At 32.5% G+C, this 144,179-nt stretch overlaps 6 protein-coding genes and 2 long non-coding RNA genes across 11 annotated transcripts; 5 read left to right on the top strand and 3 right to left on the bottom strand.

Annotated features, from left to right (window-relative positions):
- Nucleotides 1-2,976: 2,976 nt before the first annotated feature.
- On the top strand, nucleotides 2,977-64,302 carry LOC149483375 (BMP and activin membrane-bound inhibitor homolog). Its single transcript, XM_089702423.1, has 5 exons — nucleotides 2,977-3,309; nucleotides 54,845-55,013; nucleotides 60,956-61,113; nucleotides 63,272-63,443; nucleotides 64,140-64,302. The coding sequence occupies exons 1-5, from the start codon at nucleotides 3,204-3,206 to the stop codon at nucleotides 64,300-64,302; spliced, it is 768 nt and encodes a 255-aa protein (XP_089558549.1). The 5' UTR covers nucleotides 2,977-3,203.
- On the top strand, nucleotides 21,129-24,203 carry LOC149483376 (uncharacterized). The gene is made up of 2 exons (XR_016316485.1): nucleotides 21,129-23,715; nucleotides 24,019-24,203. It is a non-coding gene; the product is annotated as an uncharacterized LOC149483376 (long non-coding RNA).
- On the bottom strand, nucleotides 44,327-45,969 carry LOC149483377 (uncharacterized). The gene is made up of 2 exons (XR_016316490.1): nucleotides 45,437-45,969; nucleotides 44,327-44,923 (listed from the first exon to the last, which is right to left on the bottom strand). It is a non-coding gene; the product is annotated as an uncharacterized LOC149483377 (long non-coding RNA).
- A 3,523-nt stretch (nucleotides 64,303-67,825) lies between the features above and the next one.
- Nucleotides 67,826-72,456, top strand: LOC149483378 (4-hydroxyphenylpyruvate dioxygenase-like). The gene is made up of 10 exons (XM_089702359.1): nucleotides 67,826-67,852; nucleotides 68,863-68,956; nucleotides 69,096-69,197; nucleotides 69,281-69,493; nucleotides 69,587-69,690; nucleotides 70,053-70,157; nucleotides 70,229-70,316; nucleotides 70,614-70,736; nucleotides 71,067-71,306; nucleotides 72,218-72,456. The coding sequence occupies exons 2-10, from the start codon at nucleotides 68,870-68,872 to the stop codon at nucleotides 72,305-72,307; spliced, it is 1,152 nt and encodes a 383-aa protein (XP_089558485.1). The 5' UTR covers nucleotides 67,826-67,852; nucleotides 68,863-68,869; the 3' UTR covers nucleotides 72,308-72,456.
- A 3,351-nt stretch (nucleotides 72,457-75,807) lies between these two features.
- LOC149483379 (4-hydroxyphenylpyruvate dioxygenase a-like) lies at nucleotides 75,808-83,349 on the top strand. Its single transcript, XM_089702411.1, has 9 exons — nucleotides 75,808-75,923; nucleotides 76,325-76,414; nucleotides 77,480-77,584; nucleotides 77,977-78,192; nucleotides 78,449-78,549; nucleotides 78,796-78,900; nucleotides 79,330-79,537; nucleotides 82,032-82,271; nucleotides 82,481-83,349. The coding sequence occupies exons 1-9, from the start codon at nucleotides 75,921-75,923 to the stop codon at nucleotides 82,553-82,555; spliced, it is 1,143 nt and encodes a 380-aa protein (XP_089558537.1). The 5' UTR covers nucleotides 75,808-75,920; the 3' UTR covers nucleotides 82,556-83,349.
- On the bottom strand, nucleotides 83,337-104,152 carry Trp1 (translocation protein 1). Of its 3 annotated transcripts, XR_016316488.1 has the most exons (9): nucleotides 103,998-104,152; nucleotides 98,700-98,826; nucleotides 89,230-89,363; nucleotides 88,846-88,959; nucleotides 88,338-88,537; nucleotides 87,719-87,905; nucleotides 87,091-87,257; nucleotides 84,943-85,268; nucleotides 83,337-84,876 (listed from the first exon to the last, which is right to left on the bottom strand). XR_016316488.1 is itself a non-coding variant. In XM_089702413.1 (8 exons), exons 1-8 carry the CDS (start codon nucleotides 104,031-104,033, stop codon nucleotides 85,118-85,120), a joined length of 1,116 nt encoding a protein of 371 aa, XP_089558539.1. In that variant the 5' UTR covers nucleotides 104,034-104,152; the 3' UTR covers nucleotides 83,337-85,117. The 3 variants fall into 3 exon arrangements, 2 of the variants coding, with proteins under 2 accessions (XP_089558539.1, XP_089558540.1); XM_089702413.1 differs by having other exon boundaries at nucleotides 83,337-85,268; XM_089702414.1 differs by lacking the exon at nucleotides 103,998-104,152 and adding an exon at nucleotides 100,562-100,680 and having other exon boundaries at nucleotides 83,337-85,268.
- Nucleotides 104,153-113,525: 9,373 nt separating this feature from the next.
- kraken (serine hydrolase like 2 kraken) lies at nucleotides 113,526-119,293 on the top strand. Of its 2 annotated transcripts, none has more exons than XM_089702360.1 (3): nucleotides 113,526-114,080; nucleotides 116,788-118,398; nucleotides 118,697-119,293. In XM_089702360.1, the coding sequence occupies exons 1-2, from the start codon at nucleotides 114,059-114,061 to the stop codon at nucleotides 117,693-117,695; spliced, it is 930 nt and encodes a 309-aa protein (XP_089558486.1). In that variant the 5' UTR covers nucleotides 113,526-114,058; the 3' UTR covers nucleotides 117,696-118,398; nucleotides 118,697-119,293. The 2 variants fall into 2 exon arrangements, with proteins under 2 accessions (XP_089558486.1, XP_089558487.1); XM_089702361.1 differs by having other exon boundaries at nucleotides 118,702-119,293.
- Nucleotides 119,294-121,804: 2,511 nt separating this feature from the next.
- Nucleotides 121,805-131,967, bottom strand: LOC149483382 (NFX1-type zinc finger-containing protein 1-like). Its single transcript, XM_089702378.1, has 14 exons — nucleotides 131,205-131,967; nucleotides 130,801-131,023; nucleotides 130,303-130,348; nucleotides 129,955-130,189; nucleotides 129,550-129,711; nucleotides 128,491-129,360; nucleotides 124,592-124,750; nucleotides 124,253-124,400; nucleotides 123,857-123,940; nucleotides 123,343-123,617; nucleotides 123,038-123,184; nucleotides 122,713-122,887; nucleotides 122,411-122,550; nucleotides 121,805-121,986 (listed from the first exon to the last, which is right to left on the bottom strand). Exons 1-14 carry the CDS (start codon nucleotides 131,877-131,879, stop codon nucleotides 121,927-121,929), a joined length of 3,399 nt encoding a protein of 1,132 aa, XP_089558504.1. The 5' UTR covers nucleotides 131,880-131,967; the 3' UTR covers nucleotides 121,805-121,926.
- Between the last annotated feature and the right edge of the window lie 12,212 nt (nucleotides 131,968-144,179).

The following is a 144,179-nucleotide window of genomic DNA, read 5'->3' on the forward strand; positions in this document are numbered from 1 at the left end:
TTAATTAATAATTATAATATCGATACCACAGATAAAAATAACTTTGATACCTACATAACTTTAACACATTCAAGTTATTTGGTTGGTTTGAAATAATAAAAGCATATTAAATCTTACTACCTTTAATAGGTTCCTAAATATTTAATCTTATAATTTTTAAATATTTATTGCAAAAGAAGTTTGAACTTTCTTTTCTTCATTTTGAGTCCAACTATAACTATAATAAAGGATCATAATATAATGACAATTTATCAATTTGCTTCCAAAATTAAAAACATTTAATAATTAAGTAAAACAACGTAAAAACCAACCGCCATTAATTAAGTAGGTAAATTCTCAAAGGTTGTACCAATAAATACACGTTATACGTATTACGATCATGTTTAAGTCATTAAACCTTATTAAGGGGGCGCATAAAGCAAAATAACCAATCTTCTATTAGATGATACGTGTAATATGCAAGACCAAATCTAAAAAATAAAATATATATCAAACTAGATGATATGTTCAACGATTCTGTTTAATCAAAAACATAAAATATTAAAATTTACTCGATAAAAAAAAATCACCAAGTTAGCTCTAATTTTCACACTTTTACGTTTTCTACTTGACATGGTAATACTTATTATGATTTTTTTTTCATAAACAATTATATTAAAACATTTGCAAGATATTTGTCAGAGCATTTTGTGTAATTACTTTTAGTTTTGGTTTTATCTGCGATAAACCACTTTTATCGTGACAAAATCAAACGTTTATCTCGAGAAAAAAAGAGCGCCAAAAGTGGTTTATCGCAGATAAAACCAAAACTAAAAGCAATTACACAAAATGCTCTGACAAATATCTTGCAAATGTTTTAATATAATTGTTTATGAAAAAAAAATCATAATAAGTATTACCATGTCAAGTAGAAAACGTAAAAGTGTGAAAATTAGAGCTAACTTGGTGATTTTTTTTTATCGAGTAAATTTTAATATTTTATGTTTTTGATTAAACAGAATCGTTGAACATATCATCTAGTTTGATATATATTTTATTTTTTAGATTTGGTCTTGCATATTACACGTATCATCTAATAGAAGATTGGTTATTTTGCTTTATGCGCCCCCTTAATATACAAGGGTTCTGGCATTCTGGCCGAAACAAAGACTGGCTGTATGCGATGGATTCTTTGCTCCTTTTATTTTTATTTTTTTTTCTCATTAAGTTTCGAAACGCGTGCGCTGTTCCATTCGGCCGCTGTTTCAATCGAATTCGTTCTTGTTTTATTGCCGTTTTTAAGGCATATAATTGCGATTGATTTCTTTTTAGGGTTTATGTTAATATAATATTTTTTTTAATGATAAGTATAGGTACGAAGAAAATTTAAATTGATTTAGACAATAAATAGTCATAATTCAGTAATTAAAAATAATCATGAATAATTAATTAATTACTGATGATTTATAATAACGATATCCATCATAGCTCACATAAAATATTATTATAATTTATAATACCTACATAGTTACGATTGTTTGTGTGTCAGTAATAAGTATTTTTCTAGGTACATTACATTTACCCCGTTATTCGACATAATTACCCTAATGCACCATATTAAAAAAATATCTAGGTACATACTCAGGTAGCATGAAGCATCTTAATTCCTATGTTTCAACAATTTACTTTCATTGCAAAAGGCGCCACTTCATGCTTTCAAACAAATAATATAGATAATAATAGGCAATAGCTTTTAACTTCCTAAAAGAAAGAAAAGCCACCTACAATCAACAAAAACAAGAATGCAATCAACATAACTGCGGGAGCTTCACTAATTTTCGACTCTAAAATAAATTAATACTGAACTAATTCAAACTGTATGACAAAGGGATAAGGTTGCAATTCTAATGCATTATAGCGTAAATATTCTATGAGCTCTCTTGCATCGGTAGTAGTGTTGTTGTGGTTGTATCTATGGACGATGTATTCATAACATTAATTAAAACCAAGAATATAGTACTGCTGCTAATAATGAGAAAGAATTAAACAAAATGAGTGATAATTAAAACACTACATAATATTATGTATATACAAATAAAAACAAATCTACTTAAGCAGGTAAATATTTTATGAAGTAGGTCATCTAATAAAATCAAAATACCTCAGTGTTTTCTTTAAACAGCATTTGATATTTGAACATTGTAATTCACTTAAATATAAGTATACTTAAATACATATAATCATTCAAAATTCTTATCAATAATAAGTATTGTGTATTTATTTTGTCTATTGAGTATCGATATTCCAACACCCCTAGCAACCGGTGTGCACATAGAAATCTAAATAACAAGACACATAGAAGGGCTATAATGTCATAATTCGTATGAAAACCGCTGTCGCCAAAATCAACACATTCAAACCGAAAGCTAAACAGTACACACAAGTAAACTATGCCTTTTATTGGACAGCTTGATTTTAGTGAAAACTAACTTATCTATTAAATTAAGCTTTTGAATATGTATCCTAACGCACGAATTTACGGTTTATTTTAGAATAACATCCCTAAGTATATGAGACTTTTTGCTCCAATACGAACAAACGTGATAATAAGAATGGTCGACTGTGTCATTCAATGTTATTTCGATTACTATGGTGACACTCGTAATACTTGTAAATATTCTATAATTTTAAGGAAAAACGGCATTATTTCTAAAAAAAAATATTTTCCGATGAAATATTATTCCATTATAAGTATAATTACAACTTGTGGAAGAATTTCCGCAATGGGAATTGCTGAAACACACCATGTATACACTCATACGTCTCCAGAGCAACTGAACAGTGACGAATGCACTGGTGATGTGCAAATCACCTGAGTGGCGACAAGGTCACGCACGCTTACGACTTCTAGTGTCTTGTTATTTAGATTTCTATGGGTGTGCAATTCGCTGGCTCGCTCATGCTCGTTCCCTTTCATTCCCACATAAACGTCAGTGCCTTTTTAGCAGTTGCCGGCGAAGCTTGTGTCGCTGTGTTCGAAAATAATATGAGCGCGTGTTAGTTATTTATCTAAAGCTTTTTGTGACACACGGAGAAATTGTTAATTAGTGTACTGAAAACCCATATGGATTTGAACAGCGTGTTGACGATGGACTAATTGTAAAAATAATGTTATGGTGATTTTAAAGAGTGTTTGTTAGTAATAGATTGTAATTGAGGTAGCTATGGCAATGGCTAATTTTAGCCTGTGTTTGGTTCTAATTCTATATCAACTCTCAGCAGTTTATAGCAACGAAGCGTCTTCGGAATTGTTGGATCTTGGATTGGCAGGTAAGAACTAAGGGCTTCTTTAATATATTATATTTATGTACTTATATCTTCATATTATTCCTTCTACTTAGTAGTAGATCGTACTAACTATTTTAAATTCTAATCTCTGTATTGTGTAGTTCAAAAATTCACAAATTAAAGCATACCTAGTTAGTGAAGAATAAATGCTTTAAAATATCTATGAATATTGTAGTTATCTACTATGGCCACCACTGAGGTTCTTTCCACGCTTGAAAACTAATGCTGGCCATACACCATACTTCCTATCGTCCATTCGGCATGACGCTACCGATTGGATCAGTTAGAACTGACCATGTGTGCCATACCATAATGCCAATCCACTCCCACACATGGTCAGTTCTAACTGATCCAATCGGTAGCGTCATGCCGAATGGACGATAGGAAGTATGGTGTATGGCCAGCATAATCCTAGTTCACGGTACCTATCTATTAGCTATTCCTTACACACTATGATTCAATAATAATTATTAATGTAATTATTAATACGCACATTTTGTAGCAATTCTTCAGAAATAATCTTGATTCTGCTAAGCTAGGAATTTTTAGTATATTTTGTAACCATCGAAATTGTCACTGAACTGGGAACTCCCTTATTTATCTTTCCACTACCTTCCATAATATAGGTACGTATTACATCAATACAGCTAGCCATAGTTACATAATAAATAATAATTAATAATATGTACAACATTTCGTTGAGGTAGGTATCTACTATCTACTTACATTATAAGTCTGTATAGGTATTAAACTTTCATCTAAGTACCTATTAATTATGATATTAATATTAACATCGATACTATCGCGGCAGTTCTCTTCTATTCTTTCTGTAGACAGGTAATCTATTTGAACAATGCAGGCCCTTTCGTTTTAAGTACCTACATATTATTATCTTTGAAGCACTTGCTCTCTGCTTTGTTTTCTCTATAGATTATGTAGGAACTAGTTTTTTTAACGACTCAAGATAATATAGTGAGAATTGCCTAATACAAATTCTATACTTCCAAGTTATGTATTTAGATGCATATTAAAATACCTAATTGTTTAACTTAGAAATTATTTTAATTAGGGAATAAGTTTCAAATACCTAACTTGTGACTAATTTGATTTATCATTCAAGATCAGGACAATATAACTAAATCCGGTATAAAACATACCGACAATTTAATACCTACCAGATGTTAATAGTATTTCTGTTTCACAAAAATCACACACATAATCGCCAATTCAGAGTCATAAGTCCCAAAAATAACAAGATAAGCTCAGAATACCTACTTATGATAACCGTATTGTCAAATATTCAGAATAAAGTCGAATACTGACCGGTCATAGTTTATCAACAGAGGGCGATTAAATCATGTGTTAAAAGCATACCTAATATGATTCGGCGGTAATTAGGTATAAAACAAAAGAACCATAAAGAGTGCCATTTGTCGTCGAATTATTTCAAAAACAAATACATCCATCTTCAATTCGTCTTATTATCTTTGTTCTTATTTTAAAAGCATGCGAACCCCTTTTATTTACATGTTTGGTTTAGTATTATAAATCCCTGTCAACCACAAGCTACTGTTATATTCAAACCGCTACTAATTATTAACAACCCGTGAAAAGCATCGACTTACAAATATCCAGATTCGTAGGATATCGATTGATTGTGTGACGTCATAAAATAGATATAGTATCAATGAGATCAGATAAACCGCAGACTTGGCGCCGCGACAACGTCACACCTATTTTAATGCAAGGATTAAGTGTAATTACTATAACGATACTTATTAGTGAGATGTTATGACATATTTTTGGATGCATTAATTTTGTTGCAGCGCAACAACTTTTATCATACGAATATAAAGAAGGATCTTTATTAAAGGTTTATTGACATTTATTGGTCTATCGGACAAGCGGCATTTGAGCAAGTAGGTACAAGATTTTTTCAATAATTATTGTAATTAGCGCTACCGGAACGTGATATTTTACATGCAGTTACTAGCGCCCGCTTGACATTGCTGCCTCATATTACGCAGTGTCATATTCAATACGTGTTTTATAAATGTTTAAATGTGTACCTAACACTACTTACCTAAGCTACTTACCGATATAGTGTGTAAAAAATAGTGAAACTTGTCTATAAATTACTTTAACATGTATTTGCGGTATAAAATAGTATTATAAACTTATAGAGACACAAATTGAAAGGGGATTTGATAATCCGATGCAACATGTGTGCGACACGCGCCGGGAGTCGGCGCCAGTGACGTCACAGGATTCATGGGATTCCGTAAATGAATCTCGACCTCCTTGGCTCGTTATCCATATTAACTATCTATGACTTGCTTATAATTTATAGTTTGAAATTTGAATTAAGAATAAATAATATTTAATCTGATGGTTAATTGATTTGAATTTGAATGTTACTATTTAAAAACTTTTTTATGAAAAACTCTTACTATTAATAAAATTTAAAATTTACTTTCACATATTTTATCAAATGAATTATCTGTTTCAAAAGTAGTTAGTACTACTTATGTAAATTGCGCTTCAACTCGTTTTATGCTGACATTACATTTTCATACTTTGAATTTGCTGTCTGTACCTTAATTAACGTGTCATGTACGAAAATTAGCAGTTCAACGTAAGCCATAAATCATAGTACCAATTATATTGCAAAGTTTACTCGTATAAATGAGTGTATGATTTATTATACCAAAGTACCTTCATACAACTTTGTTAAGAAATTTACCATCGTTAAATATGTGATGAAACAAGCGCTAGAAGCGATAAAATTACTATATTATACCTACGATAAACTTTTAATTAATCTGCACCATGTTTAAAGCATTCGAAGAAGGCAAACACAGCCAAGGAAGAGTTTTGTTCTAAAATGATTTTTTTTGAGATCTACATTTTCTCCAGCAAAGAAAACTGCCTAACTCCAAAAAGGTTTTTGTTATCAGTTCAAACGTACAATTCTAATTGATTACACATAACCATTCCCTGCTACTTAATCAATTTGTTAATACACCTTTTATACTAAATACACGACTAAAACTTCAAACTAAATCCATAAAGATAGCATCAAAAAGCGCGTCAATTAGCGAGTTTCTAATTAATTCCTTCCTGAACGCAAGATGCAATTATCATTACATTAAATCTAATTACCTGCACATTGTTGCATGTCTCGTTCTAAGCCATTACTCAACTTTCACTTGTGCGCAGTTGCAGACCTTTTAACCGACTTTCAATGAGGAATTTCGCTTTTTTGCTATCATTAAGATTGCCTATTTATCTGCCTTATATGTGTAGAATAAGTATATCATGACTAATACGATACTTGTAATAATAATACTTTATTATTGACCGGTAAATGTAAATGCATTCCAGTCGAAATGATAGGGTAAAAATAATAATTGATTTTTCGAAATTTTTATGAAGCTTGATTCTTGTCCATCAAATTATTTAAAATGCTTCTTTAAAAGTATAGAAATTCTCACTTTTGAATAAAATAAACAGTTACGTTTAATGAAATTTTAGAAGGTATGCAAAACACATCCATTGAAATGCAAGAATTCGATATTATTAATCATTAAAAATTCGATTCGCAAATCAATTATTCGAAAAAGAAACTGATGGTATTTTACAGACAGATTGAGTAAATTAATATTTAAAATTCCTTTCTATTATTCTGATTTCTGAGTATAATTTATTCCCCGCTAATAATATTATTTGATATTTCATACAATTATTGTAACGGAAGCTCAATATGATAGCACTCAATATAAAACTTCTTGATATATTTTTCTACAGAAGTAAAAAATGGGTGTGCATTTAGCGTTCCATATGAAACAGTTGTTAAATTTTTTAAAAGTCTCGTTAAACATTTGTCTGGCGCCTAAATACATTACGTGGCGCCACTTTTCCCAACCACGGGATACATTTACACCCTTATTTCGCCTTTATTATGTATACAAAAGGCCTATAATGGCGTGCAGCAATATTTCTGGGGGACACCGCGGCGGCGTCAATGTGTCGCGAATCGTTTAGGGGTGAGCGATTGTACACCTGCCCGTATTTACAATTTTACATCATAGTTTTTAGTCACAATTTGCTAGATAATTACGCTAATTTACGTATAAATGATAATACTATTAAGGATGTAGGTATCATTTTTGCAACATTGCTGAACATAACTTGATGCTACTTACAGCTTGAGCTTTAAATTTTACTGTAGCATTTTTTATGGTAACTAGAGAAAACTCGAACTATTTATTATGTATTCTTTAACGTTATTCTAATATGTAATATGTATTAAAAAGGACTAGGGTCGTGATTCGGCCCACGAAGTCTTAGGTGACAGATGTTTATAAAGGTTTTTAATTTGTATCGATAGACAGGACAGTTGTGGCAGACATATAGCTTGAATTTGGCTTGAATAGATAATATGCCTTTTACCGTAAAAATAATGAATTTAAAATAGAAGTAGGCAAGTAAAATAAAATATGTATAACAACAAATTATCTCATCTTTACTCAAGAATAAAATGTAAACAGTAAAAGTTGTTTGTATTTAATATTTATGGTCTACCAGGCTTTCCTCATAATGTTTTCAGAAATGTATTTTTTGAACTACCTACCTACATATCAATATGTATTAATAATACTAAGCATGTTTTTCAGTACCTACTTGCTTACGCAAACTGTTCTTTGAAATAATAATACAACAAAATATGCTTCTCCGGCTTGTGTTTTATATATTTAACCAAACAGGAATAAACATATAATAAGAATTATTTTGAGTTGAAGGTTATAACAATTACATTTCTACTTTAGATATTTTAAAATACAACCAGACTGTACATGTACTTAGTATGTGTGAAATATAAATATGTTAAACACACAATAAAAGTTCATATTACAAAATATATCTTGCAAAAGTCACTGACTTAAGAACTTGAATGTATTGAATAAGTTTTATCAAGTTAGTTTTAACTTTTAGCACCATGAATATAAGCTATACTGCTACAATATTATGTAGGTATGTACAAGCAAAATACAGAAATATTGATTCATCTACAAAATGAATTATAGCAGAAAACATCAAATACGCAGCATAATCAAACATTAAGTAAATGTAAATATAATGTTAATTGCACGTGTACGAACAATTAATTACCAAAATAAAACAATACGCGTACCAGTAATTGATATTTTATGAAAATTAAAATAACCGGTAGAAGTTGCAGACTGTTGCACCTAGTTTCCTGTATTGCCGGAAATGTGGCGCCTGCGCAAGCGCCATTTGTGATCCAATCATTGGACGGGACGGACGTCACGCGTCGCTAAATATTAATATGAGCTTTTATTATAATAATAAACGGGGGAACAAAATTGATGTATGTATTTTAAAAATTCAATTTCCTTATGACATAAAAAAAATCATCTATCTTTAATCATATCCAGTATCGAAATAAACTGTACCTAATGAGAATATTGAAATTTTAAAACGATTAAAGAGATATATCGTGTTTTACAGTCATTGATTGCATCGGAAAACTCCACAGAACTCAAGCTTGAATATGCGTTGCAAATAGATCAATACAAGTGGTTATGTCGCAATGCACTTAATAAACAGTCGTTATGTATGCGAGATGCGACGCCGTCAGAAGGCGACTGAGTACTTGCCAAGGCATCGGTTTACTTATAGCTTTATACTTCGGATAAACTATGTTAAACGTGACTGTAATAGCTACTGCGTGAATTATCCTTGTCTAAAAAACGATGATCATTATTTCAAACGGCTGGTTCACACTGAGCTTCTGTGTTGTGTTGTGATGCAAGCCGATCGAAAAGACAGAGCATTCCACTGCAAAATCACAGCAATCTACTGAAATATACAACGTTTCTCTTAGGCTATGTGTGTGATTCTGTCAAAGTAGGTATCATTAGGTACAAAGTTTCATGAATTTATATAATGCTGAATAATGTCTGGTATTGCTTAGATTGAGTCTGATGCATGTTGTCACAAACTCACAACACTACAGGCAATTCAAACCATACTTTAACTAGTAAGTCTTTCGTGTAAAAAAATAAACTAAAACAGTATAATATCAAATATGCTTTACCAAAGTTTCATGATTCATCTAATATCGCATTAGTTCGTTACAATCAGCATAGGTACAATATATTATAGACAAGGTAGAGGATGGAATTGTTGATTTATTTAAGTCACGAAGTAGCTGTCGTAGATTTTTGAATATCGATTAAGGAATAATCAATATTGTATACCAAATGAACATGAATCGAATACATAATGTTACCGCATAGGTTAGTAAACTTTTCATTGTCTTCTATTCATAGTTATAGAGACAGAATTTGTAAGCAAATTTCATTTGAATAGCTTTAGCATTGTTTTTTACAGACTGTATAATAAAATATATCTTCTGCCTTATAAATACAATAATAACAAACAAATGTGTGTCACATGGAAACCTTACAAAGTATACTTACTAGAAGCATATTATATAGAAAGAAATATAATTATTTTCATCTCATTTACACACATTAAAATATACATATTTATTATTTACCTATTTCGTACTTATACATATTTTGCCGTAACTATAAAATATATAAATTTAACATGAACAACATATACAACACAATAATCTCCAATTTTTATGATAACTCAAAAGTTGAGTAATACATATATTCTATTAATATTAATAGCATATTACGAACTTAAAGACCATGATAATTATGGAAACTTACTAATGAACTAGTGCCACGCCGCGGCGCTCACTTCATAACCTGGGTGGTCTGTTATGAACTTATTTCATTTTATTGCTTTTCATTTGTGGAACTTCGATTTATAGCCCTTCAAAGTTCAAAGTATTGACGTACTGTCGTATCAATACAGGAAATCGCAAATGAGTTTTGTAATAGGTGTCCATAAATGGTCCACTGTAATAGATAAAAAGTTAAAAATAAATACTTGTGAAAGGTGGCTTGTGACTTTCTTACGGTTGATATTTTAAATAATTTAACTTGGTACAACTATTAAGTTACAATGATTTTAAAACGCGAAATTATATTCACACATTTTGTTAATTATCCGTGTCGAATGCTTATTTAACGAATATTTGATTTCGTCCACACTCGCTGAAACTCAATTACTAAAAAACGTGTCTTAAATATTTTGCCTAGTTGTCAAGGTTTCTAGTGTTTTATATTCAATGGAAAGATACCTAGAGACTCAGAAAATACGCATGGTCTACAAAATTTATTAAAACATAGATAGCAATGTCTTAAATAAATAAGTTATACTAGGTATGTGAGTTAAACTGTTAGACCAAAATGTGCAATGCATGCAAAATATTGCAAAGAATGGATGTCCCTTATCAAAACATAAGGAAGTATCATATTACCCTGTCCTCAGCAGTGTAACTTTTAAGTCTGTGAGGTCTTTAATCACTTTAACGTTAGTTTTATTCAAATTAATTTAACTGTATTATTATTGAATTAACCACCGGAAAACAAACAAGAATTCACTGTGAAATGTTTTCAATGCATAATAAGATAGATGATAAGATAATTAAACAATTTCCCTTGGAACTTACACAGAATTATTTCTACACCGTTAGTCGTACGCATAATTTTATGATTCTCATAATAATATGAACATTAAAACTAACATGGTGGTCGATTTTATTTCGTCATTAACTTGATATTGCTCAAAAGCCATTGTTTAAATTGTTAATTTAAACAATAACACAATATTAATACTAATAAAACATAATATCTACACTTTACTTATTTTGTATGAGAGTTTTGGCTCGTCTGCTGTTATCGCGCTACTCTGAGAGTCTTTATTTTATCTTGTCTCTTTTTATCTATGAATTACTTATGTTTTATTCTAAAAGCTCTCACCTTCCCAATCTTGTCCTCCGGCCAGCAACACCAAGCCATTCCATAAACATCGAACGTCATTAATTGCGACTTGATTAAAATCTATTTGTGTACCAACATAAAACTAACGAGAGTTATTTATTGAATACAATAAAAGCATAATTGAAAAGACATCTAACATTGTAAATATCATATAGCGCTATTCGTTTAATTTATTCAAGCAATAAATTGTAAAGCTTTACGTTTCTCGCGTCATTTCTATTTTCTCGACGAAATTTTCACACGTTTATCTAAATAGAATAATGTCGTGCAGAGCCGGGTCTATTAAGTTTATTAATGTGCCATACTCGACTCGTTTTTTGGGCTTTTAGTTTGTGTTAGTATTTATTGATGAATACTTAATTTACAGTTACGTGTCTTTTTTAGATAAATCAGCGTAGTTTCAGCAGCTCTGTTGTTTTGTTTGGGTAATAGGCAAAAATACAATTAAGCATGAATAGCTTAGAACATTTTATTATAAAACGAATTAAGATACCGATAATTTGTAACCATCTATATCAGCAAACATTCAAAGCGCTCCAGATATTAGTAGTTCAGTAACAGGTTTATAATTAAGTTAATTACAATTTAAAAATTAACGTCGAGTATGGCCACTGGCATTTTTCTAATTCGTCAATGGCCATGCGTAGGCGTACATATAATTCCGTTGTTTCTAGTTTGTCTACATTTCACTGTGTCAATTTCACACCTACAGTTCGTGAAGTCGTAATCCTTGTTTTATTGTCGTGAGAATTTTTATCAAATGCCGTATTTGGGCATAATTTGAATAAACGACCAATTAAAACAATAGATTGTTTGTTTGGGTATCGTATGGTTTTATATAGCTATTGTGTTTTGCAAACTTGCTTTGTTTAATTTATAAACATGCATGTTTATTGTTTATGCGTAAATGCGTGCATTGAAGATCAGTCAAGATCAAGATCAAGATCAAGATTCCTCTGTCAGTGCGAAGAGACGTTGCGTCTCTCTGTATACTGTACAGAATCTACTATGGGGAGTGCTCTGAGGAATTGTTCCATCTACTACCAGCCGCACAGTTCCACCACCGGACCACACGCCGTAAAAATCTGTTCCATCCGCACCATCTGGATGGTTGGCGCTCCACCACTGTCCGCTTCACCCGCAACTTCCTTCCGCGTACGGTGAAACTGTGGAACAATTTGCCACCTGCGGTGTTTCCGAACAACTACGACATTGGGGCCTTCAAGAAAAGAGCTTATTTGTCCATAAAAGGCCGGCAAAGCACCTGCAACACTTCTAGTGTTGCAAGTGTTTATGGGCGGTGGTGACCACTTACCATCAGGTGGCCCACCTGCTCCTTTGCTTGCTCTGACATAAAAAAAAAAAAAAAAAAAAAAAAAAAAAAAATTGAAGATGGACTTCTAACTTATCTGCGGGTAATCTGTTTATTGTGTATTAAAATAGGAAATGTTAGATTCATACTTAGGTAATCATAGATTCCCATTAACTGTCTTTCGTAAATAGAAATTGTTTGTTTATATTTTGTTAAATACATGTACCTAACTTGGAAAATATACACAAATAGAACCATTATTTTAGTTCTTTATGCGGTTATCAAAAATCCGGCAACTTTTAATTTATCATTTATATTTTTTGTCCGGTTTGATGCTATCAATTTTCATGCAATGTTTGTTAAAAAAAATACCGCGAATGAAAATATAATTTAACTCAAGTTTCCAAACACAACGAAATAGAACTGCTATTTCTGTCCGCGATTAACTAAAAATAAATCGATATTTCACTCAATATGACATCTTATGAAACAGTCGATAGCGGCTCATTATATTTGATTTGTGTCAGTCACAACTTTCGCCATCTTTAATAAAGATAATATTATATAAATAGTTTTCTGCAATACCCTATTAAGAAACGAGCTTACCGTCTTATGAAATTGGATTTATCTCGGTATAGATTTGATATAAAGATATGAAAGTTAGATAGCTCGCATTGTGGCGATTTTAACTGAACCTAGTAAAGGTACGGCTCGTATTGCGAAATTATGTACTATACCTACTCGGTAATTTACTAATGCACTAAAGAGAAACATAGATTCCGTTTAATATTTTGGCAATAACATGCATGACTTCATTCGTTTGTCCGATGTATCGAACAAAGATTTAACATACTCGTAATTAGAATTTAATTAAACACAAACAATAATTTCATCACAATTACAGGTGTACTAACATTTCAACTGAATCTTTTCCTTCATAATATTTATGAGAGGGCATGGCGCTTACTTTCCGCCCACGCTTGTTTGTTTATCTGTAACAGCGATGGCTTCCAGAAAACGAGCGCTTTGTTTTCAAATACTCTCGTTTTCAAATACCTCCAGCTCAGCTGGACAACGAGCAGTCGAGATGTTGCATGCAGAAGCTGTGCTCAGCCACTTATCATTCCTCAACATAGTACTTCCACTTTTAGAGGCAGCTTCCGCTATGCAGCATCGAAAATATGGAATGACTTGCCGCCACCGATTAGGTTATTGTTAAACATTAATACATTCAAAAAACATCTTAAGAACTACTTAATCGATGAACAGCGTAGGTTAGATTAATGTCCAATGCTTATTTTTTCGTTTTTGTTTTTTTTTTTTTATCTATTGGTATGGGTCAATCCTATCTTAAGTCTATTTATTTTATAGAACTTTTTATTTGGATATTTGTGTGGGTACGTTTTTTCACGGTATGATATATATGTATGTAATATTATGTTTATCACATTATTTTTAATTAATTATTATTATTGCGTCGCTTCACATCCGTGAGTCGAAACTAGGTTCTAGTTGAAAACCAGCGCTAGGCTCATGCCTGGCTCAAGCTGAACTAGGTCCTTTTTGGCGGTACTGCGGGCACAATTTGTTTTAATATTTTTTATTTTTTTTTTTCGTGTTGAATTTTTTGTGTTATTTGTATGTATTCTTTTCTTTATTGTCTACTTTTTGATGTGTCACGCTGTGTTGTCAAATAAATGTTTTTCTTTCTTTCTTTCTTCTTTCAAATATATTTCAGAATCTTGAATAAACATGTTACACTTATCTTTGTTTTTACTTGGAAAAACACTCTTCATTGTTTGTAGCATCATTTATAGACCACTTTAATAAGTAGCACTTAATTGGTTTAAAAAAAATATAAATTAATAAACACACATTTGAATGTACGCATTAAATAGAATCGAATACGAAATACAAATGTATAAAAAGTATAATTATATTGTGACCTATTCCAGTCCATGAGTCCAACGATAATTCTAGTCCAACTAAAGTTCTCATTTATCAACCAAATTACCTAAATATAAGACGCAACAGTAAAGAACTTATAATAATTGTTAGGTAAACAGCTAAACACACATGATTTATGTGAAATGCAATTAATAATGCTTTATTACTCATCTTACACTCGTGCCGTATTAATAACGTAAGAACGAGGCGCCACGATAATTATCGAAGTCTGCAATCTGCATTAATTATAATTATACCAAAAAAAACGGCCAAGTGTAAACACAAATTAATTTTAAATGACTTGATGTAACTACTGGGTTTTCAACGGATACTCATTTGATTTTATAATCATTTTATTGCGTTGTCTTTGGCATGTATTTCATTAATTCTACATTGAAACGAGAACTGTGAAACAGGAAAGTTTTTCTGTTTACTAAATACTCCATAATAATATAGTTTTTGTCGATGCATATGTTTTCAACAACCCATAAGTCTAGTGAGCTATATTATTCCTTGATTATTCCAAATTCAATCGTTCTAACCTTTTACATTCATTGTTCATTAATAATTCAAAAATACATTCTGAATCTGTAAATCTCCTATGAAATCTTCACAGTATAAACTGATACTGAAGATCTAACTCATTCAAATATATATGCGACATAATACATCTCTAAATGGAAACAAACGTTGCGGTTGTTCGTTGTTGGATAAACAGATTGAATACTGATCTACAGTATTATATTAATAGGAATAACACGGCTCCATGTTTAATTATAATTTCAGATGACTGCATCGCATTCATATACTAATGTAAAGTAATGTATATGAATGTCGCTGCAGTGAACGGAATATCAACTCTCTATTTAAATTTCTGTTTACTTTCGTCATACTTCATTCTGCTTCAGAAATATTATATTAAAATATATAAGTACATTAAATCTATATTGATATCAGCTATAACTAGGTGCCTTTTAAAATTTTTGTCGACTTGTACAAAACTATTTTAAACATGGTTCTAGATAAAATCTTCACGTGTAAACAATCTTGCACTTATCACATTATTAATTCAACTAATAAATAATACAGTAGCAGATGGAAGTTTTTAACCGTCATTCTTTAAAATAATTATACATAAGCCGCACTGTAGATATCTCGTTTTAATTGGTTAAGCTCTTGATGGATTACTTTTGTCAAGTTACTTTAGTACTAATTTATCATGTTTTATTCATGCAACAAGAGTCATAATTGCATACGTCATTTACATTCTGTAGTCGCCCACGAAGCTGCGCCGGCGCCGCGTTTGTCAATAACACCGGGTATGCAAATATTACCGGTTTATTAATTAAAATTACGCACTGACACTTTCTCTACCCCCTAAGCTAAGCTTAAGTACGATAAAACCATAGATACGGAGATAGTATAGAAAAAGATATAGTAGAGAGATAAATGAAGGCTAATGCGTTTTCTCTTTACTAGGTCTGTAGTTCGATTTATTAATTAACAAAGAGTACATATCTATATTTTGATCCTAGAATCTACCTTATTCTCTTTCTCCTATATCATATTATCATATGTAGATATGTAAAAGGGTACCTATAGCCTTTTACGCATTTATTGCACGCCTCATAAGCGAAGCGTTGAGGTGGGTACTACTGTCACTTCGCGCAAAACATCTGATTTTTCAAACTTAAGATGTCTTTATGTATCATACATTGCACTTGTAAGATAATACATACACACACATATTAAGAAAAAACACTATTTTTAACGTTCATGATATTTTTGATGTTATTTTTGTTATTTAAATTAGTTAAAAAACAGTTTAAAAAAGTTCTGTCTTGGACGTCCGTGTGTCTGTATGTGCGGATCCTTTTTCTTGTTAACACGATAGCGACCGAAATACTTTACTAATCGAGTCTTTTTTTTCTCTTACGCTTGAGTATGCTCAGGAATAGAACCCTTTCATTTTTCAGGGTCTGATTCGATGTGGTTTAATTGTTATTAAATAAACAAAAATAATAATTAATAAATATTTATTAAAAAAAAATTATGAGGCGTGCACTTTTGGATTTTCCAAATTATTTTTCTCTCTGGGCATAATATTATGTTAATCGCATTTCTTTCCCTTCCCAGTGATATAGGATACATCCTCTACAATGAAATCCGATATAAAGTGGTAAATACCACAATAAAGCCAATTTTTAAGGATGTGGGAAAGTGGGCACAATGATATACAAATTTACGAATCATTACATAATACATTACTTACCTTGTTATTTTATGGACCAATGTTTAACACTAGCCGACCCACGCAAAATTGTTTGCTCTCAAAAGTCAAGAAAATATTTCTATGTAGGTATATTTTCTTCCTTTTTACAGATATATTTTTCATCGATTATTATCTGCTGCTTTTGTTCGTAGCGATGTCGATATTATGTACATTGTACAGCCTTTGATAAATTAAATACACAACAGATTTTATTAGAAGGACGGATGGTAAAACTTTTCTGCCCTATTAATAAAATAAATAAATATTTTCATTCTTAGAATTTTCATATTCTAAGTCTTCTTTGTTGTAAATTCACGCAATAGCCGAAGTATCAAAGCGGTCAGTAGTAATTATAGCTTACAATAATTGCGCAGTACATGCAGAAATATCAACGGTATTATGATAAAATATAATTACAAACGGTATTATAATAAAATTTGATACGACAGCTGGCTCGATCGGTTGCGTGCGAATGACCATTAAAACTGTTATCAGAACCGCGGGCTATAAGAGCTAAATAGTAGTTGTTTATTATGGGCTTACTCTTTGTTTTTCTAATCTATTATACATATAACCTTAACCAAAGAAATAGATCAATTTTATCGTAACTTTGATGGATTATATACATTGTACAATTAATGAAGCGTAACGATCTACAAAATATGATACAACAGAGTTGTTGAGGCACAAAAAATGCATCGATAAGAGAAATCAAGTTACGATAGTCTTACATAAGGCATTACGCGGCTACAATCAGGTAATCAAACTGTGCAATTTATTTGATTGTCAAGCCACGTTAAATTGAAATTTATGACTTGCCTATTTCAAGTAAAAAATAAATTATAGCGTACGTAATAAAATAATTTAAAACGAAGAAAGACTGGTGTTCTTTGGCGGGAAGTAAGTATAGGTACACGCAAAAATAAGGTTTTAATCTGGGGGCACGGCAGTGCCCCCGCCAAGTCGAGCAAAAAAAAAAGCGGCACGGCCGTACCATCCTTTTCTCGAAGCAATTCGGGCCTTTTTCGACCCCCTATAATTCGGTTGTGGATAAAGCAAGAAACCTGAATCTTCAGTAACTAATCCGGCATTGTATAAACACGGAATATTTAAAATTTCAGTCAATTTGAACCAGTAGTTTAAGAATGACAACTTGTTAAAGTTTCTAAATTTTGTCACTCACTGACTCACCGATCATCAAAAGTCCAAGGCACTTCTAGCAGACTTAGAAGCTTCATATTTGGAATACATATAGAGTTTAGTGTCTTAATTATGGGAAAACTTAAATATTTTGTAATTTCGGTCCAGTTTTCCAAATACACCAACTGCATCAATAACTTTGTAATCCCATATAAATATATGGGATTACAAAGTTATTTATGCAGTTGGTGGTTGGTGGTGGTATCAAAAAGAAAGGCTCTACAAAAAGAAGTGAGATCCCATCAAAAACATCCTGTAAAAAACCCAAGTCTCGCAGCTCAGTCTTTCTACCGTCAAAAGTTGTGAGATCCATGTAATACCAAGTCGGTTAATCTATTTAGTGTCTACTTGAAGGACCTTCTGTCTTAAGTTATTACATAAGTTATTATCATGCCAATATTAAAAATATTTAACGTTTTAAACAAATAGATCGACTTGGACATCGCATGAAAACAAAATGAATATTACAATATTATATTAGATTCTTTAGTCTCTCGCGCCTCACGCGATTGAAACTCTCGTTCCTGTTGGTCGCTGGCCCGTCGTGCTGTGTAGTGTGATACATACTAATAATCAAATCAAGCGATGTCCAAGTCGATCTATTTGTTTAAAACGTTAAATATTTTTAATATTGGCATGATAATAACTTATGTAATAACTTAAGACAGAAGGTCCTTCAAGTAGACACTAAATAGATTAACCGACTTGGTATTACATGGATCTCACAACTTTTGACGGTAGAAAGACTGAGCTGCGAGACTTGGGTTTTTTACAGGATGTTTTTGATGGGATTATTATTTACTACTATTCATTTATTCATTTGAAACCCTTGATTATATTAATGACCACATATTCAATAAAAAGCCATGCAAATAGTTAAGAGGTAATAAATTTCACGTAAGGTCAAATGCCAGCCACCTGACGGCCCATCTGATTGCAGCTTGCTACAATGCGGCCATACTTTATTGCCAGCTTTAATTATCGCATTACCGGTTATGTTACTATCTTACAGCTTACGGCTTTTAAATTGTGTAATAAATTCTGCTGAAGTTTTGGAAAAGCGTAAAGTTTATTGCGTCGTTGGAAAACCGAAGTGACTCACTATTAATATAACTACAGTTTTTATTACGTGAAAAGTTATGACATTTACTGGCAGTACGTGTAGAACGATTTTATTATATACCTAAAAACTGGAGCGGAAATTGAAAAACGTTAATAAAATTAGCTGAGACATGTTTATATGATTGACCCGCGTCGAGAAGTGGATAATATCCTTGATAATAGAAACTAGATAAAAGCTTTTCAGAGAGTGCTTAGAGACGAATTCGTAATTTTTACGCTATTTCTAGAGCATTAAAACAATAAACAATTGTGTAACTCGAGGGAGCCTGTAATCTCTCTAAAATAATCAGAGTAAAAACGCACGTTACATTTGAATCAGCGCCAAAACCGTGAAATCATTTCAGTTTCAGAATATAACCATCCGTGACTACACCCGGTGGTATTCGAAATTTGGTATCAAAAAGAGAAACGGAAATATCAAAGGAACATCACAATGTCCCAACATAAAGGATGTGATTCAGCTAAAACACTTCACTTTCGTGATTCACAATCGGCACCCACTTTTATCTTGCACACGTTCCTGCAAAGTAATTTTAATATGAACATATTTTATTTTATTGAAAATGCAGCGGATGTTGCTGAAGATAGCGGTATCAATATAACAGCTCTCTGCACCTAATTCCCACTTTCTCGTTCACAAAGTGTGAAACAATCCACACGCTGTTTTTGTATTTGATTTTACTCTGAATTTATTACCGCTACGTTAACCACAACAACTCAGTGTGCGATTAGTCATCCGCACTGCGTATTATTTTAATTCTACTTACAAGAAAGCGTTTCATTGGTCAGGACAAAGCCAACGCACTGTTTACGAGATTAACGCATCGCAGTTAATTGTCGATGATAAAAACGGGGTCGACGTCGCATCTCAAATGCATTTTGGCGATAAACAATCGCCAAACAGAGAAACTCAATTAAGAAGAGGTTCCGTTATCGGCACAACGAAGGTAAAGGACAAAAAGGACATAGAGACAATCTCGCCTTATGCTCTTATCGCGTCCACTCATTTGTCGGCGACATTCCGGGAATGGCGTCGGCGGATGGCCTAATTGACTTAGTCGCCCACACTATCATACTACCATTAGCGGCCGACGGCTCTAGGAGCCCCTTTTGTTCTCGACTAGTTCCAACAGGTACCACTCGTCACTACCTGTACTCAACAAGGGCAGTTTTTTTGTAAAACAATTTGCAACAAAAAATTTACCTGGATCCTTTGAATGCCATTTTGAGTCACTCGACACACTTTGCTTATCTACATAAATTATTGTTTCATATTCTTAACCAATTATTCCTGTCTGTGCAATCATATTAAAAAATCTAATAGTGTATAATGTATTCAAAATCTTGTGGACAAGATTGATTTTGACACAAAAATCAGTATTTATGTTAAGTTTATTTAAAAGCCTAAACAGCACAATTTTAGAAACAAATTTTGATGAAGTTCCGACTTATGAAGGGTCAAAGAAATATTTCTCAATTGGTTTTATTTAAAATGCCTTGTTTGTGTTCATCAATAAAAAGATGACAATATTGCACGCCTCATAAGCGAAGCGTTGAGGTGGGTACTACTGTCACTTCGCGCAAAACATCTGATTTTTCAAACTTAAAATGTCTTTATGTATCATACATTGCACTTGTAAGATAATACATACACACACATATTAAGAAAAAACACTATTTTTAACGTTCATGATATTTTTGATGTCATTTTTGTTATTTAAACTAGTTAAAAAACAGTTTAAAAAAGTTCTGTCTTGGACGTCCGTGTGTCTGTATGTGCGGATCCTTTTTCTTGTTAACACGATAGCGACCGAAATACTTTACTAATCGAGTCTTTTTTTTTCTCTTACGCTTGAGTATGCTCAGGAATAGAACCCTTTCATTTTTCAGGGTCTGATTCGATGTGGTTTAATTGTTATTAAATAAACAAAAATAATAATTAATAAATATTTATTAAAAAAAAATTATGAGGCGTGCACTTTTGGATTTTCCAAATTATTTTCTTCTATTGTTGATTGCATCGAACAATATTTACTTGTGACTCACGACCTACTTGTCAACGACATTTTTAATGCCACTCCATCAGCCTGTCATTACATTACTTGACATTCCGGAGACACTCATTATTTTAAATGGATTTCGAGAGTTTACTATTCTGAGTGAGTGCTTCTGAACTCAACAATAAGATTAAATATTTCTCCCGAGCCATTAAGGACATGCTTTTAGATATATCAAAATATACCTTCGCTGCTTCAACTTTTAAGATAAAGATGCTTTATATTTCAATTTCTCTGCTTTAATAATCTAAAATTACCTCCCCGAAGCACTTACAGGTTTCCGTTACCTAAAGTAGACATCCGGCGACCTGTAAATTGATCCATGCAGTTATAAATCTCACGGGACTTCGATATGGCTAAAAGCTTCACCGAAGAGGTAAAAATAGGGCTCGCCTAAGTTGAAGTTCGTGTCGCTCGATAAGATTGTAGTTTTTGTAGCGAAGAAGGGACAACTTCCAAAGATAGCGGCGAGCGGTGCCCGAGAGATAATAAAACACTGCGAGAGGTTTGGGTACCTTTGGGATTAGGGGCGTGGAGTCTGTTTAGATAACTACAGCCGCTTATTTGTTTTGGCTGCAGCTTTTGTGATTGTTCCCGCCATCTCGTATTTGGTGTCTAGAGACAAACATAGCACTGATTACACACATTACATAATGTGTTAGTACAACGTCGTGCTCCAAATAACGCTGGATTTCATATTATACAAGTAAGGCTGGCCAGCATCTGTTATCGAATTGAGATTTATGTTTTTCATCTTTCAAACGCACCTGCTGAATTGTAAACAATAAACATATACTTTAGAAGATTTCAAATCTTCACACAAAATTGATAGTACGTATCTATGTTAATGTTCAATGCGAGGCTTTTGTTTCCCACAATAGTACATGCCTCGAAATTATGCATCAACAAATGCTGAAGTGTTTTGGAACAATACTTGTACCACAGCTTGAAGAGGCTTGTTCATTGATATTCAATCTTAGAAGTCTGTTGTTTTTGAGACAAGATTTGATGGATGTGAAAAAAATATTATTAATAAGAGAACTTCTGGTTTAATAGTGAAGTGCAAAATTAATGAAATTTATATTTCACTCCTACAAATTGTACACCAGAAATGCATTTTGTGCGAAATACATTGGAGAATTTGCAGTTAATGGGTCCATACATTTTGAGAGGCTTTATCCCTTACCTTTAGAGGATTATAGAAAGAGAAGATAGTGACGAAACGCAAATTAAACTCTATTCCCATCGTCTAGAGTTCACAATTACTTGTTCCTCACTTTCAAGTATCATAATGACGCTACGGTCGCATGAGCGCGTTGGGACGTTGCAAAACGTTGTATTTGTATAATCAGGTTATAAAAATGAATCTTAAAAGCACGCATTAAGATTCATACTTGTGCGTGAGGATTGATTGTCTAGCGTGAAGTGCACGCGTAGTCCTGGCTGCCGCTGGCGCCGGCGCCGCACTTAAGCGCTATTTTTTCCCGCGGCGTACCACGTTGCTCATAATTTATTCATTAAATCGGTAATTTATTCGTCTTTTATACAGACAGCGCTATTTTCTAGTTTGCGACTATAATCGTTTTTATTATTTTCGAGTCACGATTGGCAGCCGGCGTGGCGTGGGCCGCGCCCTATCACTTTATTGGGCTGTTGCGTGCCCACAAGTATGGGAATCTTTGTGTAATTCCCTTAATAGTCTTAGTCACGCGGGCGTGACCTATTGGACATTGAGAATGACATTTAAATAATCATTACTTTATTAGTTCTATTTCGTATTCACGTTGCCAATTTTACGAACACAACTGTTATAGGAAAAACAAAATACAATCCAACTACATAGGTTTACATTTTTATCAGTTCATATTTGCGTTAAATCACAACAGCCTTGATGTTTCTCTCATTTTAATTTAAACCTTCAATTATTTTGCCGTATTATGTAGATACCATAAATAGCAGGGAAATACTTATTCAAAATACAAATACAAGAGAACCCTAAATAGTTACCAAGAGTTATCTATTGTGGTCGGGCTGTGGTTACACGGAATATAAATAGACTTACGGTTTAGTGCTTTTCGATATGCGTTAAAACCATTACGAGTACTGCGTCCTCGACATGCTCTTCATATATTTTCTTTAGCCGCATGACCTAAATTGTCTTTTTGTACTTATAAACGCTTGTAGATGTCGATTCGATTAGGTTTTGTTTGTTTTGGAGTTCCAGACTAATATGATGCAGAATAAACAACTTGATGATAAGTTCTTATCCATGTGATTATAAATTGCTTCTGTTTTGTGCACAGAACAGTAAAGTAGATAGAAGTGTGATGTGGGCGTGGCCCACGTGTCACTTGTAAGGTAAGATCACCTAACTTGCTCTCAGTTGTGCGCAGAAAAATATTCGAGTCGGTTGTCAGCTGTCAAACCTTTTTTCCGTATTTATTCATTAATTAGGACGTGTTGTTCGGTATAAGAGTGCAAAAATGATAGCAGACGAAATAATATCAGCAATGGAGGCATTTCATACCATCGGTAAGTCTTATTTTTATTTATTTTACATATAATATTTTATGTTATATCTTCGCTTGTAATTTGTCAAAATTGTATACAAATATCTAGTCAAAATGAACCTTAATCCGTAAGAAATTAGTACTATTATAGATTGAACAGCAAACAAGAATTTCTGGAATATTATTGCAATAAACAAACGAATGTCGCTTGAGTGATGCTTGTGGCGCATATCGACAGTATCGATACTTTAGAAAAGACAAACATTATAAATATTAAATTTTATTTTATTTTTCCTTAGCTTTCATTAGTCCAATTTATTTACAGATTTCCCAAAGAGGCTAATTTAAAAGAGAAATGGATAAATGCAACGTGACGAGTTAACTGAATGCCGAACAGCACTAAGCAGTCTAACAAAGGCCATCGATACAGCAAACCTACGGCAGTTCCAAGATTTAAAATAATGCATATTTTCTGTTTGTATTTTGTAAATATAGATTAATACTATTCTATTCAGTTTTTTATTTAATAATAATAATATAAAAAGACGTACTTAGTAGTAATAAACATACTCCAAAATGTGACACATTATACTATACTCGTATAATAGAAAGAAAAAAAAATACACAAAAAATATTTATTTGTGAATTATCGATATCTCGATATCGATAACAAGGCTGACATCCCTCAGGGCATAGCATCAGATAAATATCAAGTTAATGTCATTAATGTTGAGTGACACAAATTTCAACCTTATCTCTATGTGTTGAGGTTCAAAGTTATATCTATCGAAAACTAACGCCCTCTGTTGTGGAGTAGCTGAATGTTTTTCGAATTTGGAATTTCTGTGCAATGAGAAACAAAACAGCTAATATACCTAGAGATGTTATACTAAAATAAACCGTAACATGGTGCGTTAGGGTACATATTGAAATGCTGAATTTATAACCTAAGTCAGTTTTTACTCAAATTAAGCTGTCCAATCAAAGGCATAGTTTACTTGTAGTGTACTGTATAACTATCGGTTTAAATGTGTTGGTTTGGCGACACTGGTTTTCATACTAATTATGACATTATCGCACTTCTATTTGTTTTTATTGTTCTGTGGTTTTGTGATTATGATTTTGGAAAATGTAAAAAGGATAACGTAAATCTTTTATTAAAGAAGACGTCTGTAATTAATTGGTATTCTTCCTACTTTTCGTAAGATACCTCTCCCGGTCTATATTCTTATTATGTTTGTATAATATCAATTATTATACGCTCAGTAGCACATAGTCTGCAAAAATGGATACAAATATGAATTTGTCTTTTTCAGACAAACTGATTAGGTAATACAAGAACTTTTTTTTATTAATCTGTCTACAACCATGTGGTAATAACCTTGTTCAAAAATATAATCCATTTATAAACTGACTGGGATGCCGTCAATAATAGAACATGCTAGAAAGGCGCTGTGAGGGGTAACTCGATAATACTTACCAGCTTATGAAGACCCCTCCTTGGAACTATTTTACTTCTAACTTATGGTACTTTCTATGCATTGGGAAGGAATTGGAAGGTCTATTAGATTGGTTTTGGATATGGTGAGCGGGTTGCGGCGACAGATGTGAATGTAAACCGAAAACGTTAGGTACCGTCAGCAGAAATATTACAGTTTTCGAAAGCAACGTGTTTGTAATAATTTATGTTTTATTTGTACTAATACTATTTAGTTATTAGGTTAAAAAACAGGAATTATTAATATTAATGATTAAAGCACTTGAACTGAAACCTATTTCAACCATAAAATATTTGGAATCAACTGCTAATTAAATTTACGATTCCATTACATACTTTATAATCCAATAAAGCCGTTTAATATTTTATGTAACTCGTCAAACTATTCTGCAGACCGTACCCGCCATCTGCTTATTTATACCGGCGAGTGGATTGTAAATCAGAAGGTTGTTTATACGTTATAATAAACTAAAACAATAATAGCACTCGCTTCTGCCGTGCGTTAGCGGGATGGTTTTTATAGTGGAGGAGCTGGATGCCACTTTTATTCCATAATGTTATATGAGCGATTTTTTCCTAAAAGATCGTATACTATTTGAGAAGAGTCTTGTATTACTGGTTGAAAATACATATAAAAACAGTTATGAGAAAATGTTTAAAATTGTCCAAATCAAACTACCCTCTACAGAGACAGAAATTGAAATCATGTCTTGTTACAGAATGGCTTCTAATGCTACCTACGTAATGCGAAAAGTAAACATTGTATCAAATTAAATAATCAATTATGTTATCTACATGTCAAAATGGCTAATAGCGCCAGGATTTAATTAAAATAATATGTTTTTCGAACATTATCAAGTTAATCTAAATAAATCCCACTGCAATCAACGCCATGGCTGTAATTTCAATTATTTGTAACAATGCAAATTAATACATTTGCATTAACCAATAACTGCTTTATAAATTTATTCTTAGCTAACTCAGAATATCGTGTGTCGTATCAAGTATCAACTATAAGCATGATAGATTTTAAAACCAATTCTGCAATATTTGTATTTATATCTATTTACTACATGAGGTTAACCGCATTATTTAATTTTCAAGGGACAGATTGGTATAATTTAAGCAAGATATTGGATTACACATTATCAAAAATACATTTCTCTATTTAAAAAACTATCATAAGCATGTATTATTAGTATAGGTAAACTAATATCATTTCAATAAAATTATTAATCACAATCTTGAAGCATTTTTCACGTTAGCTCCTGTTCTACAGTCTTAAATATACCATTAGTTATAGAAAATCAGAGCGTGTAAGGATTTCTAAACATCCTGTTTCATTTAAGGATGTTTTAAAAATTTCATCTCACAGTACAGCACCTTTATGTCTATTTATATTTTGAATGGTGTCTGGGATTTCATAATGCATAATATTTTACCTACATTTTTTGTTATTTTCTTTGTAAAAATTATTGACCAATGCGAAGAAATATTAAATCAATTAAACGTTTATTTGTATAAATATTTCACATTTTATATTAACACCATTATTTGGCTATTTACTGATAAAACAATCACTTACTAATACTTTAAAAATGCATAACGATAACCACAAGTCATTGTTTACAGGTAAGCGTCTCGGAGTTGGCAAGAAAACGCATTTTATTGGCAGGCATGTGCAAGACAAATTAGTGTAAATTGCCTAGAAAAATCCGTGAGTAAAGCTTAAAATTTAGCTTCACTAATTACATATTCACATTAGGAAGTGTCTTTTAGTATGCATGTGCTAATTACAATTAATTACATGGTAATTTCTAGTACCAACGTTTAAGAGATCTAAAACCGCTTACACATATCTTTACAGCGTGGTTTGTTTATATGTTAAAACTTAAAACATTTTATTTTTCTGTGCTAAAGTGGGGAACACATGCTGTTAAATCTATACTGTATTATATAACCTCTTACATACAATGTTTGTTGCAAATAAATCGTTGTTGATATTAAATTCTTAATCATTATTTACGCGTTTTCATAGAACATAATTTCAATATCTGTCCTTGAATATATTATGTACATTATAGCTATCTTATGTGTATTGGTACCAGTGGCGGTACGTTCATACAAGCCGAAAAGCCCGGCTTGCCTTAGAAATTCGCTACGAGACAGAAAAATAACTATATTCACGTTTGAATATTCGCGCGCAATGAGCAATTCATAATCTGCTCCGAATTCAATGAAAACTCACCTACAATATAATATAATATAATATGTATAATACGCCTAGCATAAAATAATGACGAATTCGAGTAAACTTTTTAATTTCATCCTTCTTCCTATCGGAATAAGGTCGTACCTTTTATTTGGACGTTACAACCTAAATTGGATGGATAATAAACAGTGCGGTGTCTCGCTTGCACGCGTGGGCTTTTACCGGGCTTTGCGCTCATCTCTTCTAACGTATGAAATTTCGTCGGAGTAGATACATACCTAGCTATAGAACTCTATAGCAATTTCTAAGGGAAAAAATGCCCGGCTTTAACAGTGTGAAGATAGTTACGATTGCGCGAACGAACGTCGTGAATATTATTGTTAAATTATAGTTTGTTTGAGCGGGTGAATATACCGGTGTAATTTAGGTTATGTTTTTCGAATTTTGTTGTAAAATAAGTGTCGCGACAGCAGATTGTGTTGTAAATTGTGGTGGTTTGCTTTGTGCTCAGCGGGGGAAAGGTAAAATCATTAAACTTTACTGAAAAACAATTAATTTCTTCATCAAAACCAACTCCCGATTTGTGCATTACCGAAACTAGTACAAGTCACATAAACGAAATTTTAATTGTAATGTTTACGAACGATTTCATGAATGAGAATTGCTTAGAAGAAACCTTTCCCCAGCTGTTGAAACTTGCACATATTTTGGTAGTTACGATTCCTGCTAGTAAATAGGTACTTAGTAGTTCTTCCACGGATGACGGAGCGTGCTTTCTCATCGTTAAATCGTATTCATAGGTATGTACGTATTAATTATTAAGAAATACGTATAAGTGTTTATTTGGCCAAGAACGCCTTTCTGTATTAGGTAGGTATCAATAATTGCCATAGAAAAGTAGCTGTTAGGTAATTGAATTCTAAAACAAACACCTACTTTCTATAATTCCGATGTTATAAAATCTTTCCTTCAGAAAGATTGGCGTTTTGAATTAGAATATAAAATATGATCTGTACAATTTTATTAATAATATAATGTCATACAGTTTTATATCATTTATCGATTTTAATAATAAACGTCTGACTCAACTGTTTGCGGGCGCGCGTGAAAATTTAAAAGATTTGATTCAGTAGGTATGTAGGTAATATGTTCACGTTTTTTTTATAAATTTTATAACGAACATAATTACACAGTATACCTAGGTAGGTATCTTATTAATGAAAAGGGTACCCATCAAACATTTTGAAAAATTTGGGCTTGCCCAGTCCTTACACCCTAGGCACGCCACTGATTGGTACATCGCAACCGACACATACTTGTCCAGAAGTTTCGATTGAGAAAAAAGACTAAGTATTTTTTTAAATACATATTCTCTGTTCAGAAAATTTGCGTTTCTATAGAAAACAAAGAATCCATACCCCACCGGACATAACCAAAACAGCACATTCTATTAATATTCAAATGCAGGTTTTAACGCAAACAATACGCGAATTTGATAAAAATCTCTTATTAACATAACAATTAACAGGCGTTTTTTCCAAAGCGTTTGCAAAGGACACGCATTGTTTGCAATCGGCGCCGCTCTTGGCGCCGAGCATCCGCTAGTGACGTGCACGGTCGATACAGACATAATAGTCGATGGAAACGTAAACATTGTCGATATTTAGGACATCACCGCTGATATCTGACTATGTTTACAGAACTAAGTGTTTGCGTTATTGCCGAATGTAAATCACGGGTGGGTTGAATTTTAAAATGAACGTATTTATCAATTTGAAGAATAAGTATATGCACAAATTTACATTTTCTGTTATAAACTGTAATAAAATGCAATGTTTAAATCAATTTCGAAGCTGTAAATTCAAGAAATAATAAGTGAAAACATAGACACAAGATATCACCATGCTAACTAGATACGAAGCCATAGTAATGACGCATAAATTAGATGTAAACTAGGAAAATTGCGACAACATAATTGGTTAGGCGCCTAAGTTTAAATGTAACTTACTGGGGATTATTCACTTATCGACATAACGAAGTTTTCGCTTGGCTTGTCGCCTGACGACCCCATTCCTGCCGTGGGCGCCGATTAGCAACTACACTCATCACTGTCTTTCAAGCTAGCGTTAATTGTTTTCGCCAGTGAATGACCTTTTTTGTGCCTAGACAATACGCCATAAATTCTAGACTACACTCTACTAAATAGGCTGCAAATGTTCGCTAGGAATAATGCAAATGAACTCATTGTTGCCATTTCATAATTAGCCATTAAGTTTTAAAATGGCCTGAGAATGGGTACACTTTATTTCATCCGTCATAAACGTGGCGTCGTATTAATCACTAGTTTTATTTCACGGCTCGCATTACATACAACTATATCTGTAATTGTCCGCAACGTTGGCGCCACCGGGCTTTGGCCGTCTGCCACTGCAATAACGTATTGTCCCAACGATTAATTTCGAAATCTTTATTGACACTGCGCCTGCGTAAAGTTAATACGATAATCGTAGAACGTCCGAGGCAACTATAAAACTAGTGCAAATAGCTTAATTACGAATGTGCTTTTACGTATTTATGTTCGAATAAAGTGCTGAGTAAATTGTGTCGTATGTAAATGTTATTTATATGTATTTGAAATACGGATATTGCAACACTTCGATAAAATCTGTATGTAGACAGTGCGGGGTCGTGCATGCACTTGGCTTGACGCCATCGGTGACCTCATTGCGTGCCGTTTTTGGCGCCACCGTCGCGATCCCTATCGCATCGATGACATGCCAAATCGTAAACGAAATTTATCGATTCGCGAACAACACTATTTCTCGTAGATAAACTTATATTAATAAATGCGAATTAATGCATTGGATTCATAGGTCGTGCTTGTGTGAGTCATTTTATGCGCATTATTTGATACGTAGTTAAATACAAATGTAGGGGCAAAGGGCAGTTGTCTTGCTTATAAATCTGTCTGTCCGTCTGTCACTTGGGCTAATGCTAGTTACGTGTTATCTTGGAACATTCGTAAGCAGAGGTTTTGTTATAATGCAGTGTTTACAGGCAATAAAATTATTCACTTTTGTGTTACCAATTAAAAATTTGACCTTTAAAATAGTATGCAATATAAATTCATATGTGTTGTTTAAAGCATAGTGATAGCAAATGTAGGTAATAATCATGTCTTCAGGAAGTCTCCATTTTTCGATTAAATATCACAGGTTTTCCAAGTTATCGAGCAACTAGTGCTATAACTTTAAGTGATTCATTTTATAGAATATTTTAAGTATAAAAACTAGACAGTTAGAAACGACGGCTTGTCTAACGAACTGGTTAACAGTTATAAATTATAATATATATAACCTGTGTACCTCAAGCTTTTTAAATTATTTAGACAGGCCCTGTCTACTGACCATGGAGTAGTTTTTGTGAAGGCTTATTATTTCTATGTGAACGATTTTATTTGACTAGCAAATCACTCCGATTTTTGAAAAAAAAAGCAATACATTATCACTGTGAGTTACCGTGATTTACCTTATTAATGTTAGGAAATTAAACATTGCCTAAGCCGATTATAGTTAATTCAATTATTTTAATTCATAGGTATCGTGTTGTAGGATAATTATAGGCACATATAGGTCAATTTCTTTCTCAATTGATAAATATCATCAATTATTCTTCGATCTACTTTCTATGATTATAGTTAACAATTTACACTATCCTATAAGTTTAAAGTCTTACGTATACACACCACAAAATTAAGCAACGAGAGCGGTCGATACATCAACACTGTCCGAAATTGGCACAACAAAGGTCCAATGGCGATCAATTTCACAAATAAATTACCTCCATTAGCCCTCAATAGCTGAGCGTGTTTGTGTCACAGCGTTGAGATGAAATCGTTTATCAAACGTGCCAACAATACATTTGCGTATGAGTTAAGGAGAAGTTTGTATGAGATAAATCGTGAATTATTATTAACTTTTAGAACCTTTTATTTTTAATGTTGTGAGACGATTTATTTATTATTATTAAGAGATAAATCATAAATGTTTTGAATGTGCACTGTTTTGTTTATTGTATATGAGATTTGGATAGTTCTTTGTGTTTAATTTTGATGGTATTTATTAGGATTTATAAACGCAGTAAAAATTGGAAATATCACAGATTATGTATAAATAATTAACATATATTTGATTGCATAATATCTTTTGTTATGCCGTGTTTGTTAACGATACTTTTGCAGTATAACGACCAATAGTTATTTAAACACATTACTTATTTATATACATGATACATCATTGACAAATAGGTTATAGCTTTCTACAAAATATATCAACGTACGTCTAATGAATATGTAAAACCTCACGTGAAACACTATCTTTATAGCACTTGTCCAATAAACTGAGACATTATATTTTCGACAGAATGACTGTACCTTAACTCAAGGTACGTCTATAACACGCATTGAGATCAAATTCAAAATACATAATTAAGTAATCCCGGTGTATACGAAAACAATTTTTCATTGCCCACCCACTAATAAATCATGGTTTGATTTATTATCCCGGTACAGAAATAAATTGTCATCACGATTAGATTTAGTGCGATAATAAATAATATTGTAACGCCCTTCTTAAATCATATTTCGCGTACTGTTCTTTTATTATACCAATATATTTGTATAAAAAATGATATAGTAAAATTCCAGTGTGCTGGACTGTAGGATGAGTAATGATTTCTTTATTTAAATAGGTAGATATCATGGTCAATATAACCGTTACAATAATTTTATGATTTATAACAACTGCCATCATGTCTTTTTTCATTAAAGTTAATAGTAATACCAGTACAAAGATACATCAAACTAACTAGTTACAAGAAGTAGAAGACAAAATAATAGTAATATTTTATAAATAGAGAAATCTGCCAAATGCCTACCCTTGCTAACTCAATGATTTTTTGACAGTTTAAATGGTCCGAAAAATACACAAAATTTCACTAAAATAATTCCACCACAAACTCTTCAATATATAGGTACTTTACGTATCTGCAAAAAGAACTCTACCTATAGAAATGAAGAAAGCATTTATCCATGTTAATACATGGATAATGGATAAATGCTTTCTTGTACTATTATCCAATCGATATTGAATTCGATTCAAAATGAGAACGCCAAATTAAAACATGGCGCCCCAGGATTTACGATGACACGCCGCACACGAACCATGGAGTCACGTTTGTGTTAGGCTTTGAATGCACATTGCGTTTCGATAAAAGCTAAGTATATAAAGGTATATTTATAGGCTTTGAATGCACAAAGCGTTTGATGTTGAAAGTGGAGAATAGTTTCGATTAGAAGTACTTTGGATTGAGAGTTAAGAAAACGTAGAAAGAAAACGGTAGTGGTCAGCCGTCAATTCTTTTAATTTACCATCATTGCGCATTTTTGCTTTAATTCAGGCATAGATATGCTGTAATGAAATAATACACTTTTTCAATACATATACGTATTTATTTAGATTACAAATTAAACATAAAATTCAATAATGCTCAAGTAATAAAACTCTCTGTACAAATATTGCACATATGGACACAATGTATTAAAATCGTTCCCACTTGCCCTTAATCCTGGTTTCCACATATTCCCTTAATTAATCCAAGATAGCAGCAAATAAAGCCACGAATGAGAAACACAGCATTTATTCTCAATTAGAGCTTCCAACAAAATCACCTGTACTCTATATTTATATTTTACACATGAACTTGAAGCTTAACTGTAATAATTTAAGAACTTAAATCCAGTGCAGCTTACAGACCTAGATTTCATATCAGATTTGAGCAATGGAATTAAGAACTGTTGCAGTGGACGGCAGATAAGCTTTTAGAGCCTGTTTTAATTATTGGCTTCGAGAAAATAAATAATTAAATCTTTAGTCAATTTCCTTTAAGGTATAATTATGGTACCTACTATGCGACAGAATGAGTTACAATGAGCCTTAACGACTTTTATGTAATGTTTGGATATTCTTTAATAAAAGTATGGGATAAAAAAATTTCATTAAAAAATGCGGAACAGGTAAATTGATTGTGAATTTAATTGATTATCAATTATGTTATTCAAGCAAATTAATACATACGTTAGACGGGATTTATATATTGTCTCAAACCTGCTGTATCAATTAAGTTTTAATTTTGTATGCAAACTGTCGACAGACTGGAATTACTAAAATAAAACTTTTTAGATATATTATAGGTAGTGAATTCTATAAAAATACATTAGTATCATAAATTATGGTATGTGAGTGACCTCCTTTGATAAAGGTCGTGCGAAATAGTAAATGCGAATGTATTTACTATAGAATGCCGGTACATATTATTATTTTGAAGGTACTCGATAAAATATAGACCAGGGAGCTAGAATAAATTACCGTATAGGCAATGTTACGGCAACTTAATACTTTGTTTTGCTTACAATGATTCGAATTGTCATGAATTGAGACAACGATAAAATATATGTAATAAGATTCTAAATCTGCTGCTGAATTTGATATACTTTGAATTTGATAAGTTAACGAACTTCAATTGTAAGTTACACTATAGCTTAGATTTATGCTGAGCCGTCTAGACTGTAGGCTAGTCGTTAGCTACATATAAGTACGTAACAATAAATGGGCGCAATTGAGTCCTTGCCTCGTTAAGGACCACATGTCGGTGCGTTTTGACATCTGTGCTGTATGTCTGTCAACGGTTAAATGGTTTGAAACGTTTTTAGACCTGACAGTTGTTTATAGGGGAATATTTTAAAAGTAGCTCTATGCACCGATGTTTATTATTATTGGCCTGTAGCCTTTGTAGCTATATAATATATATTATACCTCTAATAGCAGTATAGTATACATTATAAGTATCAATGAATATGTACGACGTGTATCGTATTCGTGATTGTCAACCAGCTATATGTAATTTGCTCTAGAAATTAATAACGTATCATACAATAGCGTAGCATTTGTTTGAAATGAATAAAATGGTTCGGCGCACAAAAATGTTTACCACAATACAGCGTGGTCCAAAGTGGGCGGTAACCCTATAATCAGTACCCCGCGGTCGAATCGTCATTATAGGCTCTTCGTTAGTCCGTCAAATCATAGACCGGTGTTAGCTCATAAAACGATCTCATGTCATTTACCAAATTGCATCGCGTTTCAGGCTTAATTGTGTGTGAACCGAAATGTGTATTTTAAACACGAAATTCCACATTAAAGTATAGGTTAGAACTGCCATTTGGATCATTTGGACAATTTTATACGAGGCGCACATTGATATTAAATAATAATGGAATTGTAGACGTTGAGCTTCGGTAATCTCACGAAATCTTCTAATTCACCTTATTATATGGTTAGTATTATTTGCTAGAAACAAAGGTAAGCCGCAACATAATAAAAGATTTTTTCATGTCTATTTAGATTTTAGATCCTTCATATATGTTAATTATATTTGATGTCCTAGCTGCACAGCAAGTTGAGTATATATTACCTAGATAATCAGTGGCGTGCCTAGGGTATAAGGACTGGGCAAGCCCAAATTTTTCAAAGTGTTTGATGGGTACCCTTTTCATGAATAAGATACCTACCTAGGTATACTGTGTAATTATGTTCGTTATAAAACTTATAAAAAAACGTGAACATATTAGTTACATACCGAATCAAATCTTTTAAATTTTCACGCGCGCCCTCAAACAGTTGAGTCAAACGTTTATCATTAAAATCGATAAATTATATAAAACTGTATGACATTATATTATTAATAAAATTGTACAGATCATTTATATTCTAATTCAAAACGCCAATCTTTCCTAAGGAAAGATTTCATAACATCGGAATTATAGAAAGTAGGTGTTTGTTTTAGAATTCAATTAAGTACCTAACAGCTACTTTTCTATGGAAATTATTGATACCATACAGAAAGGCGTTCTTGGCCAAATAAATACTTATACGTATTTCTTAATAATTAATACGTAGGTACCTACCTATGAATACGATTTAACGATGAGAAAGCACGCTCCGTGGAAGAACCTATTTACTAACAGGAATCGTAACTAACAAAATATGTGCAAGTTTCAACAGCTGGGGAAAGGCTTCTTCTAAGTAATTCTTATTCATGAAATCGTTCGTAAACATTACAATTAAAATTTCGTTTATGTGACTTACTAGTTTCGGTAATGCACAAATCGGGAGTTGGTTTTGATGAAGAAATTAATTGTTTTTCAGTAAAGTTTAATGATTTTACCTTTCCCCCGCTGAGCACAAAGCAAACCACCACAATTTACAACACAATCTGCTGTCGCGACACTTATTTTACCACAAAATTCGAAAAACTTAACCTAAATTACACTGGTATAATCACCCGCTCAAACAAACTATAATTTAACAATAATATTCACGACGTTCGTTCGCGCAATCGTAACTATCTTCACACTGTTAAAGCCGGGCCTTTTTTCCCTTAGAAATTGCTATAGAGTTCTATAGCTAGGTATGTATCTACTCCGACGAAATTTCATACGTTAGAAGAGATGAGCGCAAAGCCCGGTAAAAGCCCACGCGTGCAAGCGAGACACCGCACTGTTTATAATCCATCGAATTTAGGTTGTAACGTCCAAATAAAAGGTACGACCTTATTCCGTTAGCAAGAAGGATGAAATTAAAAAGTTTACTCAAATTCGTCATTGTTTTATGCTAGGCGTAATATATTATAATATTGTAGGTGAGTTTTCATTGAATTCGGAGCAGATTATGAATTGCTCATTGCGCGCGAATATTCAAACGTGAATATAGGTATTTTCCTGTCTCGTAGCGAATTTCTAAGGCAAGCCGGGCTTTTCGGCTTGTATGAACGTACCGCCACTGTAGATAATATAGCTCAACAATTCTGCCACAAAAAGAAAATAAGACATCTACAAAAGTATCAACTTACATAAGGTTACCTATAGCAAATGTTGATTGAAAAATATAATATAATAAGGTACTTAAGTATCATAACTTTTGGTGAAAGCTATAATCTACTTACGACAAAAAATATTTATTAATCTACGTATGTATCTAAATCACTAGCTATACGTATAATCGCGTGCAATTATGTGTACTAAAAGTTAAAACCTCATTTGTAACGTACTCAGTACTCACTAAAAAGAAAATCTTAGACAGGTGTCAAGCGTTCACCTGCGCCTGCGCAACTCAAGTGTTTTTACAGAAGAAATTATACATTTCTAGTTTTTCCTAGTTAATTTTGCACCTGCCAGCCTTATCATTCATGTTTGCATCGACTTGATACATACATACTTCTAATGAATCTATCTGCTTTTTATATGAATACTAGCGGTCCGCCCCGGCTTCGCCCGTGGTACATATTTACGTTTTCTCTACATAAAAACCATCCTCGTACTTCAAGGAATATAATAAAAAAAGAATTATCGAAATCGGTTCAGCCGTTCTCGAGTTATGCGCTTACCAACACATTTTGCGATTCATTTTTATATATAAGATTTAATAAATAAAACAGATATACCTGCATAAATATTCGTGCAAAAATTCACTTACATATTTTATGATGAAATAATTTAATAAGTTACTTTTGACTACGTGATTTATTCGAAAAAGATAAAACATTTTTTGTAGAAGAAATTTATGATGTGCCTACCTCGCGATCGGGCTGAATATAATTACACTTTATTTTTCATTTATGTTAATATCAAGAAAAAATATGTTATATAACGTTGTTGAAACTTTTCATTAATTATTAAGTAAATGACTTCTACTTTCCAGTTCGCTTTATGGTCGGTGCACATAATATTTATAATATGTTCACGTATTTTATTGTGAACGTGATCTCGTTCTAGAATAATAAAATTAATTAAAAAACGTAGCTCCAGGAGGGCTCAGTACATTACGCGTTAATATGAAGTATAATAATTCTGAAGCAATAAAAATGATCGTAAAAGTCTAGCTGCCTTATCCCTATTTCTTTGCAAAAACTGGTAACATGTGGTTCGGGATGAACTAGGGGGATATCGCGGTATGTGCGTTCGTATCCGCACTGCTGCAGTTTATGGTAACGGTAATTGATAAATGTTAGTTGAAAACATATCTCGGTATAAGAACATGATGTATGTGCCCATCAAATTGTAACGATCCCGCTTGTATTCGGAAAAAAGCCGAGCCGACCACTTATTGTATACAATATACTTTAACTAATTGTATAAATAACAAGTGAGACGCGTTTCATTCATTTGCACTGTGTTGATGTGTGTAATCACATTTTAAATTATAATTGTTAAGTCCAATAGTTTCAAAGCATATTAAAACAACATCACTCGAATTAACGATCTTGAAAAATCCCAATTGAAAACGAGAGTCCACTTTAACAAAAAGTTTGACTCGGTTTCGCATTCCCAAATTAAATTCAATGACCGGCAATTACCCCGTACAATTGCATTCAAACTATTTTAACGGAAGACCTCACAATCGTTTACTTCGAATTAAATAAACAAGGGTGCCGCGGGCAGAGCCGATTGTCGGCGATCTGACGGCAAATAATTGCCGATTTGGCCGACACACGCGAACGCCGTAATTGCAGAAGATTGCGGCCAATTTGCAATAACAAACATTGCTCCGGCCACTGAGGTAATGTAATTTTATGCTCGTTTATCAGATATTAATTTCGGATATTATGCCGTCGGTTTCTATTGTTTTGTACGGTTATAAATCTTTTGTGACGTCACATTGTAATGCTACTTTTATTCGAGCTTTTTTTATAAGATGCAATTTCTTTTTAAGATATTTATGACATGTGAAGTTTTTCTTCAAATATACATCGAATGTATGTAACTTTGAGTCTTTATAGCTAGAGTTAAGTATACTATAATAGATCAACCTTTTAATAATCACATTTGCGTTTTGTTTCTACAGTCTACACTATAATAGTTCTAGCTCCATCGCGCACTAGTCATGGACCAAAAAGCCATTTTACCAACACAATCCTTACCTAATAAACGAATTTATTCAACAACTCAAACATCAAGTCATCTCGTCATCATAACTCTAATGAGTATATCTAAAACAACATCTCGAAGGAACCCGGGCGCCCCGCAGTGTTCTGACCACACGTACTTTACATACAGATTCTTAAATAATTTTGTATGCTTACGGTATAATACATGAGCATTAGCAATTTTTACGGTTTCCTTTGTTAAGCAACCATTCTTTGAAACGCCACCTTTGAGTTGTAATTTAAGGAAAATCTAATTGGTTTGAGGTTCATTTATTCAAATTATTATTGATGCGTTTGTGCTGCATAGCGATTAGCGTACATATGTTCAAATAAATCAAAGGTCCTTTAATTACCTTGTAGATACACGATATTCGTGAATCATCTGATGCCCTCATTAATACACAACTCACTAAAACAACTAACACTATTCGTATAAAAAATACCCAAGCAAAATGCGTATTGTTCTACACTCTTGTATTCCAAGAAGAATCAATTGACAACTTAGCATTCCTTACTTCCAGCCCTTTTAAAAAAAGCAGTTCTCGCATCAGATAATAATAGTCATGCAAAAACAAAAATAGCTGCAATGTAATCAATGGGGTTAAATGCCGATCGTGCCATTAAACGGATAATTAAACTTGAATCCAATACAGACGTCGAATCAGGCTGAATTGCGTCTATTTAAAGCACACACATCAGCAACGGACGCAGTTCGAGACATTAGTCTTGTGAGTCACTCAATTACCCCATCCATAAATAGCCTATCAAACTTATGTCATATTGTACTTAAGGTTCCCTTATAATAAATACTAGTAACAAGTAACAACTACCACCATTGTGAAAAAACATTGTTGATGCGGTTTAAATTAAGATTGATATAAAGCTTTAAGATTGTGATGCTTTAACAAATTAAATAGAGAAACAACCTGATCTTATTTTTTTTAAATTAGTTGATCTATCTCGCTTTTCTCAAGCATTATTTGAATAATTTATCGCTCAATTATTGAAATATACGAGTATTAGGATGAATTAATAAAAATCTTGTATACCTTCAGAAGGACGAACACTTTACATATTTTTAGAGTAAATAATAATATTATGTGACTCGTTTGCTATTCATATTTAAAATTAAAATCGTATACGTATTTAAATTTTAAACCTTTATATTTGATCAAACTTTCATATTAGTCGTTCCTACTTATATTAGTAGTTTCTCAAAAAAATATTTTTAACACACTTTTAAATGACTCTGACCTGTATGTTTATATGACTCTTTTCGACTCGATTTTCACCCTTTAAACGGTCAGAATTAGATCAAACATTTTGCATCAAGGATCGGTTAGAATACAATAATTTAATCTTATTAAAACGTGTTTTTAACAATATTTATTATAACATAACTATAATTACTTTGCTTTCCACCAATAATGTGCGAGGATGTGTAGCTAGGAGTGTGTTTTAAATAACCAATCATATCGCTTCATTTAGTTAAAAGTTTGAAGTGTTTAGCGTTTGAAGCGATACTATTGGTTATTTACATTTTACAAACACATTCCTCGCTAGTCGCTACAAATCCTCGTACATTATTGGCACTTATTGTTGGAAAAGCACCCTTATATCGCTACCGCTCATTACCTGTATCAAACATAAAACAAATATTTGTTGTAATGAACGAGAGAGTGGTTTGTTTTAACGTGAGCGGTGGAAGCTGTTTACAATACTACTTAAACATCTTAAATATTTAGTTTGTACCTTCCTTCTATTCTATTTGCTGATAACCTTCAAAATTTTGTGAACTTATTAATCAATTATTAAACTTCTTTAAGTGGCCCATGTCTTGCCATCCACAAAAATTAAAACTAGTTTAGTGTATTATTTGGGAGTAGGTACATTCATTTATCATAGGAACAGAAATTGTGTCAGCTATCTATCTAATTCTTTATGATCATTTTAAATTAGTTCCACTTAATTTAGTTTAAAGAAAAAGCTCAAAGTCTGTAAACATATTAGTTTTATCAGTAACGGAATAAGAGAATTGTGTTAATTACAAAGTTATCACTACTAAATATTTATATGTTAAAATAAGCGTTGGTTATCTCGACTAAGCTTATTAAATCTTCACCCATAAGTGTTATCAAGCATACTAGATTCACTGTTGTTAATTAATCGAAATTTTAACCCAAATTTTTGCATAAATTTCATAGAGAATGTCCAGCGTGTTTAAATACTTACGACCTTTGCTCTCAAGTGCTAAGAAGTGTACATATTTCACCGATAAAAAACGCTACTGCGGTACAAATCGGGCACATTAATTAAGTTTTTAATCGGCTACCGTTCACGTAAATGTTAATGTTGTATGTTAATCACTATTAATCATTACACATTCCTAGAAAGTAATGATTTTCAATGAGCTTGAAGCAATGGAGCGATAAATTTGCCCGATGTGAATCTCTTTTTATGTTCGTGTGTGATTAAGAAAGTTAAGTGTTTATTACGCGTTGAAGATGCGATTAGATTTGTTGGATTGCACAATTTTCTACCAAGACATTCTTGGAGTTAACGTAAATTAACTTTAAATGGAATTACCTATGTAGCTATAAAGTTTGTTGAATTAGTACGTACTAACTTTTACATTTGAACAAAACGGAGAAATAATTAAATCTTTTTACTCAAAGGAGAATTTACTGTAAAAACATAGTTAGGTGAGGATAAAATCATGGAACTATATATACTACGTATGGAACTAGGGCATGCACCCGGGTTTACCCGGTTCCGAAAAACCCGGGTAAACCCGGGTTTTTTGATGATCTTGAGAACCGGGTCTGAATAGTTTGAAACCCGGTTCTCCCGGTTCCGACCAAAATATTAAAATATAAAGTATTATTTATATTTTGCTGCATTATTTTAACAAATTTATTTTATCTGGCAACGTCAGACTCACGTGCATCGCGAATTTTCGTGCCACGCCTCAAGCGTGACTCTGATTGGTTGTCTAACCTTAGATGCTATTAGTTTCCTACGGTTGTATTACCAAAAAAATAAATTAGGCTTCGAAAATGACAAAAATTAGGCTACAGAAATATTTTTATTAGATTTCTCGTGAATTTGAAAAGCTGTTAATTTTACTGTTTCATATAATGATCCAGTCATGTTTTTGTTTTTGGTATCAAGCTGAAATTTATATCGATACTCAAGTCTTCGGTCCCTTTTATGTGAAAAAGTCAAACTCACAAGCCAACGCATCAAAAGATACAGCCGAAATGCTGCTGAAAAGACATGCTGAAAATTTTCGCAAATTTCGATATTCGCATGGATCGCAGGACTCAAAACCTATTGCTGGGTACTTTTCATGTTTTTATGTGATATTATGATAACAAGAGCGCCGAGACAACCGTCAAAACGCTAAGGAATAGAATACGCTATCGATACAAATTGACATAAGCGTATGATGTTTTGCCTAAGGATTCGGTCACCCTACCAACGACGACGACGACCACGAACAAAATTTTCATCCAGTCGAAATTAAATAAAATTGTGCAAAACACAAAAATTTTTTTTCGAGATCAATGGATAAAAAATAGGTTTTCGTAGAAACGGTAGCTCCTAGGAAAAAATGTATGTAACCTTTTTTTATAGATAATTTTATGATCTACAATTTTGGTTCCAGGTGATTGTATGATAAACTTATACCTATATTAAGAAGAGCTGGAACGTCAACACATTTACACATTGCACATGTTAGGCCGGGAGATACTGACACAAAATTTCGGGTCATTTGTAACAGGATGGCGGTCTAGAGGGGTCTTAGTACGCAATGACAAAAAGAAAAATGATGGTCAGTGGGCGTTATTTTATTTTTTATTTATTTTATTGTTTTTTTAAATCAACGCATCGCGTCGGTATGGGGGGCTGTAAGTTACACCGGAAAAGTATGGCATGACACTACCGCCTACATCTTTTTTATGGGCTATCGGTAAATTCTAAAATTTTTGTGTTACAAATCGTTTGACTTTCGCTATTTATCCGACGAGTTCGACTAACGCCCATGCGACTAGTCCGCCGGTACCAGCGTTCTGACCATCATTTTTCTTTTTGTCATTGCGTAATAAGACCCCTGTAGAACCGCCATTCTGTTACAAATGACCCGAAATTTTGTGTCAGTATCTCCCGGCCTATGTGTAGCTTTTATTTTGCAATTGTTTATAAATACAGGGTGATGTGTGTAGTACGAATATCTAAAAATCTATGAAGAATTTTGTGATACAGTAAATGAAAGAATTTGATTTTGAATAAGAAAACGTCCGTTCATCATTATCAAAATAACCATCCGTGTGTTGGGAGTGAGCGTACACGTGTTATTTGTATTGTTTTTATGACCTGAAATTTAATTATTATTTGATAATTGAATTATTATTAATTCTTTTATCCAATTGATTATTATTAGAATAAATAATTAAGTTCATCAATTGATTTACTTTTAAATTATAATTTTACAGGTAAATTATGAGAGCTTTCATAATTATATTTGCATATATTTATCTACAACGCACCATTTTACAATTCAAGTCTAAAATGAAACTAGAGTCGCATTTATTTTTGAACATACTGTAAGTGAAATTGCATAAGTGTGAGTACTGTGAACATGCCAGCTTTCCTTAATTGACCGATACCGTCTCGGCGAAAATCGCAAAAAAAACTATTTTTTTTTATTGACCTAGAATTAATTTTTTATCCGAGTACCGTAATGACGGGAGATTTAAATATTTTATTTTGAATAAATTTCGGCAAGATTGGAATTTTGGTCGTGGTCGTCATCGTCGTTGGTAGTGTGGCCGAACCATTACCAAAATGTCATGAGCTTATGTCAATAATAATTAGCGTTAGCAATTTCTATTCCTGGGCGATACTGACGTTTGACTAAGGGCCAAGGTACTTTTATAAGACTGATAAATAAAGAGAAGTATTGAAATTATGTTTCTTTATTAATTTAATAAAATAAGACACAAGCCGCGTAAAATAAAAGGCCCATCAGGTACTTTTACAGTTACTTTTGTTTAATTTCGTATTTTTTTCCGAAGTATTATAAAAGAACCGGGTAACCCGGTTCTACCCGGTTCTGAGCTCGATTTGGAACCGGGTTTCAGAAACTTGGAACCGGATCCGGTTCTGCATGCCCTATATGGAACCCACACTCCCTAAGAAAAAGTAAAGTCAAAAAATTTGACCTTGAATCTTATCGTTTCCCCTCCGTCTCTTTCTAGTTACGGTGAGTCATAATATATATAGTATGTCTATATTTCCGTGGGGTGAGTATAAATGTAAAAAATTCAGGATATTAAGGAAAAAAATAACGGATACATCAATTTTATTCGTATTAAAATTTTACTATAATACTAGATTTTGCCCGCGACTTAGTCCTCGTTGAAGTCATAAAACATAAAATCCCATTTATCCCGTGGGGATTTCGGAATAGCCTTTCTAAGTGCACCTTTAGGATACTCTAGATATACAGAGTGTGCCAAATTTCATGTCTTTAGGTCCAGTGATTTTAGGCTGTGCGTTGTCTGTCAGTCACTAAGTAACGGGAGAGTTTTATATTTATTGATTGATTGATGGTTGATGATTTACGGCGGAAATAAATTACGTAATTGCATTTATTATTCTAATATAGTTACTGTAGAATTTTTGCAAATAGATAAAAAATAGATGTTCAAGTATTTAACATTGGAAAATTGTAATGTTCCTTTCAGCGTTTTTTCATGTTTGCGTCTTCCGTCTTGCATCTTCAGAACACAGGACCGCTATAAATTATGACAACATTTTGCTGTATAATTTGGCGTTACGTCCAGTCATTTGAGGAATTAATGAAGTAAAATATCAATGTGTTTTTATAATATTTATTTATCATTACAATGCCAACTGCCTTTACAAATTTGCAAATTATAAGATAATAACAATAAAAAGTAACGAAATCGGTTCACTGAAAATATTTTTATCATTCCATCCCTTAAGTATTTAAATAGTTTTAAGAGTACTTGAAATATGAGATCGTGGTCTAGCGCTTCCCTATCATACAATAAAAAACAAAATATAATATATTCAGGGTGTAATCGTTAAGTGTGCACAGGTGATTATTCCGTAACTATTGCAGGTATCAAAAAACTTTAAACTGATATCGATATGATACTGATATGATACTTTACCTAATGAGTAAAATAACAATAATTACTTTTTTTAAATATAACAAGAAATATCTAAAAATGTAACTTTAAACCCTCCCATACATTTTATTTCCCGTAACGTATATATTACGTTCCCACTGCTGGGACATGGCCTCCTATGAGGTTACAGCCACATCCACCACACTGGCCAAGTGCGGGTTTAAAATGAATGTTGCATATCTTCACTTTTTCAAAACAGGATATTTTTAATTCTACTATATTTAGCCATGTATTACGTTCCGCTAGATTGGACGGAAACCTGTAAAGAGAAAAGAAGATTATTTGCAAAATATAAAAAAAAAAATGTCATTTAGATACAGATAACACAAAATTTGTGCTGTTGTCTTGTGCTTCTATTTCAGTAGGTACCATATATGTATGTACTTTGAGTACATACATATATGGTACCTACAACCCTGATTTTACAATATATCATTATATAAAAGTAGTAAACAACGTTTTTATACCATTAACTTTCACGCCAATTGAACTAACTCAAGTGGAGAAAGACTTCTCCTCATATAAAATACCATACCGAAATATATGTACACAATTTTATAAAGTATGGACACCCTAGTCTAATATTTATTACAATCATGAAACATTTAATAATAAGCAAATAACGATGTTAAATGGAAAAAACCTAATCAAAATTAACATTATAATCACAACTTCGATCTATTATTCCAGATTTAACAACAATTAAAGTAGAAATATTACTAAACTACAATTTTACATGAAGCGTAGTTTATGCATGGTTTTTTGTACTTACGAATGAAATATAATATCACATCCTGGATGCCATTCACTTTTGCAACCGCGCACAATATATTTACAACCATTTCTATTAATTTTGGCTCAGAATAATTCCAAAATACAAGAACAAACTCACGAAATGAACATAAACATCCGCCATTTTGCAGTAAACATTATTTGACACCTAGAATTGGGGCTGCCGCGCAACGATTTTCATAACATAATTCAAAATATGGGAAAAAAATTATGAGCGTGTTCGATAAGCAGTCCATTTTAAAAGTTGTAAACCTTTGTTATTTCAATGGAAAAGCAAACCTGCATGAATCTCGTTTAAATTTCATTTTTTTAGCGGATTTTATTAATGATTTATGTCATATAGACTATTATTACTGACAGTCGATTTTTTAATGCACGTCAATAGGGGAAAAATTTACAATCACGCTGGCTACCCTATGGGGTAAACAGGGGTTACTTGCGGTCATTCTATCAGTTTTTTATTTATTCTTAGGAGTTTGGGTTCCAGTATGACTATAGTTCCATGGGATAAAATATATTATAGTGCCACAAACTTATCTGACCCGGTGACAGTGTCACTGATGTCGCTTTCTTTTATATAAACAAAATATTCCGTTATGAAAAGTCTGTGAAAATGTGACATTTCAAAATGGCGGCACGTAGTTCCAGTTTTTGCCACCGGGTCAGATAAGTTTGTGGCACTGTATGTTGGTTTTCAGTATTTTCTTGATGTTTCGTGCATGCGTGTCACGCGAGTCATAATGATAAATGTGTGAGAGAAACTTGATAATTATTTCTTAACTATTTTAACGATTTCTTCGAAGTGATATTATGATGACCGCTCTGGATTCTAGCAAAGTTAACGGCTTTGAATAGTTTACGTTTAATTAGTATACAATATACATAAATCCATACTATAATATTATAAATGCGAAAGTAACTCTGTCTGTCTGTTACTCAATCACGCCTTAACTACTGAACCAATTTGCATGAAATTTGGTATAGAGATATTTTGATACCCGAGAAAGGACATAGGATAGGTTTTATACTTTTATCCCGGAAATCCTACGGGAACGGGTTTTTCTTCGAAAACGCGGGCGAAGCCGCGGGCGGAAAGCTAGTGAAAAATAATTATAACATTTATTTTAAAATTTAATTAAGTAGTCATGAATCGCCTCAATGTCCCATAATTTACGTTAGTTTTAAGTTTACTATATACTTAAAACATTTTCAAATTAAGAAGGTATCAACTATCAATGTAATTAATAGAATGGATAGGTGTTTAAAATAACTCGTTCGCTGATACTTACTATTTAAAGTAGTTTTCGAGAAAAACATAGGATACGGATAAGGATAAAAAAACCGAAACACGAATACTATCGTGTGTAATTAATTAATTAGATACATTTATGTTTCGTATTCTATTAATACTAGATTACAATATTTGTGGAATTCGTAATTTATTAGCGGATTAGAAACCACACTTAATTGCGGTTTTTTTTATACAGTTATTCGAATATGGCACTTATGTTGTGTTTTGTAAGGATGTGTTTATTTTAAAGTATATTTTTTTTAAGTTGAACGGGTCATTGGCCGCCGGTGATAGTATGAAATATATATAAGTTGTTATTCAAATTATTTTTTATTTATTCGTAAATAAATTGATGACGAAAACAGGTGTAAGAGGCATCTGCTCTAGCTCGAACCTCGATAGAAATATGAATATCTCATTTCTTACTAAATTATAAACCAGCCATCTTTATTTTATAACATACATACCTATGATACCTTATATATAAGATCGACACTATTTGCAGGAAGCTACAATGCTTTCCAATCTGGCTTCTTCACACAAAAAAATCTCATACAAAAAACAAAAATATCGAATTTTATTCAACGCTTAGTCACTCGTTACAGCCAATAAATAACGCATTATCTACTATTTATAAAAATACACATGTAAATAATGCTTGTGAAAACTACATGTTTTTGTATAGGCAACGCAATAAATTGCCGGCACTCAGAATCCATTAATTAATGATGGTTTGTAAAGCCGGCTGCTCACGTACCTCACAGGGGCAATATTGAAACAATCTCGGTTGCACGGCCGCGGCGGTCGGAGAAATTTGCCTATAATATAACTTGCCTATACACATTACAATTAAGGAGCCAATTAAGGGTGCAATTCCAATATTGCCCCTGCTGCAGGTCCGTGAGTAGCTGGCTTAAGGAATTCTACTCGACGTAATATTAAGACATATTATCGATAGATACTTTTGACCTCGTGCCAGTATATATGTGCCTAATGCCTATTAGTATTTATGCTTTTATCGAGTGAAAATCTTGAAATTATAAGCTATAGTATTTATGTCTGCTCGTTATAAGCTTTTATAGGCATAGGTACTCTAGTATTTATGTAATTTTGCCAGATAATAATCTATAGACAGACCGAGGCAGATCTAGGGCAAAGGAGATTAGTGAAAACTAGAAATTAGAAGAATTTTGGTTGTTTTTCTTTACAAATAGAAAAGTATATAAGAGGTATCTCACTCATTAGTCATTAGTCATTACAAATAACGTAACTCAAAAGTATTATAATATTTTGTGATAAGTTACAGTTATATTTTGGCGTTTATTTATCCATTCACAGTTTTCGCAAATCTCTCAAAAACAAAACGTTTCAAAAATGTCAATTTACAAAAGTGATATGGCCACACTAAATACCGTGACCAAAAATGACCAACGTACGTAAAAACATCCAAAAAAGGCAACTACACATCGTTAAAATTCCCTCAATTAGTTTCATATAAAACGAACATAAGTCCTTTTTCGCGCGGAACCTTGTAACATTTTTGTCTGACAGCTCACTGAATCTATTTAGTCTACACTCGTAGTGTATTTGCATCGCATATTGATAGCACTAAGTACCTACATCTATATATGGATGCCTGGTAACAAGTGGATAAAGTGCTCATCATTGTAGGATGCTTTTTGTTACATGTGATAGCGGTAGCGGAAAGCGGGTTTTGCAATGCGTATGCACTTATTAATGTAGCATTTTTGTGTTATATTCGTTTATTTATAGACAAATTGCATGGCTTCTTTTCGTTTCAGTTATTCTAAAGAATATAATCATCATTTAACAGAAACCCTTATAAATACGAGTATTTTGTCCACACATGCACATTTTATTGCAATAAACTGCATACAAATTTATTTAGCTTCTTATCTTTCATACTATAGTTAATCTCAGATCGCACCTGAACAAATTCCTTTTGACGGCACCGCAAACTAAACGTATTGGACTTTTGTTCACGCTGCACGCACAAATGAAGCTTAGAAATCGTTTGAGGCTGAATAATTAGAGGCGTGCTCTTACAAATAGAATATGTGTCTACTACCTATACGTGTGTGGTTTAATGAGTGGATTATGTGAATGGAATACGAATGGAACATTAGGAAAGTTTGTGGCTGTTTATGACACATGCGTCAATGTGACAGTGCATGACAGTGTTACAAAGAATGATTGGTGAGTGGTGACTGGTGAGTGGTGACCAAATAAATCGAATTGTGCATTTTCTTAATCATTTTTTTCTCAGTAATTTCGCTGTTTTATTTCATGCGTCTGATCGGTACGAAATAAAGCGAACTCATCAATGAGGAAGTAAAAAAATTATAACTTTTCGTTTTAGTTACAAACAATATAATTTTACTGAAACTCCAATGTAATGAATATTTAAATTATTTTATTAAGTGGCTAGTGTATATCCCATGATATGCCTTACTTCTTTGAGAAATATTTTAAACATAATTTATTTCAATATCATTTTATACTCTTCATCTCTCATATTGGACTATCAATAAATAAGATATGAGGCCACGAATTTGCGTCGCTTATTGCTTATTATACATGCTAAATTAAAACTAAATACATATAAGATCTTCAAACATTGTCTATTTTTATAAAATTACATTATTCTGAAAAAAGCTCCAAAGAAAGTTTATCAAGTACTAGCTGCTCCGCGCGGTTTCACCCCCGTGGCTCCACTCCTGTTGCCCGTAGCGTGATGAAATATAGCCTATAACCTTCCTCGATAAATGGGCTATCTAACACTGAAAGAATTTTTCAAATCGGACCAGTAGTTCCCGAGATTAATGCGTTCAAACAAACAAACAAACTCTTTAGCTTTATAATATTAGTATAGATATAGTAAGAAATCCTATAATTTCTTTTAAAATATTCTGCATGAAGTAAAAGTTTGATAAAATTATCGAAACGAAAGCATATCCTTAGATACTGTTTATATTTTAGCTTCTTCTTTATAAAACATAATATAGCAATTCATCGGCCGCATTCCAGCTTCTTTCTGCCTCAGCGGCCATCTTCTAGTGAAATTGTTGAGTGCATTCCGTTTGCGTATTAGATTAACCGTTTTTAATTGTATCTTTTTTATAATTAATAAATGTAATATTTATTATAATAGAAACATATTATGTGAAATATTTTAACGTTCATTTCATAATTTATAACTAAATCATAGTGGTACTTTATCCGTTTAAACTATATTCATTATTGACGTAGTAAAATTTAAAGTAGATCTACAAATTATGTAAATGACTCACAATATAGTGTCTTTAATAATAACGTGTACGCCGCATTTCCATACTTGAATTAATAAAAAACACACATATATAAAACCAATTCCACGCTATAAACCTATTCCATAATTATAGCAGCGCACAATTACTGAATACCAATAAATCTTCGCAAGCCGAGCGCTCATTCTAAGACTACGTTGTATTTTTTCACGATCTAATTAAACTGATTGAAAGGCGGCTCCGGATAACGGAGGAATGCGGTCGATGTCGAAATATCGATTAAACTTTTTGTGCCACATACCATTCCTTTAAACAAATATTGGAAACATTGCCAATGCACTCACGGGCACACCGAATCATTCACACATTCGTATGTCACTTACCACGTGGATGTTGACATTCGAAAAATGTTTGCTCAAACGACAGTCGCCTATTTACACGTAAAATTGAAACGGTCAACAAAAAGTACAAAAGCGGTCAAAGGTGCGCGGCACGCGCGTAATCGACGACGTATAAAATATTAAATAATTTGCCGCTAAGAATAAAGTCATTGTGGACTTGTCTATAAACGTCATGCGTACAATCGAAGGGCTTATCTCGATCGCCTTTGAACAGGTCGGCCCAAAAGGAAAAAAAACGTTGCGTTCAGTTCAGGTAGGCAACCGGCATATTGTGACTTAACGAGGCGTTGAATACTCGATACAACAGGTGGAGTTTTACCTCTTAGTCATTTTGCAGTTTTAGAAGTTCGATGAACGCATTTATTCAAATGTTATTCGAGTGGCGTGAAAGCGCTTGATAAAGTCGACGGGGCGACGTGGACGGATTACTGATAAACGCAAACTAGATGCCGCGTTAGAATTTGGATGCAAACAAACAACATCTCTATCCCATTGTGTGAGAGGCGAAAAATGTAAATTCGATGAATCTTCATTTCCATTGCATTAATGCGAAAGCGATCCAACGAATCGACATAGATCAAAGTATTGGTTACATCAGATGCTTTAGAGAACTTGTACATTCGAATGATGTATTTTTATTAAGGTTTAACAGATTAGAGTTAAATGGCCAAGAAGATTTATCAAGGTACAAGTTGGAGCAAGCAGCAATATAGATTCCGAGATACGATAGAAGAAACGGTACACGATCCACTAGGCGCACATTCCATTACCAATTGAGGCCGCACCACATTGACTGGCTATCATACTTTCCAAAGAAAAACAATAGCTACTTCCACGTAAAAAAAATACATTATTCTCGTATTTGTAGTTCTTCTTTCCGTTCCAATAAAAATAAGATGCAGTCTTGAAAATGGCCTTTTTGTTATCTTCGTAGCCATCTGTTTTCATATTACTTACTAATATTCATTATCTTGTCCAAATTTTCCTTAAAAAACATCACATCGTTATTGATACTGTAATTTGTTGCAAAATTACCTTTCATCTTTCTTGCGTCATTTTAGAATATCTCAATCTGAATTTAATTTTCGCGGCAAAACCGGCAGCGAGTTTTTATGAAACCTCCCGTAGCGGCCAGATTGTTGGCGCCGTTCGCTGTTAATTGCGTAGCACTGAGGACATCCATTATTGAAGATAATTCAGCTAGCGCAATTAGAAGATGAGTCGTGATTCCACTGGCGATCGCGATATTATCTATATACTGTTCTTATTTACGTGCAACTTTGTAGGATTTCAAGCAGACATAAATATAGTCTCTGAAAAAAGGTAACTGTATTCACATTCTTTAGAATTCCAATGCAAAAATACATGGACAGCTTCATACCGAACGGTGATTTAGTTTTTTAAAAATACGATTAGAAACGGGTCCCAAACTAGCTTACTGCAATAAATATCACAGATAGAACTTTCGGCTTAGCAATATACGTTCGTTATGCTAATCAAAGAACGGAATGCCAACAAGGCCGCAACGCAGCCTTGCTTTTTCCGCATCATCCAATCATCTAGGAGCCAGTTAGGCTGACTCCAATGGCCAAACCGGCTTCCACGCGAGCCAAACATTATTAAAGTAATAAAGTACCAGATACAAGGTGGTTCGACAGCGTGTGAACGTCGAGAGAAAGCCGCTGTCGCAACACGAGTAACGTTATTACTATCTTATAGCTATTCTGGCGACTCAGATCGCCGGCCGTAGAATGCCGCTAAGTTTTAAGTCTATAAAATATTTAAACTTCATAACACTCGTGAGGTATAAACGTTTTATTGGTGGCAATCAACGTTAATGTAAAAACTTGTGATGATTATTGTCCAAATCCCGTGTTATCCAAAAATATTTATATTTAAACGCCGTAATATTGGTCTTTATCTTAATCTCGTACAATTACATCACGACAGTATATTAACTTAAATCTACTTAATGCTGATTGACCATGCTTCTGCATTTGTGCTTCAGAAAGGTAATTAATAAAATCAACGCAAAGACTTAAATCGGTAGCACAGGTTCCACAGTGGAATACATTTTGCGTTATCTGGACTGGAATCATAATTGAATTTCCAATATGAAACGAGCGAATGCTGCAAAGAAATGTTCGCAACTTGATATCCTGGAAGCTTTATAGCGGGCTTTAATGAAATTGAAAAGACATCGCAAACGAAGCGATGCAATTTATCTTTTTCTTGTGATCAGCGCGCAGCGGTCGTTTCTTCATGCGGACGATTCAATCGCGATTTATTCTCGACTCAAAATCTGATCGGCCGCTTTGTGTAATAAACACATCTTTTGGATGTTTGTTAAACAAATTTCTCTCTTTGTTGTGATATAATTTGAATCCATTTTCATAATGCTTTTGTAAATGGAAGCTTAACCTTAATCACCGCTAACAGAGCCACGCGCCTCGAGGGTGACTGATCGCTTTGAATACCGTAAAAGGCACGGTGTGTCAAACATTTACATTCGTGAAGCCGCGCATTCCCAGCAAATGCGCCGTGAAGATGCGCCGGCGCCGCCTCTGTGATATAAAAGGACTTAACTGTGAGCATCATCGTAAACAACTGTGTAAATAATAAATCTAAGAAATAAAATCAAAAGTTCGGATAAGGAGCACTTTACTCTATCTTATAATGTTGAAAACCGATGGAGCCCGCTACGACTCATTAGTTGTTCCATCTCGCTCGTCTTACCTCGCTTTATCCTTTTTACTCTCATCTCGGGAGGGCCATTTATCAATTCCAAATAACATGCCGGGACCTTTTCTCTCTTCTGTTTATTTATTTTTTATTTACCTTATCCTTTGGTGCTCCGTTGTGATTCTTTTTTACTCGAAATTGATTGTAAAGCCGACTTAATGATGTTCATCTAATGTACGATGCTTCGATAACGCTAATTGTACTTCTAATGAGTCAGTATTTATTGCTTCGTTTTACTAATCAAATGGTAAAAGCTTTCATATCATTGAAAAGTGACCGTGAAGTTCAAAGCATTTGAAAAAAATATTCCGTATCATTAAAATGAATAATTGCAATATGTTTTTACCACTGCTTACGATTCATTAACATGGATTTAATGTGATTGAAGTGGAAATTTCTGCAAATCAATGCTTCACAGTTTGTTCTTTAATTATTTACTTTTTGCACGTCAGCTCTCTGCCCTCCCGTCGTTTGCAGACTTCATCTCGATCGAAAAGGAGCGCTATTGAAATTCCGCAGCTTCTTGCCATCTCTTGAAAGATTTAATGTGGGCTTTTTACTACGATTCTCGGAGATTCTGAGGATCGAAAATTGTAAATTTATTTGTCAAGAAACTTAACATTCTTTTAATGTTAATTAGTATTACCAAACTTCACTGAACGTAAAGGAATTACCTACTTAAGACAAGTCAATTTATCTTATAGATTCGGATGATGTTTTACGCCAAGGGGGGTCTATGCGCGTTTCCCTAAGTCCCTCCGAGCAAAGCAAATAAAGCGGCATCCATCTAAAATTAATTTTGTTTTGTTTTATCGTCTGGAGTCGAAGCATTTACATTGAATGTGCTCGGAGGCTGCCCGTTCTCAGGATATTTATGTAGGGGCTCTCGGTATATGACGCGCGCATTATTCATACTCGATACACGTTATGGAATATTTGTTTATTTTTGTCCGTTCATCGCCTTTTCGGCAAGTTAGACAGACCACATTATCAAGAAACGAATGCTGTAGAACAGATAAATGATATTCTATTCCATTTCATCAAACCTAAAATTCAAGAATGGGTTTCCCGTTAGCTATAAAAAAGTAATAGTTTGGTGCTTGAATATCGTATTCAAGGGAATTTTATAACTGTATACAAAACGATGTGAACAGTACGATAGAGTGAATCATAGCTATGCAGGGCACAGAAGGCTCGAGCAAATCAAAGTTTACGAGGCACGGGCGCCGCACCGTCCACAATCTTGATTGGATCCACTGCTAATGTTTACTGCATTTCCTATTGCATTCGCAACTATAGTTTCCTGCATTCAATTGTTTATAAATAAGTAACATTTAACGGTAATTGTGTATTCGTGCTGTTTTATTGTTTCTCTGTGATCTCGAAATAACTCCGAATTTCATTTTAGTGTTATTAGTTTACGATTCGACAATATGTTAACGTTCGTTCTGAGAACGTGTCCGTATTGTACCAATTATATGAAGCATGAGAAATTAATATTTCTTGGCATATTGATAACTAATTTAGTAATTTCTGAATGCATTTTCATTCGAAGAAATAAAGGGGTATCTTCACAATGATTTCATTGCTTTAAAAAGTAAACAATTGATTCTATTTCGAAAGAAATTAATCTGATAACGATATTTATGCCTTGTTTTTCCTTGCAGATCCAAAACCAGAGGGAGAAGTGGAAGGCGTCAGGTGCTACTGTAATACGGCGCAATGTGTGAGCACGGGATACATGTGTCGGTCGAGGAAAGGCGGTGGCTGCTACAGCGAGCTACCACCCAGGAGACACCATGCAAGACACGGCTGTCTACATCATTTAGCTGAAAGGTAATAGACAATAACGATCAATAATAGACGTGTAAAAACTAGAATCCGAAGTGTAGATAGAATTGAAGAAACGTATGCATTTACTAGAACAGAAAGTATCTTGGGATTATTTTTCTTTGTAAATATAGATATATGTGTAAGTAGAGACGTAAAGAAGTCATAAATTACAGTAATTATTTTCCAGTCACCACATACGTATATTAAATTTAGATTTGTAGCCATAAATTATTCATAATGGCCAAAATACTGAAAACAAGTTTCTCAATAATGTTTTTATATGTTAAATATGGCCACTACCAACAATACAGGAATGATATCGTATAAATTTTAATGGCTGACATTTCTTTATGTTGTTTAAGTATGCGAGCTTTTAAAATTTGATTGAGTAAGAGTCCAAAGATTTTATTATCACTAATTACAAGATAAGGGTTGAATCGGTTTGAAGGAATTTATATGGACAATTTAAGTGCCATGAAACCTGTAATAATATGCACCCACATTAAATATAAGTAGATCGTACACGACAACGCGTTCAATTGGATATGAAATCTATTTATTTTCTCAAGCAAAAACCATATCTTGAAGTGAGCGTGCGTGTTAATCGCAATTTCGCTTCTTATTTGTTTTGGCTTTCTGTACCACAATGGTTTCCTGTTTTTCTTATTAACTTTCATCATAAAATTAATTATCTATTCTTTTGTTAGCTGCCGTACTAAACCGCGTTGTCATCCATCATTTCTGCTTATCACGCTTGAGAACGATCTTACTAAATACGATACGATACGATGCGTCCGATGTATCTTCAATCAATTTGTCTTCGGTCATTTCAAAATTACTCCATACGGCTTTCAACATCCATAGTACCTGTATCACTACATAGTATAAAACAAAGTTGCTTTCCCTGTCCCTATGTCCCTATGTCCCTTTGTACGCTTAAATCTTTGAAACTACGCAACGGATTTTGATGCGGTTTTTTTTAATAGATAGAGTGATTCAAGAGGAAGGTTTATATGTATAATAAGATCCATTAAGTAGTGGAGAAGTACTGTTATTTTTGAGGTTTCTAATGTGATGTCGTAAAAAATTACATTTATTCCGCTTACATTGCAAACGCAGGCTGAACCCTACGAGTTTTATCAAAATAATGTACTAAGTATTATACACATTGAAAAGGTCTACAGAAAAGTCCGCGATGGTATATGTCTATCTCTTATGGATAACCCACAATAACTTTTTTTTGTCATTTACTTTTTACGACAAATAATGGCTAATTTTCGAAGCGATTTTAACCAATACAGCATTAATCCTTAACCAATTAAATACCATGGATACATTGTTCATTTAATATAGATCTATATGGCCCTTTACACCGTATGATTTAAGTGAATATTTTCGAAGATATTACAGATTTAAAAATTGCGGGACGTAGCGTTTGCGGCCGCCCGGCTATGTATTTTATACCCGTGCGATGCCGGAGCGGGCCGCTATATTTTTATACCTATACAACGTTCACAATTTTTCTGTAGTGTATTTAGTATCAGCATTGCACCCGTGCGAAGCCGGGGCGGGTCGCTAGTTAAATTATAAATCAATATGAACTATTACATCGCCTTTCGTCATGTTCTTCAAAGCAATACCGTTTCGAATCATCTTTATTAAAGCCAGAGTTTGTGCAATTTATTTATCGTTTCTCAGTTATTTATTTTAGCTCTTCAGGCTTTTTATTTGCCAAACGTCTATTCCAATACAAAAATAAATAAATTAGGAGCACTCTGCAATTCTTTGCAATGTCTGAGAGCCAAAAATCCAAAATAAGTCTCTTAAGTTTCGCAACAAAAACTATGAGTCGAGACGATCCGCCCTCCCATAACAAAAACCATTTAGGCAAAGTGGCCCGGTACGGAGCCCATGATGTGAAACCTCGCCGCTCTTGACTGAGTTTTTCTGCATTAAAATGCCTGCTCCGTTGATTATCTTATTCAGATCGAGCCCCGCTCAGAGAACTGGTTCCGTCTGCGGGCGGCATATTATTTGTTTTAAATAATTTTTGCTCCTTTTTGGCAATCGCTCGCCGTTCATTATCTACGTTAACGATCGCTGCGTCTACTTCGTTAAGATTTCGATCGAGCATATTGAAATTTACGATTTATCGGTAATTAGTTTTATTGAAGTTGTTTGTTGTTATAAATTGTGGTCGATTGACGTGTGATATGTGTCCTCGTTTGCTGAGATAAGGGTGACGAGTAGCCCGGGGTTGAGTCAAAGGCCGGGAACATAGATAGCGCGGCCACTGAACTAAACAATGCCTAATAAAATTGCACTCTCTATTGCGCAGTCATAAAGAACTTTATAGACTATAGAGTACGGACATTACGACTTTTAAATGTCGTTGTATTTCAGATAGTGTCACATCTCTAATAGATAGTGCGCATTTCGAACCCTTTGTGCAGCTATTATTCTATTCAGTGATAACAAAGAGAATGGGCAACTCTTATCTCTGGTGGCCAGAGGTAATATTTACATTTCATTTGAATTAAATGTCAAAGCATTGTTTTAAAATAGATATTTGGGACAGAGATGACTATTATTAATAGCTAATTTATTTATAGAGCAAGCAAATATTGATAAAAATCGTAATATAAGTAGATTGGATGGATAGAGTAACTTCTACTATATATTGATAATTTAATTAACGTTAATTGCGTATTGATATCAATATTCTGGATCAAGTTGAAACATGTCAAGTTATAATTGGCAATTTTACAATAATAATGAAACTTTATCGCCGCTTTATCTTCGCAGTTCTTTTTTCCGCTTCGAGAGCTTGATAAATATAATTATTGTACGCTTTTAATTGGTTCGTCGTTGCAGTAGGATTGTGTTTGGTATTGAAATTGTTTCTTTACGGTCGGATGGCTATAAAATGTTTATTTAGTGAAAAATAAACATGATAATTTAAAAACACATGCATTAATTACTTGCACGTTTTGCAGACTTTTCCAATTGCTTTTTATACATTATGTTCTTAAATATAGTGCTTCTATTTAAGAAAATAATGTCTAAATATAATATATTGATAGATAAACAATCACAACGACAAAAAATACCATGTTTAGAATGGTCATAATTTTAATCAAAGACGTTATACTATAGTAACGTCTTTGATTTTAATTCACTTGAACTTTTTATATTATTGCTTTGACATTTAACAAATCTATTTGCCTCAAACATGCCCCATAACTAAAGATTAGTCCGGTTTCTAAGTTTATTTACATTTAGAGCAAATATATTTTGATGTAACATAAATCTGGGATTATGGTAATTCGTAACAGGCTTCGATGGAGACATTTGTAATGCAATTGTTCGTGTAATACCGGCAGGTTGACTTTGGGTGGTACGAATATTATGAAAGCGATTTCATATCTAAATATGTTTATTAAGCATGCTGTCAGACTTTGCTTATAATAAAGCCATATATTTCACACGAAAAATGGGAGATAATATACAAAAAGTTGGGATTAAAGTTTTAATGTATTAGAACTATTTCGATACAAATTATAGAATTAGTAGAGTATAGTACCTTTTACCGTGTTTGCCTGGAAGAGATCACTATTAAGTGATAAGGCCGCCAAAATAGTTGTAATCTGTTCTATGTGTAAGTAGTTCTAAGGCTTCTGTACAACTGTTCTGTACAACTATTAAAGAGTTAAATAAATAAATAAATAAATATAGTTTTATAAAGGTTATTTATCGTTTTAGTTTTGAATACTTACTCAATATTCAGTACACACATTGAAACAGTAAAGTCCCTTAGACTCGCCTCATGTTTTAAACTTAACATGTGGTGTTTGAGGGGGGATGACATTAAATAAAAAGTTAAGTATAAACTAATAAACTTGTCATTTTAATATACAATTCCTTGAAATAAGTTTATTCATGGAAAATAATAAAATGATACAATTATGAATAAATATTATTTATTTGCTTCTGTTTCCAAAATCCCATTCGGATTACTAGTAGGTATTAAAAACATTATCAATATAATATTTATTCTTATAATGTAGGTACTTATAGGATAGCAGATAGTATCTTTGTCGATTCAGCCAACTGTCCATCTTATCATTTCTTAAAAGCCTTTAGTAGGTCAATCGCTAAAAATAAAGCCTCTGAGTGCAGAAGACGCGTAAAATGTTGAAGACTTTTAAAATAATTAAGCAGTGTTTTACTTAATACGTCAACCTCTGTTTTCAATTCATGTCACATTTATGTACTAACACTGAATATATTAACAGGTATTAACTAAAGAAATGCCCAACATTATCACGTTCTCTATAAAGGTTCACTTAACACTTGCTATAAAAAGCAAATAAAGTGGTAGCACAATATTTAATTCGGCTAATTTGAATAGTGACGACATTTTCTCGTGGGAAAATATCAGACGAATATTTAGAATACGGCCGATAGACGATAGTTAAGAAGTATTTCTTGATAAATCGTTTAGCCTAATCGCTTGAATGTTCCGAATATTTTGTTGTTGTTCGCGATTAGCATTTTGAATATTTCGGTATTGGAGGTTTTTATGCGCGTTTCAAAAATATTGAAGCTTGAAGTTTTATTGCATTTTTAGTTTAGTTTTATTTTTTTGATATTATATTCATTATAGCTATCTAAAAATTTCTACTTTCACATCATCTCATCATCATGATATGTAATAGAGAATTTATATAGGATTTAAAAACCAAATTTCTAAACATATTTTTGAAAGCAAACATATAATAAGTAAACGTAGGTACATTACTCGTGTAAAATCAAACACAAGAAAATACAAAATAAAAGCCAGGTAAATAATAAGCTACACCATTCCCATTCCTTTAAAGACGTCTTACAAGTTTGCTTTGAAATTTATCCTGTGAGAACCTCAGCCAATGGTTGCGATTAAAAACCAAACTACAATTTGTATTCTGCAAGTGTGGGCGAACTGTGGCTTACCGCTTACCTTTGAGTTATTGTTTGAAAAAACCGTTTAAGGTATATTTAAATTCTTCGCCTAAGATATTGCTTTAACCTTGGGTATCTGACATCGGGCATAAATTACTATTTACATTGTTATGTTTATTCAAATTATCGTATTGTTATAAATTGAGTAGAAGTTAACTCGATAACTATTGCAAATTGCTTAATGTTATGCTGAATTTATTTAATTTATGAATCAACATTTTTACAATTGACTGAAGAATTGTTTACTTTAATAAATTTATATGTAAATGATCGGAGTAGGTACAAATATAAATAATGTGATTGCTCACTTCAGAGATATTCAAGTGTGTGTATAGGCTGATAATTTTGATTTAACTTGACTCTTTATAGCTTGACCTTTAAGCTGTGCTCATCATCATAGTATTGTATGTTTCTCAAATTGAGGACTTTAACGTTTTTCGTATATTGTATAGAATGTAATAACATGCTAATGCCATCTAATAACACTGGACAGTTATCTGTCCGACAAATACTATTTACATTCTTATCAGACTTTTAAAGTTTCTCACTTATTTAGTAATCGTAGTACAGTTATGACGAGAATTTTAGTTCTATTCCCGAAAAAATAATTCAATGACAGAATTTTTGAAGATTCGATCGAAAGGACAGTGAACAGTGAAAGAACAGTCAAATGGAGTATTCATAGTATGCTCTATCCCAGAATGCACGTAATAACTCAGGCCCCGGAATCACAGACACAATAGAAAATCTATTGTGTGCTGGACCGATCGGGCCGTTCGGGGCTCAATGGGTTAAATAAATAATACTCTATGAATATGTTTCAAATATCCTCATTTGTTCATACTACCAGGACATTTATATTTTAAACCCTCAATTACCGCGCTTATCAAGTGGTACTAGAACTTACAAGTATCAACCTAATCAATTTCCTTATCTAATTTCAGAGAAGAAGAAGCTCTATCCCACTGCCAGAACACGCCTTCCTCTGGCGGTCCGCCCCCACGGGAGCATTCCTTGCTGCTCTGCTGCTTCCGAGACCTGTGCAACCATGAAGACAGCCCTATAGCCAGGGCAAGGCTCAACCTTACTGCTAATGATTTAGGTAAATAATAAACGCATCTTCAGTAGACTTTAGAAAATAGATGTGACGCGCGGTATTTCAGCGGTCAAAAGAAAGTATATTTGTACCTTATGTATTATTCTGGTACAAAAGCTACACCACTGGCAAGTATCATCAAAATCCATTCATTGGTATTTACGTGAAAGAGTAACAATCATTTATACATACTTACAAACTTTCACATTATTACTTTTTATCATTTTCTAGGTAGGATGTAATCGGATAGGATTAGGCCATGAATAGTAGGGGTATTTATTTCAGCCTTTGTTTAATATCTCGCGATGTCTGTATAATATTCGCACTGTATTTATTATCTCACCCATAAATATTGTGATTCCAGTAAAGCAGCACATATCTCTCGCTAGAAATTCAATAAAACACAATTGTCCGCGATTTCCACGAACAAAGATATTATTCCAGCGATCCCATATCTAACACAAACAGTGACTCAGCCGATGTGACATGAATGGCTAAGCATTTTGAATTGCATCACTGTTATATATAATATACCGCAAAATTTTGAATTTCAAATCGTTTTAAAGTAACTGTGAATTCGATTACATTTACTAAATTCGAATGCACCCAAATTTATATTCTCAAAACGTTCCTCTGTTTTGACCGACTTCAGGAAAATGTATCGATGCATTTTTAATATTTTTTGTTAAAAATATTCCCTCCGATAAAGACAGATTTGTTTCTTTCGCATCTTCTTTTGTAAATGGGATAGAAACACTAAGTAAATCACTAAGCAAGGCAAACAAGACACTAACCTCCTCTCTATTTAGTGTATTCCTAATAGGATCGAGGTTTTGTAAAATAATAATGTATATGAAAGTTGCTACAAGTTGTAAATTAATATGCGTCAAGTGCAGACCTCTTCCAAGTTCCAATAACGCACACTGACAATATGAATGCAACTGCTAATTATGCATTCGATATTAAGGTGGAGATAGTTCCGGGTACCGTCCTATTCGATAGGCCTCCTTCTTCGAACGAACTTAATTAAACGATAACCAACTATTTAGTCTGTAAGATAATTAAATTGTACTGAAATGATCGGTGTTGGTTACTTACGATATAATAAAGATGTGCTTTCAAATTGCGCTATTGATTTTGATTGTCTGCAATATGAGCTTTATGTTTTAATTTTTATTGGAAACTTCTGTTTAAATATAATATCGGAATAAATTCGTTCGCTATTATAACTTTTTACTTTATAGTTTCTTAGCTATAAAATAGCCAATCTTTTTTACAATGCCGACTAATTAAAAAAAAAATATTTAAATTATATTCTTTTATGTACCGCACGTAACCAGCATTCATACAAAGGCATTCATACCAGACATATTTGTGGAAAAAATCGCAAAAATTCCAATAATTTCTACCGATAAGAGTTCTTATCTAGTGAAATACGTTGCATAGTGATTATGCGTGAGCTGCGTGGATAAATTTCTTTTGCACACAACACTTGACTTTTGACTTTGATATCTATATCTCGAATTACCGATTACGTATATGTGACGTTCTGTCTAGAATAAATAAAAATAATAACGTTTATTCAAAGTTAATTTAATAACATATAGAATTAAGTACTGAATTAATACCTAGTATTAATTATTTTTATGGATTAAAATAACTAATAAGTTCCTATTCTTATACAAAAAAAACTATCATTACAAATCAATAACTGTTTAGAAAGACAAGGTATCCTACTAACATTATAAATCCGAAAGTCTGTAAGAATGTATGTGATGGTTGTCTTTCATTACTTTAATTATTTAGGACTTGAATTGACACTTAGCAGTGATCTATATTGCTTTTCCTATAGAAGTGAACATAGAATACAGATTGATAATCGATTCATTCTAATGAAAAAAAATAATAATTTCATAGAACATCGCTAATTTGAATAAAACCTTATTAATCTTTTTTTAACGTGATAACGTTTTTAAAATCGTTTTAGTCGGGTGACATGTTCAGAAACCTGTGTCACACCAAAACCTCACGAGCGCGATCGCAGGTATAACGAGAGAGAGACGGACCGATCTCCCGTCTCATCTCGAGCGCTGCCACCAATGGCGTTATCACGTTAACATCTCGATCGTAAGCCTACTTTACAAACAACCAATTTTTTTTTCAGGAGGCAGCGCAGTAGCCAGCGAGCCAGGCGCCAGCTACAACGGCGAGGTGTGGTTTAAAGCGGCGACCATCGCGGTGCCCGTGTGCGGCGCGCTCATACTGTTCCTGCTGGTGGCCGTCGCAGTTCGACTGCTGAGAGCGGATGCGTTGTTGCACGCTGATAGGAAACTGAGGTGTGTAGTTTTGACGTGACAACGTCTTATAATTCGATAGAGCCGGCTGCACGCACGAAAAAACATGACTCATGCGGCGTTACCTCGCTCTGAGGCGTTCCATGTGGCTTGAAGTGCAAGCGAGAGCGCGGAACGAGTGACAAAGAAGCGCAATCGGACGTTGTCACGTTCAACTATCGTCAGTAAACCGACTTTACAGACAACCAATTCTTTTAGTTGAATGTGTGATTGTTTCATAAGTAGGATGAGGACACGCTGTTCAAAATTATTCTAGTAATTCTTTACATGGTGTGGTTGATATTAAATTAATGATCGAAGATCGTGTGTGTACAAAACATCTCTTTTCTACAATGATTATGTGATCATTCAGCTTAAAGACAGCCTATGTTTAATAGAAAGTTTAACATAAAACATATACATAATATTTATTCGCAAAAACTATCTATTCCACACTTTAAAAATCTAAAGAACGTACTGAATGTAATAAGAAAAAAAAGACGGGTTGCACTCCGGGAGTGCCGGCATAAGTGAAAACGCGCGTAGTAGAGAGGGGATAGCTCTACTCTCCAACCGTCTTACGCTTTTTCGATCAGGTCACGTGTCCTGACGCGAGTTTAAGATTTTATACCCATTACAGAAAAAGTGCTCAACGCTAAAGAAGTTTTCACTTCAAAAATCTTAATTTTCTGGTTTCAGAGGGGGCTACATAACCCCGCCGCAGCACAGCTCGGACGACGTAAAGAAAGTATGGGTGGGTAACTCCGGGCCGCTGCTCGTGGCGCCCGGCGGCTGCCTGGTCGCGGTGGAGCGCGCGCAACTAGTCGACATGCCCGCGCCGCTCTGTGATATACAACGATAGACTGTACTATGTAATCTCCGCCCGCTGTCCGTGTGCGACTGTGAGAGCTAGCGCGCACGAGCAACTTTGTCTCCGCAACTATTTTGTCTCCGCAACTATTTTGTCTCCGCAACTATTTTGTCTCCTCAACTATTTTGTCTCTCCACCCATGGGCTAGTATGAAAGTGCGCGCACGTAGCGACGCAACTCCCCATACAATTGATGGGAGAGACAAAATAGTTGCGGAGACATAGTTGCTCGTGCGCGCTAGCTCTGAGACTCGTGTGCCTTGTAGTAGTTGCAGCGTTTGACGATAGATGGCGCTGTTATAAAAATGTCTTGTTTGGAAATATTATGTGAACGCTTGTTTTGATTGTAAGTCACTCTTGCAGCTATTACGAATTTGTATGTATAGATATTTGTATCTAGGAATTTTTGAGAAACGTAAATTTGTATTAAAATGAATCTTTATATTGATCTCATCAACAAACGTCGCGTCACGGGACAGCTGGCTTGTATACCAAATCTACCATATGTATATTTAATGTTTTGTTATTTTTATAAGCTTCGTGTTCCTTTATTGTAAAATATGTAATCGACTATGTGTAGACGGTTTTTTCGATCGGTAAACGCTCTGTTACCACGATTTTTTTTCTTTCTTGACTGACAATAACAATATGACAGAATTACAAGAACCTGTCAATTATGAGGCTGAACCAATGAACAAAATACAAAGTACATTCAAAATTTAATATTTTCATACAAAATTATACAAGGGTAATATTTTGATATAATATATTTAATTAATGAAATTCTAAGGGGCCATTTGAACGGTTTTCTACGGCCATCCAAGTAAAAAAATTAAATTTTAATGATTATGATCACATTGCTATATGGAGCAAATATTTAAATTTTACTACTTGTTAACAGTGATTGATTTCAAAGAAATTACTAATGATACTACCGGTAATTATGTAAATCTTAAAATTTACATAAACAAAACGATAGTGCCTCTATCTCCCTCTTACCCATTCTATCGCAGCACACTATGGTCTGCTTCTAACATATCACCTTGTATATTGCCAATTCAGCAAAATATAAATTACGATTCATAACATTTAACTTATCTACCAGCAAACAAAGGTTTTTGAACTTATTCTGAGCTTTAAAAAAGGATTTTAGAAACAAAATAATAACCATCGTAAAATAATAGAACATTGACCAATTGTACATAATATAGTTATGTTAGTTGTTACCTGTTATATAAATCTATAAGCCGTCGACATTTTGCTAGTCTCGTAATCTTTTTATCAACGTATTTTACTTTTATATCAAATATCACAATATTAAAATCAATCAATAATGGACTCCGTCGCCAAATTGTAAATTTATGTGTAAATATATTAATTTAGTTTAGTTATTTGGCAATAATGTGCACCAATTTATTATAGATCTTAACACAATGGTTAATGCGTGAAATAAGAATAGATTTCGTAACAACTTTACGTCCATTTTTAGTACAAACCGTTCCATAATAATCATTCTATGAAATTATCATTACTTGTCTTATAAACTGTTATATGGATAATTTTATAATTAATTGTAGAAATTATGTACGGTATTGATGTTAAAAATGGATTAAGTATTAAAATGTTAGTTCGTAAATAACTTGAACGTTGTTTTTTATGTCTGGTGAGATTTTTCGAAGCCGTTACGACATTGACAGAAGGATGACGAATACCGCTTGCTTATTGGCTACCGAATTTTTATATATTTTTATGTATCAACGTTCGAGATATTTGCGTGAAAAAACAATTTACAATTTTTAATAAATTTTTAGATGACTTCTCAGTAAAAATAATGAAACACGTGATAATATTCTGTAACTAACTCATAAGAACTTATAATAGGACACGATATGTATGTGTTATTTATTTAAAATGGCGTTGCGCTGACCAGTGTTATAAGATTAAGGTTGACATAAGCTTCCCTGAGGTGCCTTATTTAATTATAATAGGTGCGTACGTAAATACTCTTATAATAATGAATGAATATATCTGCAATGTGTAAATATGATGTATAAAATATTGAATAAAATGAAATTATTTTATTACTCTTTGGTTTTTTCTTTTCCCCTATTTACTAGATTTAACTATTCACTAATCTACCTACATGTCATGTACTACATGTTTAAACTATGATCTATCCTATCTCTCAAGTTGGATCGAACTGCACATGGTGTGCGAATTTTATTATAATCGGTCTAGGTGGTTTAGAAGTCCATTGAGGACAAACATTGTGACACGAGATTTATATTGTATATTAAGATAAATTCCATTCTGTAATGGAATAATTTTAGAAATGAAGCCGGAATCCTTCATTTTCATGTATCTGTCTCTACAAATAGAAAATCCTTTTTAAATTATTATTGAGGATATTGTAAAGAAGACAGCCACTTCTTACTATTTGATTTTGTTCTGTGTTCATTTTCTATCATCAGTATGTTCCTGAATAAAATAAACAATATACCTACTAGAGACACGACTTCTAAGAGATTTCCTAAAAAAGTCGAAAAATCGAAGCAGAGTTGATTTTGTATTTTCATCTTATTTTAACAAATACAAAATACAGCAATCTATACTGTAGGTGTATTATTTTCAATTCTTTATAATTATTTTTTTTGCACTTTAACGCAATAAAACTAAAATATCAAAAACAACGAAACTAGGAGAAAGCATTTCTTTCAGCTTATCATTTCAATGGCACCTATTAACACAAATACACAAATTATTACTAGGTAAGTACCTCGAAAAACAATAAGTGTGTGAAGATCCATAAAATATAGAATATAGATCAAGGCTAGCCTACTAATGTATCTTGTTTCAAAATTGTAATTTCCAGTTGATTTTCGAGTTAATTTTTGCCTTTCATGAAATTCTTAAATTCTCTTTTTAAAATTTAAGTAACTTCTTGATAAATTTAAAAAAGCAATCTCGGTGCATTCTCGGTGCAAAATTCGACCACCCGCGCGCCCCGTCTGTTCTTTGCCGGGGCGAAAGTCTCGACTCTCGAGATTCGGGTTCGAATTGTTTTAATTTTTAAAAAATTCTCATAAATGATATGCTATAAAACTGAATATTAACTACAATCATTTTTATATATCTATCAATCAGGATCAGGAATAACTACATCAGAATATAACACATGACCTACAAAAATACTTGAATTTGCACGCAGTTACATCCGCAGGTGAAACCGCATGGCATAGCTAGTATAAAATATGAATAAAATATTAGGTATTACTTATCATAATCTTATATCAGCCTATTAGAGCCTCGATTTAAGCTCCGGCAATGTCGTCATTTTTATCGTTGCATTTGATCCTAATCAATCGTTAACCTTAAAAATATTATTAATAATTAAAAAACAAATCATAAAATTATAATTAATTCCATAAAATTATTGATTATGAAAATAACATATTATATAGATCGAAGAGATAAAAGAAATATATAAATGTAACGGAAAAATAAAGATGTAAACAGTTAAATTTTGATCCGTGATAAAACAGGTAAGTTTATCAAAAACATATTTAATAAATAATTTCCATTGAAAAGTAAGTACTTACATACATGATAATTTTACAATTAAGTTTAACGTTCTTAACCTACTTAGTACCCATCTGATGAATTTATTTAAATGTAGACCTGAATTATTTAAGTCTTTGTAATATCACAGATGGTATTATAATACTATACTAGTAGTAATATTATCCGATCAGAATTCAGAGTAATATCAGGCCATATAATATATAAACTAGTGTTGAGATAATAAAAGTTAATACTTAGCTACCTACCTAGGTACCATTTACCTTTTTCCAATAAGAATTCTTGGCTCTTGTTTTAAAATAACACGAATGAAACATTATAATATATTCTGTGACGCCTGCATTTTCAAAGCAAAATCCGCATAGTTCCAGTTCCCGCACGATTTCCGGGATAAAACCTATGAGTTAATCCAAGTTAGGTACCCTCTATATGCATGCTAAATTTTATTGTAATCAGTTCAGTAGTATTTGCGTGAAAGAGTAACAAACATACATACACATACATCCATCCTCACAAACTTTCGTATTTGTAATATTAGTAAGAAGGATTAGAATAGGACAATTGAAACGTTATCAAATACGAATAAGGTACATACATTATTGCGATTAAAATTGTTGATTTCAATAATTTACAACGCCATTGCCACCCTGTTGTCCTTGTTTACATAGTGCTTATTTCTAATTAATATTCACATAACAAACGCAACAATTCCATTGACAAATAACTTATAATCTTTAGAATTAAGTGAGAAATAATTATACCTTAAAAATAGAGCAATGGTATAAAAACATGGATCAATTTATAGGCTTAAGTTTTGATTAAGATTTTTTACCGAGAAAGACGTTTTATAGGTAAGAATCTAGAGACAACATTGAAAAAAAGGTATTTTTGATAAGAAAAATATTTAAACCATTTTTTAGAAGGATTATGATTATCCAAAAATTATAATGGACATAATAGTTATCTGTTTTAGGTTTAAAATGACACAAACTGAAGTCTCCGAAACGCCTAGTGCAAAGGTTGTAAACTTTGACCATCTTACATTTTGGGTAGCGAATGCTAAAACGGTAATTGAATAATTTATTATAATATAATATTATTACTGATTATATTTAATTGGCTTATATTAAATAGATTTTCCCTATGATCTATTATCTTAAAATATATAAAAAAAATATGCAACTTTTTTTTTAATAATTATTACAGGCGTCTAGTTACTTTGTCACAAGGTTTGGTTTTAGACCTTTAGCTGTTCGTGAAGCAACTGACAAAAACCCGATTAGCTCTTATGTCGTAAGACTAAATAAGGTAATTATATATTTGCATCCATTAATAAAGAGATTAAGTGTGTTTGTACGGTGTAGTAATTAATGTCTTGTTATGCTGTTTAGATAACAATAGTCTTCGAATCACCTGCAAATTCTGATGGTGATATTTCTAAAGACTTAGCCGCTCACGGGGATTTTGTAAAAGACGTAGCATTCGAAGTAAATGCATTGGATATGTTAATAAAAACAGCAAAGGCACAAGGGGCTGAAGTTGTTAAAGATATTACCGAGGAAAAAGATGAAGATGGTGTTGTGAGATATGCTGTTTTAAAAACCGTAAGTATCAGTTTATACAAATACGAAAAATAGAATTTAAAAAGACAAAGGTCTGAACAATATACACATTATTTTAATGATATAACTTTTCAGTATGGTGACAATACGCACACATTAGTAGACAGATCAAAATATAAAGGAGAATTTCTTCCTGGATTCGTTGTCACAAAGGACGATGATCCTTTAAACAAATTGCTGTAAGTATTTATTTTGCATTGTATAAAAAAATAAAACCTCGATCGAAGACGTTATTATCCGGGTCCACACAGAGCAAGTAGCCTTGCGAAGCAATTGCTGCTTGAGACAGCTCGGTCTGCCGTTTGTGTGGACCCTCCTATCACCTAATTATATACCTAATTTACCTAATTTATATTACCTTATACTGTGATATATAAAATTTCCTGTATAATTAATTACTAAACCATGCATCTTGTTTTATGCCCATTATATGAATTATCATGAAACACTCTTTCTGACTCTACCTTGCAATGTCGCATTCCTTTTGAAGAACACCTAACTATAATGTTCTTAGTTTTTGGTAAGTTTCTGTTAATTTCAGACCAGCAACAAATCTTTCGATAATTGATCACGTCGAAGGCAACATGGCAGATGGTACACTAGAAGATTCTGTAACTTGGTATGAGAAACATCTTAATATGCACAGGTACGAAAAACTATTTACGCTTTGTAAATTGTTATGCTCAAAGACTAAAATAATTATATTATTGTTTACAGATTCTGGTGCGTGGATTACACTCACGATCTCGTTCCGTATTCTTGCATAAACTCCGCATCAGTTATTAACCAGGGAGAAACTGTCCTAGTAAGTAGAACCTACTATTTTTCGTAGGTCAAAATGTTGAAATAGTCATAAGAGTATGATAAAATATATTTTATATCTCAGTGTCGAATAAAAATTTTGAAGTATTAAAAAGCATTAAAAAATTATACCGGCCGAATTGATAACCTCCTCGTTTTTTTTGAAGTCTGTTAAAAAGGTACCTATAGGTACCGATTAGTAAATTTTAATTCATTTGAATTTCTTGAAATCGGCTCTATAATTTTTTTTCCCTAAACTAAGATTCTCACAAATTCATATACCTACCTAATGTTTTAACAGTTGTCAATGAACGAAGCAGCAAAAGGCCTGCGACCAACAAGCAAAGCCAGTGAATTCGTTAAAGCTTTAGGCACCTCTGGAGTGGAGCATGTGGCTCTTTACACTGATGATATCGTCACTACTGTAAGTAAAGTTTCGATTTATATATATACCTATCCCAAGTTTTAAGTTTATCCTTCCAGTAGCAGGGGAAGGGCCCTAAGATATTTTGCAAATTGTGACGTTTTTAATTTTTTTTTTACCCATTCTTTGAACATAATAATACCTATGTTCTGGTTGTTTGTCGTTTGCATTGATCTTCATTTTAAGCCTGTACCTATTATGGGCTATTACAGAACTCCTTTTGCAGCTTTTGCAAAATTATTACTTAAAATATCAGAACATAGTTTACACATTTGTAAGCAATATAATAAATAGAGCATTAGTTTATTAAATTTGTTTTCTTTTTTGAAGATGCGCAACCTCCGGTCCCGTGGCGCTGAAATAGTAACATGGCCGTCCACCTACTATGAAAACATTAAGGAGAAGCTTCAAGGAACATCTCTAAAAGTAAAAGAAACTATTGATGAGTTGAAGGAAGAGAATATTTTAATAGATTTTGATGAAAGAGGATACATGCTACAAGCTTTCACAAAGCACGTGCAAGTGAGGCCTACGCTTTTCCTGGAAATAATACAAAGGAATAATCACAGGGTAAGAAACAAACATTCACTTTATTTGATAACTAATACTAGAAGGTTTTTAAATTAATCAATTTGAATGTAGGTTCATTATCCTAAGTATATGTAGTTTTACTAACACTAGACTATGTACCTACTACTAACAATATATGGGCAATGCTGCCTGATATAAATAAATAAATAATTATCCAATAATCCATTATTAGCTTAATAGGTACATAGGTAATATAAACTCTATTATGTTCTTATCTAACTCCATTCTCTAATTTAGAAATTATAGACTTTTTAACGGATTTCAAACGTGATTTATCCATACTAATATTATAAATGCGAAAGTAACTCTGTCTGTCTGTCTGTTACTCAATCACGCCTAAACTACTGAACCAATTTGCATGAAATTTGGTATGGAGATATTTTGATGCCCGAGAAAGGACATAGGCTACCTTTTATTGCGAAATATGTACCACGGGCGAAGCCGGGGCGGACCTCTAGTTCATTATATTATTTTCCCGACGTTTCGAACACTTTACGGCGAGCGTGGTCACGGGGAGACTGGACAGACTTTAAAAATTAAAATACTCGCGTAAAATCAAACACTAGAAAATTCCATTCTCTAATGTTTTTTTTTTTTTGAGAAATTAGGTGTGAATTATCTTTATCTTTGTTATATGAAAAATAATCCAAGGATTTTATGCTAATTAATTTGTGACAATAACAAACTTTTATGACGATTTTGTTCCTTCTCACAATAATATCGATTTCAATAACAACACATCGCCTAGGTATTTTAGTTTCCCCATTCAACTCATTAGATTTATTGTGGTATGTCCTCAAAAAAAATTTTCGGAATACACTTTTAAGGATAGTGAAAAAAAAATTAGCGTACTAAGTAAAACAATTTATTATTTTTCTTTTATTTTACAGGGCTTTGGAGCTATGAATTATAAATGGGTTTTCGAAGCGATAGAGCAACTTGGTGAAAAAAATGATACGGCCAAGACGGAAAATGCTTAATTACATTGTTCATTAATTATCACATTTCCTTTGACTTTTTAATTAAATACAATTATGAATTTAATTTTTTCTTTTGTTATAAATATTTATTATCAGCCTATTCTTTCTAATATGTATGGTAATATGACATATGTTTGGTAATAAAAAAAAAATATACAATACGCAAATTCATTGAGTTTTATTTTGATTCTTATATTTAATATGTAATTACCTAACAGTTTCGTATTATTATAGTACGAATAATAGACACACAACAATGTTAATTGGTATATTAACCCGAAATTTACTTTTAAAATAGATATTTCTTCGGATAACAGATATAAAAACAAGTACCCACGTGAATATTGTAATGAAATAAGGACATCAGCCATTGCAAGCGTTGCTCTACATTAGCTTATAATAATATTTATAGCGTCTGCACTCTGCAATTAATAAACACTAAAAATTATATTTTTAATTGTTTAATTTTAGCTGTGATAGTAGGTAGGTAGGTACTTACTTTCATAAAAAAAATCGTTAATTTCAAAATCGGTATTACAAAATGTTGCGCAATATTTTAAATATTTCTTGGAGTAACATTTAAATTTTATTAATTCATATAATATATTAGTAAGGTTATTTATAAACCCGGACTCAAGAGCTGAATACATGGGGTAGAGACGTCGACGCTCCGTAATTTTTATTCCGTCCGAAGAAAACTATTCATGAAGAAATGAGGTATTTTATTTTATTCTAAGTATAGATAAATAAATAATATATAAATCACATAAATAAAACAACCCTGAAAAAATAATAAAGTATGAACTTAATTATGATAAATTTTTTATCTGAAAAATATAATATCTAAAATTAAATTAAAATCATTCTAAAATATTTTATACCCTTAAGGTTTGGCATTAGGTTACCTTCCTTAAACTATCGCAAGCTATTTATTTATACACCCATAGCATATATCTCTATAGAGAATTATTCACTACCGAACTCAGACCACTACTCTCTACCTAAACTCTATACAAACAAAACCTCTACTTAATTATACTTATGTCTATTTTTTATTTAGATTTCTTAGCAACTACACTCAATTAACTCGACAATTCCTTAGTACACGATTCTTCCTTGCTTCATTGATGGTGTGGATTCATTTATTTTGAATGTACATACATCCATTATAGGTCATGAATAGTGACGCTACGCCTCCCCGCTTCTGTCCCGGCTTGTTTATCAATACTAGTTTCTACGACGTAGCCAATTTGCATAATATTGTTTATCATGCACAGTGTGCGTGTTAACTTTAAATCGAGACATATCTTTCTTAAATTTTCTGTTTGAGAAGAAACTTCTTTAGGCCCGTTGACACATGTAAGATCTCTGAAAATCGGGTTGCTTTTTGTAAGTGATAAAGTTGGACGAGGAAAAGAACATGGTCCCCAATATTTTTCTCATTTCCTTGTCTTTAAACCGTCATTTATATTCCCAATTATACTTGAACGACATTATCAAAATTTTGTACGATTTATAATTAATTAACAAAATGATTAACAACTAAAAACTTTACTTTCGCGTAGTTTAACATTATGAAAGCAGGTAAATACTGTAAATTAAACGTATGGTGCAAGTGCGTCAATTTTTTATTAATTAATTTTATCAACCAATTACTTTATTCAGTTTAAACCAATTTACCATTCTTTAAACGATTCCTACCTAACTTTTATTTTTATAACAACCAAACTTCATTGATATCAATGTGAAGTTATAAATACCTATAATCTTACACTGTCTAGAAACATATTTAAACTAATGTTTAATAATTTACTTTCGTAATACAGTAAACATCTGTAATACATGCTTTTCAAAATATTTGGCATTCTAAGACGAAGCTTATAACGAAATTCTCTTGCAATTACTTTTTGAACAAAGTTATTATTTTTGTATGGCCACTCGGCTACAAATATTCCACTGTGCGGGAGGCTTGGCTTTTCTGACCGGTATTTGTCGTACACCTTGATATTTTGTGATATACATATTAAGGGCCCTTAGTAGGTGAAAACGAAAAAATGGACTGTTTTCTATGAGCTATAATTGAAAATATTGAAGTTTTTTCGCACTGAAATTTCTAATATGTATTACAGAATGTATGTGTGATGGGATGACTGTTTCCAAAACACGATTGGAAAAATTTTGCTCGATAAAAAAAAATCCTGAAGTTACCTCTAAAATATCATATAAATTCTCATTACAACTGTATTTTACGATAATAATTCGTATAAAATCACAAATACATAGGTATTTACCTTCTCGATTTCGTGACTGTTTTAGATTTAGAAAATACTAAATATTTTCATTCACTTTTTGATAAAAATATGAATGGCGCTTACGATTTTCAGTTTCGAGCACGTTGATTCCATACTAAACGCGGACCCCCTCACCGCTTACCTCAGGCCCGAATAGCTGAATTTTCGCTGACCGCCTAACCCCCCTTAACCAGCGTCCACAATGTTAAGAAAACATCAAACATCACTGACCACATCGAGAAAATAATTATTTTTCATCGTGCATTCCATGTAAAATTCTACTGCATTCGATATCTACTATCATTAATCATACCAGTAATATGTATATACATATTTATATTGTTCGTTTCACACAAAAACAGTTGAGTAGTAGGATTGGATATTATTATGAAGGAATAAACACATTGGTAACTTTGCCCCGATACCAAGCCTGAACCCGCGAGCTCTACATCATTTCAATTTATCAGTTTACCAAACAGTAGCATAAGTTGCATAAAGCTCCGTATTCAAGCTTTTGTTGAGTAACAAAGTTGAACCAACTTATTGTTGAGTTGCTGACAAAGTCGATAACGTACGTTGAAATGTTCTCGACCAACTCGACCGTGGAGCGTCATCATTCCGAAATATGTTATCAACTCTACTAGTTACCAACAATGAAAATGATACAAACCGTGCCCTAAAATACTGAGATCGTTAACCTATACAGACTACAGTGAACTACGTATTTACAGGTACACGAGGTGTATTAAAAAATCTAGATAATTTTATTTTGTCAAAGAAAAACATCCAAGGTAAACGGCTGCTGATAAAGTAACATGGCATCAGTAAACATACCATTAAATGAAATCGATACTTTTTTCATTAAATAATATTTTTTTTTAATTCAATCTATTGACTTCATCGGAAAATGTTCGATACTTTTTCAGTGGTGTCAGGTGTGTTAAATTTCAATGAGGCAGTTATTTTATCATTTGATGTTTTACAATTCCCAGAAGTGTAACATAGTTACTGAAGAAACATATATGTATATTTTTTTAATAATTGTTTTAATACTCGCACAGAGATAAAGTAAAATGTTATATTTAAAATACGTTACGTTAAGTTAGTGGGAAATGGTAGGTAATACTAGTTATGTGTCGTTTTTGGTTTGTATGGACGAGACTTTACGTACACGTTTAGTTTATAAAACGTCCATTCTTAGTCTTTATAAATACCTGATTTCTGTAACGATATAAGAATCTCACATCGAATAGTTTAGTACTGTTCTAACGCTACACGGAGACACTTTTTCCCGCTTTTTCAAGAAATTTTCCTCAAAAATAATGGTAAGTGAGAGTTATAAAACAAATACAATATTGATACAATATACGAGTTATTAATCGCGTTGGAATTTAACTGACATAATAAAATTAGGACATGATAATTAATATGCAGAAATTAATATGTATCTTTCACTTATTATTTTCACACATTTTCAACAAGTTATTAAAAATTTCAGTGATGAGTTTTACAAACTGTCTTTATATGTTTTGTTCAAATGAGTAATATAGCTTGAATTCGTAAGAAATTATACAAAAAAAATCTTGATGAAAAAATATTAGTTCAACTGATTGATTTGGTATAAAAAATGATAACTTTACGCCAAAATACACATTTTCTTCTATACAGTATAGTGTTAATTAAACTATATAGGTATGTAGTGTTAAGTGCATTTTAAACTTTTCAGACGTCTTACACAGACAAGGGGAGAAAACCAGAAAATGGCAAATTCGTTGCATTCCACCATATTACCTTCTGGGTATCCAATGCAAAACAGGTAAGATTTTAATCATTATACAGTATCAATATCGTAGGATTTATTAAGAACTAGTTGTTTCCTCCGGCACACAGGTTTTAACAAATGTAACTTTTTGTTTATTATCCTATTCCACACAGAGATAAACCCAATAAACCAAATTGAAACACGTTCAGCCGCTCTTGAGATATCTTTGTTATTAATTAATAATAATTAACAAAGATATCTCAATTATAAAGTAACCCTCTCAATTTTTAGTTGCAGAATTTTTTTATCATAATTTGCATATTATACCTACATATTATATATTATGACTTTTTATTATCTACCTACATATGTAAATGGGAAAGGGAATACAATTTTATCAAAATAGGTCCTAACACTAATGTTGATGTGGAAATAATAAAACCTGGAACCGGATTAAATGTCGTTTCTATTAAAAAACAACTTTATGTCTATTTTAAGCGTAGCAATATTTAAATGAACATTTATTTTGATTGTGAAACCAGCTTCGATTAAAGTCGAGAAAATCTATGATTACCAGATATAAGACTAAATTGAGAAGAAAAGATAAAAAAATAAGAAAAGATCCTATAACTAAAAAAATACATCGATTTATTTAAATACCTACTACATTAATGATATGTAGGCAGATACATATGTTTAAAGCATTTGGATGCTGCTTGGCAAGTATAGCTAGGTATATAGTAGCAATGGGAGATTGAATTTCTCCTTCTTCTTTAAAAATAAACAGAGCATTAAAATCATATTAGAGGTCGCCCAGTGGCCAGTGGTCGAAATTCGATCATAAACAAAATAAAAATTAAAAACTAAAGGTCCGAACTATTAAAAAATGCCTATAGTTATGCGTGTGTGTGTAAAATGCATAGGAATGGGTGTATTTTTTTGTTGAATTAATGCATTTCTTATGCATTATTTGAAAAGATATTTGCATTCTGTAATCATTCTTTGTATAAACTACAAGTGTGTGTCCTCCGAACGGACAATTTTCGTACAAAGGTTTTGCTTCGCGTAATAATAAATCGATTAACATTATCTATCTTATTCAATCTTTCATTTTTTCAGGCAGCAAGTTACTACGTTACCCGATTTGGTTTTGAACCCTTAGGATACCAAGGACTTGAAACTGGATCGCGGAAAATCACTTCACACGCAGTTAAACTTAACAAGGTATGTATTCTTTAAAGTATTAAATGGTACCTATTTCAAAGATGAAATACAAATATTACACGCATTGATCCTTGCAGTATTTAAAATATAAAAAATTGCATCTTAATGCAAATTGTCATATCAACGTAACTAATTACATTTTTTATTTGTGATGATATTATATTATGTGGTAGTGGTAAGTACTTTACGTTTAATCGACTATATGTTTACAAATTGTGTTCATGTTTTGTGACGTATTTAGGTAAGAAGCCTTAAGCCATCTGCAACGCGACGGTGAAATAATGTTTATAAGCGGTCCAAAAAACAAACTCTTCAGCTTATTATTAAGGAGCTTAAGTTTATACACTATAAAAAATATTATGTTAATTAATCAAATCTTTCCTTTTATTCAGATCGTATTTGTGTTCCAAGCGCAATATGAGCCAGAAGAAACAGAGTTCGTGAACGAAGTTGCATATCACGGAGACTTTGTAAAGGACGTCGCTTTTGAGGTGGAAAACCTTGACTATATCGTGGAGTATGCGCGCCGGCAAGGGGCTGTTATCATCAAAGATTTGTGGGAAGAGGAAGACGAGTATGGAGTCGTCAGAATGGCTACATTGAAAACGGTTAGCTATTTTGAATTCCTATCCACAAGGCGACATTATAAGAGTTCACTTTGTATGCACGTAGCAGTCTTAACTCTTAATGCGTTAAAGGCAATCAAAAAGACAGTCGGTTATATTCAAAAATAATTTCGAAACACATTTCCTTTCAAATTGGATAAGAATTTCCAAAAAAAATAAATTAATCAACTGTAGTTTATGATAATATAGCATACTGTTTATTTCTTCTTACTTAAAAATGATACAATATGTTTTGCAGTACGGTGATAATACTCACACCTTAATAGATAGATCGAAATATAAGGGAACATTCCTACCAGGCTACCAAGCACTTAACAAGGATCCCATACAAAAATTCTTGTAAGTATTCCTCTTATTTTCGTAATCCATAAAATACGCATAACGCACGATAGGTATTGTTGTAATCCTTATCAAAAGGCCCGACATTCTTTCTAACCTTAGGAAATTAAGACAGTTCCAAATTCCAATTACCTATATTATAATGGCCCCGACACCGACAGCCTTTATATTGTTTCCAAATTAACTGACAGATAAGCCACTCATATCCAGAAGGTGAACCAGCAATGACTTAAAAATTGTTTACAGGCCAAAAGTACATATTAACTTTATCGACCACGTAGTGGGCAATCAACCAGATAACGGTATGGAGCCAGCTGCATCTTGGTATGAAAGATGCCTACAATTCCATAGGTAATTTATTCGTACTTAAAAGTTATTTATACTTACTAACTATTATAGAAATCTAAAACTTGTTTCTAATCATATACATATATGATATATTTAAACAGCAATAATGTGTCTAATTAAGTATAATAATGTCTAAATAATCAGACATTTATCTTGTTTAACTGTTTTGTAAAATTATTCACGTGTCAGTAATTCGAAATTCTTATGTTATTATTTACGATTTAATTAACGAATTACAAACTCTATTAATTTTGTTTTTATCTACCCTTCAATAAATATAAAAATGAAGCGCATAACTCGAGAACGGCTGAACCGATTTCTTTAATTCTTTTTTACAATTTTCCTTGAAGTACGATGGTTCTTACGGAGGGAAAACGATTCAATAATTTAAAAAGTATAAATGTCGTATTTAAATATTGATAAATCTTTTAGATTCTGGTCAGTGGACGATAAACAAATCTGCACGGAATATTCCGCTCTTCGTTCTATAGTTATGGCCAATTGGGAGGAGACTGTGAAGATGCCGATCAACGAACCAGCGGTTGGCAAGAGGAAGAGTCAAATTCAAGAGTATGTGGAGTACCACGGTGGTGCTGGGGTACAACACATCGCTCTCAATACTGAGGATATTATAACTGCGGTAGGCATTTGCAAAAAACATTTCTCGATTAGATACAATAACTTGTTTTCTGCATTAAGAGGCCGTATCGATTTTAAGAGTGATTGTTTTTTTAATTCTTTAGGAGCTCGTTTAAAAAAAACTAACTACTATGTTATATGAAAGTAATGGTATAATTTAAAATTCTCTAGAATATTCCATTATATAGATCTGTCGTAACAACGTTTGCGCTCCCGTATATAATCGAAAATTCTAGAGAACTTTAACCCTTATTAAAACGCTGGGAGCTATACTTCCCACGTCTCAGATTGAAGTAAATCGTGTTTTATTTTTATATGCTTAAACCTAATGCAGTGTAATATTTATCTACGCAATCTTAACATTTTAGAGAACTTTTTTTCATGGAAATACTTTTCAGAGAATTATTACATGTCATGGTAAACACACGTCAAAGTCAGGTGACGTGATTTTGCAGCCGAAATCGACCGTTATTTTTTAGTTTTTGGTGTAGTGCTCAAAAAAAATTAGATATGTAGATTTGAGTTCTAGCTATGTAAACTAGACTATATTACGGTTGCGTGAAACGTAAAAATATGCCCAGAATCTTTCGTTTATACCTTGGTATAGTCGATTGAAATTAAGTCTTTATGTGGGAAGATATCATCCCAGTGTTCGTCATACTGCACACGACATTCGCAAATTCTATATATAAAATCTGTGTGTCTAAAAAATCTTTTTTAGTTGGTATAAGCAACTTATTTATTGTTATTCGTTATTTCCTGATCAGATAATTAGAAATCTTAACTCAATACATTAGTATTTACCTATTGTTTTTATTTTGTTTTAGAAAAATGCCATTTTTATGTTGAAGTCATTCATTTTTCAATTCCCGAATTCTTCCCTCAGTAAAAGAAACTTGCATTGATGAGTACTTTCACCTCCTTTATTAAAAAACTTGATCTTTATAATTTTTTACGATAACATTAAATTCACAAGTAGAGTCAGGGCAACTAACTAGTGTTTTAAAATATTGATGTCTGGAGTGGACACTGGGAGCTATAGTTCCCACCTTTCCAAACTTTTTACAAGAGAGAACAGATGACGGGATATATACTTCCCACCGAAAAAAGGGTACTTCCCCCCCACTAACCCCTTTTTTGTGTTTATTTTTGAAATCTACGACCCGAAATTACCCAAGAACGTATCTTACTTTTTTGTTAGCTCCTCCACAGGCTCGCGTTTGAATAAGGGTTAAATTATTCCATTTCTTTCATAAAACATATAATATGTATTTTTTTTATTGCAAATTTTTAAGCATTAACCTATCATTTAGTGTGTATTGCACGCCTCATAAGCGAAGCGTTGAGGTGGGTACTACTGTCACTTCGCGCAAAACATCTGATTTTTCAAACTTAAAATGTCTTTATGTATCATACATTGCACTTGTAAGATAATACATACACACACATAATAAGAAAAAACACTATTTTTAACATTCATGATATTTTTGATGTCATTTTTGTTATTTAAACTAGTTAAAAAACAGTTTAAAAAAGTTCTGTCTTGGACGTCCGTGTGTCTGTATGTGCGGAGGATTTTCTTGTTAACACGATAGCGACCGAAATACTTTACTAATCGAGTCTTTTTTTTACTCTTACGCTTGAGTATGCTCAGGAATAGAACCCTTTCATTTTTCAGGGTCTGATTCGATGTGGTTTAATTGTTATTAAATAAACAAAAATAATAATTAATAAATAATTATTAAAAAAAATTATGAGGCGTGCACTTTTGGATTTTCCAAACTTTATTTTTTATTTTTATTTTACTCTTTTGTAAGAACTAGAAATTCGACGCCATATACGCATAAAATTTCATCAAAGTAAGGCTATATTTTTAACTTAGATGTTCTTTGAATTTTTCAATAAAAGTACATAAATTGCCTCGAACATATATTAGGATGTCTCAGTGTCTTTACTGTAGTATATTTTATAAGAAAACTTCTATTAATTTCCTTCTAGTAAAATACAAAGACACGAACGTCCCGCATGGAAAAAATTGAAACACGCCTTAGGTTATTGGCTATTAAACAAACTGGACAATGAATATCAATAAATTGTCTCGAACGTATTTTAGATATTGAATGAATCTTTAATCTAAGATATCATCACACATTGTTACTAATTTAGTTTTGTTAAACGAGCTTCTAAAGAATTACAGAAACAAGTAAAAATCACTCTAAAATCGTTAAGACTCTTAAAAGAGTTGAAAAAAAATCGATGATGTTAAAATGTAGTTACTAGTTATTATTCTGTGTCACAAGTTACGACTTAGACCAATGCAATTTATACATAAACACGTTTTAAAATATACAAACGTATAACACTTGAAATATATCACTATCCTTCCGAATCTAACACTTACCTATCCCTATTGTACATGTCACAAACCAATTATTGTATTGAAAAAAAAATCTTAGATATCACAATTTGCCCTACGTGTAATATATTTTTTTCAGATTGATAATCTCCGCGCCAGAGGCGTCGAATTCCTATCCATTCCCGCTGTATACTACAAAATTATCAGAGAACGTCTCCAAAACAGTAAAGTTAAAGTGGCAGAAAGTATAGATGAACTCGAACGCTTGAACATTCTTATCGATTACGATGACGATGGTTACTTGCTACAAATCTTCACTAAGAATACTCAAGACAGACCCACATTGTTTTTAGAGGTTATCCAGAGAAGGAACCACAATGTAAGTACCGTATGCGGTATGAATAATTAGTAATTATAAGATAATAGACCGCAAAAATAATAAGGCCATGACGTATAGGCCCCGGTAGGTATATCCGAAAGACGCAGGTTCGAAAGCCGTCTCTGAATGATCGAAGTTTCTTTTTATTCTTTTAAATTTTTTCAGAACATATTAAGAGAAATATTTAATAAATTATTGCTTTTTTACAGGGATTCGGTGCTGGCAACTTCAAAACTCTCTTTGAATCTATAGAATTAGAACAAGAACGACGTGGCAACCTTTAATATTTAAATTAATTAAGATAAGCGTTATTTAGTTAACTAGTATATTTTTTGTATAGTCAATAATAAAATGTATCTTTTAAAGTACCTAAAATTAGATTGATTTAAAAAAGTTCTGTTTCGACGAAAATATCTTGTTTTCTGGACAAAAATTGGTGAATGGGAATCAATCTTTATAATCGAATTTTATTACTTTAGCTTTAAGATTATTTGAAATAATGTTCAAATATTGTACTATTACGGTCTTACTAATAAAATGTTACCCATTCACTATTCAATGTATTAGTTATTGCAATAACCTGTCTTGTTTTTATGATTGACGTTTCATGTGAGCAAGAGCAGGACACAGCTATGGTAGAAAATGGTTGAAATTTATCCATTGTTTAACTTTTTATTAGTAAGGCCGTTAAAGTTTTAAAAAGGATGAGATTATTGATAAAATTCGACTTAATTTTAATTTGTAATTCAATATACGCTAAGAAACACATATTATAATGTTTGCATTTTGTACCTTATTTGTAATAAGACAAGGAACCAGCATGACTTAGGAGATATCATAGATAAACTTAAATCTAATGGTCCTTCTACACAATGGGCAGTTGTGGCCGTCACGATAGTGTAGAGGGTCTCAATGTCTATGATCGGCAAAGATCAATGATCATTTATTGTGCCAACACTGGCCATTGTGAGAAGGGCCCCTAAAGTAAGAATTATAATATAATTATTTTTAAAATGTTCATATTATAAAGAATCTCTTGTGACAATTAAGGGAAAATAAAAAGCATTTAAGTATTAAATGTCGTTTTATTGGATCAAAACTGGTTGATCAATATGTAGTAACACCAATAGATCTTGATACTAGAGAGAATTATTTACAAACACGATTATTAGAGTGCAGTGCTATAGTTCAAACTCAATAAATAGAAAACATGTGAAATAATAAATAAAGAAATAATTTGACGCGTATTCAATTTCATTTATTAGTTGATATGTTACGCGTTGAATGTGTTAGTGATATCTACTTTAAAATAGATATATAAGTAAAAAGAAAAGAAAAAAAGTGTGCAGATCACACAAGGCTGTCATCACAGATAATTTCCCAAGCTTTGAGTATAAACTATAGTCCACAGACTAAATAAAATGCATGTAAGCGTAAAAACGCTACAATAAAAACAGCACCAAAAATATTTAATCACAAACTGATCGACACGAATACAAATAATACACGAAATATGCAAAAATAATTGCATTATAATATAAACGTTATAATTATTTCTCTAAAATCGTCTATTATTATAAAACATTGTATCGTTTCTAGTTTGAATTTAAACTATAGTTATTATAAAATTGAGATAGAAATATAAATAGTGTTAGATATTATGCTGTAGAGATTTCCCCAGGCTTATACTACAAATGCAACATAATTTCATAAAATTAACTACCACCATTTATTGATAAAATATTATTGTTTCCTAATTAATTAGTTAAATAAATTCAAACTAGAAACCATGTTTGTCAGAAATACTATAAAATTATATTCTAATTTGTGTATTCTAACCGATCTACAGTGTATTTTATGTAATGTCTTCGGTAGTCTGCTCATAAAAATATAATATATAAAATTATAATTAATAATTTTAAGACATTGTCTTTCCATAAAGTACGGAAAAATATCCGCAATCGAATTAAAATTGGAATTTATAAAAGTTTAATTTGAAATTATTTAACAATAATTTGGTATATTTGCTTTAGCCACGAATAAAAAAAATAGGCCTGTCACATAGTTATTTTTAACTACATATAATTTACCTATAACACAGATTAACCGAAGATAGTACATTGGTTCACTCACATAAATTTAAATCAAAAAATAATATAATTTGTCAATTGCTATAAAATCAGTTTTATATATTTTTTCTATAAATTTAGCTAGCTTGTGATGTAAAGAAAGCTCTTTTTATTCGTTGGAGCAAAAGGCAACCAATTTTTAAACTTGATTATGATAGCTTTCGCTTTTTATCATTTAACATTGCAGATACAGATAGCATTTAAAAAAATTATAAGTCACAAAGGTGATATTCTATCCTAATATCATAAATGCGAACTATCTGTTTTGTTTTCATTTTTTGCTAGAAATATAGTTTTGAAACCTGACAAACGATAGATTTTATTCCACTGGAACGGCAACTACGAATTTTCCTTTGACAGCTAGTATAACATCAACAAAAAACAACAATAAATTCCAAAAATTTTACTCGGTACTAGTAATTTACTCCAAATCATGTTATTAATCGATTTAAATTTACAAACCAAGAAGCTTATATCTAATACACTGGAGATTTCAGTATGAACATTTACTTGTAACAAGAAAATATGACCTTGAATGACGCCTGTATGTTTTTTTATCCCTTTCACACCTAGGTAGTTAGTTAGGTGTGAAAGGGATAAAAAAACATACAGGCGTCATTCAACGTCATATTTTCTTGTTACAAGTAAATGTTCATACTGAAATCTCCAGTGTATTAGATATAAGCTTCTTGTTACCGTGTAAATAAATAAGAATGTCTAAGTGTGTGTGTCTTGTTCCAAGTCGGCGGTTTCAACGATCTCAAAATCCCTGTCTGTAGAGGAACGTTGACTGTTGTCTGTGTCCGACTCTGAGTGTTTCTCCGCTAATGTGGAGTCGGGAAATGTTTCCTGCTCTTGTGGTTCCTCTCTGGAAATAATAAATTGGTAGCATGAATACTAGTAGTACTAGGGATGTAACGATACCGATACCGATACCGATATATCGGTATCGCCGATAATAAATCAACCGATACCGATATTTTTTTATTAAATTCTTTCTTTTCTTTTATGTTTTTGCATTGTATTCATTCATATTGTTTTATTTCTGTTTCTGTAATAGTGTTAAGGAAGAGCGGAACCTCCTGACACAAGCATTTTATTTGCTTACTAGGAGTGTTCCAATCACAAATTTGTTTATGTAAAGGAAAGAAATGAATAATTTTGAATTTTTTTAATTTTTAACGTGATAACGTTTTTAAAATCGTTTTAGTCGGGTGACATGTTCATAAACTTGTGTCACACCAAAACCTCACGAGCGCGATCGCAGGTATAACGAGAGAGAGACGGACCGATCTCCCGTTTCATCTCGAGCGCTGCCACTGCATTATGTTATCACGTAAACATCTCGATCGTAAACCTACTTTACAAACAACCAATTTTTTTGATATCAAAAAATTCAAAAACCCGCGCCCAATGAACGATGCGGGAGGCCGCCCGCGCGTGCGCACTTTGTTTTCTGAAAAAACTCTACCAATAGTAAACTTTTATTAGGTACTGATTGTATGTGTATTACTTAAAGTTTAACTGACTTTGTAAAATAATAATACTAAAATAAATGGTTTTGTTGTTTTTTGATTTGGCATTTTTATTTAAAAGAATACGATTAACAGTTGTCTCTGTTAAATGTTGGTAACTTTTTATGCATAATTCACTATTTATTTTTCTACCAAGCCATCGATATCGGTATCGGTATCGGTATCGCCGATACATTACTACAAATATCGGTATCGGTATCGTATCGGCAAAATCATGTATCGTTACATCCCTAAGTAGTACCATAGGAAAAAAAAGACGGGTTGCACTCCGGGAGTGCCGGCAGAAGTGAAAACTTGATTATTAACGTTGAGCATGTTTGATATCCATCCGTCTTACGCTTTTTCGATCAGGTCACGTGTCCTGACGCGAGTTTAAGATTTTATACCCATTACAGAAAAAGTGCTCAACGCCGCTAAAGAAGTTTTCACTTCAAAAAACAAAAAATTAGGATGTATAACCGAAACAAAAAGAATATATATCCTTGTTCAATATTTATTTTGCTAGCTTACATGTAATGAGAATAGAATCCAAAGCGTATTTATATTTTTTAGTTTAAGGGCCGGCGCAGATATAGCGAGGCGCAGCGCCGCACATTTTTCATTGTTAAACTTTAAAGACTATCGACATTGATCTCATTAAAATCAAATTACAACAATTTATTTCGGGGAACTTCGAAAAGTAGCGCACTGCACTTTTTCTTAATGTTATTTCAATGAGGACAATGTCTATAATAGTTTGACAATAAAAAATGCGCCGCGATGCGCTTAGCTATATCTATCTGCGCTTGGCTCTAAACCCAATCAAACGTACCCTACGTGGCAAATACAGCTCTAGTTCATTGCAAGATTTTTCTATTAAAACAAGGCGGTTATTAATTATCTATTCTTGTTTCTGGAAGAGATTGAACCTTAATGTAGCAAAAAAATGAATGCGTGTACTAGTGTACACACGTAAGAAGTGAAACTTGTTTTTAAAAAAATAATTTATTATATGCAACTTTACAGAAATACGTCAAATCACGCGTGGTAAGGATAAGAAAAAGATGGCGTGTAACGGAAAAATGTCACGCGTAACGAAAAAATGTTACACAAAATTTTTTCCAACCTCGATAAAGAAGTTTCACTTCAATAATGCTTAAATTAAAAAATGCTTACTTTTCCCCGCTATCCACTGTCGGCGAAGGCTCGCTGACCGGGGGCGGAGTCTCCGCTTGTATCAGCGGAGTCTTTTCTTCATTTTCGTCGTCTGACTGTTTGTCTTTCTTGCGTTTCTTCTTGCCTTTCGCCTTGTCGCTGTCGGAGCCCGGGCCGCGGTATTCGTACTGAAAGTATATGTTTTAGTTATTATTATAGAAATGTAATTTTGTTAATCCCTACTATATCGGCTAATATAATAAATGCGAAAGTAACTCTGACCGTCCGTCTGTTTGTCTCTTCTATCACACCTAAACAGTAAACCATTGAACCGTTTTTAATGAAATTTGGTGTAAATATATTTTGTTACGCGAGAAAAGATATGGGACAGTTTTAGATGCGGAAAATTCCTAACAGAACAGAAATTACTCGAGTTTCATTTTACAACGCGGGCTAAATTTTACAGCTGGTAACAGCCTCACAAAGGTAACTTTGTGAGTGCTCATGGGCGGTGGTGTCACTTCATTAAGTGATCCTAAATGATGAAAAAAAAAATCGCGGGCGGTAGGCTAGTAACACAGTTTATTTATCTCTCTAACTCTCTAAAATATCTGTACCGATTTGGCTTATATAACAGTACTATATATACCTTATACAATGGCCAGAAGGACGCAAAGAAGCCCACATCCTCGGTCAAGTTGGGTAGAAGCCACAAATGGTGTCTGGATAGTGTTAGGATCCAAACCAGACAGAACACGACCACTCGCAGTACGGCAAGTACTATGATCATCACGAGGAAAGCTGCTGCCGCGATACTTAGGTAGTATACGCCTTTTCTGTGAATAAGAATAAAATAATTGTTATAGCACTAGAAATTATAGAAACAAATTGAACAAAACAAAAACGCACTCAAGATTATAAAAAGTGAAAACTGAATAAACAAAGCTTTTGCAAGACCACCTAAAGGGCTGTGCTTATGCAAGCCATATTTAGGTAATAGGTTATGTATTACATCTGCTCATCCTCATCCTGCTAAAAAAAGGTTCGATTTTAAATATTTTGGATGTGAATTTTTTTTCACCGAGATTCGATTTAGATTAGATGATGTAGATAGATTTAGATGGCCCCACCCACTAAAAGCCACAAACTAAACAATTCTTAACCATTATTAGTGTTTATATTTTAATTTACAAACAAACTGGGTTTTAATCCTTCATAAAATATGTGTTCATTTATTTATTAATTCTATCCATTTTGTCAAAACTCACCTAACAGTAGCCGGCCACAGCGGGAACATGCAAACCCCGATAACTCCGAAGACAACGAGCGCCCCGCACACCCAGTAGTACCACGGCATCGGGTCGTATATCCACACGTACGCGTCCAAACTGTCCAGGAACACTTGCTCCAGGTGCATCTCGAGACGTATCTTGCGTTTCTTCTTCTCTTTCTCTTTGTTTTCCTTATCCTGAAAACATTGTATTCTTTGAAATTTAAAACAATCATATTATGCGACAAGACTAGAATTTATATTGACTCTACATGGTATTCAATATAATATTAATTATTGGAATCACTTTACAGTCCACAGTAATAATGTTAAAATATTTTTGTATTATTCACACTTACAGGAAATAATCATAGGTGAATATTTATGACAATAATGTTACTCTCCAGAGGGTATCGGCAGACATTTTTATATTTTTCGTCTTACGCCATATTAAATATTTTGACCAAAATTGAAATAATATTTTATGAATGTAATATTGTACTTACTTTACCCTCAGTAGTGCTGGCTTTGTCCCCATCTTTCTCATCTCCACTTTTGCTTGATTTCTCAATGTCCTTCTTCTTTGATTTACCTTTCAATTCTTGCTCACTTACTGGTACCTGAAAACAATTATACTTATAAATACTGTTTTTTTTTTCAAAATTCAATTAATTAGATTAATCTTTGTACATATGATTAATCTAATCTAAAATTTACTAAATATATTGTAGGAGCCTAAAAATAATATTGTTGAAATCATAGGATAATTCCTAATTATCAACTATCATTTGTGGCCAAACCATGTCATGCTTAGAAAATATTTTGACAAGCGATAAAGCCGAAATTTATCTCAATAATTGAAATCATTCAATAAATATGTTTATAAATACCTTCTTAGCCCTGTGGAATAATTTATGTAGCAGCATTAGATGTAAAAAGTCCGTAACTTCGAGACGATTCGTGAAAAGCGGATTCTTGCCAGTTGCCCATTTTGATGTTAACAATGCGTCGACTGCCTTTGTGCCTGTAATACAAGGAAAAAATAAAATAATGTTACAAATTTCAACCATAGGACGCACTGATAAGGACCAATATTCTATGTTAATTCAATAATAAATATAATATCTCAAATTATTTAAAAAGTAGAGAAGACTAGAAGATTCTAAAGAAGGTAATCCATCGCCTTCTTTATCATGCTTTCGTGATTTAATTATGATTACAACTATTTCATTATATTGCGATTCATAGTTTTTGAAAGGAACAAGCTACGGGTGTTACAGATGTTTGTATGTTTTAAACATCTGTTGCATCACACTTAAAGGGATGCGCTATGAACTTAGATGATAGAATACAGATACAACCTGCCCCCGTACCATATTTTAGAGCAGTATTATTTCCAGCTTGAAAAAAAAAACAAGCGCTATATAAGGCGTCTAGCGCCATCACTTTCCCACACAGGAAGTAATATTGCCTTAAATACTGCTATAAGACATCATAGTAACATTTTTAATCACGATTTAAAAGAGTGAAGTCGGATCGGGCTGCAGTTTTATTTGCATTAATCATTATTAAACATCAGATCGAAACAAAGTAGCTCGGTTATCCTTTTATACTTAAAAAAAGGTCTCGAACCCGAATCGGCTTATCTCATACTTAATGAATTATTGATTACTGTTACACGATAACATGGCTCCCAGCACTTACATACATACAATAAAACTAATACAAAGAAGATATGGACATTGAGTGACATATGTTTTTAGTCTGTGTAAATAATTTCATATTGGGTGATAGTAAGGGCCGGCGCCCACTGCCGGCACGGCACGGCATGGCACGGCAGAGCATCCCGCGGCGTGCAATGGCATCCCGCGGCATGCCGTGGCATCCTGCTAAAAGCCCCACTAATGCTGCATAAGTTTCAACCTTATTTCAACTAGCTAGCAATCATAATTCCTCGACCCCAAAGCAAGACACGTCATGCCGCCGCATCCTGCGGCGTGCCGCGTCATGCTGCAGCATCCTGCGATACGTCGCGGCATCGTGGCATCGAAATAAAGTAACTTGAATTCTAAACTGATTGAAATAAGATTCAAAATAACTTCATTAGTAATAAAATCCTCTGCCCTGCCATGCCACGCCGTGCCGGCAGTGGGCGCCGGCCCTAATTGCAATTCACAAAACTAAAAAGTTAACTTTATTATATTTTATTACTAATAGAAATTTTATTACTGCATAGTTTTCAAGAGCATTATTCCAACAATAATGCTCTTGATTATGGTAAAATTGTTATCAATGAATGAATTGAATATAAATATTTGTAGATGTATATATTCGCCTTCGTTCCTTAAAAGATATTAGGATACCTTTTCAGTTTAAGCAACACTTCTATTACAGATTAATGTTTAATGTTTTAAAAGCATTTATATTATTACCAAGGGAAAAAACATTAAACAGAAAATTAAAGAATATTTATAAACATAGGATGTAAATCATTATAGTTTGCCGGGATAATATTAGCGAAAAATAACATTGATAACCTACTTGAATTAACTTTACACATGTAATTTCATACATTTTTTAGAATTCTCAACCTTATAACAATTGTGCATAAGAACGAATTCTCTATGAAATTAACTACACGGTTACGGATACACCTAATGTGTTATAACACTTATAACGATAAAATAATAGCCATGAATAGTGTGGTATAAAATGAAAATAAAAATAGTGGAATGAATATTATATGTGGAGCTGATTTTCTAAATCGATTTCAAAAATTTTATTATTCATTTGATAAACGCGTAATATGTGTTTTTATATATTATGTACGGTATGCCTGTAACGGTGTATTTACATCAAACGAACATAGAGCTAGAGCAAGAGCATTTCGTGATCTTTTATTGTAAACAAAAACTCGTATTCAATGTTATTCAGTACTAGAACATTTCAATATACAATCTCTACGCCTGCTTACACTAAAAGAATTTGACATAGTCGGGTTAGTATGAGCATTCGCTCGTTTGATATAAAATATAAATCCACCGTAAGAAAATTGCAATTGGATTATAAGGCGCGGGACATATACAAGCGGCGCGCTGCCGGCGTGCATCGGATGCGCTATTGGCATTTTGTATGAAATAATTTTGGAAAGGCGGCGCAACCTTGGCACAACCGTGGCGTGCCGTCTCGACGCCTGTCCAAAATTCTTTCATACAAAATGTATAAGAAGGACGTGGTGCAAAACAGATTCAAGAGGTGCGCTTATGGCACGCCCGCGCCCACGCCGCTTGTGTTTGACCCGCGCCTAAGAATGTAAGGTGGTATTAATGCCTTTACATTTAACCAAAACAAATAAATCTGACTGTGACCATGACCATTTTGACCTGTTAGTTGTGACCTCCTTTTTCAGGTTTACATTTTAAATAACCTATAAATAGTAATATAATTTATTTCCTTTTCAATAGTTAAGGTGAAATTCTCATCAATAACCCATTCAAGATCGTTAATCATAACTATAGCATCTTTAACGAAAAAAAAGAAGTAAAACTAGTTTGAAGAAAGCTTCTATAAATAATAGATATGTCGGAGATCCCCCCCCCCTGATATTACCGAACGCAAGCGCATGACTCACGAAGTGCACTTGGACATGGCCGTGGTAGCGGACGGGCATTCAAGTGTTGGAGCTCGTGCCGAGCGGACTTGTCTGTTCGAGTCTATATCAGTCTCTATAATAGTTTGAGTTTAGATTCGCTATACAAAGTATTCATTTCAGTTCATTAGTGATTGTCAGTGTTAGATTCCGTTTATGTCTTTTGATGCTCGAAGTTACCCACGATGCCCAACGTAGAGGATATAACCAGCCCACATAGTTTCAAAATCTAGCCGCCGCCGATATCAGAAGCGGGATTGCTTTGAGCACAAAGAATAAACGTGATTTTTACAATCGTCATGTGGTAATGTAGACGTGGTATAAAATTATTCTGGAGGTGCAAAATAGTATCATGCGACGTTTAATCGTAGCCATAAGAAAACCGGTGAGTGCTTACAACATACAACAAGTGGAACAACAAGTACGTGCGTGATGTAATGCCATTGTCCGTTGATCTGTGTTTTGAAAAAAGCCGTTAAAGTTATTATTTGTTACTATTTGCTATTTATGATGCGTTAAAGTGCTTTGCAGTGTCTATCATGTCTCTTAATTTATTTTCTGGTAGCAGAGGGACACAGTAAGGAGAATTGTTACCGTATTGTGTAGCGTAATGTGACTGTTGAGCCCGCTGCGGCTGCTTGTGTTAACTTGCAGGGTGGCGAGCCAAGCGACGTGAGTGCCTGTCGGTGTGTGTCGTCGGGTTGTGTGCGTCAGTAGCTTCGTGGCGATATGTGAGCGTGAAGGAAATTGCCACTTCAACCGTGTTGTCGCGTGTTTCACGGTTTGACAAGCGTTTGCAGCGTGTGGCCCTTGCTACTACTGAGATTGTTGCCGAGGATTTCTGCAGCGAGAGCTCAGGGCAGGCGTCTTTATGCGGTGAAGGGCTCCGCAAATTAGTGACATTTACAGGACAAGTGCGCGGCGTAACAGGGCTGCTTCGCTGACTTTGTGCTATCAATAAGTTTGTAGGAGACCTGCGTGTGAATGCCATCCGCAGACAGCAGATGGAGGGCACGCGACGGATCAGTAGTCCTCTTAGTGTAGGGTTTAACCATCGCGAGTCATTTGTTTCTTGTGTGGCGTGTCTGGCCACTTTGCATCGGAGTGCACGAGCGGATAAGGTGCTAATTGCTAATTAAGTAATTGCACTAGGCATAGAATCACCGAAAACCAGCAGGTCAGGTACATCCACGTTGCCTGAGCGCAATCATTGAGTCAACACGTGCCGTGTGGCAAACTTATGGACGACTGTGAGTCATACATGTTTAGTTTTGTTTTTTTGGTGCTGAGTGTATCCTTATCAGAGATATAATTGCTAGTAGCAAATTGACTAGTAAGCGTTTTTAATAATAACATTAATTTCAAAATAATCTGTTAACATATTGTAGACAGTTCATAACAAGGTTTATGGCAAGTTACAATAGGCGATTACTTTTTAGTAATTTTAATTTGTGTTGTGCCTAATCATTATTATGATAGCGATGCTAGATGATTAAACACAAAGTTTACATGTGTGATATTCTAATGTGTTATTTTATTGCGTAATAATGTTCTTGTTTGTAGCAAGTCTGATACGAGAAATTGTTTTGATTTTTAACACGCTTACATTTGGCTACCTTTATGTAACGAACCGTATGCGATTTGACCTACTTTAAATGAGCAGATTTAGTTCACACTGTGTACACTTGCTAAGGAATAGTGACAATACAATAATTCCAGCGTGTTGCTTGGTTAATTACGTTTCTCTCTATTATACACTGGTACCGATAGAAGGAAGATGCCTAGCGGTTTGGTAGGCTTATGTAGGGACATAAGTCCAACATGCGGGGGCGTGAATTTCGAGATTTTTTAGAGAATTTTAATGTGTTGTGTTTTAGTGTATTATTATTATTGCATTAGCACTGATTTACCATCTGAGTTACAGTTGAAATATGTTTCTGTTCTAGAGGAAATTTGTGCGTTGAACGAGCAGCAGATTGCGTAACAAAGTGTCAATGAGTTTTTAACAGCTGGATTAGTGAAACCAAGTAGCTATCTGGTTAGCTTCTGACGTGGAACAAGGTACAGTGCGTATCCAGATTGTAGTAAGGAATGGAGAGAGTGCTTTGAGGAAGGTAGTATCTTCTTTCAACCTATCCAAATGTGAGTTTTGAAAGCGAAGTGTTGAATACTTAGGCTTTGTTATTAAGGATGGTAAAGTACAGTCACATAGCTTATACAGCTTCTTATTTCTGTTTGTTTATTAACAGTTTTCTTAAATTATAGCACTAATGTTTGTGCTTACAAGTTAAAAGGGAAGTAAAATTGATTAGAGATTACTCATCATCACATGAGCTAATCAGTAGAACGTTTATTAGTCTTTTAACATCACAGCCTATTCTTATGGTGTATGACCGCAGTTCACATAGATGCGAGCGCGGATGGATGTGGTACTGAACTGATATGGAAACATGACGGTAGTAGCATCCAGTTGCTTACTACAGACGTAGAACTACTGCCTTAGAGACCAGGTTTTACTCCCATGCACACGAGACCGCAGTTTAAGTTGCAGCAGCATAGCAGTGGTTAATGCAGTTATGCACTTCAGGTATTATTTACAGGTTTGCAAGTTTGCAGTGGTGACTGATTGCAATTCGGTGGGAGCCGTTTAGTAAAAAGCAGAGTAGTGTCTTCACGTGTTCACAGGTAGAGAGGGTCTGTCTCCAGTCTATCGACTCTAATATCATTCATGACAGAGATAAAGGGAGCTAGTCTATAGGATGTTAGTTGCCTTTCGAGTTTCGCGCAATGCACAATCGCTATCACAGTATGTATTTCGATTATTGCAAATTATGTGGGGCAGAACGAGTCAACATAGCTGAGCTTTCCGTTGACTGGCTGCCAGGACCAAGAGAGGCATTTGGATATGCAGAATGAGTTGTTACTTGTTGATGTCTGGAAGACATATGCGGTAAGGTTGCAAATTATTTGTCAAGGTGCAGATAAAATGGTAAAGGATCAGTGGTACATAATATCCACGATTTAGTCATGCATCTGGGCTATATGTCTAAGTTCGTGCGTAAGTTCGTTGTCAACTTTATCACTTGCTAAATCTCTAAGCCTAGCTCGGGCAGAATTCAAGAAAAACTCTTAAGTTAGTATTTCGTGCACATTGATGCTACCGGGGAACTTAGAGGGAAGAATGATGTTAAGGAGTATGTTTTAGTCTAATTGATTCGTTTACCCAATATGTTTTGCTCTATTGCTTTAAAAATATTGTCAATAAGAGTGGTATAGTAGTAGTAGAAGTAGTATAACGGCACTGGAGGCCAGTGTTAATTTGTTTGGATAACTAGCCAGTATTATTGATGATCGGGCAGGTGCTTAGAAAGTAAATGTTTTCTCAGTTATTTTGTAAAAAAATAAAGTTACATTAAGATGTAGTCTCCACCGGGGGTAGTGGTATTAATAATCAGGTAGATAGTGACGAGTACGCTGAAAAGGTGTGCTCATGGCAGTCATCATTCATCATCGTCATCGATATAGTCCACTACTGGACATGGCGTCATCGTCAACATAATCAGCCTTTTGCAGTACACTGCTGGACATGGAAGTCATCATCATCGTCATCGTCAACATCATCTGCCTTTCGTAGTCACAGCTGAACATGGAAGTCGTCATCGTCATCATCATCAACATCATCAGCCTTTGGTTGTTCACTGCTAGACATAGCAGTAGAGTCTAGCAAACATCGATATTGTCAAAGATACGTTAGGTGACGTACGACTGGCAATGAACTTCACTATAAACCGTGTTACAAAAGCTAGATAGCTGAAGGAGCTATTATTTGTTAAAGGAGACTTTGGGGTTAATGTCTGTAATTGATAATGAAGTCGATAAAGTTATGATAAAAGTAAAGCTAACTAATGGAAATTTAATATTGGTGATAATCTTCTTTTCGACATTGAGGAAATAAATCAAAGCAAGCTTGGTTTGAAGTTGAAGAGTACGCTTAAAATTGTTGAGGTATAATGATAGTTACCACTTCAAATCATTAAATTCCGAAACCCTCACAACAGAGTCAGGAAAATATCCGACCATGAGGTTATTAGTAGTAGCTAGTAATGGTAGTAGTTGAAATGAAGTAAGAGCTTTGTGTAAAAGGGGAGATGTAAAATGTTTTATCTGGATTTTGTAATGCATTGTAGTGCCGTTTGTTGAGTGGTAGTAGATACAGTTGAAATTTGTCTCTTGTCTTGTTCTTCGTTACGTTGGTGCGTTAACGAGTAATGTCGTTGTAGCGACGGGTTATCCTTGCTTTCGTTGGTGCAAAAGCAAGATGAGTCGTTGGAGCGACGACCTTTTGAGATACCCTTGTTTTCGTTGTTGCGAAGCGAGATGAGTCGTTGTAGCGACGTTATTAAGTGTTAGCCTCATTTCGTTGATGCGAAATTGTGGTGTGTCGTTGTAGCGACGATGTTCCGTGCTTTATTTATTTCGTTGGTGCGAAATTGCGGTGAGTCATTGTATTAACATTATTGAGTGTTGTGTTCGTTTCGTTGGTGCGAAATCGACATGTGTCGTTGGTGCGACGTTATTCAGAGCTATTATGTTTCGTAGGTGCGAAATCAAGGAGAGCTGTTGGTGCGGCGCTGATTGATGAATAATGCTTATTGTTTGTTTTAGTGACGACCTAAAATGGTTGACTAGAATCAGTATGGCCGAGCAGGATACTGTGAGTATGTAATCTTTGCAGAGACTTCACACGAGGACGTGTGATCGTCAGAGATGGCCGTGTCGGAGATCCCCCCCCCCTGATATTACCGAACGCAAGCGCATGACTCACGAAGTGCACTTGGACATGGCCGTGGTAGCGGACGGGCATTCAAGTGTTGGAGCTCGTGCCGAGCGGACTTGTCTGTTCGAGTCTATATCAGTCTCTATAATAGTTTGAGTTTAGATTCGCTATACAAAGTATTCATTTCAGTTCATTAGTGATTGTCAGTGTTAGATTCCGTTTATGTCTTTTGATGCTCGAAGTTACCCACGATGCCCAACGTAGAGGATATAACCAGCCCACATAGTTTCAAAATCTAGCCGCCGCCGATAGATAAATATTCCATTTATAAATAAAAACTTAATAGTTAATTTTAGGTGTCGAAGTGATCGTCGAATATTGGTGGCGTCATAACCCAAAATAACTACACAAAAAACAAAAATAAAAGAGATAGTTAAGAGAGAGAGTGAATAACTGAATTATTTTATTGGACCTATATGTACAAAACATTGATAACATATTCAATAATTTTCAAATAAAAGAAAACATAATTCTAACGACAAAACCAGTATAACTGCTAATTTAGTTTGTGTCAACGACCTGAAAAGGCGCACGTAAATTTTGTTAACCTTTCCTAATGCTTTTAATGTTTTAAGGTATCGATAAAGGGGTAATCTATACGATATTGACAAGAAAATAAAATTTTTCTTGATATTTTGGGCACGGCGGATGAACTACCGCATTAAATTATCCAGAAACCTCCAGAAAGCTGGTACCTCAAGTCATTTTTTGTAACCGTATATTACTATATAGTGTAGTATTATAAATTTAATCTGTGGTATTATATTATAACCAAAGCGTTTAATTGATTTTGAAACGGTGCTCATTTGCTGATACCCAATACTAAGATGACTAAAACTTTAAAACAACCTGAATACACAAATTAGGCTATGTAGGCCATGATTATAAATTTACATGGTGAAAACTCCTAAAAGATTCGGTTCCAAATCCGTTGTCGTTTGGAAGAATTAGGGCGTTTGTGCACTGCAAGGAATTTTACTGTCCGGCATTCCGATTTTTTTCGGTCCGGTATGGCACGCCATTAATCTAAATCATATCTAAATACTAGCTTGTGCACTATACGTAATTTTACTGTCCGGCATTTTACTTTTCCCTATTCCGGATGGTTTTTTGTGCCTACGAGTCGCTGTAGATATAATTGTTTTCGAATACCCACTTGCTTGGATTTTACTCTTTATACAGCATAATATGCCAATTGAAAGCAAGCTCTTGTTTTACTTGTTTTAGCTGGCAATGTGATTTGAAAAGTCGGTATTGTTATTTTTACATACATTGACCTATAATTATCATCTAAGTTAAGTGTTGGTAAGTTAAAGTTCAAGTGGGAATAGCTTTAGCTCCTCGTCTTCGATTAAAATAAATAAGTGAAACACGCATTTTAAATCTCTTACGGAACTTTACTTTTTATTATAACGAAGTAATATAATATTTCATCTTCTATATTTTTTACTCGTTTCTTGTAAAATGCAAAAATAATCATTAATGATAGCATTATAATTTATACCGCCTAACTTCCTTGAACTGTACCGCACTGATCCGAGTAAAGACGGACAGGTGCACAAGCCAATTCATCGGTTTTTTCATGCCAAACCGGACCGTAAAAAATCGGAATGCCGGACAGTAAAATTCCTTGTAGTGCACAAGCGCCCTTAGAGTAAAAATAGAAAGACAGATACGGACGGCGATCAATTTCATAAGTTTTATTTCCAACGTTCCCAAAAGCGATGGCGTTTTTGAATTCGTATCGTATTTTTTAACAACACATTTAAACCTAAACTCCTGATACGTATACACAGTCTCATAGCTATTAGTTAGTAATATAAATAATTTACATAAACTTACGTACGGGCAGATAATACAAAAAACATTCTTACCAGTAAAATACTCGACGTGATGGTTCAAAAATTTTGTTTTCTTCGTTGGTACGTTTGCCTTCAGCCATTTAGCAACCGCGTATTCGTCGCTGGTTGCCTTCTCCGATTCCGGCGGTTCACCGAACTCCTGAAAAGTAATATATAAGTTTTATTTAATGTGATCCCTTTGTAATAGTTCTCTAGAGTCTAGAGCATAGTATTTAGTCGGTTTATCATTCCAAAGATATTGGAATTGAAAAGTACCAAGTAGTAGAGTCAATGTTCTCAATGTAAAAAGTACTAGGTAGTAAAAAGCCAATAAAGTTCAGGACTTATTCATTTCCAAAGTCCTACATTATTTCAAAGTCTGATTGCAACCTATAGAAATCTATAGAAAGTTCTAGAAACTTAAGACGCAGCTACTAAACTGTAAGATATTATAGATAGCAATAAACCAGTCAGCGATTATATTTATTGAGTTGCTAGTGATTTGTGTCTGTAATATCCAAATAAATATGCCAATTTATTACATAATTTTAGTCGCTAAGTGTTTCTATTGGAAACATGAAACACCAACATACAAAATTTTAAATTACTAAAAGTCCAGTATCGAACGATCCAGTTATTTAATGGCATATAATTGGTTTCCTTTCTAAAGATATTTTCGTAATTATACAGGACCAGGGACCTTATAACTGGAAGTCGAGTTATTAGGTTTTCCAATTTATTAATATAGAATAGACCCATAGAGATAGTATGTACTTACATATTATCTCGATGTATAGACCACACAAAAAAATAAAATTACATCATAGGTACACAAAGAAAGTAAGTACATTTTTTCAATAATTGTTTCTATCACAATAAAATTGTATTATTTTCAGCTGAACCAGCAACTTCAACGACTTTAATCAAATAAAAATTACCATAATAATAGCGTAAGGATGTATTATAGAATTAAGAGACGACAAAACATCGCGGCATTGAACTTGTAACATGAAGTTTACAGTTACATAACTACGTTGAATATATCAATTTTCCAGACTACTTTAGCATCACGAAAGATACGTTTGTTATTAAGAGACTCCATTTCATGCAATATTACACAATTATTAAATAACAATACATTTAAAAACTTAAAATTTTTTTAAGTCAAAATTATACCTCAATAAATTATAGTATTGTAAATTAAACAAAATTAATGTAAAGTCGTATCATAAAATTGTAAAGTAACGATGTCTACACGACAATTTGGACCAAAAGAAGCATCTTCTGTATAGCGATACAGCCCTAATTTCATTGATCAACATCGATAAAGCGAGGTAGCTGACCGAAGATCAGCCAATGCACTGCCCATGACCTTACGAATTTTCAAATAAAAACTGATAAGATGCAAAAAATGCGATGCATTTCTTGTTTCGTGAGGTTAGAGACCTAATTAGGTACGAAAAACATACATTTATAAGTAGTTCATGTATAATCGCATATTAAAATAAGGTAATAACACTAAATTATTACAACAGATACATGTTTTAGCAATTACAAAACATTTGCATCAATATTCAACAAATGTCTCAAGTTACTAATGTCTTGAGAGGTCTTTTATCTTTTTCGATTTAGGGTTAGTGTTTTTAATACTTAATCCTATTTCAATTATGAAAATATTAGTGACTTTTAAAAGATTTAAGTTAATTTTGCATTTCAAAAAAGCCTATAATAAAAATAAGTAAGTAGTTAGAGCAGAACACTTTGGAAACTAATATAACAATAGTTAGTACAGAAATACTTCGAGAACTTATTGGCACGTATATATAATAAGCATTCTATTTCTCCGTTCTAATGTTATTACGGGTTCTACTATGGGTAAAGTGAATTAAACTTACAAACTCTTCCTCCATGGTCTAAACACGTGTGGCTACTGACTATGGCTCTAATACTGTGTACCGCCGGTGAAAGCGGGACATTCTCTACCTCAACATATAAATTGGAACGACATTGCGGTATATTTCACAAAATATAATCGTATTGTCATGCTCTTATCGTGTATAGGAGTGGATCGAATAAAGTAATAAACACGGTCTTGCTTTAGTTTGATGCGTTATGAGATTTACGTAATAATTAATGATATACGCACGATAAAATCTATACGAAAAAAAAATAGAAATTATAATTAAGGTCATTCGTCTTGTAATTTAAATTTAATTCAAATTCTTAGACTAAAATATAAATACTTGTGCTAATCGGTCAATTGATGGACTCATAATTTTTTTCGAGAGATAAAAAAGACTTTTCTTTTGTTTGAAGTCCATAACTCTTTACTTTGCAAACCGGATGTAATTCCAGTCTTTGTATTACAAATTACAGCCAAATAGGTCCAGTAAGTTGAGGGAATGAGAAAATAGACCCTTTACATCTACATATATATATATATATAAATTGTTCATATATAAAGATGCTTGTATGATGATGACAGACAATTTCTAGAGTTGGAATAAGTGTAACACCAAACATGTTGACCAAACATACATCTGTACTACTAATTATTGCCTAGCTATTATATTTTGTATTATGTCTGACCTCTTCATGCTAATATACAAATTTATGTTTAACAGTTCTAAAGGCTGACTGATATAATTTTTAATCTTGGTTACCATTGTTACCTACTGCAAATAATGCATAATTCGTAATGATTACATCAGCTCATGTCAACCAAGGAAATAAATTTTTGTGAGGTTGTTCAAACAGCCTAATCGTTTAGAAAATAGAGTACATTTTTCCTTACACTATCCCAAGAATCATACATTTTCCAAATTTAACTTTATTCCATGACAGATTTTTTTTAAATATAAACCTTATCGGAAAAGACATTTTGAAATATGCACAGCAAGATACTTATATTAAGAGCGAGCGCGCACGAGCAACTTTGTCTCCGCAACTTTTTTGTCTCCGCAACTATTTTGTCTCTCCACCCATGGGCTAGTATGAAAGTGCGCGCACGTAGCGACGCAACTCCCCATACAATTGATGGGAGAGACAAAATAGTTGCGGAGACAAAGTTGCTCGTGCGCGCTCGCTCTAAGGATTTTTTTTTAGAATTAGTATATTTTTTTAATGATGTCAAAAAAATATGTCATTAGCCTTTGTCCAAGACAAAAACCATTTTTCAATTCAAACCAGTCATACCTGAGATTGGTGTGTACTGTGTTCAAACAACAAAACTATACAACTTTATCATATTTTAGGGTACACAAAGTCTTAAGGTACTACACCACATATTTACGGCATCTCTTTTTTTTTATATTACTGCGACCAGGCAATATGTTAGGTAACAATTGGCCTTTATATTGTTTAGAACTCCGTCCGGGAAAATTGATATGGCATCTCTAACAAATTATTTTTATTTCAAAATGTTTTGAAATAGAAACAGAATAAACTGAAGATAATTTAAAAACATGTGTTTTTAAATTATCTTTTAAATGTATGGGAATGTTTCAAAATGAAATAAGAAATTTATAACAAAAAGTAATCAGACTTGTGTGAAAGTGTCATCAGACATTTACTCTATTGGTGCTAATATTAAAGCTGTAAGAATTAACTTTACAGATAATACAACCCATAAAAATTAACTTGAGACCAGAGCCGATGACATTATTTTTAATGTAATATTACAGCTACCTTTCCAAAATAAATAAAATACTTAATGGAATGTAATTCAAACTAAGTAAGTACCAGTTTATAGTTTACTTACTTTGGGTTATATTTTTAAGAAAAACTAATATATCACATAATATATTGCACAGCAGACTCTGAAGTTAACTGTTATTGGTTATAGTTACTACGTACCTATGAACATCCATATTAATATTATAAATGCGAAAGTAACTCTGTCTGTCTGTTACTCAATCATGCCTTAACTACTGAACCAATTTGCATGAAATTTGGTATAGAGATATTTTGATACCCGAGAAAGGACATAGGATAGGTTTAATCCTGGAAATCCTACGGGAACGGGCGGAAAGCTAGTTTGATATGAAAATACATTTAGTAATGGCAAAGTAGGCTGTATATTTGAATAGTTACTTACAAACAATCATTCACCATCTTTATACTTTCCTGTATATAAAGTACTAGCTTTCCGCCCGCGTTTTCAAAGAAAAGCCCGTTCCCGTAGGATTTCTGGGGTAAAACCTATCCTATGTCCTTTCTCGGGTATCAAAATATCTCTATACCAAATTTCATGCAAATTGGTTCAGTAGTTAAGGCGTGATTGAGTAACAGACAGACAGACAGAGCTACTTTCGCATTTATAATATTAGTATGGATAAACATGTGTCTTTAATATACAAAGATCTATTGTATTTTATGAATACATTCAACTATGATTGAAACAATGTCTTTGTGCATTGAGATTTTATATATTAATCTCATAATTAATACGTACACAATATACACAGAATTAATCTGTTTTAAAAGGAGATACTGATTATTGCATAATTTTTTAGGTAAACCTGAATATAAACTTTGATTATTGATAATTAGTTTTTTTATTTATAACAAAAACCAAGCTTATTGTACCTACACATTTTAAAGAAACTTTTATTTATCCTCAATATTTCATTTTAAAAGAAGTACTTAGAAGAAAATAATATTAATGCATCAACAAACACAACCTGTGGTCTTTTAATTTTCTTCCACAATTAATTATTACTTCAATAAAGTCAGGTTATATTAGTAGCTAAACTTTGTTTACATTAAATTTATAAAAATATTTTGACTAACCTTTCTTCGCTGCAAACAAAATGTAGAATATAGTTGAGTAGCTTGGCAAAGATCAAACAAAGAAACGCCGGAAGGATCGAAGTTATTTATAAAATTTTAAAGTACCCAGCTGTTTATGCACAACTGCGCATTGTAAGCCCTATATGCGTTTTATTGTAATTTGCAACTAATGCATTAAAAACATTTCTCGCTTTCAAGATATCACTCGTATGTAGTTAAGAAATTAAATTTAAAACATTTCATCACGGATCTGCAGACGTTGGAAATATACGTACGTGTATACTTTCAGGCTTCAGACGAGCTTAGCAAAAACAATCATTGCGTCACTGTTATTAATTGAAATATCAATAGTTAAACAAATTTTATCGTAATTAAATAAGTAAATATTAATCTATCCAAGAATATATTTTTTTCCAAATAGCTATAGTCTGAAATTCCAAAACAACAACGCAAAAATTTAATAACCACATAAAAGTAGAACAATTTTTAATACGTTTCTAAAATTAATCAATTACAATAAATGTAACAAATAATATGTACCTCTTTGCGCTTTTTAGTTTTCCTCTTTTCTGCCATTACGAAAAACTGTATACGTTGCTGTTTCTGTTGATTTTTTTCCACACAAGTCACAATTCACAACTTCTCATGACGCTGAAACAACATTGACAAACTCACATCTGTGAAAATTGTAAAATCATAAATGTCAACGCCAAAAATACCACGCCAAATTGTTTGACGATGTTTGGTACAGATTCGTTCCGATAGGGCGAGGCCACAACACTGCGTTGCGGCGTCGCGTCGTAAAAATCTACGACGCCGCAGAATGCACCGTGGAAATTTCCGATGCGACGGCGCATCGTAATGCGGCGACGCGCTGCCGTTTAGTCGGTGTCCATACTTTGAACGACCTGCACGCGTTTTTTAAGCGATATGGCGGAGTACGATGTCGACTACCTGATATCCTTAATTCACGAACGTCCCGTCCTTTGGGATAAAACTATATCAGAATTCAAAGACAAATTTTTAAAAACAGAAGCATGGAGGGAAGTGTGTACAAGTTTATATTCAAATTTTGAGGAGTTAAATAGTAATGGGTGCACCCAGTACTTTCTTTTCTGTTTCTTTTTCTTAATACGTCTTAACGCAAGCAGCAGTAGAACACGCGCAGTGCGGTCCATGTCTCACTAGAAACTGAAACGTTGGTTAGCGTCTTTTCGTCCGATGTCGTATCCGATGAAATTTTTGCGTTGCGACATCGCATCGCATTGCTGTGCGATGTTATTTTTGCGACGCGACGCCGCAACGGTAGTGTTGTGGCCTCGCCCATAGGGTTCCGATGGGTTCCGATCACGTTCCGATGATTCTGATACTGTTATTCACTACAAACACGCAAGATTTTGGATTATATTTTAAAATAATTAATATTTTACATAACTCTATTTTAAATAATGCATAGTTTTATATCATAATTTTATACGGTATTGGTATATACAGGTAAAATATTTACTATGAAAAGAGTGATAAAAAAACGTATTAAACTTGTTTAAATCAACGGATACGGGATAGTGCTAGTCGATAATCGATTTGATAAATCGATATCGCTGGTATTCAATAAATCCTCCTTTCTTCTTTACTAACTAATATTATATTAGTAAAGAAGTCAGAAGAAAGGAGAATATTATCAATATTTTTGTAATCTGTGATTGAAGTATGAGAGCGTTTTCACATTATCCGATCCGATATCGGATATCGGACACCGATAGCCGATATCCGATATCGGATAAAATTTTCCCTTTCACATTGTCCGATAAAATCCTTCCGATATCATCATGAGTGTTGCCAGAAATTTTTAGAGAAAACTAAACTAAATTGCCAGTTGATAATAAAGGTATAATTTAAAAAAAATCAAATGATAGATCCTTAGAGTATAGATATAGTATAGAGAGCGTGTATTGCACAAATTGCTTTGTGCACATCGTAGGCAGATGAGCTATAGATACTATATAGATGTGTGTGTGACAAATAGGGATGGATAGATATCAATTGCGTGATGAGCTATCGATAAGTTATGTAAATAAATATGTATCATATGTAAATTTTATGTTCAATATGTTATTAAAGGAGAAATGTATGAATAAAGTATAAATATGTAATTTTAAATTTGTTTACCAAGTGAATAAAGTGTGTTTATTCCATTTGAATATTTTTTTGTATTAATTATAAGTACTTTAAAAAATATGTTTAATTGGAATATCAGAAAAACAATTTTTTTCAATCATAAAAATATTGAGGCCACAAGCGATGCGAGTGCTATTTTTTCGTTAGTGGAAAGCGTTCGCAGAAATGGTAACTTATTTAATTTTTCTATAATATTTATGACACGTTGTATTCGAATTTATATAAATATCAAGAGTTTAGGCATTGTATCCAATTATAAAGTATATTATTTAGTTTAGTTTAGTTTTAGTAGGCTTTAATAACACCCATTTCCAAAGGCGGTAATAAACAAAACGTTCAAAATTATAGGCCGATCTCTAAATTATGCGTATTAGGAAAAATTTTCGAAAAGATAGTCACAAACCAATTAAAACAGATAACATCTCGACATATTTCACAGCATCAACATGGTTTCTTCCGGGGGCGGAGCGTAGAGACTAATCTTGTACTATTTACGGACTTTATTTTGAATGCTCTTGATGCCGGCCTGCAGGTGGACGCCGTGTATACTGACTTTTCAAAAGCTTTCGATAAAATTAATCACTCCACACTCATAATGAAATTATCCAAGTTTGGTATACACGGTGACCTTCTCCGCTGGCTTCAATCGTATATTTCTAATAGAAGCCAAGCTGTCGCAATTAAGGGTTACACTTCTGGATTCTTAAAGATTCCTTCGGGTATTCCACAAGGTTCCCATTTGGGTCCATTCTTGTTTACTGTTTATATAAACGATATAGGTTCTTGTTTTCAAAATTCACACCATCTACTTTACGCCGATGATACAAAAATTTTTATGACAGTTAATACACTTGAAGATAGTTTAAAATTGCAATCAGATTTAGTGAAGTTTGAATTATTCTGCAACATCAATCAATTATTTCTTAACCCCGATAAATGTCAAATTATTTCATTCAATAGAAAACGTAATCCCCTTATTTTCGATTACGCCTTCTCCGGTTATAAAATAAAACGCGTCACGGAAGTAAGAGATCTAGGAGTTATTCTCGATACAAAACTACGCTTTAATTTACACATGGAATACATAATCTCTAAAGCCTATAAGCAACTAGGAATGATACTTCGTCTCGCTAAACCATTTAAACAACCGTCCACTTATAAAATATTATATTATGCTTTTGTTCGCAGTATTTTGGAATTTTCATCTACTGTATGGAGCCCTTATTACAATGTCCACATTACTCGTATAGAAAAAATTCAAAATAAATTTCTAAAAGCTTTAGAATATCGGACTGGAAATATCTTTATCAATTATGAAACTACTTCTAAAAAACATAATATAAGTTTACTGGAAAAGCGTCGTCTATTTTTGGACCAGATGTTTCTTTATAAGATCATGCATTGCATAATTGATTCAGGCTTGCTATTAGAAAAAATAAAATTAAGAGTTCCCAGAATTTCCTCACGTTGCAGATATACATTTGAGGTCACACCCTGTAACACAAATTACGCCAAGAATGCCTTTTTAAAAAGAGCAGCCAAATTTTATAATGATGAATTATTAGACATAGATATTTTTCAATGTTCTTGTAATAGTTATAGACATCAATTAAGAAATAGCATTTTATGTAGCTAATGTATAACTTATGTATAATAAATGTGGGCTTTATTTATTATTTTAAGATTAAGATTAGTAGTTAGTTCATATGCGTGAGGCTCGTTTTCTTTTTTATATGTTGTCTTTCTTTTTAATAATAGAACATGTTGTGTGGTCATAGTTAATTTTAGAACTTTGCTATATTAAATCATGTATGACTGTTGTGTTCTTATAAAAATAAAAATAAAAATAAAAATAAAATAAAAAATTATTTTTCTTAAGAATTATTAAATAATGAAGTGGCCGACTACTGCGTCCCGTTTTTATATACATTATCTAGTACTCAGCCAACCCCGGCTGACTACTGGTTTTATCATTTTTAATTATAAAACCAGTGGTCAGCCGGGGTTGATTATCATTTTTAAGTTCAGAATTTATCCTTTTATCTATAATACTCATACCATATATATTTGTATCACAAACCCAATAGTCGGCAACTTCAATAGTTCAATTTTGTTACATGGCTGAGTACTGGTGAACCTAGATCCAGTGCTCAGCCGTTCATAATTAAATTGTTTCTTAAAGAGTTTCTTATTTATTTCACTGTTTTTTTAAACTTAGTACCTATTACTAATTGTTAATTAATGTTCTTAATCTTTAAGCTTAAAACTATTGATCTCAAGAGAGGCTGACCACTAGGTGGCAATACGGCTGAGTATTAGTTTTTGGCGGCTGAACACTGGTAAAAAGTGCCATATTTTGTTCAAACGTATTTTTCATTGTATCAGATATTAAGTTTGCTACTTTTGTTAATTTTGTGATAAAGTTAAATAAATGAGTAAGTCAATTCATTCAAAAGACTTTTTAAAATTTACTGTTTCTAATATTTTCATATATGAGTTTGAACCCAAACTTACCACTAAAAGGCTGACTATTGGTGCCAGTACATTCGCATTCATAATATTAGAAATTGTATCATACCAAACACACCACAAATTTATTTATAATACATTTTTAAAAGAGTTTTAATTTTAAAGTTAAATAAATAATTTGTTAAAATATAGTTCTTCTAGTAAACTTTATATCGAGTACAGCGTTGGTCAGGTCACATCACTACGATCACGTGGCGGGAGTGAGTGAGGCGCGCGAGCGAGCCTGCGCGTGTCCGCTTCCCACCTCCCCTTCACCCCCATGATGCTAAATTTATTTTCATAAAAATAAGTATAACAATCGACTTACTGATGAAATGTGAAACTGGATTTCAATTTTGTGTATTTTCTAGTATCGTTTTTGCAAGATATAACTGCACATTTTACCATGTTTATTCCTAGATATGAATAAAAATCAAGAGCACTTCGTCAGCACTCAACCACGACTACGAGCGCACGCGGCGGGAACGTCGTGTTGTTCCCACCTGTGCCTACTGTTCCCACTTGGTTGTTCGCGCTCTATAGATATCTATACTCTAAGGATAGATCATAGTTGTACATACATTAAAAATAACTACGTAAAAAAAAAACAACTTCAAAAAAAGAAAAGTAAAATGTAAAAAGATTTGATATCATTAATTACTGCATATTATGTAGATGTGCTATTTACTAAATAGTTTTGATATCGGTCATTTGTATAGTATAGGTATGTTAACACATTATAAATTAAATAAATTTATATCAATACCTACTACAACCTAGTATTAGTTAATAATTTTAGTAATACATAATATTATGTATCAGTAAATACCTTTCAAAATCTATGAAATGTATTTTTAACAAGACGTACCTAGTCATTTAGTCATTTTTTCACTATATACATTTATAAAAGTTCATGTAGTACCTATGATAAATTTATTAAGTGATACAATCTTTGTTCACATTTTCTATTATTTTTCTTATTACACTGCAAATAATATTGTCACCCGTTCAAATATACAGGGTGTCCCACTATTGGTATACTAAGCGCGAAGGAAGTTGTAGTTTTGCATACACTGATCACCAATGATATTATATATAGAAACAAGAGGTAGATACGTCATCAACGCACCAAAACTGATTCCGTGAATTGGTCCTATTTGGGACCAATGCAATCAGTCAGATTGTCACCGGTCCCAGTGAGCGTATATGCCGATAGGTACATTAAAGTTGTCGAAAATGCCTTCCTGTGTGTTCAGAAAGTGCACGTATTCGTGCAAAAAAATAAAAAAAGATAAAGGAATATCATATCACAGCAAAATATATTAAATTATTACAGTTTAAGAGTAAAAATAACAATTTACAATTCTTTATGAATGACACTTGCTTGACACGTGTATTGAAATAATGAAAGGGATAAAACATTGCTTCAATCACTAGTGTGACAAAGCTAGCGTACACTGTGTTCAAAGATTATCATGTAGATACGATTATTGAAAATAGAACGGTTATTTTATTAATTTCGATTTGGGTAAATACTTGATTATTTTTATATTTAAATCCACAGTTTACATCCAGTGCATATAATTAACAAATATAGCTATTTATTATATACAATGAAATCGTGATGGCAAAAATGTTTGTTTGCAATAATAAAATGATAAATAAAAATAAAATGATGTTGAATATACGTAAACATTAAAGAAAAGATTATCGCTACTGACGAAAAATGCTATTTGCTTTTCTGTAAATAGCTATTAAGAACATAAATTTTATTTGTGTTTTAGATAAAAAAGGCTTATACTTCATCCTTTCTTTTATTTCATCCTTTTTTTTTCATCTAGGCACCACTATTATTATAATTATCCTACAAGTTGGAGTGATGACCTTGTACGGGTTTCGGGAACTGCCTTGAAACGAATAGCGTAAGATCGGTCCTTATGGAGTTCTATAAGGAGGATTATGCAGTATGCTCAGCAGTGGGTGTTTATCGGGTGAAATGATGATGACCGAAAACGAACACCACAGCTAGTAATAAATACTTAATACAGTTATATCTCCAAAAAAATTTTTTTTTTTCATTGTAATACGACATCATAATAATCATAAAATAGTAAATGAAATTGTCACATTTATTTACTTGTGCAGGAAACCTAACATCTATATTCTATAACATTGAACCTTCTGTGTCGTTAGTCTATGCCAATTACCATGGCAACTATTTGTTTATTTATATTTAATTGGCGAATTCTTATGACTTTTGCTTACACCTGCGCGGAAGTAACAAACTATCTTTGTCTTTTTTGTTTATATATCATTTTATTAGAGCCATCTCTCTTATACAGTCTGTCAATGTAATAAATTAAGTAAAATGAAAATTGTATTTGTGTGTGCCTGACACTGCATATGAAGCATTTTTTTTGGATATATTGTGAGTATATAACGTATCTATACATAAAATATCATTGCTGATCACGTAAAAAATACTTTAAAAAAAAATTACGTCCAAAATTTTTTGCTAAATTTTTCCTGAAAATCCATGTTTTCTTCTCTAGCTTCGCGCAGCCGGCATATACCGCTTCTCTTATATGAGCATTTTATCTATGAAAACATAATCAAACGATAGCTCACGTGCTGGTGGCAAAGTTGGGCGGCTCACTTGTTATGGGTGTACACATAGAGTTTTAAGAATTCATCTATTTGAAAAAAAAATGAATCTGGAATTTTTTAATTATTTTTTACGTACTCAGCGTATGCAAAACTATAACCTCCTTTGAGCTTAGTATACCAACAGTGGGACACCCTGTATATTTATAATATGATTGTTGTCATTTCCTGTAAGTACTTAAAGATACATAAATTATTTTATTGTCACAAGCAATTATTTTAGAATTAGGAGTTTTCAAATATTATTTGTTGTTAATTCAAAATAAAAATAAAATCGGTGTGAAATCTCCTCCTTTTTTTGAAGTCAGTTTAAAACAAAGCACTCAATGACAACAATACAATAAACAGCACAACCACAGAGCACAACCAACATCCGAGTAGGAGGAGGAGCGAGGCAGAATGAGTTAAAATAAAGATGATAGACACTAATATTTTCGAAGATAGATATTTGAATTTAAGAACGCAATATATTAATTTTGTTTACTTCAGTTCAGTTCAGTTCAGCCAATTGCCGTATATTTTAATATGGCAATTAAATTAGCTGCCGTATAAATCGTATTTTTAATGCCTATAAATACTTAAATGTGTGTTTTCTTAATAAAAAAAGGTTTCTTTTAATAGAAAGGATTTTAGGTTAAAGCAAAGAATTTTTTTAAAGATTTAGCGCCCTATAAGACTGAAAATACACAAACTAGTGCTTTTTTGCTGTTGGTATACTGCCTTTTCGAAAATTGTGTTGGCAACACTGAACATTATCGTCCGATAGCTCACGGGTATATCGGTGTCGGCTCCGATATCCGATATCGGATCGGACAATGTGAAAGACAGGTACATATTTCATACATTTTACTTCCCTCCGATATCGGATATCGGCTATCGGCTTCCGATATCCGATATCGGATCGGATAATGTGAAAACGCTCTGATTGTAATAATTATCACAGTAAGAGCGTTTTCACATTATCCGATCCGATATCGGATATCGGAAGCCGATAGCCGATATCCGATATCGGAGGGAAGTAAAATGTATGAAATATGTTCCTGTCTTTCACATTGTCCGGTCCGATATCGGATATCGGAGCCGACACCGATATGCCCGTGAGCTATCGGACGATAATGTTCAGTATTGCCAACTCAATTTTCGAAAAAGCAGTATACCAACAGCAAAAAAGCACAAGTTTGTGTATTTTCAGTCTTATAGGGCGCTAAATCTTTAAAAAAATTCTTTGCTTTAACCTAAAATCCTTTCTATTAAAAGAAACTTTTTTTTATTAAGAATACACACATTTAAGTATTTATAGGCATTAAAAATACGATTTATACGGCAGCTATTTTAATTACCGTATTAAAATATACGGCAATTGGCTGAACTGAGTAAACAAAAATATATTGCGTTCTTAAATTCAAATATCTATCTTCGAAAATATTAGTGTCTATCATCTTTATTTTAACTCATTCTGCCTCGCTCCTCCTCCTACTCGGATGTTGGTTGTGCTCTGTGGTTGTGCTGTTTATTGTATTGTTGTCATTGAGTGCTTTGTTTTTAACCGACTTCAAAAAAAGGAGGAGATTTCACACCGATTTTATTTTTGTTTTGAATGAACAACAAAGAATATTTGAAAACTCTTAATTCTAAAATAATTGCTTATGACAATAAAATAATTTATGTATCTTTACTTACAACAATCATATTATAAAATATATATTTGAACGGGTGACAATATTATTTACAGTGTAATAAGAAAAAGAATAGAAAATGTGAACAAAGATTGTATCACATAATAAATTTATCATAGGTACTACATGAACTTTTATAAGTAAATGTATAAAGTGAAAAAATGACTAAATGACTAGGTACGTCTTGTTAAAAATACATTTAATAGATTTTGAAAGGTATTTACTGATACATATGTATTACTAAAACTATTAACTACCTCTAATACTAGGTTGTAGTAGGTATTGATAGGTATAAATTTATTTAATTTTTAATGTGTTAACATATACTATACAAATGACCGACATCAAAACTATTTTGTAAATAGCACATCTAAATAATATGCAGTAATTAATGATATCAAATATTTTTTACATTTTACTTTGTTTGTTTAAGTTGTTTTTTTTTTACGTAGTTATTTTTAATGTATGTACAACTATGATCTATCATTTGAATTTTTTTTAATTATACCTTTTTTTATCAACTGGCAATTTAGTTTAGTTTTCTCTAAAAATTTCTGGCAGCACTCATGATGATATCGGAAGGATTTTATCGGACAATGTGAAAGGGAAAATTGTGTCCGATATCGGATATCGGCTATCGGCGTCCGATATCCGATATCGGATCGGATAATGTGAAAACGCTCTAATTATGTTATTAATGCCCAGTTTCTGAGAATTTTTAACGCTTGTTCTGTTCAATATTGTTATTGAGTATTGACCCAATAACTTTGACAATTTATGCGTTTAGGAACATTTGAATCCTAATATCAATTCCGTTTAAACTGGGTTTAATTTAACTGGCCATAGTGTGCCGTTTATCGATTCAATAACTTATTTGACCCTTAAGAACTGTACTTACAGCTGTACTGTGAGCTGTACTATACTATATACACAATATATTATGCTAAACCGCGCGGCACAGGTTAATTAAAATCAAAAATATAATTAAAAACTGGCAATTCACAACCATCAGCGTCGCACTCAACAGCTGTTGAGATAGCTGTCAACTCAAGTGTCATACGTAAAAACTAAAATGTCAATAATATCGTAATTCGTCATAATTGTTGAATTATTAATAATCAAGGAATTTATGAAAATGATAAAGATTATTTTCGGAATGGTATTACATGAATCATGTCTATTCATTTAAAATATTGTGTGGCTATCTAACAGCAACAATCTGAACATAAATTGTTCTGAAGACTTAAGAATTTTCTATCATTGCAGTACTTTGCAGTTTGCGGTATTTTATATTTTAAACGCAATGTTATTCGATGCGAACTGTCTGCCTAAGTATTGATGATTGTTTTATTTCATATTGCGCCATATAGTCTCGTTCAACAGTCGTGACTTAAGTTTTAGATAATACACAATATTACTATATTGACAGTGGTTTAGCAAATCATTTGCTGCAAATGATAAATTCAGTATATCTTGAATAGTGAAAGGAAAGTGTTGTGTCGCTCAAGAAGAATTAATTCGTTTAGAAGTGAAAATAATTTCGAAGTTATTGACACATTATATTGTTTTATAAATATGAACGGACACCAAATGGAAGGTGAGTATTCATTTTTTAATTCATAACCGTTTTTATCATATTTTTACTAATTATGCATGTGGATGTTTTTGTGTTACATAAATTAAAAATTCTTTCATCACTGAACCAAGTGATGGCAATTAGTACTGTGTCAAGGTTTACACTATCAAGACTAGTTTCTGTACAGATTTTTTTTTCTTGTTACTTAAACACACACATTTTATTGATTTCTTACAGGATATTTCCATCCTTTACCTATTTACATTTTAAGTATAAATTTGTTACAAAAACATTCTCCATACTATGGTTAGGTAACAAGTAAAATTATTGATTCATTATGCAGGCATCATGTTACTGAGTTCAATTTACTAATTGACCTTGGAACTTTAATTCACGCTCCATATGTAAATTGTATTCCAATTATTACAAAATTGAGGTTTTAAGTGTTTTTTACGTTATTTTATAATTGAAAAGCAAACATAATAAAACAATTTGATGTGATTTATAAATGAATAACTTTGATGTTCAAAAACGCTGGGCTCTAATTTTGTAATAATGATAGCCCACTATTAATTTTTAAAATTTATCTGGTCTAAAGACCTCTTTACACCAAATGGCTTGTGTTTCATATTTTTTAACCGACTTTAAAAAAAGGAGGAGGTTATTGTTATATGTATTCATCATTTTTTGTACACTCTTCCTTATGACACATTGCATAAGGAAGTGTAACTAGGTAGTGTGTTTTACAAAATAAATGATAAAATTTTGCTGATCATAGCAAATAATTATTTCTTTTATCATAACAAGATAATTGTGACACAATATTTTCTTACACAATAGTATTAGACAGAAAATACAGACGGTATTTCCAATTTTGTTTAGAATATACAATTTTATTTGTTCCATTCAAAGTCTTATTTCTTAGATCCTATTTGCATACAATAAAATGTAGAATTAATCATTAAGAAATAAGAATAAATTAAAACTTACCAACTTAAAATTTCCATACAAGATGTAGGGTTTTTTAATTAAAAAGTTAAAATATAAAAAGATGCTGTCAAGGCTGAATAATAATAAAATTTAAAGTTAATCACACGGTAAAATATAAGTTCTTTAGATTTTTCTTTAATAAAGAACTTTCAACTTTATTATGAATTTGAAAATATGTTTTCCTGTGTGTTTCTAACTCTTTCAGTAATATTTTTAAATATATTTTAGATAGTTGGTTCTTGTATCTGATATTACTGATAGTTAATAATTTATGAGTAACCAAAGATTATTATGTCATAAAAAATTGTACTATTTTTTATTCACCACCAAAACCATTTTTTTTCGTTCCAGAATTTAACAGAGAAGTTCAATTTTTCATGCATAATTTAATTGTGTTTAATTATATTCACATCATTAATTACTATTGATAAACATATAACTAACTAACTACATTAACTTGTAGTGATTTAAAAAACAAAACAATGAATTGGCTAAAAACACTAAATTATGATGACACAGAAAACCTCCTTGCTACGTCATGCACTGTGTAATTATTGTTTCTATATTATTTATTTAAATTTAATCATAATCATACGCTAGTAAATATTAACTGCTATTAAATTCGTTCACTCACAAACTCGTGCTCATACATAAACTGACAAATCTAAACACACACACACACACACACACGCACACATGCACCCACACACACACGCACACATGCGCCCACACACACAATACACAAACACATTACACACACACACTCATACACTCCACACTTAACTATTAATATTTAGTTATTTAAAACAGTTTATTTTTCTCATGTAGATATAGGTTATCTAATTTTAAGTTAAGGAAGAGCGGGTCCTCCTGACACAGGTTTTATATTAAACTTACTAGGAGGGCCCTACTACTCCATATTGTATGAAATTGAGAAGGGTAAATAAACTATTTTTATTTTGCTTATTTTTTATTTTATTTTTTAACTATATTAAAAATCTAAATATATTTCTTTACGAAAATTAGCATATATTCATTGGATATTTTTATTTAAAGTAACATTTTGTATTCCTATAATTTTTAACCTTTTGTCAATATCATACAAAATTGTGGATATATGCAAAAAACAACAATAAGATCAAAGGTAATAATATAAATTAATTTTATCAAGGAACATGATATGCTAGATTAACTTTTTGGAAGATAAGTGTAATAACATTATCAATATTTTATGATTTTTTGTGTATTTTTAGTGATTTAATCTGTGTTATGTATATATAAACACTAGGAAGACCACATTATAATCTTTTCTTAAGCAAATTAAGTAAACTAGAGTGGAGTAATAATAGTAAAGACTTTAAAACAGTTTCTTTCCATGGATAGTATCATAGTAAGTAACTTATAAATGATTAGAACTAACACTATTAACTTGCATTTTTGATCAAATAGAAATAAACCTTTAAAATCTATCTCATTTCTCCACACATGGACACACAAAACAAATTAAAATAGTATATGTAGTTTTTAACTAAGCAATTACCAAAAAAAAAAAAACATACACTGCATATTTATAATATTAGAAATTACAGTAACAATAAAGCTTTACCTTTTACGGAATCCTGCATATGATTACACCAATCTAACCTGTGTGTTATTTCTTCAATTTGCTAATCTACATATTTTGAAGAAAATTAAACAGAATAATGAAAATTATATTGTTTATTTTCTTTTTTTGCAGAATTACCAGTTGGTGTGACTGTAGAAGAAATTGAAATACCTGTCCCTTGGGGGCATGTAGCTGGAAGATGGTGGGGACCGCGAAATAAGCAGCCGCTCATAGCTATTCATGGGTGGCAAGACAATGCAGGCACTTGGGACAACCTTATTCCAATGTTGCCTGCTTCAACATCAGTACTAGCAATTGATTTACCTGGTCATGGTAACTCATCCCATTACCCTACTGGTATGATCTATTATGTTTTCTGGGATGGCGTGGTACTTCTTCGACGGATAGTGAAACACTTTAAATGGGAAAAAATAAGCCTCATTGGCCATTCCCTTGGAGGTGCATTAAGTTTTATGTATGCTGCATCATATCCTGATGACGTTGACAAAATAATTTGTATCGATATTGCCAGTCCGGCTGTGCGACCGCCTGAAATCATGGTTAAGGCGACTGGTTGGTCGATAAATAAGATATTAGATTATGAAAATTTAACTGTGGATGAAATCCCGTGTTACGAGTATGAAGAAATGATTGATATAGTGTTAGATGCATATAAAGGGTCAGTATCGAGGGATAATTGCAAGGTGTTAATGAAACGAGGCATGGCTCCGACCCCTTTGTCTATGAAGAAAAGGGGCTTTTACTTCAAGCGTGATCCCAGACTAAAAGTGTCTGGCTTAGGAATGATGTCCATAGAGACAGCGTTAGAGTATGCAAGTCAAGTGAAATGCAAAGTCCTGAATATTAGAGCTATTCCGGGTCAGAACTGGGAAAGATTAGACTACTACATGAAAGTAATAGAAAAATTAAAACAAACAGCCGATGTTAATTATATAGAAGTAGAAGGAACTCATCATGTCCATTTAAATGCTCCAGAAAATATTATAACGTATATAGAAGATTTCTTAGAAGAATATTAATTTATTAGAATAAATGTAATTGTGATATTCAATGTGATGCAAAGCAAGCACAATAAAATTAGTATTAATATTGCATTAGCCTTAAAGGTTCCCGTAGGTCACTTCTTACATTAAAATATGGAATTACATGTAAAGCTAACCGATTTAAACTTTATTTGTTAATTGTTATAAACCCTTTACTAAAAACGGGTCTTTTCGGTTTCTACAACTATTTATGATGGTAGGCTTAATGATAAATTGTTATCTTAGGTATATTATTTATTTAAGATTATACAGGTGTCCCTTCGTCGGTATTCTAAGCTTAAAGGGATTAATAGCGTTTTCAAGTTATGCGTTTCTTGGTGGCCTGCTGCGGTGCCGATCGATGCGACAGTCAGATAGCGCACGGTCCACGGATCGGCGCAGGCTGTCAAGAATTTAGAAAGGAAACGGATTGAAAGCGCTATTATAATTTTGCATACGCTGATTACGTAAAAAATACTCATAATATTCTCCAAACGAATTTTGAATGAATTCTGGCACTTGCACACGTGCTCACGTTTAATATTATGTTTTTATTTATTTATGGTAAAAGGCTCATATTAGCGGAGCGCTATATGCTGCTGCGAAAAGCCGTGCCCCGACCTGTTCACGATCAAACATTACGTCCCGTCCGACTAGGGCCTTTCCGGCCTCCTCCACTCAAGCGATAGCCCAAGCCGAGGTTCTTGATCTCCGTCAAGGGCGGACGCCCTTGCTCATGTCGCTACCAGGGTGAACCTTCAGTTCACCCAAGCGTTCGCGTTAAGATGTAGAAGACTTTCTGGCTAACATCGAGAGACACCACACATAAAAAAATCGAACAATATTGTATACTTTTAAATTTTTAATATTAAACGATTCATGTCTGACTGTGGTTCGGCCGCGCACGGCTGCGGGGCCATGACAGGGCACGACGTTGTTATGTCGATGGATATTGTTTCATTTGTTTCCCGGGTCCGCACAGCCGGGCCCCTACACAGTGTAGCGTGAATCATGCTTTAGTCTTTTTTACGTACCTAATCAGAATATGCAAAAATAAAAATTTCCATTACCCAACGCTTACTACACCGACGGAGGGACACTGTATAAGCTGCTAAGCGTGTGTGGGTTTCTGAGTAATTTTATGAAAATGGTGAAACTGGTAAATATAATGACAGCACATAAGCAAGAGTGATATTTTTTAAGACGCAGTTTAATAGATTATTTTTTCATGATCAGTTTAAAAAATAAAAATACACCAAAGCAGTGTGTGATTAGAAGTACTGTATACTTGCACGGAAAAAACGTTAATAACATACAAACAATTTAAAATATGTCACAAATATTGAATATATCGGAATGATAACCTTGCACATATTATGGCACTATAACTACTAATAAAGTTGATTTTATACAGCTGTACTCAAATATATCAGTAACAGAATCATGCTGTTATCAGTGTTAATAGTCTGGTTTCTTAGTAGGTATCTATTAAGAACGTATTCACTATCAGCTGATACATGCGGATGAAAGTACAAATTCCAATTTGCAATTTATTATGCTTATAATTGAATAAAATACAAGTAGATATGAAATCATGTTGACTTTTTTATTTACCCGACAAATCACTTTTCCCTTGCAGAGCTGCATACTATATTTGTGAATTGTGTCTTGTTTTTTATTTATTTTAATTTATGACTCGGTGAGTGTACATTGTATTTTGTAAATAAGTCGAAGCTCATTGCATTACATTAGGTTTACAAATTAGTTATATAAGGCATGGATTTTCCATTATTTTTGTTTTACCTAGTTTTAAGTTTTAACGAGTCAATGAAACGCACGTCGTTGATTACTAATTTGACCTCTGAGTTTTGACCTAAAAGCACGGCTAAGCCGCGTGTATAGGCCAAAACCAAAATGTAATAAGTAGACTAACAATAATACGAGGATATTCAAAACATTAGTTTTGAATATCCTGTTTTACAGATATTTGGTAGGCATCGGGTCATATGTATAAGCATTATCTTTTAATTAAATATCAGAACAAAAATATCCCCATTCGTTTACGTTCTCATACAGACAGACCGTAGATAAAAATATGCATGCAACCATACATAAACTTATTCATATAAATTTCGAATTGTTATTTTATAGAAATAAAAAAAAATCATAAGAAAGTGAAAAAATTCGTTGGAATTATTAATTATATGTAATTACAATTCCATTAACACGATTGCCTACTTATTATTCGCTATTGTATCTTCCTTTATTATTTTTTAAAGAAGGTCAATAAAAAAACGAAAATACATAATGGCAATTACAATAATAAAAATATTGTTTTTCTCAGTGCCAGAAAAACCATAGTAGCAAGTGTAGCAATTGTTACGGGCCCCGTGCCAAAAAGGGCCCCACCTTTTAAACCTCACACTAAACAACCTGATTGAATTATTTTAAGCGCAACTTATTAAGATGTGATGAGACAATATTTGCTTATTATCTAAATTATTCGTAAATATTTTTTTTTCACTTTATACATAAGAACCCAGTGTATAGACTAGAGTAGATAATTTTTGAAACAAAAAAAAATCGCAGTCGGATGAAACCCATTAGAAAAGGAGGGGAATATGATAAAAATGTAAGGAAAAATAAATTACGGTCAATCCGAGTTCGGGAAGCGGGAGGGGGGAGCTTTTAAGAGAAAAAAATGGTTTCTCTCGATTTCCGACAAAACTACAAGTCCTATAGAAAAAAGTTCAATGGTCAAGTTGTAGGTAATTAAAAGTTCTACAACTTTTGTATTCACAATTTTTTCACATAACCTCAAAATTTAGGTGAAAAATTTAAAAAACCAAGTTTTTGGTCTTTTATTTTTATCTACTTCAAAATTTATTGTTTTTCTACGAAATTTGGTGAAAACTTACTTTATTATGTCCCAAATACACTGTAATTTATTTGATTGAAAATATTTATTTTTTCGCCTTATTTTGAATTAATACCAAAAAAACAACCTAATTTTCAATCGAAAAGTCACCCGTCAAAATATCAGTTTTTTTCAAAAACTTGGGGTGCCTTTTATTCATTGAAATCTCTACTTTCATATGGTGTAAAAAAAATAAACACCACGATAGTAAATGTTCTCAGGAAATGCATATAAACAGTGTGAAAATTAGCTTTTACTAAATCAGGCACACTTCTCGAACTACCTGAAATGTTTTTATCGACATCATTTTGCTTTTGAATATGCTGTAAAATATTAAACTTAGAACAGATAATTATTTTTCTTTTGAAATATTACCGTAAAGCCGATACAAGAGAAGATATAGAGTTCGAGAAGTGTGCCTGATTTAGTAAAAGCTCATTATCACACTGTTTGTATGCATTTCCTGAGAACATTTACTATAGTGGTGTTTGTTTTTTTTACACCATATGAAAGTAGAGATTTCAATGAACAAAAGGCACCCCAAGTTTTTGAAAAAAGCTGATATTTTGACGGGTGACTTTTCGATTGAAAATTAGGTTGTTTTTTTGGTATTAATTCAAAATAAGGCGACAAAATAAATATTTTCAATCAAATAAATTACAGTGTATTTGGGACATAATAAAGTAAGTTTCCACCAAATTTCGTAGAAAAAAAATAAATTTTGAAGTAGATAAAAATAAAAGACCATAAACTTAGTTTTTTGAATTTTTCACCTAAATTTTGAGGTTATATGAAAAAATTGTGAATACAAAAGTTGTAGAACTTTTAATTACCTACAACTTTGCCATTGAACTGTTTTCTATAGGACTTGTAGTTTTGTCGGAAATCAGGAGAAACCATTTTTTTCTCTTAAAAGCTCCCCCCTCCCACTTCCCGAACTCTGATTGACCGTAATTTATTTTTCCTTTTATTTTCATCATATTCCCCTCCTTTTCTAATGGGTTTCATCCGACTGCGATTTTTTTTATCTTTTCATTATTTTTAAAGGCTTCTACCCCAGTCTAGTAGCTCAAAGGCCCCTTGAAATAATTTGCCCCGGGTTTTTCTGAATGTAATTAAAACTGTAAGAAGCTTTGCTCATTTGTTTCTATAGAAGTGTAAAATTAAACAATTGTTGCTATAATTGTTGTTGTAACTATTTATTAAAAAATATAATATACATGTTCATATACAATTCATTAAATTACAAAACAAATTACAATTATATTACATTTATTAATGCTATTTAATTTATTACTTAACTATTTTTATTTAACAATTCTTGAGACACGATCCTTTACGGCAATTGTTGAGATCTTCATACTTTTCAACCTGTAATATAAATTACAATAAATTAAAAAAAAAAATCCCCTTTCTATGTAAGAAATGAAGGATAAACGCTTATTTTAATTATTGCAATTATTTTAATTATTGCAATTATTTTAATTATTGCTTATTGCAATTTTCTACTGAAAATATAACAATTATAACGGCAACGGAGATACATAATTTGTGATAATTTCAGCTATCTAGCTATCACGGTTTATGAGATACAGCCTGGAGACAGACAGATAGACAACAAAGTCTTGGTTTAGGGTCGGCCCATCGGGCCCGGTGGCCCAAATATCAATCCTAGTACAAATAGAGATAAGTAATTAAATTTGTTATTTATACTTGTATATACCTAGATATTAATCATTTAAATTATAAAATAAATCTCTTGTCTTCTATAAAATTATATCCAATGTTTACTTACACCGAGATTTTGAGCATGTTTCTCACAGTTTAATTCGATTGTACGTCCTATAGCATTTTGAGCTGATAATTTTTCATCAATAGATTTCCATATAGTACTGGCTGACTTCAGTCCTTTCATGTTACCAAATATATAAAAACCTGGAAATAATAAAATAATGGATTTTATATGTTAAAAAGTTAATCAAAAAATGTGGGTTGGTATATTCTGGCGTCTTGTATTCAATAGATTTTTTCAATTTTAAAATTTAAGTACAATTTATTTTTGCTTACAAATATAAAAGTAAAAATAAGAAAACATACCTTCTTTAGCTCTGGATAGGGCAACACAAATTCTGTTAGCAGCTGCTAAAAAGCCAATGTTGCCGTCTCTGTTACTCCTCACCAGAGACAATATAACTATCTTGCTCTCTTCGCCTTGAAAGTTGTCGACTACAGTTATTTTTATATCTTGAAGCAGGGGATATTTTTTTGTAAACTGAAAAAAATAATATTGATTATATTTTCGTAATATTTAATTATCGTTCGAAGTATATGTGTTTTTAAGATACTTAGACTTTTATCTAAAAAAAAAAATCATAAATATTCTGTTTTTTTTTTTCTCTTTTTGCAATACGTAACTACTTACCTCTTTAATGAGTGTAGCTTGGCCAGTATATGTGGCCAATATTGTCACTTCGTTGGATTTATAGTCCATTTGTAACAAGTAATTTGCGAGATTCACGCACCATTTTGCTTCGAACGTATTTTTGTGGCTCCAACTGTCTTCTAAACCCTGAAATCGGGAAAATAAATAATCTATTCACCGCTGCAAACAACAATATTTAAACAATACTATTACAGGAATGAATTATTTTATGAGACGCAGCACAAGCGATTTAGATTAAAAAAAGACATAATAATTAGATATATCCATAATAGTTAAAAATTAACCTCCGAATCTTCAAACACATCATGGTTGTAAAAGTATAGGGTGTCCTTCATTCCCTTCACTTTGGGATAGTTAAACACAATAGGGTGACAATCTAACTTCTCATATATTGTTGGTACCAAAAGTTCCACGAAGTTTGGTCGCATTCGCCGCTGTATTGTTAAGGTTTTAGCGTGAATACCGTTCCGAATCATACGTTCGAAGAGAGATATTTCTAGATTGTAATGTTTAGCCAACTTGTAGTGAGCGGCCGATGGACGCAATTGTTTGTGGTCACCTAGAAATTTAGATTAGATTTTATTTATGAACATATATTTTTACTCGTTGGCTCGACTTTACTTGTGTGTAATACATTGTATAAGCGAAAAATTTATGACTTTTTTATTATTTTTGAGTGTAAAAATGTATTTAACTATTCATAATAATTATGACGATATTTTTTTATTTCTCTTGAAAAAAAGAACAATAGCTAATTAAACTAAGCGTAATAATGCAACCAAGTGAGGATTTAATTACCTATGAGTATAAGGTGTTGGCATTTGTTTGTTAGCGACGCCACTATGTGTGCTTCCAATACTTCTGCAGCTTCTTCAACTATAACTAAAAATAAAATAAAAATTAACTTCTGGTTTTGTCGTATTTCACATAGACAAAAGTGACATCCCTGGTTTAATTATAATTTTTTTTTAAAGTTAGACTTTGTTTAAATTGTTTTTGTTTTGTAGTAATATGATTAATGTTTATTAGTTTTCATTTGTTCTAACAAAATCTGTCGTTCAAATGGTAGAATTACGTAAATATTAATCTTATCTAGCGTGTTAACTGCCAACCCAACCAATTTGCATAATATGCACATTATATAATACTATAAAATCATTATATTCATTTTCTAGAATCGTTCAAGTATCATACCAATAGAAGACAATAACTTCCTCATAAGATCATGTCGTCTCGCGGCCACAGTTGTAGTGACGCCCACCACTCGCGCGGTTTTCATTACATCACTATCAATTAACGTCGATACTTCTTCCAATTCTGAGCTTAGAGCGTTGTGTTTGTTCTGTAAATGCAGACAAATACAAATTATACAATTATTTATTGACACTTAAATAACTTTGTAAGGCTAAAATACCGCCTTTTAGTTTGGAGTGTCCCGAAAATATGTAGGAGACATAATCTTTTGTGGCAGTTGGGTAAAAATCATAGATTCAAATACAAAAGATATTTATCCTAATATATTTGAGTTCTTACCAATAATTCATTCATTTTGATCAATAACTGCTTCTTGACATTCTCTACTGCCTGGAAATATACATTCCATCGCTCTTCTGAAGATAAATTATATAAATCTTTTATATCATCCAAATTAAATAATTTGTGTGTTCCAGATGTTTGAGCTGTCATACTTTTCTGAAAAATAATTTATTATTAAGGGCTTGGTCTAGTAGTGCAAACAAATGCATCCTGTCATCCTATATGTAAATAATACAAATGTACTAAGGGAAAGTTGCTCCACTTAATTTTTAAAAATTAAATCATTCGTATAATTTAATATTCGTAATAAGTACCAAAAATGACAATTTGAAACAATTTTCGTGAAAATTACACCGGGTGATTTTTTTTTATCAGTACACAAAATTTGCGAATACTTTCTATTGATATCTTCAACTTCATGTTTATATAACTGATCAACTTTTACAAAGAAATTTGGACGAAAAATAAAAAAAAATAAGCTTTCCATACAAAATGCATAACTCTATATACATTTCCTTCGACCTAAGTTTCTTAGTGAAAGTTGTTCAGTTTAACTAATAAAACGGATAAACAAATTTTGTATTTAATAAAAAAAATGTAATGTTTGTGTTAAAAAAGTATAAAATAGAAAAATACGCAAATGAAAACAAAAGATATTTATTTCTGACTAGCTTCCGCCCGCGACTCCGTCCGCGCGGATGTCAGTCTTCGCGTCTTCTACAGATTTATTATATTATATATTATGTATAATACATATATAGATTTATATTGATAAACCTAATAAATCTTTTGCTAGCATTCTGATGCTTTATCGGTTGCACTGGATTTATCTCTTTTTTTTCAATCGCTTGAATGATATAGGATGGGTCCTTGATGGGCATCGAATGCTGAAGTCTCGAATCAATCAATTCTGACAGTAGGCAATTTATGTAAAATCCAATAATGGTCCATCATTTTATTTTGCCTAAACGTTACATACTTTTTTATATATTCTATTTTTAACGAATGATTCACTCCAGTCCAAACAGCAAATAAGCAGACTTCTGCTTCTGCAACGTTTAGTTGTCCCTGAATTTGGAAAAAATAGTCATGATTCTTATCTATGACAAAAGTGTTATTTTTTGCATTGTATTTCAAATATTAAATTTTTTTTTAACCGCATCTTCCGCATTCATGTCTTTTGCCGGAATTAGACATTTAACTTCTACTAGTCCCATTTTCCCTTTTTGATATGGGAGTGTATAAAGTAAATTTTTTAGATATTTCTCGTTGTACTTTTAAAAAGTTATTATTGTCATTTTACTCATTAGGTAAAGTAATTTCGATATTAGTTTTAAGTTTTTTGATACCTGCAATAATAACGTCATAATCGCCTGCACATACTTATCGATTACACCCTGTATACAATCCACCATCCACATTCATAATGTTTTCCTGTCCTCCTCTCCTTTACGCTGTTCACCGATACATTTTAAATGAATAAATCTGCTACCACTGAAGGATGTTTCATTGTGATCAGCAAATTTTCACCACTGTTGTCGATTATTTGTTTTTCATTTTTAATCAGCAATTGGGAATCATCAGTTTTGTTTTTTGCAGATTGGTGATGTACCCTAACAATACGTTGAAAAGGGAAAGCATCAACGAATTATCGTTTTCGTCCTCTTTTTTTATTCTTCGCGTCTCTGTTACTTCTGTTTGTTTAGTTCTCAACCCCACTGAATTTTGATGATGTGATGATAATCCATTCGTTTTAATAATGGTACTTAGAGTTGGTAGACTAAACTAGAAATGGTGGACTAAATTTGTCAGCGCGTCTGTAAGATCAGAATATAAAACCAACATCCTGTATTTAAGTTACAAAATTAATAATCAAACAACATGCCGCTACGTTGAAAATGACTAGAAGAAAAAATTAAAACACCTCGGATCAATTTTGGAGTAAACAAATCATTTTCCCCGTATGGGGATTTCCCCGGATGAACTTGGGAAGTTCAAGTTCTCAATACAAGTTTATATTATATTTCGTATTTCTCAAACGAAAAATAAACATTTTTGGAACTTCAAAAAAATTATATTATAAGAAAATTTATGAGCTTATAGGTAAACCAGAATCTGATGGCAATTAGGAAAATCAAAATTTTGAGTGTGCAACCCTAGGGAAAATGGACTGAACGATTTTGATACTGCGTATTTTTTATTTTGTCCTCAATATCATTAGTCACATTAAACAAGTGGATAATACTGTATTTAATAATGAGATATCCACGTAATATTATGTAGGTACTTATTACATGTATAATATACATATTACTTTTTTAAAGGTAATACATAATATTATTATGTATTTACACATACCTATATTTGAATATATGTATATCATTATGACATGTGAAAATATGGATGTAATGATAATGCAGATCAAAACTTATTTACTATATTAATTAACGATTGTTTATAATTTTTTATAAAATAAAACAATAATAAAATAAAATCATGTTTATTTTCGTTAGTATTAACACATTATAAAATTGACTTGTACACCTTGGACTTGACAAATAGCCGAATTGGAAACTCCGATAATAAGTTTTGATAAAATTATATTTTAATCAACAAACAATATTATAGTTACCTATTTATAACATTTTTAATTTAAAGTATCAAAACGGGTAAGTCCAACTAAGCAATAAAATCTTTCACGCGCTTTAAAATTGAATATTGTGATGTGTTTGACCCTTCTTCATCGAATATTTTTCTATACACATTGTAAACAACACCTCTTGCTTGTGATCGCAGCGGTTTTATCGACATTTCGAAGATTTTGAAGACAAAATCCTAAAAATTAATCATCAACACAAATAATTTGACAACCAATTTGATAGTTGTCAAATAAAGTTGCCACATGAAAATCTTTTATTTTTAAAATATAAATATGCCATCAGATTCTGGTAGACCTATACTTTAGTTTTAAAGAAATATACATCCCTTTACTGACACCCCGTAAAATAAAGAAATTGTTGCCAATCACCTTTGCAATCTATTTGGTTTCATTAACTTTATGTTCGAAGATAATTTTTTTTCTAGTAGTTACACGCGTATTTTTTTCGTTTATTTTCCATATCGAAATCAAATGTTTAAAAATACGAATATTTGCACAAAACTAAGATAAAAATAATCAATTAACAAAAATATTAAATTTAATGAAGTAGAGCAACTTTCACTTCGGTATGAAGGAAAATCGAGCGTAGAGCACACGTCAGAACGCTCCGGCCCAAGGAGCGCGACTAAAGAAATTCGCTAGGATTTTTCCTTATTATTTTAAATATTTTTTTAATATTTAAAGAATTATCAAAATTCAAAAAAAAATTTTTTTAAAGGATTAATACTCATTGGTCTTCAACCAACTCGAATAAATTAATGGAAAAAATAACTTTTAGCAGTATTTATCAATCGATTTTGTCAGGCAAAAAATGGGAAATTTAATGAATTTATAACGCTCTAATTAAGAAAATCATAAGTTTTTCGGCAATTGTATTCAGCAGTTTTTAATAACGACTATATAAGGATAATAATGCGCTGATCAGATTGTGTAAATTGTAATCGGTTGCAACGTAGTGAGTGCACAAACTTAGCTCGAAATGATTTTGGGGGAAAGAGACTTATCTTGAAGGCCTGATTAAGGTAACATAAAGTAACTTTATAAATGTGAAAAAATTCACGCGCATTGCGTATATAACACTAATTGATAAACAAGAAAAAAAAATTCAGTTTATCATTTCATTAGCCGGGAAAAAATTGTCAAATAACTTGTTGAAAACGCAATTTTGCTAGACTGCAGCCTTAACGATTTTTCATAAAATGTAAAAACCCAAGAAATTCTATATATTTTTTTATACCTTAAAATAATCGAGCCTCTTTTTAACTTTCTCTAGTTGAGACTCGAATTTATTTATCATGTTTTGCCTATTGATTTGTTCATCTGTAATATTTTTCATGAACTTTATGCTGTTGTTCATAGAGTCTATTTCTTGAAATGCCCATTTTTCCGAAAAACATGATTCTATTTTATCTGTTACACTGATTTCATCCATCTGTTTTTCCCAATCATCAATGTCTATAGATTCTTTTTTATCTAAATGCCCCAATAACCAATCCAAGATACTATCTTCATCACAACTTTTTAATTCAAAAGAATCATTAATTTCTTTCAAATATGGTTTAATAGTTCTATAAGAAAGCAGATCAGTCCCACATTTTTCAATGTCACTTTGCAATTCAGTCATTTCATTGAACACCTTTTCTAATTCTGACCTTTTACTAGCATATAAATAGGAAAATCTTGATTTATTTTTCGCTCTTATATTATTGAGGGTATATGGTTCCAATATTTTGCTCTTACTTTGACTTCCTAATCTAATAATATTGTTGGTTATATTTAAAATTCCCTCTAAAAACTGGTCTAGTGCATGATTGGTATAGCAAATGATCAACATAGGGGTGCCTTCAAGTGATAAATTCTTCAGAAGAGTTGAAGCAATTTTAACTCCAAGATATGTTTTTCCTGTTCCTGGAGGACCTTGTATTACAGCAAATTCTCTTGTAAGAGCAAAATTATATGCATCCATTTGTGATTGGTCAAGATTTAATAATTCTGGACTAGGCCACTGAGATTGATCTAAAACTGGGACATATAGGTTGTCACCTTTTTTGTTTTGAATGTTGTATACTGTATCGGAATTTATATATGTTGGAGCATTTGTTTGTGGCTGAAATTTACAATAATAAGTATTTATCATGTGTTACTTTATGATGTTTAAAAAATTAACAGCAGTAAAAGTGGACTACTCCACCTAGTGATCATTATTATAGTAAGTACAAAATTAAAGAAAGTACATAAACTAAATTAGATAAGACTTCAAAAATAAATTATGAATGTTGTACTAGAAAAAAGATACCTGAACATCTACAATATATTTCTTCATGGGCAAGTCTTCGGTTGAATTTTGCAACACTTTAAGCACTCTATGGTATGGTTCGAAAAATACTTCACTCTCAACCATCAGAAATTGTTCAGAAAATATATTATTTGGTACAGCATTTTGGAATGAGACAGCAATCTGTAATATGATTAAAAATAAGTAGAAATACTAGGTACTTTCGCCGTTGTTTATAAGTTGAATTTCTTTTAGTAGAGACCTGTTTTGATTCCTGGTGGAAAAAAGCTATTAAGAAAACTGTTGCTTTATTTAAGTTTAGTTTGTACAAGTAGTCAAGGTATAAGCAGAAATTACATTGTAATGTAAGTGAGGTTAATAAATTTTAAGGAAATTTAATAAGAATAAAAAAGTTGAATTACTTACATAACCCTCACTCAGCAAATTCAAATTTGAGTCTAAGACTGTAGCGCACAATATTGTTTTAAAATTATCACTGGTAAATAGTAGGAGAGACCCAAACATCAATCGTTTATTATAGGCATAATTCTTGCAATCCACAGAGCTGTGCTTTGAACGCTCATCCCATGCTATATCTACCAAATGCCCTACTTTATTGTTACTTATGTAGGTTTGAACTATCCGAATTTTGGGATATACCCTGAAATAACAAATATTAAGTGACTATTAGTAATTAATTTTGTAATATTCTCAATAGGTTACTTAGAATTAAGCCTTTAAAACTGCAATATTTTTATAATGATTCCTAATTACCTTATATTTTCATGCCTTCTCTTTGTTGGGTTCTGTAAGTATTTACCTGTAATCATTTTTAATACTTTAATATCAATTTATTTTACACTTTAAGTATATAATTCTATGTTAATACTGAAATGCAAAAAAAAAATAATATTAAAAGTTTTTGCTAAAAAATATCAGCAAATTTTATATAAAAAATGTTATGCTTGTAAGACCATACTTGACCGAAATATGCTCTATGTCCACATATTTAACAGGAGGATTTTTTTATAGGGGACTAGTGGTCCGCCCCGGCTTCGCCCGTGGTACATATTTCGCAATAAAAGGTAGCCTATGTCCTTTCTCGGGTATCAAAATATCTCCATACCAAATTTCATGCAAATTGGTTCAGTAGTTAAGGTGTGATTGAGTAACAGACAGACAGACAGAGTTACTTTCGCATTTATAATATTAAGTATGGATTAAGTGAAATATACTGATGAGACAATTTATTATGACACAATGTTTACCAACATATTCCTTCTCGTAATGGACCAAAGCAATCTTCCCTCAGCAATTTAAATTGTATGTCCAAATAGTGTTCTACACTACTATAGGCACTGTTTATAATATTTGGTTGTATTTGATACAATGATTCGTTGAGTAAATCCTCCTTAGTGGGAAATATGGATAAGTTTCTATAATCATCTTTGCTTATAATCTTAGTTGGTTGCACATCAGTAGCGATATATTCATTCTGAAAAATATAAATTAAGTACATGTAAAAAATTCAATGACAAAAATTATGTGTATTCTTGGGTGAACATTAAGTTAATTTATTGATGTTATATTTTTATTCCAATGCAGATTATTTGATTATTCTTATAGGAAGATTTAGCAAAAGTTTTCATGAATTAAAATGAATGATAAACACACACCTTAGAAATTGATTGAACTATAATCTCTTTTAATTTTTGTAATTTTGTATACAAACTTTCATTTATTCTCTCACTGTGTTCTTCTTGCACACCAATAGCACTTTCTTCAGCTATTTCTAATAAATCACATATTTCTTGTAAGAACTCATTGTTTTCACCTTCTTGGTTATACAGACCTTCACACAGGTCACATACATTGTTGTAAACTATTTCAACATCATCCCAAAACTGCATATTCATTCTTTTTTCGTTTATCCTTACTCTAGGGAGCCCATCAAGGTATTCCTTCAGTTGAATTAAGAAATTGGATTGTAGAAACTTTGTTTTTAACAAAGTATTGATTTTTGATTTATCACCGCATTCTAATGATTTGTATAATGCGGCTAATATTCTTAAAATTAGTACTATAAAATCACCTTTTAACTCAGTCTCAAAAAGGAGCCAAAAGCCTGGACGGTTGGATAGTTCTAAATTCAAACTAGGAGGTTTCATGAATGAAATATCTAATAGACGTTTAAAGCCAATAGGTTTTCTTTCAATTTCATGCCGTTTTTGCGGTTGAGGTGCTGGAACATCGGCTTCTTCATCTTCGAATCTTGAAGCACTCGGTCTATTTTCTTCTATCACTGTTCCATCAAACCAATCAATACGAAGTGATTTATTACTGTTACTCATGATAAAAGTTTGCAATTTATATAGATAAATTAGTAAGTCTTTTGTATTGTACTTTTGTACGATATTTATAAAAGATTAACACATGAATTTCACACATTGATTTCACAGCTGTTTTGTTATTGAGATTTGAGAGTTGAGACTGATCACTGACAACTGATTACTGACAAGAGACAGTTGACACTTGACATTGATATATATAATGGTGTATTTTCATAATATAATAGCGGATAGCGAGGCGATTAGTGAGGCGAACGACGAATAATACAACGCACTCGCTATTTGCCTTGAGATTTGCGTAGTAGTCTACGTGATAAGTAGACAATGGCGAAAGTTATTTCTTTGCACTTTGCCGCATTACTTGAATTATAAGTGCAATATCGCAACACACTCGAGGGCATATTTGATGAGTTTCTTGGTTTTTTGCTTTAAAACAAACAAGACATGAACGCGACCATCGCACTAAAGCGACTGAGTGCAGTTAAGCCATATGGCTTATGTTGAGCGGAACATATGTGATGTAGGCGGTGTCGTCTCCATATGTATATCTCAATGGCTAATACACATTTCCGATACATTTTTCTAGACGTCATTCCGAATCAAATGAGCTATCGCACGTATTTTTAAGAGACATCTCTATTTTGAGACTCTCTATTCCAGTTGTGTAGTTATGTAGAATGTAAAACAGCTGCCCCCCCTATATGTAAGCTGTAGATAAACGTATCTACAGCTTACGTCAATCTCATACATTCGTAGTCTATTCTATTGAACGCTACGCTAACAGAAAGCCACTTGCATAGGGGGGCAGCTGGAAACAAAAGTAAACACTAAACAGTGGTTCGCGTCAGAGATATTGAAAATAAAAAAGAACGAATGTTTTAAGCAACAAAAACAAAGAACCAGTTACTATTTCGCAATTTGTAATTTTAATACTAGGTACTACTTAGTTAGAACTAGTATTAGGTTATCCTTATAACATTATCCTTCTTAGAAAACAGGTGATTAATTTCCATTAGATGAGATTACGATGCTAACGGTATATTCATCACCGGTATATTGAATTCGAACCGGGTATAATTTACCGTTGTAATATAGCCAATTTTCCCACACAATAGTCATAATGGATAAAGGACAGGAAGATCTATTAAATTCTTTTCTGGCTTGGGGCTCGCTGGCATTGTGCCAAAACCATCAAAATGTATCCAGTTGAGTGCGCAATAGTTCACTTTAAGTTAGCTCACGCAATAGCTATGAAAAAGGTTCCTAGTCGTTCGCTTTTAATTTTGTATTGATTTAGCATTCAATTCATTTTAAATTAATCTGGATGCTTTAATTCATTTGTGAAGTGAGTTTCGATTAAGAGTGTTAGGTATTAATAACTATCTTTGAATATTTTTTATAAGCGACACAATAAGTAGCTATCATATTCAAATTAAAATTTACAATGAAGAATGTTACTAGGTATGCCAAATCCCTTGAAATTGTGTCTCAGTAAAGCCTGTATGTATACAAATACACTAGTTTTTGTCGTATTCAAAAATACCAAGTAGTTTTGATTTTATACGCATTCAAAGTTTCGAAAAATATCGAGTCCCGCTAAAGTCACGTGACCGCTTGTGACGTCACGTCACAACGCGCCGTACCCGCGCTTAGTATCAAGTCGGCAGCGCTGTAGTAGGTGTTATAGCTTGCGCAGTATTTTGATGGGTTTTCGTCCGCGAATTTCGTTAATAGTCCAATAATAGTAATTATTATTCGTTTAATAAAATAACAGTCATGCCAAAGTTTCATCTTTATTTAATAGTTTCTCAAAATATTCTATACGATGGCGTTTTTGCACTGCTGATCTCTGAGGTTTATCTTCATTTTCCTGCTGACATTTGAATTTGTGTGGAACACCCTGTTTTATTTGTGTGGAATACCCTGTTTTTGTTTAATTCTTCCCCCGACCAACTTATATTTTAGTATAGTTCTCCATATCATTCTCAACTTAAAACAAGAAAAAATCTTACTAGCCATCTACCTAGTACCTATACTAGCCCATACGAGCAGAGCAGAAGCACAGTCTAGTATATATTAAAACTTGTATAGAAAACAAAGGATAACGCAAAACAGCTGCAATGTTCTCAAAATATTTTTTATTTTATTTTATTTTATTTTCTTTATTGGAAAACATACAGAGCCAAAGACAGAGATATACAAAACAAAAAAAAATCTTATTAACTAAAAATACATGAAAATGCCTCCTTATAGTGGTTTCACTGTGAACATATAATATTATTTTTGCCAACACCCAGCAGTAGGAAAGACAAGGAAAAAACCACAAAAGACAATCGTTGATTAATATTTTCATGCGTACATAAAGACGGAGGTAAATAGGTCTACGTATTTGCAAAATCTTTACATATTAACATTCTTACATGTTCAATAGCAATTTTTTTACATTCATTTTGTAAGACGAAGAGGAACAAGAAAATATATCAAGATCATTCATATAGGTATTATAAAAACTAGACATTCTGTGAAGAGGCACACGAAGACCCATATTGGTTCTGGCGGTTGGTATATGAAATAAGTCTTTTGAGCGTGTCGATCTGGATGGGATGCGATAATTTATTAAGCTAAGAAGTTCTGAACAGGCTATTTCTCCTACGCAGATTTGTAATATGTTATTAAAATATGTAGTACTATGTAAGAACACGGAAAATTCTGACACCAAAGGTTTTACACCTCTGACCATTTTTTGTTTACGTCCTTTGCAACTATAATTAAAAACAATTTATCCGGCGAATTGGTAGTTGTATTTTTACATTTAGGAACAACACATGATTTTCTGGTATTTGGATTGGACATTTTTAAAAGTATTTAATTATAATTTCGACGGCACGGGCGCGCGATCGCTAGCTGACTGAGTGAGCCAGATTGAGCGTGTTGTGGTGTGACGTCACACCATCACCGGGCGTTTACAACTTGTTTTACTTCTAAATCGGAAACTAATTGACGTATCGAAGTAATTTTTTCACTAGTATTTTTTATTTTTGACAGAGAATATGGAGTGCTAATAATCAAAATTAGTGAACATTCTCCAATTTAAAAAAATTTGTTTTTGTTTTTGTTTTTTTTTTATATTATTATTAAAGAACTAAACAACCGATTTAAAAATAATATCTTACAATATAACTTATTTACCGAGTTCAATATTAAATAAGCTGTACCTACATACCTTATTTTTTTTCCTGATACTTGCGTCTAGTTCAGAAATAAACAAAAACTGTGTGCGCTAAATAAAGAATCATTTGTGCTGAATAAGGTTTCACTTCACTAGGGGTTAATTGCACCTTCCTATAGGGTCTTGTAAACCTTACAATACGTTATTTTAATATAGTAAGGCTAGACATAAAATCGTCCCGAAAGTAGCTTGATTAATCAAGGTGAAACGAGTGGGTTTACACGTAGAGGATTAAGTGTGCAAGATACCGCAAGTAACTTACCTACATAGTGCTTTCACTTTTCAGAAAGGTTCACTATTAGCCTATTAGGTAGCTGTTGGAAATAGGTACCGCTTAAAATGTCTCTGGCACCATGCTGGCACCTAAAAAGTCATGTTTAGATATGTGTTAATATAATATGCGATAATACCTAGTAAGGAAAAAAAGCTGAAAAGTTTTAGCAATTTCACCCGCCCATCTAAGCAGGTACATAATATATTTATTGGTTTATTTTATTTATCAAATTTTATCATGTACATTTTATTGAATTTAATATAATGTACTTGAAGAAAAAAATATTCGTTATTTGGAAACAATCAAATTAACATTGTAAATAGAAAAGGCGATAGTTGATGGGTGTTGTTTATTTAATAAGGGCCATTCACACGAAATATTTAACGAATCCCTGTTTATCCTGTACTGTGAGTTGTGACATTGAGTTATGGTACCCTCCGACTTCAATTTCAATACCCTTAAGAATTGTTTGTTTTATCTTCTTATTGAGTGTTATTTTGATTTTTGGTTAACGAAAGAAAATGAAGAAGAAAGTGATTGGGAATAGAAGCTGTGTTTATACAAACTTTTACGTGTTTGTCAAATTGATTAAATACATTAAAAAAATATCTAAATTGTTATTTTGTAACGCTTCTCAGAGGAATAGTAACCTACTTACTTTTAAAAATTACATGATATCTTTATTAATATTTACCATACAGTATTAAATTTCAATTTTATCTTTTTTAATACTCTTTTTTCTTCTAAAGTAGCCTACTGATATTATAGTATGGTAAGAAAAATAGACTAGTTTAGATATTATATGCATAATTTTCTTTTCCAAATCTGTTCACCTATTCAGGCGTGGACACGGAGTAGACAGACAAATGGAGATGGATATTGGTGTGCGTCCGTTCATTGTCTTCTGTATTCACTGAACCCCGAAACACCCGACCTAGGTCAACATTTTAGTTCACTTTAATTATATAATTATTTATTATTTATTAATTCATTAGTTCAATAATATTTCTGAATCTGACTTTAATAAATTTATGTACTCGTGACTTACTTCTCTAAACATTCAATTACGAAGGAAGGTAAGAAGGTAAGTTTATTATCAAGTACCTAAATGTACCTATTATTTAATTTTTATCCTTACTCTTTCTTGCCGGTCTTTCTCCATAGACTGCTTTCCGAATCGGTGGTAAATGTTAAAAATATGTTATGACGAATCAAATCGCTTCAAGGAGAAATCTAATTGAATAAATAAATGTTTGAGTTTGAGTTTAATGTTTGAGCTTACCTACGCAACTTTCTATATTGTTTCCATCAGTGATTATAGTGGAACGATAATGGAAAAATGGTATGACACCTTATAAAATAATAACTTTGGATCCCCATTAATTGTATAGTGTAGTCTTGGCCAAGCAAAATCGAGGGGTACAAAATTAAAAGCTAGGTAACAGTCAATAACGCCTGCGTTCACAAAAAGTTGTATCTTAGGCAAAGCTAACGAACCTAGGATTTGAATATATTGCTATCTAAGGCTTTGTTCAATCTACTGGACAGTGGACATCCTTTGTTTCTGTAGAACATTCTGGAATAGAATGTCAGAGGCCTGTCATTTTTGTATCGGATATTTCAGAATAACTCGTTGGAATAACTGCAATATGACTCGTTGAACTGCACAAACTGTTTGACTATATTGGTTTCGACAGCGTTTTATACTTCACTAGTGACTAGTGAATAATACATCACGTATCAGGTACTATAAGTACCTAAAACCCCAAGAACTCATTTTCCAAAATTAATTGCCTAATGCATTTCATAGACATAAGTAATAATTAAACATTTCGATTTGCAAAGGGACTATTAAGTATATACATGAAAAATGCAACACTAAGTCTTTTTTGCTAAGAAAACAACAACAAATAATAATTAAGCAACAGTAGAACGAAATTACTTAGCTCATTGATTGATAAATCTTAATATATTAACTATGCCAGGGAGTAGGTACACTTCTTTTTAAAAAAAGAGCGTGTGTGCCGAGCACAAGTCTCAGAAGTGAAACTTCTTTGTCAAGATTTAAAGATAACAAAATCGTCGCCTTACTCCATAACGTATATTATTTTATCGGTATTACCAAGACGCGACCTAGAAATTTTACTCTCATCGCGCCTAAAGTTTCACTTCAAAACCCGATTCGTTATAACGCCACAACTTTTAACCAGTAAATCATTTCACGTCCGTCGGCCTTGCGCTGAAATAGTTTCTAAACTGTCACAGGAACCGTTTTTAATGGAAATACGATCGACAAATTTGTTAGCCTATCCTATCTGAAATCTGAATGCTATTAATCTTTATCGACATCTTAGCAGTTGATACGAAAACTCCATTAAATTTTTTGTTTAATTTTCCCTTTAATCAATAACTTCATCGTTTAATTTGAGATCGAGTTTTGTTGATAGATGATTATGATTATTTGTTGATAATAGATTTATCAATTAAAATCGTTGCTGTCTTTAGTAAAGTCTCAGTTTTATTATGTGCTATTCCGTTTCATGTGTACAATCTACAATCTACATTATAATAGAGAATTCATCATACCTATTTAAAAGTAAGATGTACAGGAAATTATATATTTTACTAATGTAAACGTTAGATATGTATCGGGAAAAAAAGTCCAGTCCCACTTCCCAGTATTAAGATCCGTATAAAAGAGAAATTATATTAATTACAATTTTATTAGAGGTTCATATAGACTTTCTCATAAAAGTTTAATGAAGCACCATAACGAAACTCGGAAATTAAATTAATTTTGTTCTTTAAAAGGCCCGCCATCACAGTTATCGGATTCGGATTATAATTTACTAGCTATGCTCCACGGTTTCACCCGCATTGCTCCGTTCCTGTTGATCTTAGCGTGATGATATATGTATTGCCTATAGCCTTCCTTGATGGGCTATCTAACACGGAAAGAATTTTTCCAGTAGTTCCTGAGATTAGCGCGTTCAAACAAACAAAAAAATTCAGCTTTATAATACATAATATTAAGTATAGATTATAGTCCAGAGACACTTTTTGCTGTTTTTGTTACAACTATTTGCCACAGAGCACATACGATCAAATATAAATAAATCATTTGATAGCCTGTGCTCTATAAACCCACTGTTTATAAAGATGTGACTTAATAAATCGTTAAAGATTATCGTAGCATATGATAGGAATGTAATTTTTCATAACATTTAACATTTGGATGGTACGTTATCATAAACGTTCTGAATAAGCGAACCAACTTTATCTTTCCACGTAAATGGCTTTGGCCGTTGAATAAAAATGATTTCTGGCCGTATTCATGTGAATATGTGATCAGAAACTGTCCATAAATCTAGTTTGGATAAATTTTTAACAGGCACTTAAGGAAGTTTCACTGTATTACATAATGTAGAACTAATATGAATAATATAAGAAGAATATGTTATCCTTTTCGCGCTATGTTTAGTAAGCTTCGATCTTACTATAATTATTTTAGTTTTAGACTATCATATTACATACCTACGAATGACTCTACTACAAATTCTGTTAAATATTGACAAATATTATACCTACTGCAAACTAGATATCTTCTGTTTTACAACGGGCAAGATATTAGATACCTTAATCGAATATTAATATTATATTATTTTCTAAATAAAATCATTTGTTGACACGTACACCGTACACGGTACCTCAACTAAAACTTTTTCTCCCGTATTTTGGTCTCTATTGTCCGGCAAACATTTTCTTCCCAACCAATGACCTGTGTTGTTATAAATGTATTTGGGATCATATAACTGTTACATCTGCTCGATAAACGCAAGTATTTGACATTTTATTTTTATTATAAATGATGTCTCGATGGACATGTGCATGTGGTTATGGTAGCAGAACTGCAGTTTACATAATGTACCTAGTATTTGAAACTTCGTAGAAACAGTAATAAAACTACCAATATGATAAATTATATACTAATCCTTCCTCGAAAACCACAAAACATCTATTAAAAAACCGCATCAAAATCTGTTGCGTAGTTTTAAAGGTTTAAACATACAGAGAAAGCGACTTTGTTTTATACTAGGTAGTGACTGTGAATGAACGAATTTCGTGTGTTGAAATTCGTCTATTTCCTACTCTTACCCTCTTTCCGCGATGAAACATAAATTCGACAAATCTGTATTTTATGTGAAAATAACGAGTTACCTATCGTGATACACGTGCAGAAAACTATATTAAATATTTAAATCTTATTATTTTACAACTAAAGGAAGATTATACATATTTAAGTTATTACTCTACATAAGCTCTACAAGACTACATCGATTAAATGGGAGATGAAGAAAAATACAAGTAGGTTTACTCCATCTAAAATTGGAATTAAAGCGGTGGTTACTAGAATAAATGGTTGTCAAGTTTTACTCAAAATTAAAAGGAAATAGGAGATTAATTTTCACTGAACCTTTCAACTGTCACATCAGACGGGTCTTGCACCTACTTTAATGGTATTGACCTACACAAACTGTCACGAAGTGTTTGCTTTGACAGGCCTTAAAAGGATGTAAGAGCTTCGGTACGTTTATAAGAAAAATTAAAAGACTTTTGTGTTATAAATACATTTAAATGATTTAATGATAAACAGTTTTATAGATAGAATAGTGTTAAATGAATTCGAGAATCTGTAAATTTATTGTTCAATTAATTTAATTTACCAGGTAACACTTAACAATTATTAGGTACATCATCATTCATCTAATCCAGGTATATGTATTTCTCTAATTAATATAGTAAAAATAGATACTTGAGTGTCATTTGACGATTTTTTTACTTTTATACCGGACCAATCCGAAAGCCAGTTCGTTCGCTAGTATAATGTACATGTACTATGTAGGTACATTGTGTATCATAGGTATATGTAGATAGATATTTGACCATTCAGCTATATGGTCATATAATTCAGACCAAATAACAGTTTCGAAGTGACTAGCCAATGGAGCTTTGCCAGTGAACTAATATCAAAATTCAAATGTGTGATTATAGCAAAGTATGATATTTACAAGAAGTGCGTTAACCTAAAATACCATCTAATATGCAATGATCATACATGAAAAAAAGGTTCTTTTTTACCTACTTTAAATAATAATCACATAACTGTTAATACATAGTTCATGAAAATATTTCATAATGACAAATATAATGCCTATGATATTTTTGAAAAGTCATCGATCTCTTTCGTAAGTTGTATTTTGGTTTAACGCAAAACATATAATAAGATAATATTGAGTTATATTGTTGCATAGCAAGAACGAAATTTAACAATTTCTGAAAAGCTAGTTTATTAACGGAATGCACTTAAACTTTTAGCTGCCGCTTCGCAGTGAAATTACGACTTGGCGGTTTTGAGATGCTCAGCTTTTACAATAGAGAGCTATTTCATCTAGAATCTAGATTATTAATATGTACATTTATCTTTCAGTGGAACTAAAAAATAAGGTTTATTTTGTTTTGGCACATTTATTTTATTTTACATTATGAAATCCTAACAAACTTTGTAGATACAGAATCAAATTTCATAATTTAGATGTTGAAACCAAACTTCGTGTTATTAATTTGTTAAATACTGTGTAAACTGTTCTATAAACCTATATGTAATTCGATAACAAAATCACTTTGTGTTTTTGTACCATCATACTCTGTTTACATATATTTAAGCCGTTATTGAAATTTACGTATAAAATTAAAATATGGTTTACCGTGTGTAACATCGGGCCTGCTACGAACACTCTCAAGAGTAAACAGAGGCTGTGTAACTTTGAACAGGCCCGAGATTTCACCCTAGTATGTGAATTTTGCCCGCCTTTGTGTTGTTCTATCATACTATCAGTAGTTAGTATAAAAGCTATACGTAAGGGCCTATATAATTAAAACGTATAATATTGTGAAAATATATTAGGATTAAAACGAATATCTGAGCATTAATATTATTTAAAAAAATCGATACTAAGTAAAACACAGTGCACTATGTACCTACCTAAAAAATTAAATCTGTAATTTGTTGGTAGCGTAGTAAAATTTTATACGTATTTTGAAGACAAAAATATTAAACGAAATGGAAAGTTATTCTTTACAATGTTAATTTTAAGATAATTGCATTCAAGACAGACTAAATGATTACTAAAATAATAGAAGCAAAAAATTCCAATGAATTTTAAAGTGGGATGAATGAAGCTTGAGTTTAAATACACTTTTAATAGGTACACTACCAGGAACGGCGTGAAATTGTAGAAAAACTGGCTCTGGAAAAATTAAGATAACTTCAGTTCTTACTTTGTATTTAGATTTCTATAAAAGAAAGCAAAATTATGTTAAGAAAGTTGCGCTCGTTGTGACGTTGACTTTTATGCAAAACTAGCTAACTATGCATGAACTTTTAAAACAACATTATATTGTGTTGAATGTGAATGTTATTCTGATGTAGACGCTATACAAGTTTTATTAAAATCTGTACTCGTGGAAACTTACTTTCGTACCGTAATTATTTTACATATTTTGTATTATGATTAGATATATTGTGTACAGATATCGCCTAATTTATTATTAATTTCTGTGAATGTAGTGTTCATCTGTAATAGTTATGCATAATAATGTGTAAATCCTATTGTTACTGTTTTACGTGAATGATACATATATGTAACAACTGGTGATGAACCTTTTTTTAATAAATAAATAAATTATATATTAGTAGATTTAATTAAATAGAACTTTATCCAGAAGAAGACAAATTGAGTCTACATATATGTATTTTGATGTCAGAAATCAGAATTTATAAATATTAACTACTTAAGATCGAATGGCAAGGTCTGTACCATAAGCGGTTTCTCTCTGAATTTAAAGCAAGGAAAATAATGTTCAATTACTGCCGTAATAAAAAGAAAATAACTCATTATGGCTTGATGAAAACATAATCTTTTTCTTTCAATTTTATCTTTGCATTATTTACTTTTTACTATAGTAACCACTTGAACCTGAAAATATTTTGCACGCGGTATTTAAAATCCTATAAATAGACGCGCCCTGTATTTCAGAAATAATTAAAGCGATGGAACTAATGATATTATGGTCGTCTGAGTTTTTTGGCCCTCGTTAAAACTGTCTATTTGGAGGGAAACGAGCCATGCCGTCTTTTAAATTGTGATATGGCGGCTTTAACTACGCTACTACTTTTAATGTATGTTATATGTAGAAAAAATGCGATTTATTCAACGCACTGCACTCAATAAATCGCGCTTTAAAATTCTTTTGCTTTTAAATGACCGTCTATAGTAATATTATAAAGCTGAAGAGTTTGTTGGTTTGCTTGAACATGCTAATCTCAGGAACTATGGATCACTGCTAGACACTCCATTTATCGAGGAAAGCTATGATCACGCTAAGACCATAGGAACGGAGCAATGCGGGTAAAACCGCTAGGCACAGCTAGTTTCATAACAGTATTATTTCAAAATGTGTTTCATAACTTCCCAACTCTTATAGTTAACTCAAGATAACTTGATACTTTACTCAAGGATTAGTAACAAGCAAGTACAACTATAGTCTCTGTAATACCTCAACATCCTGATAACTTGTTAAATTTACATGTACTGAAATGTACATTGAAGATGAAATATAGGTAGCATGTGAAACCAGTCCTTAACTTTGCACATTAGGTATTTAAAAACTTCTGATAAATCATAAAACAGGTAACTAAAAGCTTTTCAACAAATATACCTAGAATATTTACTGCATTTTCTGTATGTCTACACGATATAAAAACTAGTTAGTTTAAAGGTCCTTGTAGATTGATTAGTAATTTGTAGTATATTTAAAAACAATATGTTTAAATACTTTAATGGTTTCGTACAACATACAAAGTTATTTTGTACTGCAACACTATAGACTATAGAGTATAGACAGTTACAATTTTTACGTAAAATTGAAAACATTATGCCTAATGTTATTATGAAGTTATTTACGCTATTTTCTGATACAAGCAGAATGAACATCTTATTGTGTAGACTTCTCTATATTTTCTATTCTTATAATGGCCTCATATTATAATGAAAATCTGTACTTTAGCCTTTTAATAGATTGATCTTTGGAGAATATAAGTATAAGTAGAACCAATCTATATCTATACTAATATTATAAAGAGGAAAGGTTTGTATGAATGTATGTATGGTTTACACGCATAAACTACTGGACCGATTTTGATGAAATTTGGCACAGATAATCTTTAGACCCTGAGAAAGAACATAGGCGTCCTTATATTGCGAAATATGTACCACGGGCGCATGAAGAGCTTGAAATGGAAATATTAGAGTTGGAAAAAAATGTCGGGGAAGTTGTTGAGTGAGTATAATATCAGCAGTTATAACATGAGAAATGACATAATTTGAAGGCTTGTTTAGAATATTTTTATTTTTACCCTACAAACCATGAAGAGTGAAGTAAAATTTATAATGAATGCAGTTTCATTTAATTATACTTCAGATTATGTGCTAATTAATAATTTAGAAGTGGTTATACCGAGGAAATTACGATGCTTTCATTTGGAGTGGATACTTTATTTTAGATGGCTACAAAGTAAAATTTTTATGCTTTCTTTTTAGGTCGACGATATAAAAATTTATTAGGAGCATTAAACAGTTCTATAAAATTGCTGCAGTAAATATGCAACGCATAGATTACAAAGATATTATGGAGACTTATTTGTATACCGATAGAGATCACTTGTCTTGAATACGAAAAT

The sequence above is a fragment of the Colias philodice genome, chromosome 13 (genome assembly GCF_061535455.1).
Source record: "Colias philodice isolate Cphi_HAF_F1 chromosome 13, ilColPhil1 Martin Lab GWU primary, whole genome shotgun sequence".
Lineage (NCBI taxonomy): Eukaryota > Metazoa > Arthropoda > Insecta > Lepidoptera > Pieridae > Colias > Colias philodice.

Coding starts and splice junctions, on each gene's coding strand:
- LOC149483375 (XM_089702423.1), top strand. CDS start 3,204: ATGGCAATGGCTAATTTTAGCCTGTGTTTGGTTCTAATTCTATATCAA. Junction 55,014..60,955: donor CTACATCATTTAGCTGAAAG/GTAATAGACAAT, acceptor ATCTAATTTCAG/AGAAGAAGAAGCTCTATCCC. Junction 63,444..64,139: donor CACGCTGATAGGAAACTGAG/GTGTGTAGTTTT, acceptor TTCTGGTTTCAG/AGGGGGCTACATAACCCCGC.
- LOC149483378 (XM_089702359.1), top strand. CDS start 68,870: ATGACACAAACTGAAGTCTCCGAAACGCCTAGTGCAAAGGTTGTAAAC. Junction 69,198..69,280: donor ATGTCGTAAGACTAAATAAG/GTAATTATATAT, acceptor TATGCTGTTTAG/ATAACAATAGTCTTCGAATC. Junction 70,737..71,066: donor CTGATGATATCGTCACTACT/GTAAGTAAAGTT, acceptor TCTTTTTTGAAG/ATGCGCAACCTCCGGTCCCG.
- LOC149483379 (XM_089702411.1), top strand. Junction 78,550..78,795: donor GATCCCATACAAAAATTCTT/GTAAGTATTCCT, acceptor AATTGTTTACAG/GCCAAAAGTACATATTAACT. Junction 82,272..82,480: donor TCCAGAGAAGGAACCACAAT/GTAAGTACCGTA, acceptor GCTTTTTTACAG/GGATTCGGTGCTGGCAACTT.
- Trp1 (XM_089702413.1), bottom strand. CDS start 104,033: ATGGCAGAAAAGAGGAAAACTAAAAAGCGCAAAGAG. Junction 88,960..89,229: donor TATTCCACAGGGCTAAGAAG/GTATTTATAAAC, acceptor AATTGTTTTCAG/GTACCAGTAAGTGAGCAAGA. Junction 85,269..87,090: donor ACAGTGGATAGCGGGGAAAA/GTAAGCATTTTT, acceptor TATTATTTCCAG/AGAGGAACCACAAGAGCAGG.
- kraken (XM_089702360.1), top strand. CDS start 114,059: ATGAACGGACACCAAATGGAAG. Junction 114,081..116,787: donor GAACGGACACCAAATGGAAG/GTGAGTATTCAT, acceptor CTTTTTTTGCAG/AATTACCAGTTGGTGTGACT.
- LOC149483382 (XM_089702378.1), bottom strand. CDS start 131,879: ATGAGTAACAGTAATAAATCACTTCGTATTGATTGGTTTGATGGAACA. Junction 129,712..129,954: donor ATTTGCTGAGTGAGGGTTAT/GTAAGTAATTCA, acceptor ATCATATTACAG/ATTGCTGTCTCATTCCAAAA. Junction 124,751..128,490: donor AGAGGCTCGATTATTTTAAG/GTATAAAAAAAT, acceptor ATTATTTTTCAG/AAAAGTATGACAGCTCAAAC.